Here is a 141,152-nt window from a genome sequence, read left to right as displayed (position 1 = left end):
AACTTAATTAAACGCCATTCGCGATCGGTTAATTGTGCCGATTTGAGCGGGGAGAGTGGCCTGCGACTGCTACAGGATCGAGCAAACGACGGATCGTGCCCCATACTAATCCGATCCCTCATAGAAATCCAACATTAAATCCCAAACTTTTTTCTCTCGCCTCTCGTCTCTCTCTTTTGCCTGGCTCTCCCTACACCACCCCCATCGTCGAGGCGACCGCCGCGCACGTACTCTGCTTTTTTAACTCGCTTTTCGGTGTCTAATTCTTTCGCCAATTACGGCTCGAAGCTCTTAAAACGCTAGTTTAAATGGCCATGTGTTGCACCGTGAGTGTTTAAGGTATGGATTTGAGCGCTAGGACGCGTCCAAAAAGGGGGTCTTGCTGGGCGGCGAGGGAGGAGGGGGTGCGAGTGCTTCTAACACATCTGTAAGCGGAGCCCACGTTCATTAATTAAATGGCTTTAGTCCGGCTAGGCCTCAATTTGCGCTGTTGAGCAGCAGGCGGCGGGCAGTGCAACACTAGATGCCCGACTGGCAGCCTATAATCAGAGGGGTAAGGAAATAACTCGAGGCCGAGGTTTTGTTTTTTATTTTAATATGAAGCCTATGAGTCTATCGTCTATCCTGGGTAAACTCGCTCGGTTATTGAAGCTGCAGTTTCCCCACCTGGCCGAGGCAGAGTTTTGTAGGGAGTGTAGAGCGGCCAGTTGGGAGACAGTTTGAGGAGCGGTTAATTATCTCTGCCTGCTAACAGGCTAGCTAGCAAAGTGACACGACTGTTAATAGCACAGCCCCCCACCCCCTCCTTTTTGTTTATTAATTTAATCATCGCTCAGCCTTAACCGAGAGAGCCAGGAGCGAGATTACGCGGACGCCTGCCTTGTCTTTTACAGTTTCGGAGAAGTGTGGCTGTGACTGCAGGTTTTTATTTTCAGTAAACTAACTGGCAGCCAGCGTTTCCAGAAACACCACTGTAATGCGACGTTACAGGGGGGGCTTCACAGCGCCTAGCTTGCTAGCTAATTGATTCGTCTCTGCTCGGCATAGCTAATTAGGCTGCTCGTTAATTAGCCAACTACGGCCAAGAAGATGCCAGTTTAGGTAGGTCTTCTGCTTTTGATGATTAAACTCGTGACTAGGAGCTATTAAACGCGATACACTCTGCAGATGTAGACTCGTCGAAATATTATCTGGTCATATAACCCTGCTAGCTTGCTAATTGGCATGACGAGGAAGTGAGGATGGGAGCTGTGTTGGTATTTCTCCTCATGGGCACGAATTCCCGTGTTTTTCCGCTGCACCTTTGATTGTGAATTTTAGCCGAAGTATACATGAAAGCTCTGTGGTAATATTCACACTACCAGCGGTTTGTTTGGTTTCCTTAAGACTGTATGTGAGCCCGAGTATTTCATTTATTTTTTTTAATCCTGCACGGTGAGCGAGTACAGTGTGGTATCAGAATATATGCAGTATGCTGGGCACATGCTCCTCGTATTAGTCAAAACCAGTGGGGATATTTGTGATCTGAGAGACAGTGTACTTGTAAATTCGGGCAGTGCATGTTATGATTTGCATCGAGTGTGCTCCTCTGGTTATTCTGCATTTATTTCGGTATTGTATGTACGGATTTATTGTCAGAATGGCAACAAAGATATGTTTATTAAGTCGATCTTGTATCCAGGAGCAACTTTGAGTTCGCATCAGTGCCTTGTAAATTCATCTACGAGTGTGAGGTGTACTCATTTACATTACAAAGCTGCCACTTAAACAGTTTGAGTTGATGTGTAATTGGTCGTTGTGGACAAATAATAGCAATCTCTTTAGAAAGTTAGAAGTGCAACTCTTGTGACACTGAGGTACTTATTTGTGATTAGATTTATTGACGTGGATATTCATCCAGTAACAGTTTGTCTTGGTCTGTGTCTAACTCCCTCCTTGAGCTTGGTCCGTCTCTTTCATAAACTGCAGTTATTGCATCACATCTTAATTTCTTTCTTTTTCTATGAAATACTTTATGCATCATTTCTTTTTGTTTTGTTTTGCTTTGTTTTTCTTTTTCGCAAAGAAACCACTCCTGAAGGGCAGGATTCTCAAACGTCTATTTGTGTTTGTTAGGAGGAGTCTGGAGAGGCGGTGTGCAGTGAAAGGAATGGGGTGGCAGAGTGGTTGTGCCCCCTGTGCCAAAAAGGGCAATCAGACAGATCTTCCCTATCTCTACATCTCACCCAACAACACAGCGTGCTTTCATCGTGTGTCGACAGGTTGCTGGATATTGTAAGTGTGGCATGGCATTATGGCCAAAGTATGTCAAATTATGGCTGAGTTCATGTTTTTCCCCCCTCCTTCCTCTTGTTATACAGCCTGATTATATTGGGTAATATATCAGTTACGTGCATAATGTTTAATGATCTCACTTCTTCCTGGCTGTTATACAGGGATTAGACATAATAACTTAAATCAAATTCACAACTTCTTAAAAATTTTTTTCCTGTGATGCTTATCCAACTTAATAGTTGCTTTTGAGGCAGGAAAGTTACACAAGCCTTAGTGTCGATGCTGTAAATGCTGGGGTAACAAATGCATGATTAATTAAGTGACGAGGCAAGCACAGAAGTATCAGAAGTCATGGTGATGAATGCAAAACAGGAAAAATACATTGTCAAAGAGGAACAGTGGTCAGAGATAGACTGTAATCTACTGTTAAAATAAAACCAGTGCGCCAGTGTTTAGTGCTGAGGTATTGTAGTTTCCTCTCTGTTGTAGCTGGCATAGTATGAAATGCATTAGAAAATTGGCATTGTTAAGCAATGGAAAACACAACTAAGCCAGTTAAATTCTTAATTTGTAATACCGTTTACTTAAAATCAAGAGGAAAAATGTATTTCTATACAACCATTGGTGATACATAGATCTCAGTAGTATATGCAGTACCGTGCAAAGTATTGAGTCACTCCTCTCTGTGTATGTGTCATTTTTCATTCATATATATATATATATATATATATATATATATATATATATATATATATATATATATATGACTTTCTGAAGGTCTTTGAAAGGTTTTCTTTGAGCATTGGCTAATTTTTTTTTTTACTCGCCTTTTCTTTAGTCCATGTACTGACCATTTTCAGAGGAAATGGTCAGTACATGGACAAACAAATGTTTTGTTTGTTTGTTATAGCACCTAACTGAAGGGATGAAACTGTGTTGAATGTTGTCTACACAACGGAGAACTTGACTAAGAACCATTTTTAAAATGTATTTTTAGACACTTTGTTACTAGCAGCTTGTCACAAAAACACACTTGTTCTCATTTCTTTAGGTGACTATTTAAAAATGTCCAAGATCAAAGATAACAGGAACCAGCTTTATTTATTTATTTATTTTTCACCGATAGGGTGAGCCCTTCATGGCATGGTGTGCAGTGTGCCCTTAAAAAATTGAGTAAACTGGACAAGTGGAGGACAAAAGAAGTGGTAGCCTTCTAAAACTATGATGAATAGCATCTGAAAGTCATGTCCTTAGGAAATTGGCGGGACAATCTAGTAAAGACCTGACACAGAACCTGAGAGGTGCATCTGGCCCTTCAGTTGATCCATCACTGAAGCCTCATCTGAAATGGTCTCAGTGGAAGGGTGTCTGTCAAAAAAAATCATTGAGTAAAGGAAACTGAGAGAAAAAGCTGAGGTATGACAAAGTACACAAATAGACTGTAAATCTGTGTCAACAGATCTTTTTTTTTTTTTTTTTTTTTTTTCACTGAAATTATTATCAGTATTTTATAGAGGAGGCTAGGACAGTACAACAGTGATCATCCTTAAAACACAGTGGAGGCCCTGTCATTGTTTGGAGCTGCATTTCAGTCATTGGTGTTGGGGATCTTGTGAAAATGATTGAATTATGAAAAGCAATGTCAGATTTTTGAGCTACCATGCAATATATTTTAAGAAGCGGTTAATTTTTGCTGCATGACAGTAATCCCAAACACACTGCCGGTGAAGTAATATTTGGATAGAAGAACACAAAGAAACATTCAGTCATGGACTGGCCTCCCCAGAGCCCGGACCTCAACATTATTGAAGCTGTGTGGGATCATCTTGGTAGATAACAGGAAAAAAAAGTCAGACAACATCCAAAGAAATGCTTTGAATGTCTTTCGAGATGCCTGGAGAACTATTTCTTAATACTACTTAAAGCAATGATAAGGGTTCAGGCTGTGTTACTGGTTAAAAGTGGTCATACCAAATATTGATTTTAAAACTTTTTAGAATTGTGTAAACTTGCTTTAAACTGATATTTTCATCTGTGTTAGCGCAAGACTTTTGCACACTACTGTAATTAATAGTAGTTTAAAATGTGATTAAAGTAATTTCTGTTTTCATGACTTGTTTGTGCATATCCCCTTTGTGTAGTCAGGACTGTGATCGTTGTTTAAATAGTTTGAACATCTCATTGTTTGGCTTAGCCTGTTACCGAGTATGTCACTTTGAAAGTATTTAAGTAGCCATCACATTTGAAAAAGTAAGCATCTCTGTGAACAGTCTGTAAAGAACCACGATGGTTTAGTTGTGTATAATGTTAAGAAATGAAGGGAATTTTACTGGTGGCTCAATTGATCAAAGACTACTTAATTTATGCCTGAAGGGTAATTTGCAAATTAAAGGCAGGCTCGCTATGTGTAATATAACCACACATCAATGAGTCACACCCAAATGTTGTGCTTCACAGAAGCTACATTATAGCATTCAGCTCATCTCGAAAGAGCCATTCCGCAGTCAAGTTTGCTATGGAAATTTTGCTGACTCTCTCCTTTTCTGTTATCAGGCTGTTCTAAAACGGGCTGCCCGTGTAGACGAGGACAAAGGCGCTCACAAGTCCTCAGGTGAGAGTGATGCTTGTTTTTGTAATTAACACATGAGAAGTAAACTATAAAATTGAAAGGATAATAACACATGCCCGTTGTTGTCGTAACCGCACTAATTGGATATCTCAACAACTTTAACTTGGTTGACCTTTACTGATTGATGGTGATAATCTATTTTAAAACTATGTAAAGACAAAAGGAGGCTCGAAGAGTAAGGTTAGAGCATGCTTTTGGAGTGGAAAATCCTCTCACTTTTACATACGGCATGTAATTTGTATATGTACATTTATTGTTTACTACACCACTGATTTGATTTTGATTGTTCATTGTGTATTTATCTTATCAGATGCTGAGTCTTCACAACTGAAGCCTGCTGAAGACATCACTTCAGACCCCTGCAAATCTATCAAGAGTTCAGACGCTACCCAGACGCTTGGAGACAAAGAGATGGAGGAAGAGAGAATAATGGAACAGGAGGGAGGTGAAGCTGAAGCCGAGCCAGAAGAGGAGGGAAATCCACTTACAGGAGCCAAACAGCAAAATGCAACTGAAAACACAGAAATCCCAGACGCTAGTGAAAAGTCAGTTGGTAAAAACTGTGTGCCAGCTGAAAATAACACCCGTTCATTCAAATGTAATGCCTGCTTGGAAAGTTTTCCCAGCAGAACTGCCTTGAGTGTTCATTACAACTCTGCATCCCACATTCAGAGAATGACAACAGGCTCTGGAAAACAAGGTGCAGAAAGTAGTCCCCAAACTCCTTCAGTTCCAATCCTGTCTCGGCCATATATATCAAACAAACCCTACCAGTGTTCTGTATGTCGAGTCTCCTACAATCATGCCATCACCCTTGAGAGCCATATGAAATCTGTCTTGCACCAGACCCGCAGCAGAAATGCTGGAATTGCTGCACATGCTGCAAACAGCGCAGTGGCTGCTGCTGGTTTGAGAGGCAGCGCTGCCAACCCAGTAGTTACCACGTCGGAAAGTGGAAGCAGTCAGTCAGCTACCTCCACCAACTGTGCTGCTCCTGGGACGTTGATGGTGACTGCTGCGAAAGAAGGCGAGCAGATTCCAACTTCACAAGTGGCTCCCTCCCTCCTCACTTCCCCTGTGGCCTCAGCTCAGGCGGTCTCGGCCTTTCTCACCCTCCTCACTTCCAGTCCCAACACGCTGTCACACTCCCTCCTCCCCTCCCTGTTTGCAGCTAGTGCTGCTCCTGGTGCCGCTGCACCTCAGCTTGTGCCTCAGCCTCAAATGGTCATGCCCTTGATCTTAAATGGGCTCCAAGCCCAAACCCAGCAGCACCAAGAGAACCAGCAGGGCCAGCTCCTTACCCAGTGCGTGCCACTCGTAGGTCTCAGCACAGCCCAGCAAGCCCTTCTAACCCAAAGACTTAACAGCTTACAGAACCAGTGGCCCTCTGCAGGAGTTCCAACAAACATACAGCTCTGTGGGGAAGAGCAAAAACAGACTTTAAAGAGTGAGAGAGAACAAAAAAGTGAGGCTAGAAATGAGACTGTTGAAGAAAAGATCTCTGATCAGGTCAAAGATGAGCATAACCGTACTGCCCAGAAACATAAGGAGGAGAACAGTACAGACGTTTCACAGTGTTCTGATATAGAAAGTAACATAAAGGTTGAGAATAATGAAAACAATGGGAAGGCACATGAAGACAGCACAACAGATGGAGACTGCTCAACAAATCAGTTGGACCTGGAAGGTGATAAAGCAGCTAGCCTGAATCTCTCCCCAGCGGGCACAGAGAAGAGCCTCCGCAATAACAACCTCTCCCCTTCTGCATCTGTGCCCAGCAACTCGAGCCTCAGTCCTGTAAATTTAAACCTTACCCTTAGTCCTGATTCTACTCCTCAAAAATCCCAATCAGGCACAAGCCCATGTGGCTCTCTTGGCACTCCAAAATCCAGCTCAAGTACCAATGCCTTAACTAACAGCCAAAATCGTCTTCATTGTAATACAGTGGATTCCATTTATCCAGACCTTCCAGTGCTTTCAGAGTTCCAGTCAGAGGTTCTCTGGGCCTTCTTTGAGTCACGTAGTGAGGCTGATGCTGCAAGTCCTCCCCATGAGGACTGTGAAGCGCTGGGCCGAGAGGTGGGTCTTTCTGAAGAAGAGGTTCGAAGGTGGCTGACCCAAGCTAGACACACAAAACAAAGACAGAGGGCGACAGAGTTGGAACAGCTGACCGGTGTTACAAGAAATTGTCAGAGTTCTGATAATGACTATGATGACGAGGAAAGCTCACTCATAATAGCAGAAGGTGAGGATGATGCTGAACCATTTAGTAATCAGGCCATGGATTTGTCTAGTACAAGAGGGAAACGCAAACACAGGGAGTTGGGAAGGGAGGGTCAGGGAGATTCCTGTCTCACATCGGATTCAGAGAATGAGGTCTACACTTCTGTCATTGTTTCAGATGAGGAAAGTCAGAATGGGTCTTTAAGAGATGATCCTGAAAGCCCTGCTAAAGACGAAGCACAGCGGGAGGTCCACGGCGATAAGGGTTCAGTTGGAGGAAAGGTATTGCGCTCCACGACTGTGTTTCTTTCCGATGCAGAGGATGAATACGAAGATGAGGATGGCGGAGGTAGTCAAGGGGCCAAGAGAAAAAAACAGAGAGAGAAGTTTGAACATGATCTGGAGCTAAAAAAGGAAAGGCAAGACCCAGATGTAGATCTAGAGTTGGAGGCCCAAGGTGATCCTCCAAGCTCACAGTCCAATGCAGCAGATCCCTCTGAAATCCCAACTGGTGCTCTCCACTCACTTCCCTTGTCATTCACTCCCTTTTCTACTCCATTTCTTAGCCCCTATGTTCTCTCCCTTACTCCTTCGGTGGTTGGGGATGGAAGCAAAGTCCCCATCTTTCCCAACCCACCAACCATCACACGCTTCTCCAACTCTCTTCTCTCGCAATCTCTCTTCTCACAAAACCAAACTTCCCACTACCTGTCCAATGGTGACGACTGTGAGTCAGCTCTTGATCTCAGCATGGGCAAAAACAGCTCAAAGTCTGCTCTGTCCTCATCTCTGGCTGATACAATTGCAGCACAGAAGGGACAGTTGCTGGACGGACTTGGCCTGAGGCCCACATCCAAAGGTCTGGTAGTCGTCCAGGTTAAGCCGGAATCTCTTACTGCCATGCCCTCTTCTAACAATGTTACAAACATGGTCAACTGCAGTAATGTGACCAAGTCTAGCATTTATATGAGGCCTGGAGAAAAAATGAACACCACACTATTGGAAAGGGACCGAGAAAAGGAGAGGGAGCAAGAACAGGAGCAGAGGAAGTCCAAAGGAAAAAGGTACCGGGATATGCGTCGTTCAAGGACCATCATACAAGCAGAACAACTTGATATTCTGTATGGCTGCTATTTCAAAGACCCAAATCCTGGGAAACATGAGTTTGAACAGATCTCAGAGTGGGTTCACCTTCCAAAGAAGGTGGTTCAGATTTGGTTCCAGAACATGAGGGCAAGGGAAAGAAAAGGCGAGGTCAGATTCATCGGCGACGGGACCTTGGCGGCAGTTGGCAAACCTCTCATCAAATTTACTTGGCCTCTTTCCAAACCCATATTCACTAACAAGCCTGCTACAAACAATACCGGGGGAATTACAACTACTCCGATTGTTCGCACCCTCATCAAGACAGAGAGGGAGCCTGTAAATGAACTGGCCAAACAAGCGCCAGTTGTGATGAAAAAAATATCCCCCGTTCCTATAAAGCCGAAGGAGATCGTTTCTTCCACCACAGCATCTCCTGTGAGCAGCAGTGCTTCTGCAGTGCCAAAGACCACGCTCGAAACCACCAGCAACATCACCATGGTTAAAGTTGCACCCAAAGCAAATACCCCTGTCCTCTTGGTGCCACCCAAGGATTTGATTCCAATTGCCCCACGACCAGCCCTGAAACGAAAGCTAGAAGATGAGAGTGAGGAAGAAAAGACCGATGAGGAGCGGGATAACGAAAATGAGATTGGTCTTGGACCAGGAACCACTAACCGCATGGTGCCGAAGCTCCCCACAACTCCCATCAACAACAGGCCTTCAGCCACAGCAGTGGTGCCACAAAAACAGAATGGGCTGAACTACTGGACTTCCAAAGTCCCCATTAAGATCAACACTCTATCAAGAGAACAACTGGCTCTTCCTACGCACACAGCTCCTCGTACCATCCCCCCTCCTCCCCCCCCCAGCATTGCACCAGTCAGCCCTAACACCCCTAGTTCTGCCAAAGTGGCCAGCCCTTCCACCCCATGTGTAGCTAAATCAAGCCCAACAGAAAGCAGCTTTCTGCCCCACTCATCCAGCCGTAGACCACGCACTCATTTGTCCTGCCTACAACTGTCCATTCTGCAGTCATGTTACGAGACCTGTGCCCATCCCAACGCCATGGAGTGCGAGGCAATTGGCACTGAGCTCAACCTGCCGCTCAAGGTGGTGCAGATTTGGTTCCAAAACACAAGAGCGAAGGAGAAGCGCTGGAGGCTGCAGCAGGAGAAAATGGTAAGCTGACAAGTTTTTCTATGAGAATGACATTAAAAAAACAAACAACTTTTTTCCCTCTTTTTTTTATTGATACATCGTTAAAAATACAAACTTACTGTTTATATTTGCAAATGTAATGCAGAGAGTAGGAACACATGCTTTTCTTTAAAAATATGTTGAATCAGAGTTTTATTTCGGTCTGCTGTGCGGTTTTAGAGGTGGTGTTGGAGTATTACATTCAACCATTTCTACCCTGGAAAATCAGTTGAGACATAAATAGATAAAGTAAAGCAATGGGCATGTATTTCAGTAATCCTACTTAAAAATATCTGACAAATAAAAGCTCCAAATTCCCTCACTAGCTTTCACTACTTTAATGACAAGCTTGCTTGACTCTTGTCTTTTGGGATTACCACTTTATACACATAAGGTTGCTGATATGGTTGAGTTCGGTAATATTGCTCAAATTTAAGGAAACTTGATAACTTGTCCTCAGCAAATATCCAGACAGCCTAAATTTTGCTTTGTTCATTTTAAAACTCTGAACATTAAACATACCTCCTTTCCTTCTCTGTTTGCATCTCCACACTCCAATGTGGGATTCTCAGTCTCCTCTTTCAGGCGGGAAGGTAGACATGAGCTCAGGAAGCTACCTGCAGTACAGCGCTCTCAAAGCCAATCGACCCATCCTGCCCAAGCCTGTTCAGCTAATGGTTACCGAACCTCCAGCTTCCCCAGTGCCCGGTCAGCCGGTGCCAAAGGAGACCCTGACGGGGCGCTGTGATGCTTGCAACGTCTCATTTGAATCCCGGGCTGCAGCAAGGGCCCACGTCTTCTCTCCGCGTCACCTGGCAACCCTGAGAACCACTAACTTTGGCCAGCCGACGGCGCTCGTCAACAAGAGCGGAACCAGCAGTGCTGCTCTTTCCACTACTGTAACCAGCTCTGGCGGTGGTTCTGAAGGGGAGATAATAATCGAGTTGCCTCCAGCGATGGCCACCAGCAACAGTTAAAGACTCAGATCAGGATTGGTCTGCACACTGACTATTGTTGGACCCATTTGGGCTCCTCAGATTTTAATAAACAGATTTGAGCACTAATCCTCAAAAACTAATATTCTTTAGTTTTTGATGTTTGCTCCCCCCTTGCACCCGCTATCCTTTGCTCAACCTACACTGACTTGATATCCGTTATCTGTAGAGCTCACCTGGTATCAAATACAACAGCAGACTCTTTTCTTGCTGCTTGTCACTTAATCAGTTGCTGTCTGATAAGTGATAACACCCCCACCCTCCTCAGAGTTCCCTTAATCCTCATTTTATCCAGACATTTTTGGTCCTAACCCTGTGGTTATGTATTACCTTACTTCTATGACCTTCCTATAATTTGTAAAGGCACTCAGCTTGCCACGCTTGAGCTGTTGTACCCTAAAAACTGATGCAAGTGTTTCCTTTTTCTTTTTTCTTTCTTTTTTTGGCAGAGGCCATGGGGGGATTTTTGGGAAACACTTTTTGGGATAACATGGAAATGCTGACATGTATAACTCCCACTTTGCTCCTGTGGAATTGTTTTTCTCACGCCTACTTTCACTTTTAGGGCAAAGATTGCTTGGATAAAATACGACTGGACTAAATCATTGGGAGAGAAAGAACTGGTCTTAACCGCCACCCTTTTTAATTGCCACAGAAGGGTGAAATGAAGAGTTTTGTCTACTCACTACTTTGGGATATAAAAGGAGGTACTTTGGAGAGAATAGGGCTGTTGAATTGTTCCCATATTCATGTTCATAGTTTCACGACAATCCAAATAGGCAGCGCAAAAAGAGGCTGAGGGAAGTAGAATCTTTGGCATACCGCACTTTGACACATTTTACATTGTTTTGAAATGTTTTTAAGCATTCGAATGCAGGTGTCTTTTATGGAAGGATACGCTGATGCATGTTGGATGCCTTAATATAAAGTGAAATAGTTTTTTTGTTGTTTTTTTTTTTTTTTTTTTTTTTTTTTTTTTTTTGATTTTTGTTTTTTTTTCCCTAATCAAATGAAACATGCTTTAGGTGTGAGTATAATACTTGGGCGTATTGAAGAAGAGCTTTATTCCAAAATGCTTTTACATTAACGTTTTTTTGTTTTTGGGAGAATATTTGTGAATGTCACATGTTTATAAAGTTGTCAGCAATCTCTTGGCCAAGGTGTAGAATTACAAACTATCATGCTTTCACACGTTTGCTGTAAATTTCACAATTTCACTTCCTACCCAAATGTGTGCGTCTCATTTTGGAATTTAGCTCTTCAGACTGGTGGGTGAAGATTACTTTTTTTTTTTTTTTTTTTTTAAAACGGCTACTGTCGGATACACGTCCAAGTCCGGGAGATTCCTGTTGGAGAATTCAGTCTGAATTTGACAAATTGGGCTGATTTCCTCACCGTGTGTGTGTGTGTGTGTGTTGGGTTTTTTTTTGTTTGTTTGTTTTTTGGTTTTTTTGCGAATACTATGTATAAAGCCCTTTTCAGACTTAAAATTCCTGGCTTCACTAGTCTCTTTAAAAAAGGATGGCTAACCCCCCATTTTGTAGGTCACTTTTGTGTGCTGCATGGTGCTGCTAAGACTGATGATTCCCCATCCCTCCTACACAGGCTCCGAAACACATCCCTTCTGACTTGGGATTAATGAAAATGCACCATAGAAGAATATTTTCAATGTATAGCAGATTACAAACTGTGTAGAAAACTTGCCAACAGCATGCTCTGTGTGTGTGTGTGTGCGCGTGTGTGCGTGTGTGTGTGTGTGCGCGCGTGTGTGTGTGCGTGTGTGTGTGTGTGTGTGTGTGTGTGTGTGTGCGCGTGTGTGTGTGTGTGCGTGTGTGTGTGTGCGCGCTCAAAGTGATACCTGAGTGTTAACCAGGCTGGCGCACTACCTTTTACACACAGGTGACCTGCATGTCGATTCGGACAAGGAGCCGACGGATGCCGTCACCACTGAAAGGGGCTTTAGACAGCAAAGTTACGAATTTCTGTAATCATTTCAATATTTATACAAATGATACAAAAAGCAATTCAAATCTGGCATAACAGATCTTTATTCTTTTTTTTTTTTTTTTTTTAAGATTTTTTTTTTAGGTCAAAAGCCAAAACTCTAGACTGAGACAGCAGGGTTTGAAATGGTTTGTCCCCCTCCTCCCCATACTTGTTTTCCTCTTGGGTTTTTGTTTTTTTTCTTCTCCTCCCCCTCCCCCCCTCAGTTTTGAAGCAGAGTGGGTGATTCTTGTAATGTTTGTGCTGTGAAACGAGAGCTAATATCTGAAACCACAACAAGGGAGACAGCTGGGTATTACAAGCATCCTTAAGGGACAAACAGATATTCAAATCTAGGAAGCAAATTAGGAAACCTAAAAGAAAAAAAGTGTGTGGAGTGAGAGCTAATAAGATGGTGCTGTGTTGAAGGACACTTAACATACTAAAGATGTTTTCCTTCAATTTAAGTTGTATATTAATGTTACTATTGATAGTTTTAACAAAATGCAAAACTAAACATGAACTTTTTTTTTGTAAAGAAATATATTAAAAAAAAAAAACCTGATATTCCAAAGTAATCCTCCCTTTGCTTTCTGTCATTCAAAAACCAAAAAGCAATCTTTAGGTTGACAGAGAGCAGGAGAGGTGTTCGCAAATGCAAACTGTAAAGGACGTCCCACGGCTTGACACTTGCACTAGTCCACAATTTTTGCACAAGCTACAGGCATTTCAAATGAACACAGCCATCACCACAACATTTAAGAGTCACTCGGTGTGGTTTTTTGAAACAAGGAGGGTAATGCTGTCCTTTGACAACTAATAATTTCTTACTCCTGTTGGAAACTGTATCTTGTGTGTAAAGCAGGGACTGGAGTGCTTGATCCTCAAGACTGGGATTACACACGCGCACACACATAGACATGGTGTTGCACTGTCCAAACTAGATACGTTTTTATGGAGATCTGCTTTTTATTCTCTTATGTTTCATTGTCACTTTGATTATCACTATTGTTATAACTGTACTACTACTTATACGATTTATTATTACTACTCATCACTGTTTTTGATTATTGATTCATAATGGTTTTAAATGCCACCACTCTGCTCAGAAAGAGTCTGGTATTCCTATGAATATTGAACAATAATAGTGGCAGTGTTGTTCTGAATTGTTAGATTTTTGATTAAGCTTATTTTTCCTCCTCACTTGTACCTGCCTTTTGTGTTTGGTCTCCATTATGCTTTCTTTGATATACAGAAAATAAAATCATTGAAGAACAAAGCATATCTCGAATGATTGAAGTGCAGCTGAAGCATTTATTTGTGTGTCACTAAGGTTTAATTCTCCTAACGGAAGAATTACTTCATCTAAGAAGCTTTGCTTGAGTGGCATATTTAAAACAAAGGTCACTCTGGGGGAGACAATCTATGTGACACACTCAGATGTGATTGGAATTAATTTGCTCAACTACCTTTGCCAGTTTACTTGTGATTGATTCGATATAATGGGCAGAAGCGTAATCCAATTAGAGGCACACATGCGATTTCGGAACCGGAACGTCCTGTTTCATTAACCAATAGGAATGCGGCTAAGACCGAAGAGGTTGGTCTAGAATCCTCGGTTAGCGAATGGGAGGGAGATTCTTACGCCTGCAGTGATCCATGGCTCCACCCCTAGCTTCCATTTCTGAACTGAAGGGACGCCGCCGCTCTCGCGTATAGCCCTCGCCTTTTTTTATACACACATTTAAGTAAATAAACTAGGTTATCTGTCGTAAGTTAGGACCATTTCCTAAAGGTAGCGTAAATCAGTAGTCCCCGTTCATCGTGGTATGCTGTTTGAGTAGTAGCTAGAAGTGAAGCTAGCATTTTATTCCCCATTTTAACTTTACTAAGCGGCGTTTTCCGCCGTTTTTTTTTCTTTTCGCCGCCCCGCTCACTCTACCCCCTTGTGTGTGAGTAGGGGCCTGCAACGTTGGTTTGGCCACGAGGCGCGTCGGTACAGTTGGAACAGGGCGATGGCGGAGTTCGGTAACGGACTGGCGGAGGAATCTCTGCTAGATTCAGACCCCGGACATCCCGAGCTGGAAGACCCGGGTGTCGGTGACGAAGAGCCGGGATTAGAAGAGGGAGAGGCCGCAATTGAAGATCCGGTAAGTGAAGGGCATTGTTTCTAAAGTGGAAACCCACATGAATACCGAGACACTTTGTGGTCGTGGCGGAGCAGCTAGTAAAAGCAGGTGAACAATTTGTTGATTTTTTTTTCATCCTCCACACGAATCTTGGGTCACATGCCGTGTGCGTTACTGCTATCGCCAGGTCTGTGTTAACCGCCATTGTGGTTCACGCAGTGCAGTAGAAATGGGTGGTGACATGCGTGGTGTCGGCAGCCATCTTGGCGCAACAGCGACGCCAGTTTCTCTGCGCCAGAGAGCAGCTCGAGCCGTTTGTGGGGGGTGGGGGTCCTTGTCGCGAAAAAATGCGAGACGGAGATGCAGGAGACAGTAAGGGGCGAGGGTAGGACAGGCCGCCGCCATTAGCCGCCGCCGCTGTGCGAGTCTACCTCCTTAAGAAGGCGACCTGCTAACGGTAATGACCTCTTTTTATTCCCTTTTACCTTTATCATTTAACCGGCTGTGGCTGCTGCATTTCAAGCGCCGGTTTGCGCACACGCGAGCGAGCGGCCGCAGGTTATCGTTAGCTTAGCAAGCCCGACCATTAAAGGCTGCGGATAAAATGACCAGCGGACCTGTCAGCCGTAATCAGCAGTCACGAGATGAAATGCGGCATTTGCACCTCAAGCTGCTGGGCCTAACAGCAGCTGGCTTAGTAGCCGTGAATATTAAGCATGTGATAACGGGCTAACATGCTAGCGGATTTTAACAAAGCTGGTGTGGCAGTGGCAGACGTGCACCTGACCATCTTTGTCGCCTATTTTTCAGCCGACAATGGGGGTAGAGTCGTGAATCGCTGCTTGTTGGTGCACACCCTGTGTAATTGTTGAAAATGTAAAATTTGCATTAATCAGCCCAGTTGTTTTTTTTTAAACATGCATATATATATATATATATTATATTATTATTATTATTATTTTTCCCTCGTGCAGCTAACACACGAGTGCACAATGGCTGGGATTGTCTTGAGTGACCAGGTGAGGGTTTTGAGGATGTCGGCCAGTGAAAGCGTGGCGTACAACGCAGAAGAAAGGGGCTGCGGTATTTGAGGGGCTGGGTTTGCATCCTTCAGTGTTTGGCTAGAGCAAGGAGAGCAAGAGAAGGGAGGGGAGTGAAAGAGCTTGCACTGAATATGCGACAAGACGAGACAAAAAAAGGGACAGAGAGAGAAAAATTGGAGTCGCAACGTGCCAGCGGTGGATGGCTCATCCCAGCGGTCCTGCTTTGAATGTTGATCACTTCCCATCCATCCATCATCTCAGTGTTGGTGATATGTGTCAGGGCATCAGTCGCGTGAATACACGCCGACCGAGAAATGATGATGTCTTTATTAGCGTGTGCAGCGAGTCGCTGTGCAGTTTTATAGCCCGCTGCGGTGAGAAGATCTGAATTTATTACAGTCCGTCTGTGTCGCTGCACCCAGTTTCACAAAGAGCTTTTTCATTACAATCCTGTCAGTAGTTCTGGATCGAGCTGGAGTGACTCCCACTGTGCTGCAGTGCACCACTGTCAGACAGGAGGGTCCACTTCCACATGAGGGCACAGCCAGCTCACTGTTTATCTAATAATAATAATATAAGTTTATTGGCATTATTTAGTTTAGCGGGATTGACCGCAGATCTCTTCATCATCTCGCTGCTTCATCTTTCCAAAATGGCTCTCCAGCAAAAATAAACACATTTTCTTGGAAATTAATATGCATATGACCATGTAGTGATGTATGCTGTTCCAACATAAACTGATAACAGAAGTTCATTTTTAGGCTAAGGTGGCATTTTTGTTATAAATATATTTTTGCGTTGTAAGCACTTAAACAGTGAATGTTACCATGTTTGGACATGATGTTTTTAATCATGTGGACATTTGAAGTGCTGTTTGCCAACACTGCTTTCGGGCTGGATACTTAACCTTGGTTGGTAACCTTTTCGTTTTGTGTATGTATGTATGTGTATATGTGTGTATATATGTATGTGTGTGTGTGTGTGTGTGTGTGTGTGTATATATATATATATATATATATATATGCGCGCTCACGCATATCTTGGCCTGGCGGTCCTCTTTGTAGTGGCTTTAAAGTCTGCTTTTGACTTGGGGGAGGTACCTACTATTAAATTTAGGCAGGATGGCAGGGTATACTGCAAAATGTGGGGCATGAGAATAACTATAGTGTGCATGCAGCAGTGCAGGACTAGATTGAGGGTGCACTTAAAGGTGGAAGAAGTCCCAGTACAGGGTTTTCCCTGAGATTATCTAAGGGGCTTAGATCCTGTCTGGGATCTGGGGTTGGAATGTTGGTCTTATTCAAAGTCTGGATCATGTTTTTTGACTGTTGTTGTTACCATATTTGGATTTTTATTTATTTTAAAGCTGGTAATTCTTGTCGGTCACACATGTTAATATTAGTTTGACCCAGAGCTGGTCCTGACCTCCATGGAGCCAGAAACTTGTGAGCCATTTTAAATGTGAATTATTACACAGTTCCAGCTACAGTGCTTTATAGAGGGGAATTATGATGTAGGTGTTTAAAAATGCAGCAATCCACACAGAGAGACCAATTAATTTGAAGCTATGTAAAGCAGTATTTTGCAATTGCATCACAACCAGAGTTTATTAACACAGAGATGGTTAACCTGGTCATATGGATTGGTGACTATTTTGAGGCTAATTTCCCACCATGTTTCAGCTTGTTTCATATGATGATTGTCTATAGAATGGGTGAATACCAACTTTGTGTGTATTTAGTTCCTGCAATAGGCAGGAACTAAATACACACCGAGATTTGATTCTGTTGCCTGATATGTATTGCTGTCCAAACAGTATTATGTTGCTATTCAGAAAGTGCAGGTTTGTTATCACAAACACACACACACAACCTCCCACACATCTTCTCCCAGTTGTAGTTTATAAACAAAGTTGCCCTTTTGGCGTTTTTAAATGTAGCCTCATGTATACCTGGGTTATCAAGACAAGCTGGACAGTGATGCACTGCAGTATCTACTTCATCCTCCCACTGAACCTGGAAACACTGACATTCCTTTTTGACATGTGGGGAAGCACTTCATGCTGCTAACGTTTTTACTTTTACTCCAAGTCCTCTCTTTACATTTGTTTGGCTTACAGCGTCCTCAGAGCTACTTGCATTCTTTCCCTAAGACTTTTTGTGGTTCTGCCTAAATCTTGCACATATGGATTTTACGACTTGTAGCTGATATAAAGTCTCTCTTTATACTGAGGTCATGTCACGGTCACGGCACCATTTCTTTTGCTATTTTGCCAAATGGGTGCCTAAAAATATTTCCAGGGTGTGCACACACTAGATCTCTTTCTGATTTATTCATTAAATCATTTTGGATTTGGAAGTTGGTGAAGATGGATCCAGCAGTAACTGGCATTGTGATATTGTGTTGAGCTGTGCACATGATGGACTGACGGCTCTGATGGAATCTGTGTCTGTGCTGCAGGAGCTGGAGGCAATCAAAGCCCGAGTGAGAGAGATGGAGGAAGAGGCAGAGAAGCTGAAGGAGCTACAGAACGAGGTGGAGAAACAGATGAATCTGAGCCCCCCACCAGGTGCGTCTTCTTTTTTTTCCCCTTCCAAGGCAGACGCCTTCATTTTCCCCCCATCTGTCCACATTTGCCTTCTCGTCTCGTTCTGCTGTCACATTATCCAGTGAGGGGAAAGCCCCATAATCATTTGTCTTATTGTCTGTTGTGTGCTCGCTTAGAAATAATCTCACTTAGTAAATGTAAATGCTACACTCATTTTCAAGCAGTAACCCCATACCAGTTTAGGATGTGCATTAAAATATGGGTTCACTTTAATGCTTGGTTAAAGTACATTATTTTAATATTCAATTCCATGTTTTTAACCCTCAGAGATGATTTTTTTTTTTTTAAATGCAAACAAAAAAACGTATGTTCAGTCCCAGTTTGCAATGCTCTTATGTCCAATTTTATAAGGTTAAATCTAAATAAATGATAAAATAGTTTACATCCATCAGAACTTTATATAATGCACGAATCTGAATGCGTGTCTGTGTCAGTATATTTATGTTGCTTAATTGCCCCATGTGAAGAAGAAACTATGATTTTGTCATTCTTGTGTAATGACAAAACTCGTGAATCAATTGTCAACTCCATTTTTGCCTTTATACTAGGGCTGGGCGATATATCGAGTTTTTAAAAAATATCGATATATTTTTATACGAGATATAAGATGTGACAATATCGTTTATATCGATATAGTCTATGTTACGTTATAATTATACTTGTGGAGCCACAAGTTTACCTCTCTTTCGTCCACTTTTGTCTCTACGCAACGTTACTCGGCCTCGCCTCTCCTTCACTGAATACAACTCCTCCTCCCCCATAGCTTCACCTGCAGGCAGCGAGCAGATGGACACGGCAAATCTCCGTTAGCGAGTTGTGGGGGTGGACGGCGTCAACGTGTTAGCGAGCTAACCGCGCTAACGAGCTAACCACGCTAACGACATGCAGCCCACAGGGGCTGCACGGACTAAAATCCTTTCATTTTCTCAAAAGTTGACAGCGCGCCTTATGTATGAATTCTGGTTGTGCTTACTGACCGCGAACCGATTTTAGGTGGTACACAGCGCTCAGCAATCTGTCAAAAAAAAGTTTTACGACTTTGGTAAGCTACGGAGCTGCAGCGCTTGATGAATTGGCGGAGCATTACGGCTACCGTAGTCTGGAGCCTCGCGGAGTGATACGTACTGTGTTTCGACGTAATATTATGTGTATAAGGACCATAAGAGACATGGTTACGAAGTGGATTTCAAACTCAAGGCTGTCAGTCACGCAGTAGAGGTTGGGAACAGAGCAGCTGTGAAATCTGTCTTTGTTATTATGCTCAGCGTCTGTTAGTTTACATTTTGACGGCACAATTATGAGCTTTTTGTTATGCACAAAAACAACATTGTTTTCTTTTATTTATGGAGCATTATTATTTAATAAATGCTGATAATTTATTTTTGAGTAATTTCTTCATGTAAATCTATGCTGTATGTAAATAAAAATGCCTGTGTGACATCTGGGACACAGCTTTGACTAAGAACTCTCTTTTTGTTCTTAACTTATGGCTTTAAAAAAATATCGAGATATATATCTTATATCGCCACCCAGCTAAAAAAAATATCGAGATATGAATTTTGGCTCATATCGCCGAGCCCTACTTTATACCATCCATTTGATCTCATCTTTTCATGGACTTTTCGATTGTAGGTGCGCTACATCTCACATTTGGAGTTAAAAGCAGTAATTTGTCCTAATATGTGTTTCATTTCAATGTTGTTTCCCATGTAGATTTATTCTGTACTCTCTCCTCTGTGCAGTTGGCCCTGTCATCATGTCCATCGAGGAAAAGATGGAGGCAGATGGCAGATCTATTTATGTCGGAAATGTGAGTAACTCTTTGTGTCATGCAGATTCTATTTTGGCCACATTGTGTCTTGATTCTTGTTGTCGTGTCTGACATAACATTATGGAAATAATATGACGGGGGGAAAACCAGTTGTGACACTGAATCATAAGTACTGGCCCTATTAAAATCACGCTCCCGTGGGTTTCCTATTTTTTTTTTTTTTTTTTTTTTTAGAGTCTGTGCATAGAAATCACTTTGTGCCTTTGATCAATCCTGCAACCAGTACAAACTTTATTCAAGGTGTTATCACTTTGGACTCTTACTAAGTATTTAAGCATTCGTGATACTCTGAAGAGTCTTTAAACTAGGGCTGCCACAAACTATTATTTTGATAGTCGACTAGTCACCGATTATTTTTGCGATTAGTCGACTAATCAGATCATGCATCCATTGGATGTACAGCTTATTGCACCAGCAGCATCTGCTCTTATATAACTATCATTAGCTTACAGCTAGTGTTTAAGATCTGTGCAAACTAATAATAAAGACAAGATGATAGTTTATTAAATTTTAATGAAATTTGCAGATTGTTTCGGTGAAGTTTAATAAACTCCTTGCTATCTAAAATATAACAGGACACCGGAGTTTATTCTCCAGCATCTCACACTTCTGATAATCAGCTGTCTGCTTGACGTTTATTCAGCTGTGTAAAAACTATAACTTTAATCTCAGCCAAACCGATTTACTCAGGAACAAATAAAATACAAAAAAAAGTCAAACAATAACATTTTTAAGTTATCTAAGCGACTTATATATCATGTTTAACCCGAGTAGCGAAAGACCGCGGTGGGTTTGAAAACTGTTTGCCGGGTGTCCGGTGTTCTTACGGGCTCTAGTGAGCCTTGCCCCCGGCTAGCTATCGAGCTAGTGGGTAACAGACGTCTCCGAAAACGTTGGAGCGCCTTTGAAAATATGTGGTGTCTTGATAAACTGAGCAGATATTTGAAGTTTACACAGCTACATTCTCGCCTGAACATATGTTAAATGTTTATTTTGTGACCCAGAAAGAATAATAAGAATAATATTAAAACTAACTGGCTGCTGCGATTGTTGGAAACTGAGCTGGGCTGCGCTATGAATTCTGGGACAGAGCTGCTACTACTTCTTCAGGGTTTAGGGAACACCTTCTGTTTCCAATCTCGGACAATAAGGCTACATTCACACTGCAGGCGAAAGCGCATCAAATCCGACTTTTTTGACCCATATCCGATCATGGTATGACCGTGTGAACAGCACAAATCCGATCTGGGTCACTTTCGTATGTGGTCCTGAATCCGATACATATCTGATGTTTTAGAAAGCGACTGCTTTTTGAATGGTCACGTCGCATTAAATCAGTCTTTTACATCACTGACATAAAACAGATGCCAATTATCAGTGCTGGAGAAGACATTGTGAATGCTTCCTGGCCATCCAGTGTAGATGTTAGTGAAACTGTTGGGAAGACAACGTTGGAGAAACATGAACATTTTATTTGTACTGTATAATCTGCAGATTCTGACAGAAATCTGCAACTTTGGTCTGGGTCTAAACAGAGCGCGTTGTGTGTGAAGTCTTCTTTTGCACATGCGGGCCGCTTTGAGCGTTCACACTAAAGCACCTTTGCTGTCACATTTTATTTGTAGTGTGAACAAGCAGACAAAAAAATCGGATTTGATCAAAAAATCGGAACTGAGCATTGAGACCTGCAGTGTGAACGTAGCCCAAGTCTGGTGGTTTGTGGGAATCCTTTGGGCGTATGCCTCACTGGTATCTCAGACAATTTTAAGGCAGCTTTTTACTTTTGACCTGGTTTTGTGTCACATTGTAACTACATTCAGAGTTAGTTTTTACTTTTGTGCTTTAATATTTTTGTTGTTGTTGTGTTTTTAATGTATAATACAGCGCTGGTGACGCAGCTGTCTTGATGCTAACACTTTTTTTAATATATTTTTCTGTCTGCAGGTGGACTACGGTGCTACAGCAGAAGAGCTCGAAGCTCACTTTCATGGCTGCGGTTCAGTAAACAGAGTCACCATCCTATGTGACAAATACACAGGGCATCCCAAGGGGTAATGATCAGAAATTCTACAGTGAAATGATATTATTACATATTGGTAGCTGGATCAGTCAATTATGAGCACAGTACAATTATGAGTATGAGCACATTTTAAAAGCTTCTCTAGAGCTGGAAAGTTGATTATGATTCCTTTTATTCATTTCATATAAATCACCTGCAAATCAGTTTTATCCTTGGAAAAATATGTTTTTCTTTAGTAATTACAAAAGGGTTTTTTTGTAGTGCTTTCTTTGTTTATAGATTAGTTTTACTGTAGCCAAGTGATTGATTTTATTTCCCCCCCTGCAGGTTTGCCTATATTGAGTTTGCAGACAAAGAGTCTGTTAGGACAGCCATGGCTTTGGATGAGTCACTTTTCAGAGGAAGGCAGATAAAGGTGAGACATTTTTGAGGTTAAATATCTCAGCTCCTTGAATGAGGTGGTAGTGGGTTTTTTTACAGTGTGTGGATCTGAGAAGTGTCAGTTTAAACCTGAGACTTTCTCACAGAAACATGATGATCGTCCATCTCAAAACACTTCGCAGTTGCAGCATGAACTTAATGGGAGCAACATTAGCAGCTACCTCACCAGTGCAGTAACAGGAGTACGGTTGACTACATTTAGCTGATGTGGTCATAATAGTCACTGGCCATTCTGCCTGTCATGGATAGGATTGTCCTGATTGGTTGCATGTCTACAAGAAGATTTTAATGTGTTTGTTGTTTTTTTTGTTTTGTAGAAATGTGGCTTTAGTGTCTGACCTTCAATTTATTGGCTCTTTTCTGGTCAGAGTTTCCCCAATATTGAGACTGGCCAGTCTAAACTAGAAGGTTCTCTGTTTTTCTTGCTGTGGCAGATGATTAAAAGCACTGATTTTAAAAATACAAAAACACAAAATTGAAGCTAAAAGGCAAGGTTGTTGAGTTTTTACTACGAATTAAGAGGAAACAAATTTCTTTCAGTGTGAAAGCACAGAAGACTGTTTGGATGTTGTGGTTTATGCAAGGTCCCCTTTTTCTTTAGGTGGGCGCTAAGAGAACAAACAGACCAGGCATCAGCACCACAGACCGTGGCTTTCCACGGGCTCGGTTCCGATCACGGGGAGGAAATTTCTCCTTGCGTGCACGCTACTACAGTGGCTACACACCACCTAGAGGCAGAGGACGGGCCTTCAGGTGAGCTGACACAGAGACATCGTCATGTCTGACACCAGGGGAGAGCACATCACCTGCATGCATCCCACTCACTGTTTGCACTGAAAGGGAGCACAGGAAAAGCAAGGCAGACAGTCATGATGAGCCAGAGTTGACACTACTGTTAAAGATGGATTACAGCTTCTTGTAATGTTTGGAATTTAGAGTTCCTGAGGAGGCCCCATTAGAGAAGGCACCGGTAGTCTGGCAGAGGACAGGGATTTTAATAAAGTAAATAGACAACTTGCCTAATTAATTTGGGGCAGATTTTCAGTTTGCAAATCAGAAAATAATGATTGACTGGACAGAGGGCTGGTGGGTGACACTTGTCACGTCCCTCTTAATCTGAGCATGTGCTTGTCCAGTGTTTAAGTCTTTAAGATTAAAATTGATTAGTATAGAGAAGGTAAGTACAGAAAGGGCAAAAAGCCCCTTGTACACAGAGGTGGCCAATTTGAAAAGATTATCATGTACAAATCTAATTTAGTGAAGATGACATCATTAACTATCGTTTCCCCTCACGATTACAGCTTTTCTCAGTACCAGAGCTGACAACTGCATTGTACATATACGCTGTGTATCCTGGCAACCATATGAACAGCTAGTCATGTGATCGATCATGTGGGATTAAGTCCGCGCAAAGCAGTAACAAAGTTTGATCAGATTGCCCACCCCTATCTGATACAGAAGTAAAAACTGTGCGAGCTGTGGCATAGAATTAGAAACACTCATCATGATATTATTACTTGTATATCAGTTGCTATACCCCCCCCCCCCCCCCTTTCCTCTTTATTTTATTTGGTTACATTCATAGAATAAATGAATGACGGTCACACATTGATGTATTCTGTAATAATAAAGGCAAAAACACAACATGTAGCAGGGCTAACTGGTTGTGGGATTCATTGCATGCTGCATCACATTACGACCATTTCAAGACAGGCTTACGGACTCGCTGCACACCACCTTCTTCCTCCCAGGCTGCACATGCACTCTGCATAAATTGGATCTGTTTGGGCCACTGCCAATGAAGTTTCTGCAAACTTGACTGTAGTGGAAAGTTACTGGTGCAAAGCTGCATTACTTGCACTGGTGAGGTTTTTAACTTCTTTGGGCCACTAATTGTGCAGCAGCATGCAAACCATTTTTAATAATTGATGTTTGGGCTTTGTGATGGTTGATTCGCTCACCTGTAGCACTGGTTTACTTAAACACAGCATTTATCAGCAGTGGTGTAGTGAACACACTGATGATTGTGTTGTCTGGAAAATCCAGCAAAGTCAGTTTACTGTTATGTGGCTCTGTAAAGAATGAGAGAAAAAGCCTGGTGTTGATCAGTGTGTTGTGCACTGGGATTCTGGTGGCTCTCTACATGCAGTATTTTCACAGTTGCACACAACATCATGATTTTGATGAGCTCCACTTCAGAGTTCTGCTTTGGGGTCCTGTCAGTGGGTTGTTGTGCATCTTGTGCTGCACATGGAGGTAGTCTCTGCAGACTTGGTCACAGTGCAAGTTTGCAGCATTTTGTAGTTACCATTTTCCACCTGGGGCGAAAGTCTTTAAGATCTAGTGTTGCAAAAGTAATGAGTTCATTCTGAGTGTTGTCTAAGGAGCTTGGAAAGAGAAGCGTCTGGACTTCTTTGAGTTGCTTGAAGACATTTCACCTCTCATCCAAGAAGCTTCTTCAGTTCTGAACTGAACTGAAGAAGCTTCTCGGAGTAGAGTAGAGCTCAGTCTGTGGAGCCATCTTGTATTTTTTTTTCTTTTCTGTTGAGACTGAGAAAGGAGGTGTGGTGCCAAACGCGCTGATCAGCATGCCAACTTCTTCACATCCACTCAGATTTAAGACTGAGAGATTCTGATTTGATTGCCTCTGCAAATCATCTGGAACCTTGAGGGCCTAGGCTCTTTCTTAATACTAGATGTTTAACAAACAACATGTTCCAGTAGAAAGCTGCTGTAACAATGAATCCATTTGCCAAGTTCTTCTGACAGGCCCTATTTAGCCTATTTTATCATGTGATTTTTCTATTGTTTCATTTTTGCCCTTGGACTTAACTGGGATATTTGTGAAATGATTCCCCATTTCAGCAAGGCTGCTTTTAAATAACCGCAGGAAAGGATTCCATCTCGATTTGTTCCTGTGTGTGAGAAAGTGTCTGAACCTCAAGGTCAGAATCTCTCTAATCAGTCTGTGTACTCACTTGAGCCACTCCCACACATACCAAGAAACCCTAACCCTGATAGTTTACTCACTGGGATTTGGCCTGCGTTGCACGACAAGGCACACAAAGACTTGGGCAGAAACTGAGAGGATTGTATGTTAGATGAAGTCTCCTGAAGTTGAAAGCACTCGTAATGAAGTGTTTGCAAGCTGAAAAAAGTGAAAGGAGCCTGTAAACGTTATTTGACTTTAAAAGCTTTAAGTGAGCTTGGGCCTCCAGTCGTTCCAGTCACGTTATCTGAGGTTTTAAATATGCTGCTCATTTTGACTCACATTAACTATGTATAAATATTTCTGTGGTTTCCATCTGTGATTTGATGTAATTAATAGACTCAGAGTGATAGAAACCCCCCTCTTGGGTATTACTGGTAATACTACAGTGTATCATCTTATTATCTTACAGCCTTGGTTCACGTGTAACAATCAGCCACAGAGCAGCTGAACTGGCCTCGATAGCAGAGGCGAGCTGAAGAGCTGTGCGCTTGCTACATTGTGAATTCATCACTAGCCTGCAGTTCATAGTCATCCTACCAAGTTTCACTGGTGCCTTGTATTGCTGTGGGAAAGGTCCATGGTGAACAAACGCGTAGCTAAAAGTCTTTGCATTGACCTGTTGTAAGCTTGGGAAGATTTCACAGCCCGTGTGACGTCTGTAAGTCACGCGTGTTTCGATTGGCTTTGTTTTAGAAGAAGCAGAGATTTTATCAAAGCCCCGCTTTGTGTTCTGTTCCTAATCTGCACCTGAAACCCCGACAGAAAGCCAGAGCACAAAGATGATCAATCATGCTAACGTGCACTTAATTGACCTCTGGCTGCACAAAGTCTTTTCTCTGATATTGCCTCCATTAACATCATCCTCATCTTCCCAAGCTGCTGTGGTGAAAAGCCAAGATCTTGATGTGAGCCAGAAGACGCACGTACTGAGTAGATGATGTGGAAGAACCTGTTGTTTGTGCCTTTTGTTGTGGATGTCCTTGCATGTACATGACCCCCCACCTCCCCCTCTCCTCCTCCTTAACCACCTCCTCCTCAGACATGGCACACACCTTCCAGCTCAGTTTCAGCCTTCCAGCGTTCACTCCCAGAAACGAAGGTTCATTACTGCAGCCTGACTTCAGCATTTAGCCCATCAACCGCTGGACTTTTGAGTCCCAGTGTGACCTCTTTGTGTTTGTGCTGCTGAGTGTGTGTGTGTGTGTGTGTGTGTGTGTGTGTGTGTGTGTGTGTGTGTGTGTGTGTGTCTCACTGCCGCCTGGCTGTGTATCGGGTGGTGATGCGTGCAGAATAATAGTGCAGTTTATGTCGCTTTTTAACTGTGAATGTTTGTGTGCACTGTGTTGCTGGGGGTATATGTGTGGTGCTGTTTGTCCTCAAGGTCTTTCCCCACAGTGACCCCAGAGGCGGCTCTCGTACAGAGAGACACACAGAGAGAGAGAAAGAGGGCGAGAGAGTGCCTTTGCTGTCCCCTCACACCCACACACTAATCATTTTATCTGGAAATTAAACACTTTTCCTCTCTTGACAAAGCTGCTTTCAGCTTCTTTCACCACTATTCTTCCACACTGATTTGTTTCTAAGATCAAAGGCACTTTTTTTTTTTTTTTTTTTTTTAAAAGATGTCTATTTAGTGATTTGTGAACACTGTCCTAAACACACTGTTTTTCTTTATTTTCTTTTATTTTTGACGTAGGTCAATATATTCATTCCCCGTTCACTTTACTTCCAGGACTGAAATTCAGACCCTTCCTCTGCCCACAGTCGCACACATGCACATATTTATTTACTACATCGCACCAGGAAATTGGTGTCCGTCTTCTTAAGCCAAACAGAAAAAACTCACCCTCTTTTTCTCTCTCTTTTCCAGGGGCCGAGGGCGAACAACATCGTGGTATTCCCCTTACTAAACACCCTCCCCCCCATCCCAAATACTTCCTTACTATCAAACCTCTCCCCCTATTTCTGTTCCCATATTAAAAAAATACAAACACACACAATGAAAAAGTCCTTTCCCTTTCCCCAACAATAAAAGAAGAGAACCCCAGAAGAGAGAAAAAAAGACAAAAAAGGAAAAAAAAAACAAAAAAAAACAAAAACACACTTCTCCTGGACAGAGAGACTGGCTGGCCGCAGTGTGAGATTGTGTGTGAGCGTGCTTGTGCAGAGGTTGATGCGGTCACCCCTGGTAAGGTATACATTGGCCTCTTGGGGGAGGGAGGGGAGGATTACTATGGCAGTGTTTGTTTGTTTTGTTTTTTGTTTTTGGAAGAGGGAGGAAAGGTGGGGATGAGGTATCTGGGGGGGGATGATGGTATCTCAATCTCAGGCTGCAGATGTGTCTCCTTTGGTCTGGCTGTGACCTCCTGCTTTCACACCATCATCAACACAGCCCACCCACTCACCACCGCCTCCACAGCAGGGGGGGGAAGAGAGAAAAAAAAACATACACAAGAATACACATTGTTCTCTTTTTTTTTTTCTTTTTTTTTAATGTAACATAGATATGTGAAACTTACATTAGCTATCAAATATTTGTGTTACGTTTGTGGTTTGGAGTTTGTCATTACCTGCTCGCACCCTCTCCGACCCCTTGTGTGTCTCCCATTCTCTGCCCCCTCTTAACCCTCCTCCCCCCACCCTTGATTTATTTTATTTTTTTCTAACGTTTCCTTCCCTCCAACCTCTCTTCCTTTCATCACAACATGGATTATGTTGTGTGCTGTCAGCTTGATCTGTGGACAGTGATGGACCTTCAGTGTTCAGTGGAGTTGTATTTCTTTTTGTTTTGGGGTGTTTTTTTTGTTGGGGGTTATTGGTTGTGCTGCCACATCCTTGCCGCTCGTCCATCCTTGTCACCTTCAACTCAGGCATGGCTACAGCTCTTTCTTTTTTTTTTCTTTCCTTTTTTTTGTTGTTTTTTGTAAATTCTTTTGACAGGCATCTACTGTTTTTACTCTTTATTTTCGTGCAATCCCTCCCCCTCCCGCCCCTTTGTTCTTCCCCTCCTTCCCTTTGTGCACCTTGTCCCCTCCCCCCTCCTCTCTCTGTATATTAGACCACTTCTTGTCGTTTCAGGTTTCAGGACCAGTGGAGGCTGACAACCCCTCCCCAGGTGGCGCCGGCCCCTCCCACTGTCTCTGCAGCATCTCTCTCTCTCTCTGCTCCCGCTATGCACACTCACCCCATCCTGTCAGTGTGGGGGGGCGGGGGAGGGGGACAGGGCGACCACAGGCCCGCCGCGGGGGGCATTTACTACAACAGCAAACGCTGATGACGCTTTTAGTCCTTTTCACACTTCAAATGTCTCTCACACACACACACACACACACACACACACTCACACACACACACACCTGTTCAACATGCACCGCAGCACACGGCAGTACAGATGGCACTTAACAGGCAGCCAACCCAACACATGATTTATATACAGAGAGCTGAAGCCAACATAGCTGAGTGGCAGGCAGGTTTGCTTGAGAGCGAGGAAGGCAGGACCAGAGACGAGGGTGTTTTTTGGGGCGCCCCCTTTCTCTGACTACGCGCAGTGCAGTCACGGCTTGTCTGAGGAAGGCCGACGAGCTAACAGCATCGATTATTAATTAAATGAAAGGAGTGGGCTGGAGTTGTTATTTTAGAATGGGGGAAGTCAGGGGTGGGGTTTGTGTGGAGACTTTTTTTTTTTTTTTTCCTTTTCTTTTTGAAAAGGGGAAGGGGGTTTGAACAAATGTTTTGCTTCTTTTTTATTTTTATTTTTAACCCATGAGTCTGTAATTAGAAAAAAAAAAATAAAAAAATTGTGTAAAAAGTAAGTGTGCATGTGTGCATTTATTTGAATTTTACACCAATTCAAGGTATTTAAATGTAATTAACAGTATTCAGCATGCATCATTTAGGTGGTACTTCCAGGAAGTAATGGGAGGTGTGGCTTTATTTTCAGAATGAATCATTTCATTCTAGTCAGTCATTAAAATACCAACAGCTCTTGAGGTTATGAGGTGTGACGTTACTTGGGTGTATAATATACTGTGTATATATAATGTCCAGCAGTTGTGCAGCTTTGTCCAGGCTGACTGGGCTTTCTGTTAGACCCAAGTTGACTGCATACTACTTCCCCCATGTCATCACAGGTCCCTCAGTAGGGGTTTACTACAAAAGTTCCACTGTTTTTGTATGGCGTTATTTTTGTGCCACTATTCTGAGCGCACGTTAAAAAAAATAATAAAAAAAATTTGCAGTTGCAAGTATTGCATTTTGAGGAGAAATTTATTTTGAAAACGTTTAGAGCACCTGTGCAAATATGTGATGTCTTGATGAATCGAGCAGATATTTAAAGTTTACACAGCACCATTCTCGCATGAAAATATCTTAAAAGTTTATTTTGTGACCCAGAAAGAGTAATATTTCAAACTCTGCCACTCTGTGCTCCTGCGCCACTGCCTCGTTTGAGTTTTGGACGAAATGGATTCTGGGATATTGCATTTCGTCACGTCGAGCTGATTGGAGACCAAAACAGCCAAACACGTTTTTTTTGCATCCAAGTCTGTGATTGACTGGTTTTGTGGCACAAATATAACTGTGTACAGAAAGGGTTGAGCGCGCACGGGCAGAAATGTTGAGAGCGCAAGCAACACATTGGAGCGAGCGCAAATGCAAAAACTGAGTGAGAGGGGCTGCGTGTGTGTGTGTGTGGATAATAGCAAACACTGAAATACATTTTTTGCACGCAGCAATGAAGTTTGTTCACTCAAATTTAGCTTTTCTTCGCTCAAAATAAATTTCTCCTCAAAATGCAACAGTCGCAACTGCAATTTTTTTTTTTTACGTGCGCTCAGAATAGTGGCACAAGAATAACGTCATATTTTTGTTCCAATTAACATTACAAGGGCCAGTTTATTTTGAGTGGGCAACATGACTGCCCTCTACTGCTGACATGAGGAAAAAAGGTCTTACAATGCATTCACTGTAGGATACAGGTCATGAGGAATGGTTTCTTTATTACAATGTTTACAGAGACTTTATAACAATTAGCTGCTGGTAACATCCTCTGACATGCTGTCCTCAGGTCTAGTTGCGTTTCTTGAAAGCTGAGGAGAAAAAAAAGGACTGCTGCATTTTATTTGAATAAAGAGAAATTTTTAATAATACTAGTTCACAGGTTAATTTGGTCTCGTGGTATTTCAAAGTCCTTACCTTTTCTTTTGGTTTTCTTCTTCATGATTTTCTTCTTTTTCTTGGGTCGTGGGTTATCCCCATCCTGCACGTACACAGAAAATGCATCAAAACCACATTAAGACTGTAATCTAAATAAAACTGAGCCACAAAGCTACCATTCATACTGTACAAAGATGGGCCTGTTAGCAACACTTTGTAGCTACTCATGGTGCCCAGGACAAAATCTAAACATAGCACATCGATTTTCCAAGACTTCCTAAATACACACAGGGGTTTTTCCACATCTGCAGGCAGGAGAGAAGACTATCGGCAAGAGGCTGAGCGGCCATTACTCTGACTTATTAGTGCTTTTTATGACAGCAGACAGTTAAGACAGGAAACAGAACAGAGCCACAGCATGCCAAACCTATGTAGGCACGAAGTGTAGCTGTTGCCAGCAGTACTGCACCAGACAACTGAGTCACCACAGCACTCAGCATTTTAAGGTAAACATTCCAAACCTCTTGAAAATATCCAACTGGAGCCTTCTGTCCGATTGTGTGCTGGTAGCAGCTCAGGTTTAATCCCAGTCAGTATAAATGATGAAGTCTCAGTTCGGTTTAGAGATTAACCAATAAACAAGGCAGAAGCTCAAAATCAAAATACAATAACGCAAACACACCTGCATCGCCTCACCACCGGTCAGAGCTGTGATGTCACCAAAGTGTGTTATACTGCTCAGCTGGTTGGACATGGCCATCATGCCCCTCTTCTTGGTGTTCCTCTGATGCTTCGGCACATTGAGACGCACCATCATCGACTCCTCGTAGTTCTTCCTGTGTTGAGGTAAACACATACCATTTACACAAACCACCAAGCAAAGAAAAAAGAAAGATGATGCTGCAAGGTCTTGCTGAAAGACCCCTCAGCACCGTATCACCCCAGTAGAGCTCTTTACTCTGAGACTGCTGGTTTACTTGCACTTCCCAGGACATTTAAAAGTATAATGGGAGGCAGAGCATTCAGCTTTCAGGCTCCTCTTCTGTGAAACCAGCTCCCAGTCTAGATTTTATGTGATTATCCACCTCTATGCATTTAATTATTAGTTGTTATTAATCTCTAATGTATTTTGACTTGTCTTTCTCCCTTCACTCTGAGCCTGGTTCTTCTGGAGAGTTCTTCCTTTTTAAGGGATTTTTTCCTTCCCACTGTTGCCAAATGCTTGTTCACAAGGCCTTCTCTGACTACCGGGTTTTTTTCTGGATTATTGTAGGGTCTTTAAATCACAATATGAAGTACCCTGAAGTGACTGGTGGGATATTCTGCTGTATAAATAAAACTGAATTCAATTAGAAGTTTATCTCACAACACTTCCCATCTAAATCAAGTAGCAGACATTATGACCACCTAACACCCATCTGTGTGTAAAGTAAATGAGCAGGAACCTGTGGAGCTCCTCGCGGCTCTCCCGCTCGCTCTGGAAGTCCCGTTTGTCTCTGATCTCCTCTGGGGCGTCGCTGTACTGCTGCCTCAGCTCCTGGATCACAGAACTCCGGAGTGCTGCTTGTCGATGACGCTCCAGCTTGGCCTTCTTCTTGTCTGCCTCTGTCATGTCACCATCTGGATGTAACGGGTTTATTTTTTGGTTAACAAACAAGCAGGAGAAAGAAAAAATTTTTTATAAGCTTGCTATAACAATCCCACCCCCCACCCAAAAAACCCCAACAACAACAAAAAAGAACCTAACAAAAAACCCCAAAGCAGTATTGAAGTACTTTATAAAGCAGACCGGTAACATTACCATAATGCACTGGGGCAATCTTTGGTGGTATATATTTCTTGCCACTAGAGTGGGCTGCTTTCTTTTCTGAAGCTGCCTCGTTCTCTGTTTCGTCTTCAGACTCAGATTCACTGAGCTGCAAAAAAACAAACAAGCATTTATCTTTCCTACTAATACAGGAAGCTGATGTTTGGATGCATGTGTTTACAGTTTGATAATGTGACAGTAAAAGAAGGAACCGGAGCCGTCGTGTTACTCTGGTCTTACTTTGCTGACGAGATTCTCTGGATTGGGACGCAGCTGCAGTGGGTCATTTTCAGCTGAAATCAACAAAAGCATCAGACACGGTTACGCCTACCATAAGTGGATAAATGCAAATCTTGCTGTGCATTGAATCTGATACGCATCCTTTCAGTCAAAGCTTTCTTAGACTGCACAGTTCTGAAAATCTGATCACTTCGGTCTTACCTAAACTGCCGGTAACAGCCGTGCGCACGAGTTTATCAATCTGATACTTCAGTTTGTGGTCTAGAGGTCGCATCTTCTCCAGGATCTTCAAATAAACAACAACAACAAATCAAGATTAAAATAACACGTTGACTGCAGAGAAATCGAACAGCGTCACTTTTACAGCCTCTTACCGTTCTGATTGTGACCACTCGGTCTAAGGCATCACTGTCTTTTATTTTGCCTCCTTCCGTCTTGATGCTGATCAGGTGAGTGAGGTCCTGGAGATAGAAGAGCAGCAGGTGGTACCGAAGGTCCAAAAAAGACAAACCCTGCAGGAGGAGAAGGCGGACAGATGGTCAGAAAGGCCTACAGACTGCACTTCTTTCCCTGATCTAGAGAAATGAGAAATCCTGCAGGAAGTGTGTCAATACTTTTATTTAACACAGCCTCATTAAAGAGGATGCATCAGTCTTGCCTGCTCCTTTCAAACCAAACTGCACTTTGGTCAGATTACCGTAAAGACTGGACCTGAGGAGAACTAGCATTTCAAATAGTCGTTACGCACCTTCGACGTTTCCAATGCCCCATCTTTGACTTTACTCAGCAGCTCACGTACAAGACCCGTCACCGAGGCCACCTAAAAACAAAACTTAGATTTATCTCTTTATTACGGCCACAAACACACATTATTTCTGAGTTAAACTAAACATTACGGGATTATTCTTTTTGTTTTTAAGTTCTTACCTGTTCAGTGAGATTATTCAGCAGCTCTACAGCTTTGGGCAAATCGCTTTCAATCAAATCCTAGAAAGCAGTTAAATTACATGTAAGAGATACAGTATCCGAATTTGTAAACAGTGTCCGTACTGAAATACCAGCTGTTCGACATAAAGGTTTGTTAGCTAGTGGCTAGCCTGACGGGCTAGCCACTAGCTAACAAACCGCTGTGGTCCTCTTTAAAGCACCGAGAAGCGTTTTCGTATATTTGTACATACTAAAGTATAATGTTCTGTATGTAAACACGATATAACGGCTTAATATATAACAAGGAGGTAACTCAATTTCACTCACGTTGTCAACAGGAGCAGCCATTTTAACGCCACTGTACCCTACGGAAGCCGCAGCGGGACAGCAGCGATAGCTCTAAAACGGTTACAGATGTTACTACTGAGTGAGGCAAAAGAATGGGACACCAGTAGCTTAAATCACTTCTATATTACATCTATCCATCGTGTCGTGTTTTACATACTGAACGGGCCTGGGTGTTCAACAGGGCCCGTCAGCAGTGGCAAATTGATGTAATCATTTTTAAAGCACACCTGATTGTATTTGTTTTGAGGAGATCGGGTAAAGGTGCAAAGTTTGGTGTCTGTACATAAACAGCTGCTGAAATTTGAACTTGTTAGATTTGCTGTGCCCTGTGAGTCTGCAGAGCATCCTTGGGGGAAGCATAACCAAGCAATAGTTCAGGGTTCTCTGATTCAGCCCAATCACAAGTTTGATCACAATCAGAAAATTGAATCAAATCTTAAAAGTGGAGAAAGTGTCTGTCTCCTCAACCCCACACGAGAGCTGATTCCAAAATGGCATCACAAGGAAGCCCGCTAAGTTCAAATAAAATGCTCTGACTGAAAATAGGATATGATTAGGTAATCGTGATATGATGGAGATTGGTTATTTACGAGCATATGTGAGGATTTTCACAGAACTGAATAAAGATAGGGGACCAGTATGATCTATCGCTCTAGTCCCAGTTAATACTCTCCCTGTGGCATTTCAGATCCGCTGAAGGCTTTTCAGAGAGCCATTAGAACAACATAATATGGAATAAAAGCAATCCAGCAGTCATCCAGGATTTCATGGTTTTAACTGGATGTTAGTGATTTGGGTTTCTCTCCGGCCGTGGAGATAAATATAACTGGGTGTCATCTGTATGCAGTAGGGATGGGTATCGTTTAGGTTTTATCCGATACCGGTGCCAAATCGGTACTTTTGAAACGGTGCCGGTGCTTAAACGGTGCTCGAACCGGTGCTTAAAGAATGGAGAACACAAACTTTGTCCAAAAACCTCTCATGTTCAGCTGTTTTTTGTTTGGTTTTTTTTGTAAAAAGATAACAATGTTAGCCTTTTCTGCAGCTATGGGGCATATATGGTATGACTCTTGGCTGGAAGCAGTGCTTAAACAATGGAAAAAAAAACACAAACTTTGTCCAAAAACCTCTCATGTTCAGCTGTTTCCCACTTTTTCTTTGGTCATTTTAGCCTTTTTGGCCAGGGTGAAGGGAGTATCTGCCATCAAACAAGAAGACAGCCGCATGTAGCTATGATGATGTTTGCTAGTTCACCTTACATGCATTAATGGAACAACATGAAGCTACTCATGCAGAGAAGAACGGCTGCTGCTGCATCATCATCCGTCATCATTTCTGCTACACTGGCAGGGCTAGGGGCCAGGACTCTATTCTTCGGGTTTTTGGGGGATGTTGCTCCGGGTCCGATAATTGGCAACCCACCCAACGTGCACGGTGTGAGGTCTCGCAGCAAGCTATCAAATACGGCACATTTCTCGGCTTTTAAAAAAAACGCTATGCGTCGCCAGGTGTTTCATCGGATTCGAGGTGTTACCTCCTTTGACAGTATCACAGTATCAGCTTAAAGCACTTGTTGCTGCTGAGTTTGCATATTTTGCTGTGAAGTACAGCCAGACTTTTGACCGCTTCGCCTTGGACATTTTTAATCTGTAGCTCTGCTCTAACTGAACGTACGTACCTGGCCCCGCCTACTATCCTGGGAAACGTAAAATGATTGGCTAGAAGTGTATCACAGCTCAGGAAAAAAAAGCACCGAAATAAAGCACCGAAATGTGCGCTGCTTTTCGGTCTGGTTACTACCGTTTATGTCAGAACCGGTGCCATCATGGCACCGGCCACCGGTACCCATCCCTAGTATGCAGTGTTGGAGTGGCTAAGGGTTGTATGTATACCATGAAAAGCACCGGGCCCAGCACAGGACCCTGAGAACCACCATGAGTAACTTTAAGGTGTAAAGAAGGCTCATCGTCTTTATAAACAATTTAGAATCTATTCAAACAAGTGCCACACATTTTCTTTAATCCCAGTGACGTTCCACTCTCTGTGCTCTCATTGTGTTGTGACCAGTGGTTTGACATTGTGCTGAGGTCCAGTGTGCTGTGTCAGTGTTATGGTGACCTAGAATTCCTGATGGAAACCCATCAGATATGATCTGCAACTGCATCAAGGCTTCATCATCATCATCATCATCATCGCCTTTATTTATAAAGCACTTTAAAACAAAAACAGGCTTATAAGAAGGAGTTAAACAACACCAGCCTCAAAGCCTTAAATGTTGATGGTTTTGATGAAGTTACTTCAGAGAAGCTTGTCTATTGCTGTGAAGAAGGCTTCAGAAAATTATTCCTGCTGTTCTCCATAAAACTCTGCAATAACTCTTGTTTCTGTGACGGATGAACTCACCTGTCCGGCACAAGAATCCACACACAAACTTCTGCATTACAGCTTCATTCAGCTGTTTCTTAGATTTAGAGTGTTTACATTATTTCTTAATCCAATTTGCACTACCCTCTTGCACAATCACAGTCATACTATGTACTATGTATGTGTATATATGTGTGAAATCTTTGCACTAGTATTTTATTCTTTATCCAGCTGCTGTAACACAATAATTTAACCTTATGGGATCACTTACGTATCTGTGCAGAGGAGATGGTGTAAATGTAAAAGAAATGGGAACACTTCTTTGTTTCTTTTTGTTAATTTAAGTGTGTGTGTGTGTGTGTGTGTGTGTGTGACAGAGGGGGAGAGAGAGAGAGAGAGGCAGGGAGAGAGAGAGAGAGAGAGAGGGGAAGTGATTGTGATAATTGAGGGCCACCTGTCTATCTCCTGTCTTTCAGAGCACTGTCAGCCACACAGCCTGAGGAGGACCTAAAGAGTATCCTGAGAGTTTGTGGAGCAATCGGTCATGGTAAGTGAAACTGTAACTTTGTGAATTTGTGGAGAAATTTGAGCAAATCGGTGAGAAATGCAACCTTACCGAAGCGTCAGGGAAGACGAAGCGCGCAAGAGATTCGACGTTTCTTTGAAATCATGAGGAAGAAGAGCTCGACAGTGGCATGAAATAATTTACTCTTTCAATATAGTTTGTAGTCTATGATGCAAAGACTGTACGTTTAAAAGAGAAGAGGGAGGGTAAAGAGAAGATGGCAATAGCAGCTTACAAACTAAGGCTCACAGCAGTGCTGTCAGAGTGTTTCCACGGTTTATTTGTAGTTTAATTTATTATGATGCTGTTTGATTTTGTGTTAGGGTGTATCTGAGTGTAGTAACCTTTAAAATAGAAGAACGTGTGTACTGTGGCAGAAACATCCCCATTTACCATCAGCGGTGGAAGAAACACTGAAATCTTCTTTCTGAAGATGCCACATCTAAATAACTTCTTTATCCGTCTTACATCACTCAAAAAAAAGCAAGCAGGCAGTGTAAGGTTGAACGAACGAGCATGTTCAACGTGTAGCATCAGGACAGAATGTGTGACCGCGTAATTAAGCAAGTCAGTGTTTTGTGTTGCTGAAAGTTTGTTTTATATATTGTAGTTAATTGACAGCAACATTCAAGCAGTATATGTATTTTTTAATGCTTAAAGTATTAAATGAGTGTTGGAAGTAAACCGAATCTTCCTCTGTCTTCTTCTACAGATGTCTGATTCCAGGGTGTCCTCGGTCATCCAGGAGTGGGTGAGCTCCTTCCCAGGTCAGGTGCACAGCCAGACCCTCAATTCTGTTGCTTCCAACTCGGCTGCTTCCAGCAATCAGATGACGCAGATGGACATGATCTCGTACGGCCAGTCTCAGGGGATGATAAGGGGGGGTGGCGATGACAGAGGGGCCGAGCAGATGATGGGACTATCGTACCTGCCGTACCCGCCGTCCTGCCTTGGCAGCGCCGCCAGCCCGGTGAGCACAAACCACCACCAGAGCCACGCCAGTACTCAGCAGGTGAGAGAAGCATTTAACAGCAGGTCACGAAGTGTTTCATACAAACCACACTCACCCACCCCACTCTCCCACGGCTTTAACGCATGTGTGCTGCTCACTCCAGGACTTCTCTCCCTTCCTCCTGCCCACTCTGCGGGCCCCGGTGACCAAGAGGAGCATCAGCAAGGATAGCGCAGAGTACCGCCTGAGGCGTGAGAGAAACAACATCGCGGTGAGGAAGAGCAGGGACAAAGCCCGCAGGAGGATCCTGATGACCCAGCAGAGGGCCAGCCAGCTGCAGGAGGAAAACCAGAAGCTGCAGATGAGGATAGCACAGCTGACACAGGAGCTGGACACTCTGAAACACATCCTGTCACAGCGGCACCTGCAGGCAGCCGAGGAGGGAGCAGCCGGGCAGTCCAGCATCTGAGCACAGCCCGAAGCCTCGTTTGTACCTGATGTTAACGTCTGATTACAGGCTTCACAGTGTGCCTCAGTAAGGCCTGCGAGAGTCACAGTGAAGCACCTGTTCGAGCATTTTCACCAACAAACATTTGTGATCATGACAAAGTCACTTAGAGGAGGTAATGCTGGGTATAAAAGTGGTTAACTGTAGTTTTATATTGTAAAGGAAACCATAGCTTACTGGCAGTGTTGTAGCTACTATTTAGTACACTGATGTCCACATTTTTAATTGTTCTCTTACCCCCAAACTTTACATTTCTGCACCTCACATGTTGAGCGTAAAAGATTCAAAATGGCAAAATGAACACTTCCAATCTGCTGAGAGCTTTGATACACTCTGACACATTCAGGGTCACACAAAAGGAGCACTAAATGTAGCTTCTCATGACAAGCACCCAAGATTATCTGCTGAAGTAGACTAACGCCTTCAGACAACTCGTTTTGTGATATATAAATAAAATGAACTGAAGTGAATTATAATGACTGCTGCAGGAGGTGGGCTTTATGATCTGTATGTAACTAATGCTAACCTGCTAACCTGATGCTACTGTTAAAGTGCATCCTGTTGTACTTTTGGTAGCTAAGCTAAGCGTTAGTTAGCTAAACCTTACCAAACCTTTGCTTTAAAATGAGAGTTTATGGGGTTGTAAAGGCTAATAATGATAATAATAACAACAATAATATTATAGTCAAAGGAGCTTGGAAAGAAAAGCGTCTGGACTTCTTTAAGTTGCTTGAAGACGTTTCACCTCTCATCCGAGAAGCTTCTTCAGTTTCACCTCTCGGATGAGAGGTGAAACGTCTTCAAGCAACTTAAAGAAGTCCAGACGCTTTTCTTTCCAAGCTCCTTTGACTACGATGACCTGGATGACTGAGAACCTTCACAGAAATAATATTATACCATCCTCCATTTTTATTGAATATAGAACATGTAGATACACTGGCTACTGATACACCTCCTGTGATTGGACAATCAAAGTCAGTGAGTGTAGTTTAGTGTAGGAAAACAGCATGTTTTGTTGGAAATTAGATCAGTAGAAAAATGAAATCAATTGGAATAATAAAAGTTTGGCTAGTAAATAGCCTCAGTAGCTATGATGCTGCACAGCAGCGTTTTTAGGTACTGTTACTCTTTGGTCTGAATGTAGAGGCTATTTATTTTCTAATGCAGGAACTTGAGGCACACAGCAAAAAAAGAAAAAAAAAGAGACAGAGTCAATAGCGAATTTTAGTCATGTGATGGAGGACTTGAGTTTAAACTAAAATGCAGGTGTAGATATAATAAAAGGTAAAACAGTGCGCTGAAGGACACAACCTGGTCATTTGTTTATCTCCAGATTGGAAATGGTGGTTCCTGTTCACATATGGGTATAACTCGTGGACCCCTTTAAACAACGGGGGGGGGGGAAAGAGTCCCGCTATGTGCGTTGGACCGGAAGGATATGATTTGATTTAATAAACATTGCCTAATCATCTACCTGACTTTTACCGTCTTCGTCAGAGCTGATTGTAAGTGTTGTTGCCCAACGGAGTTGCACAACAACCTGTGGTTTGAAGAGGATTCGATGAAACAGAGAAAAGAGCCTCTCTCTTCTAAAATACAGCATCAATCACCAGTAAATAGAATAGCTGTGACTAAATACATGTGTGACTACTTGAAATGTTTTCAAATGTGTAGCGAGTAATACACTGTTAAAGTGAAAAGTTGCAGTGCTGCCAAATGTTTTTTTTTAAATAAATAAATGATTGCTTGTGCCTATATGAAGTCATTGTCCTCTATGTGTCATGTTATCTGAATACACACACACACACACACACACACACACACACACGGGTTGTAGGTTGAGGGGTTCCTCAGATACTCTGTGCAATAGTTGCAGAGCCACTCCTCACCCTCTTCTGCCTTATCTAACACAGAGTTGTGTAAATGATGCGTCTCATTGGTCCTCCGGGGCATCCTTCACCCGGGGACACGGCGTACGCCTGTCACATTATTTACCATAAGTTGTCTACCCACAGAAACGGACGTCATTGCCATGGACCGTTGTGCACCAGCGGTTTCCCTTTGTGGGATGGGCAAAGATTTCGACACAGCGGAGGACGGAGATGAGGAGCGCAGAGATAGTATCAGTGTTTTGGGCTGCCAGGGCCTTCCTGTGGCTGTGATGGTAGTGAAGGGACACAGAGATAGGAGCCAGAGAGGAGGAGGAGGAGGGGGTGGGGTGACGAGCCAGACCCTTAAAAAAATGTATTAATTTTTTTCATGGTCCTGTATAACATTTCAATAGTAAAAACAAACCATTTGCTTTTTCCCCCTGAAGAAATTCAGATGTATTTTTATGTTTTACACATATTCAAAACTTGCAAAACACGACTGATAAGTGGGACCGAATGAAGTGGTATGGGAAAAGATTTTTACACAATAGGACATGTGTCAATAACCTCCTCGTAGAGGCTGACCTCAGTTCAGCACTTGAAGGCTTTATTAGACACATAAGGGCAGCAGAAAAATTATATCGGCATCATTTTAAGATCGTATCTCGTGGACACAGATTATACAAGTAACCCAACTTTGGTACCCTGATTTTGCTTGTTTCCCACTAAAACGATTTCAAAAGAGCAGTTGTGTAAATATATGCCCCCTGGGAGGGAGGGGGAGGGGGCGGGGGGGAGATGTGTAGAACTATCTTCATGTATTTGGATTTTAATCAGAAAGGACAGTGAAAGTGTGATGGGGGCTTCATGAAGCCTGCTGCGTCCTCAGAGGCATATGAAGATTTCTTGTGTGACCATGTCTGTTGAAATGTCCCACAGCGTTGTGTGGGGCAATCTGTGGTCCCAGGACTGCAACATCTCCACAGAGTGAAGAAAGACCGTATTTCACCTAATCCCTATCGCGTTACTCAACAGCTGCAGACCATACGAACCGCACAGCCCCACTGAAGTAGCTCCAATCTCAAAGCTGCTGCTGATCAAAGGTGTGTGTGTGCTTTCTGGATGGCTTGGCTGGACTTTTGTCTCCAGAGATCAACAACACGCGCGCACACACAAAGCAGTATGATCTGTAGTCCAAATATGGCCAGGATGAGTGTTTCACCACTTGTTGCAGTACTTCCGCTCGCTGCGAAGCACTGCAGTCAGAGATGCTGTTTCTTAGCTTTAGAAAGACTCTAAGGGCTGAGATCTATTGTTTTACTGGTCTCACTAAGACAATCAATAAGAGAAGGTGCTTTTATGACGCGAAGGCTAATTTTTCTACTTTATACCATTTGTTTTTATTTGATATCATTCACAGCTTCCAACAGAGGCCCTCTAACTGTTGAAAAGCTCACATGCAACACTTCAAGGGAAAGTGGAAGCTGTCGCCATTTTTGGTTAAAACAAACACAACCTAATGAGGACTCGCAGCTCAAATGCATGGCATGAATAAGTGACTTGGAATAAAGCGGAACCCCTGCTGTTTAAAGCATCGCCACAGACTTCTTTACATTTACAGTAGCATCAAGTGACATTTACTGAAGTCACACTTCTTGCACTAATGGCGGGCTGCTTCTGCTGCTGCATCACCAGAGGAACAAACCGTGATGGTGCCATCATGTGTAGCCTTTCAGTCATTACCGGCTGACACAGCACAAAGTGCTGTTATCTCTGTGTGCCAATGGATATTTTGTCCTCTATTGCAGATTAAAACTATCAGGAGTCATGATGAAACATGTGGATGCACTAATGAAATCTGTTGTGATAAGATAATAGGATAAGATAATATGGTGGATCACTGATTTCTTCTGGACTATCAACCATTAGAGTGAGTGCACATTTAAATTATATCATAAATAAGTTATGATGGACTGTCTCTCGTTTTTTTTTTCACCTGAAAGCAGCTCTGTAGCCGTGCCGCTGTCTCACACCTGCCTCTTCTCTATGATTTATGGCTCCACCATGCGGCAGGCAGCTCCATGCAGGCATTCTGCAGGAGACAGAGAGAGAGCACTCATAAACAGATATCTCACTCCGCTGCTGATTTTGTATGCTACTTTTACTGAGCAACAAGTTTCCTCCCGGTAAGACTTTTATCCGAGTGATTCATTAATTAACCCTGTAATAAATGAATTCCTAACAGAAGTGTTTAAAACAACTACTGATTCTAATAATTTCATGCTTTTGCTTAAAAAAAAATCATTTGTTAATAAAACTAATCCTTCTCCAATGTGGCTAAATCTGTTGCTGAGTCATCGCCTCATTCCTTGTACACGATCTTTGATTGAGTGGCGCGGGCGGAGGGAGGGGGGCTGTCGCTCTGGCGATGTTTGCCGATTCTTCTCGAAGTGAGACTCGCCGCTGGCGGAGCTACTGCCCTTTAAACAGACACGGCTCTCCGCAGTTTTCCACCCGGTCTTTGTCCTTCGCTCCACTTCCTGCCGACGCCTGCCCCTTTAAGGTGATGCCGGGCATAGTTGTGCGTTATTGTTGAATTATTCTGTGTCATGTCGGCAGGGATAAACTTGGACTAAACAACACCGTTACACAGCAACCGACGGTGGGAGTGAAGGAGCAAGCGGAGCATCAACCCCTCCTCCGGCGGCATCATCATATGCTCACGCGGCGGAGGGACGTTGGCTGTGTTTAGGGACTAACGGAGAGTCCGGTGTCCTTGCCTGTGTCAAAGGCAAACGATTGTGTTCATCCGAGCCTTGCGGTACTTCTCCGGGACAGACATGTCTGTTTGTGTGGCAGACAGAGCGGAGGAGACGGTGTGAACGCGGTGAAACTCATCCGCTGTCCTCCTCTCTTAAGCCCGCGATGTTTGGGATGTTTCAGAGAGACGACGGGTGGCAGGATTTTGGCTCACAGTTAGCGTCGATTTAAAAGGTGAGTAACAGTGTGCGCTTTGTTTTGAGGCCGCACAGGGGTGTGTAACACTGGCTGTGTGTGCTGGTCCAGAGTGCCGGGGCAGGTGTCTGCTCAGTCCGCCCGGCCCAGCTGCTCTAACGCCCCTACATCACGCTGCTGTTCTCTCCCTCGTTGCTTCGTTGCTCTTCTGTCCGGCGTACAGCCCAGCCAGCCCCCTCCCTCTTTGTTCACCCCCCCCCCCCCCGTGTCCTTTCCCCTCCTCGCGCGAAAGCTCTTATATAACCCTGTGGGATTCCTTTTTTTCTTAGCAACACTTCCTGGCCCTGTGCGAGGAAAACACGATGACGTTGACCCACGGAGGGGCACCATGTGCACCTGCAGAGGAGACTGCTGCTGAGGGGGAGCACTCAGGGCTGCTAGTGGGGTCCCTGAGAACACCCACCGCTTTTCCATTTAGCTCAGGGTAAACAACAACATGTCAGGCTGTGACTGGCATCACAAAGCCTGTGAAATGTGTTATAGCCAGTAGCTGACAGTTTCTACACACTAATTAGAGGCTTATGTTGACATTTCTTATGCTATGGATTATAATAGTAATGAGTATATATATTATACTTCCCCAAAGCTCAATGTGATGCTATTAAAATTGGTGGTTTTGTCTAAAAATCCCACACTGAGACATACTTGGCTTCGTGATAATCAGGCTTTGTTTTGAAAGAATCTCGTTCTTTTCCTGTACAGGTGTTTGCACACACACACACACACACCCACAGCTCTGATTGTATCAGGTTAAACGGAGCGTTTAGGTTTTGTTTGACGATGTCACATAAATACAAATGCAGTGGCTGGAGTAAGTGCACTGCCTCACTGACCTGTCATCGTAAAACTTTGCAAAGCTTATGCAGCGTGCAGTCCACCAGAGCTGCTGTTTCACTCAGACACATTGTGATCACTTCAAAACTAGCATGCAGTGATACCTTCAGGGGTTGTCATGAATTGGGCCTGTGTTCAAAGACAGAAACAGAAAGTTGGAGGTGCGATGAGAGCAGCTACGAGTTGCATCATGGGAAATGTAGGATCTCTTTCGTGTTGTTGGAAATTGAATTGATGAAGAATTCCTGGTAGAGCCTGAGTAGTGCTGGATTTCTTGAGCTGATGCTAATGTTTAGGGCAGGATATTGAAAAATTGGGTGAATATTACATATTAATGATATCAAAGTGGTGGCTACTCTGCTGCGTGATGCAGAGAGCTCTGAGAGGATCTGTAACACAGGAAAGGAAGTCTCTTCCGATATCACAGCAGCACTGGCAGATAACATTATCTCTATCTATTATCTATAAACAGTGGATGCGTTTGTTCTATTAAGATGGGCTTAGCTTTGAAACTGAAGCAGCTAAGTGGACTGTGTGGTGTTGACATGTCAGAGCGTCATATCTGTGTCCCATATTGGTGCTTGATCTGTAATAATGACGAGTAACCTTCTGCTCACACAGTTTTACCGAAGCTCTACTCTTCTGCCCGGGGACCAGCTTGCTCACCGTCCTCCATCCTGGTCCTCTGCCTTCAGTACTCCAGCGGCAATGACATCCCCGGACTCCCCGCCGATAGTTTCCCCATCTCCTTGCCCAGCTCCCCCTCCATCCCTCCCCTCCTCCCCTGTGCCCTCTTCCCCAGCGCCATCCTCCTCCTCGATCCCCGCGCCGCCCTCGCTGCCCCCCACCGGTGAAGTGATGGTGCTGGCTCTGGGCCGGAAGAAGCAGAGAGTGCTGATTGCGCTTTCCATCCTGCCCAACCTCTTCCTGGCCTTCCTGCTCTCTTCGGACCCTCTCATCACCCTCCCCCCTCACCACCACTGCCACCTGCCGGGCCCCGTGCCATCGCCTGAAGTGCTGAACGCCTCAGTACCTTGGGAGAAAGGGCGACGGCCCGGGGACAGCGGGGGCCCGTCCCAGTGTAAGCAGTATACCAATAGCAGTCAGTCTGCTGTGGTGGACTGCGAGAATGGATGGGACTACAATGTCACAGAGGGGCTGAAGAACAACATCGTCACTGAGGTAAAGTTTTACTGTGGGATCCTTTGAAGCTCTCTAATTATGGTCTTGGCCTGGATGATTGTTTTAGCTTGGTGAAGGGAAGATGAACTTCTTTTCAGGTGTAGCTTAAGAGCCTTAAAATAATAAAAAAACCTTTTTCATACTATATTGTTTCACCATAGCCTTACAGATCATGAATGCTCACTGTTTTGCAATGCCCTGCAGAACTATGATACAGCTGCACATATACTAACGACTTGGACAAAAAGTCTCCTGCCAGCTCCTCTGAAGGATCACTTTTTTTTAAAAATGTGTCGTCTTGTTAACTTTAAATGGCACCTCTGTTTTCTTACCTTCACCGTTTTTCAAAGCATGATGTTGACAGCATTGCACACTTAAATGGATCGGTTATGCTCGGAGGATTTTTTTTACCAGGCCTCCTCAAGTAGCTTTGCATGGTTTATGTTAAAAAAGAAGCCTTCCGTATCTTATACTTGGCCTCAGTGCAGTTTATCTTCTATCTAGAACAAACACTTTTAGCACCGCTCCCTTTGAACCAGCTTAGTTCTGAAAAAATGCCAAACAGAAGGTTGTAGAGCCCGGAGCAGAAACTTTGACCCTTCAGAGGTCTGCTTTATTCTCACCACAGGTTTTCTTCATGCATGTGTGTGAAGAAATCAGAGCTTGTTGATTGGTCATAACTGTAACCATAACCTGTGTACAGCATATCCCAGTCTGCTCTTGCTCCTTATGCAATACTGCTTAACCGATTCTTTCGTGTTCAAGTACAGCACCTTCACTCTCTGGGTCTTTATCCTTCTCTGGTTGAATCACTGGTAAAGCTGAGTAGTTTGGTATCATTTCGAAGCCCTCGCAGCTCTGCTAGGGATGAGTTTTGGCCACTGCTATGATGTCACAGCATCATCAGACTTTCATTCAGCTCTGGCCGTGTGGAGGATTGTTGAGCCAAGATGGGTAATAGACACAGAGTCTTTGACAAATGTGAGTTCAATCGATGCCATCAAGGTAGAGAGAGAGAGAGAGAGAGAGAGAGAGGGCTTTCAGGGATGTGTTGTCTGAATTGTCAGAGGTCAGACCTCAAAGGTGCTAATTTCACACATCAAAGCCCATTTTGTGGATCTTTAAGCACCCAGTGCTTATTCCTCTTTCATTTGACCAGTTTGGCCATGAGGAGAAGAGCACCTTGATGTTTTTGGTTTTTACAATTTGCTTGACATGATGGTTGCAAAGTGAGTTTCGACAATCCGGTGACTCATTCAGAAATGTGTGTTAACCCACGTCATATTGGCATGTTGTAAGACATGTTTCTTCAGAGAACCATGCCTAGAATGTCAGAGATCAACACCTCGCTAAAGGAGAACAGACCCTGCTTACAATCACATTAACTCTGCCACAGAAGGAGAAGAAAATGATTGGAAACTAAGGCTATTACAGCGTATTGTATGCTGTAACATTATAATCCAGTGTTAAGTTGACGGAACAAGCCGTGCACAAGCACAGGAGTGCATTTTCTAAGTGTTTATGATGTTAAAACTGAGTAGCCTTGATCATTTGTTTCACTGCTGTGAGAACAACTTCCAGTCTTTACACTGCAGTTTGTGTCTCATGTAATCTGTGTGTACACAGCCAGCAGGCAGGCTGAAAGATTATCTTCAGTGGAATATGATAATATTTGTCCTTTAAAAAGAACTGTGGCTCATTATGCTAGTGGAGGTTTGTTTCTCACTGATGTCGCTCGTTTTGTTCACAACAATGAAGCCAGTCATCGGCACCACTGCTGTTTTCTACCTGTCTCGGTTGTTTTTGTTGATATCAGGCACTCTGTGTGTGATGTTCTGACATACGCTGATGTGCGTTTTCACCCAGACCTCTGTTTCAAAGACTGTCAGCCCAGTCCTTGATGGCAGCTAACCTTTCTCACCAGGCTGATCACTATTTGGCCTGTTTCTTTTTTTGTGCCCACATGTGGGGAACCACACCCAGCTCAAATTTATGGTGTAAGGGCAGCTTGCTTGTAAACCACCCCATACCACTGCAGCAAGCTGAAGACACTGGAAGACTTTAGCAGAAGTGTTTGCCTGTAGTCTTCTCTGTCCCTGAGCTTTTAGAGTCAGGCTAACATATTTCATCAGCTAGCTGGAGGGTGATTGAGCGTTCCTCCAGAGCTGCTTTGCTTTGCTGGCAGTCTGGCAAGCAGGAAGCAGGACCGCCTCTGATCAGCCTCATCGCTTCCACGGGTCAATAAAGACCATCACTTTAATACAGGCAAACTTTACTTACCACCTCTATGCTGTAGATCTGTAAACGAATGCACACAAACTGCCATGCCTGTTGAAATATAAAACAGTGATATTTAACATCCTTTGTCTTTGGTTTAATGTAAAACTATGAATTTGTGACGTGTGAGCTGCGAGTTTGTTAGAGCGGTTGTTCATGTTGATATTATGAGGACATGCTTGCAGGTTTTGTTTATTACTGGAGGCACAAACCTGCTGCTTTCTGGTTCTCTCTCTCTCTCTCTAAACCAGCCTGGTAGCTTTCAGGACTTGTTTGTGCGCATTTTCGCCTCATCCTCGTCTTCCACAGCTTTCCACGCGTACGAGTTGCATGGTGTTCACTGTTGTGACTGCGTGTCTCAGCAACGGGACAGCTGATGTTATGTGACGGGCTTTAATGTTTCTGTGCACGGGTTCCAATTATGTACGGCCGCTTAAATAACAAAAAAAATCACGGCCCTCTGCTCAGTCTCCCTCTAGATCATTAAAACCATTTTGCTTTCAGCAGCCAACAGGAAGCGACGTTAGCAGGACTCAGCTGTAAATGCAAATCAGTGGGTCGGCTTAATGTGATTAAACTCGGATCTGAGAGCAGAGATCTTTATTTTTTTATTTCCTTTTTAACAGATGTGCTGACTTTCTGTGTGGCTAACTCATGCAGTCACACGGGCATTTGTTTTCTAATCCACTCAGTGAACCTCGTACCATTTTATTGTTGCGGTGCTAACGAGTGATTATAGCAATACACCCACTATATGTATCGTGACCACACACATGCATGTGTGTAATGTCGTTACATCTTCCTGTGTTTCTAGTATTTGTCTAATGGGCTTTTCATCCCTATTGTAAGACAGCTGTGTTTACACCAGGGAGTGTATATATCATTTTTGCATAAATGCATAAATGGACCAGAACTAATGTCAGAGAAAAAAACTTTGTTTTTTTTTGTAAACTAAAATCTCTGACTTTGTTAATTTAATTAGTTAAATAACACATTTATTAATTAGTAAGTCAAGCGTACTGGCTCCCTTTATTAGACTGTGCTACTGAGCTGTCTTTTGAGGGTGGTGTAGCCACTTTTAACTCCACTGCTGTGTGGTGGTTATTACCGAGGGATGTGAACAATTTAGATTTAATTACTTTGGCTGATGTTCTTTATTTTTATACTTACACTGCAGTAGATGGCAGACACTATGCAGCCTCTAAATGAACAAATGTGGGGATAACATGCTGTTAAATGATCAGGGGGTTAAAGAAAAACACAGATCACAAACAAGATGGTGGCAGTCACCTCGATGTCTTCCATTGGTTAGTGAGGTTAATTATTAATCCCTGAGCTGAGCATTTTTCCCTCTAATGACCTGAAACTAGTGAGTGAGCCCATCAAATAATTACGAAAGTGTTTAGTGATGTTAGAGTTGAAGGAGCCAAAGGCTGATTTCTCTAAACTACACTGAAAGAGACTTTTATACAAGCAAAAATCTTTTTTGCTTTTCAGCTTATAAATCTGAGACTTCCACACCGGTGCCATGTTGTACAGTACTAACCATTAATCAAACCTAATTCATCTTTAGCTCAACTGGACAGGAGGAAAAAAAGGAGGTACTGTCTTGTGCTGCCATTCAGCAGTTTTGCTGAATACGCCAATTATTTACCAAATGAAACTGTAAAAGCGACAAAGCACTAAGTGGGCAAAGTATAATTAACAAGGTGTCTTGTTGCTAAATGCCCCCAAAATATCAGCAGTGAAGCAATCTTTGACAACTGATGCATTCAACCAGTCCCCTGAACTTGTGAGGTGTATAAATATATTGCTTCGGAGTTGGGTTCAAAATGGACAATAATGGGATCATTGTTTCTAACAGTTTATTTCAGTAATTTTACATGGCGATTCTGCACCTCTGCCCAGGCTGACCAGATGTCACCATTTTTATTTCTTGTCTCCCTGTCCCACATTTTGAGTAGTTCTGCAGGATGTTGTTTAAAGTTGGCCTTTTACCCAATGCATGTGAAGAAAGCAGAGAAGGCTTATTGCAGTTCAGTGGAGGCTAGGCTGTCTACTGTCACGCCCATTAGGAAATGTTACAAGTTACCAAACAGTCACAAGCTTTGCAGATTTTGTTGGAAATGATGGAAGACCAACCATCTACAAAGAAAATGAAACTGCTTGTTGCTAACTTGATTGGATATTAACTGAAAGACCTCTCTCCCTTCACAGTGGGATCTGGTGTGTGGTCAGTACTGGCTGGTCCCAGTGGAGGAGGTGTGTTTCATCCTGGGCGTCCTGACTGGCTGTCTCTGCTTGGGCTACGCCGCTGACAGGTAATGTATGCTCACACACACCCCCATCAGGGTTTCCTGCAGGTCTGTTTTTCATGGCAAGCAAACATCAGGAATGAACACTCAGCAGCCGGAAGGACAACACATACAGCCAAAAAGTGAGTTAATAAGTTACTGAGGCAGTTTGGAGAGACTGTTTGTGCCTTTCTTGTTTGGTCACTGTGGACAGACCCACACGGCACACAATGGCAGCCCATTGTGGGCTGAGTACTGGGGTGATTAGTAGGGCACATCTGGACACCGTGAAGCAGCCCATAGTGCGGGCTGACTGTGGGCTGCCCACATTTAGCAGAGAGGAGCATCCAATGGGGCCCATTGTAGGCCCACTATGGGTTTCCCACAGAAAACCCTTTACAGGGACCCCAAACTGCTATGGGCTAACCTACAAGGGGCCCATTTCTGTGGGGTGTCCATAGTGGGGACCCAAAAGGACAAAACTGAACCGTGACCTCCATGAACTAGCCTGAAGGACAACACCGCTGTGGCATCTGTGCACAATAAATGTGAGCATGCTCTGTGCACAGCCCCACAGTTCACCCACAGTTACCCTCCGTGGGCCCACATGGGCATGCTTCCTGGGAACATGTTCCAATAAAAGCCAGCCCGTCTGTGTGCAGACATCTGTGCTGTCAGATCATTTTGTTCCTCATTATTCTCTGTCCTCTTCTTACTTTGCAGTTTCATTACCTCACAGTCGTCATGCAGCACACAGAGACACACTCAGAAAAAGTAGCACGGTTTGCAGAATGAAATTTTCTATAGATTTACTGTGGCCTGCCAGTGCTTCCTCTATCCAACAGCAAGTTGTGGCCTCAGGCCAAAAGAGAAATTTATTATCAAACAGCCCAAATGCCATTTCATAAACTCTTTTTATTTATCACAGTAAGATATAATTTGTGATGGAGGAAAAATACTGCTGTTTACTCAAGAAAATCTCATGGCTGTATTACAAACAATTTACCTCCCACAAGCAATTAATGGCAAATACATTTATGCTAAATTTGCATGCTTTATTTTGCTCAGTGGCCTCGGATGAGTCACACAAGTGAACCAGTGTGTGTCGTTTGAAGGGGAAGCTCTAGTTTTTGGGGGCAACTGCGAGGGAGATGATGCCACAGCTAACAGCTCTCATTAATTTGCTGACCAATTGAGCATAGCATTTGTTTGTTTAGACCGGTGACTTAATGGCGCCTTAATGGGGGCACATGAAGAAGAAAAGGGAGCATTGCTAAGCTGCATGTTAGAAACTAAACAAGCAAACAAAAACTGGCTAATCGTTCATTAGTGAACAGTCGTGCTTTCCACTTGAGCTGTTTTTGGAAACGCAGCTTCCCTAAGCCTCTGTGATTGCAGCATTTCTTAGGCTCTTTCTTTTATTTCTTTTTTTATTCTAAACTCTTCGCGAGCTCTAAATTGTTCTGATTAATTTGTTTGTCTGGTAAACTACATGAAACTGGAAGTATAATGGCAGCATTAATGCTTAATGATGCTGTAAAAGTGTAGACTTCAAAGGGTGGCTCCCTGTTGTGTCTAAACTCTGTCAGTAGACTCCTGTCCTATTTTCTGTTCTATTCCCTCTCCGTGTTAATATTTAAGCACACGAGCAGCTGCTGCATTATCAGCATGTACAGTGTGATTTGTTGTTGTGCATCTGCTCCTGTACATGTGTTTTAATTTATCCCTGTTAATTTGAATCTGTGTTTGCTTACTTTGCTGAGTTTTAATCGTGTGTCTGTATCTCTGTGCTTCCCTGCAGGCTGGGCAGGTCCAAGACCCTTCTGACCTCTCTGACCCTCTCGGTGGTGTTCGGGGTGCTCGTGTGTGTCTCCCCGTATCCTTCTGTCTTCATCGTCATGCGTTTCTGTCTGGCGGCGGCCAGCGCGGGAGTCTATCTTACTCTGTATATCACCCGTGAGTGTTTCAGCCTTGAAGGATGGGCGTCATTTGTTTCATCAGAACCCACGGATCATCACACAGGAACAAACACTGTAATATGCAAACAGTCATGCACAGATGGTTTCCTCCACAGTACAGTCACCTACCTGAACTTCACCTGAAATCTCAGAGAGTCTCAATTCAGTAATTCCTCTCTCCTTTTCCTTGTGCCGCTAATGAGGCCTAGTGATCAAATCTACTTCTTCTAGCTTGCATTATATTTCAATGGAACCAAGTTTTGGGGCACATGATATTTATATTCTCTTGTTTTTTTTTAATGTTTAACCTTTCAGAATCTGAAAAGTGTAAATAAAAGATTAGTTAGCTTTGACATTGTGTTGTTTGTTCAGGTCTGGAGCTGTGTGAGCCGTCTCTCAGGCTGATGGCCACCACGCTGGCTGGCCTGACGACTGTAGCCGGGGAGCTGCTGCTGCTGGCCGTGGCCCTCGGGTGCCAATCTTGGAGGGGCCTGCTGGGAGCTGGGTCCGCCCCACTAACACTCTTTCTCAGCTACGGGTAGGAATGTGTCTCTTGTTATTTTTACTCAGGCTTTTACTTTCTGAATCATGAAGGAACCTGGGAGTGGTTTTGCGTAGTGCCTTGATGCCAGCTGACTTATTAAAAGCTTTGTTAGATGGTATTGATTCCAATCCCCTTTTCACACTGAGCTGGTGTCAGAACATATTAGAGCTCCTTTGTTTAAGGTCCGCAGTCCCTCTCAGATCTGGGTAACATACCGCATTATCAGAGATTATAAAAAGATTACTGGCAGCGAATTGCAGGTTTTAATAAAAGAGGATTATAGAACTTTGCTTCTTTGTGACCCGTGCTGGTTAGTTTTTATACTGAAGCAGCAAATTCAGGTGAAAGCAACAAAACCTTAAAGCTTCTAAATAGTTTTAGTGCTGAGTAAAGGTCACCTGAGATCAAAGAGTTAAAGTATATTCCTCCTCCTCCTGCAGAGTTCCTGGGGTGTTTCCAGAATCTCCTCGCTGGCTCCTTCTGTCGGAGCGATCTTCAGACATGAATGCATTCAGCGAGAGAAGAAACTCCAACAGAGACGTGAGGGACGACGAGAGCTTCACAGGTGTGTTTGCAGCACTGACGTTAGATCCTCGTTCTGTAAACGGAGAACAAATTCCCACTTTACCTCACTGCAGGGTTCAGCGCCAGGCGCTCGGCTTACGAAGCCTGCATTATTCATGGAATAACTGTGGCCGTGTGTTTCAATGTATATGACCCTCTCACGCACCACTTCCAAGAGCGGTAATGATGCTCAATTACTATTCATGATTTATTAAGAGCGGATGGTTCCTGCATTAAAATGGAAACATAATGGGACGTAATGACTTGCTGTTAAAAGATGGCCTAAGGCCAGGCGACCACTGAGCTCTGCCACTGTTTACATGTCAAATGTTTCCAGCTACGTAGTGTCAACTTTGCACTGTTCAGTGACCTCTGTGTTCTGCTAGCATTAGCTGTACTGAGGTTGATAGTTGTTAATAGTTGCAAAATCTACATTTTATGTTTCCATTCTGAGTGTATTAAAACCCCCCACAAAGCTTTTAACCTAAATTTGTCCATATTCTTTTATGTCGAGCTCTCATTCACAGATAAAGTGATCAAAGAACATCCCCTTTTGTTGTGATTACAGTTCAGATCAAATTAAAATGGGGATTTATTTGGGTGGTTACTGTAATGCTGTCACGCTAGCAGGAAGGACACTCAGGAATACTGATGACGTGCGGAAATGTTTCATGTAGCAACAAGTCTTAAAGAGAAATGGTGTGAATGTATTTGCTGGCCGTGTTTCTCTCCTGGAGAAGTATCTCAGCACCTGAGGCTAGATGAGGCTTACATAACTCTGACCTATATTTATCACAACAAGATGATAAAGATGTGCTGTAAGGACATGCTATAAAATAATCCTTCACGGCACCACCTACACATGATTGGCATATCAAAGTTAACAATAAGACTGAACTACAGGGAGTGCAGAATTATTAGGCAAATTGTATTTTTGAGGAATAATTTTATTATTGAACAACAACCATGTTCTCAATGAACCCAAAAAACTCATTAATATCAAAGCTGAATGTTTTTGGAAGTAGTTTTTAGTTTGTTTTTAGTTTTAGCTATTTTAGGGGGATATCTGTGTGTGCAGGTGACTATTACTGTGCATAATTATTAGGCAACTTAACAAAAAACAAATGTATACCCATTTCAATTATTTATTTTTACCAGTGAAACCAATATAACATCTCCACATTCACAAATATACATTTCCGACATTCAAAAACAAAACAAAAACAAATCAGCGACCAATATAGCCACCTTTCATTGCAAGGACACTCAAAAGCCTGCCATCCATGGATTCTGTCAGTGTTTTGATCTGTTCACCATCAACATTGCATGCAGCAGCAACCACAGCCTCCCAGACACCGTTCAGAGAGGTGTACTGTTTTCCCTCCTTGTAAATCTCACATTTGATGATGGACCACAGGTTCTCAATGGGGTTCAGATCAGGTGAACAAGGAGGCCATGTCATTAGTTTTTCTTCTTTTATACCCTTTCTTGCCAGCCACGCTGTGGAGTACTTGGACGTGTGTGATGGAGCATTGTCCTGCATGAAAATCATGTTTTTCTTGAAGGATGCAGACTTCTTCCTGTACCACTGCTTGAAGAAGGTGTCTTCCAGAAACTGGCAGTAGGACTGGGAGTTGAGCTTGACTCCATCCTCAACCCGAAAAGGCCCCACAAACTCATCTTTGATGATACCAGCCCAAACCAGTACTCCACCTTGCTGGCATTTGAGTCGGACTGGAGCTCTCTGCCCTTTACCAATCCAGCCACGGGCCCATCAAGACTCACTCTCATTTCATCAGTCCATAAAACCTTAGAAAAACCAGTCTTGAGATATTTCTTGGCCCAGTCTTGACGTTTCAGCTTGTGTGTCTTGTTCAGTGGTGGTCGTCTTTCAGCCTTTCTTACCTTGGCCATGTCTCTGAGTATTGCACACCTTGTGCTTTTGGGCACTCCAGTGATGTTGCAGCTCTGAAATATGGCCAAACTGGTGGCAAGTGGCATCTTAGCAGCTGCATGCTTGACTTTTCTCAGTTCATGGGCAGTTATTTTGCGCCTTGGTTTTTCCACACGCTTCTTGCGACCCTGTTGACTATTTTGAATGAAACGCTTGATTGTTCGATGATCACGCTTCAGAAGCTTTGCAATTTTGAGACTGCTGCATCCCTCTGCAAGATATCTCACTATTTTTGACTTTTCTGAGCCTGTCAAGTCCTTCTTTTGACCCATTTTGCCAAAGGAAAGGACGTTGCCTAATAATTATGCACACCTGATATAGGGTGTTGATGTCATTAGACCACACCCCTTCTCATTACAGAGATGCACATCACCTAATATGCTTAATTGGTAGTAGGCTTTCGAGCCTATACAGCTTGGAGTAAGACAACATGCATGAAGAGGATGATGTGGACAAAATACTCATTTGCCTAATAATTCTGCACTCCCTGTATGTTTTTATAGCTGACGTCTGTGAGCGGCAGACACAGATCAAGGACACAGTTCTGTAGTGAGGTCTCGCTGCAGTCGGAAAAAGTGTAGCAGTATGAGGTGATGAAGAACATCATGTTTCATTTGTTTCATATGATCCATTAAAGGCCTTGAATTTCTCTCTCCACTTAGTCCTATGCTTTTACACACGCAGTGTTCCTGATTGGCTGATAACTGCATATTTGTCGGCTGCACAACCATGATGCGAATTTCCAGTTTTACCACAAGCCAAACGTGCATGTTTGTCTGTTAGACTGCAGTGACTGTGCAGGCCATTTAACGACAGTGAACTCATGTTTCATGTTCAGGAAGCCAGTCTGAGACGTTCTCAGATGTTCTCAGCTTTGTGACGTGGTCCTGCGATAAGCAGCCATCAGTAGCCGTCAGACACTCTGGAATAGACGGGGTCAGCAGCAATACTCAGGCATGCTCACTTGCTACTAAGGGGTCCAAAGTGTGCCAAGAAAATATCCTTTACACCATTACATCATCACCACAAGGCAGGACGGATCGATGTGTATATGTTTACATCAAATTCGGACACGTCCCTCTGTATGTGACGGCAGAAATCCCGTCCCATGAGAGCAGGCAGTTTTGCTGAGCTTTGTCAATTGTAATCTCAGTTTGCTGCTCTTAGCTGTATTCAGATGCTCTTCTGCGTACCTTGGTTGTAATGAGCGGTTATTTGAGCTTCAGTTTCCTTCATATCAACTCAGAGCAGTCTGGCTGAACTCCTCTGATCTCTGACATCAACGAGACATTTTCTCTTAGACTTTCCTCTTAAACCTCACAGCTGGCTGTTGACTTACAGTTAAATTGTCTCATGTTCTGGATCCTTTATTAAACATTTCTGCACAGCTTACAAATGCTAATGTAATGAACACATCACTGTGGTTCCTACTGTAATTGTACGGTTTATTAAATGGCCTCCTTATGGCCAGATTGAGACTCCACGCGTGTCCTCCTGCACGTCTCTTTTCCCCCTAGTAATAAGCTGACAGCGAGCGATTGATCAGCGAGCAACCAGGTCAGGCCGTCCTCGTCTGTGTTACCCGACTGTCATTTTTCTTTTCTCCTCTGCAGAGCTGGATTCAGAGCCAGCCCCCTCCTCAAAGCCCCACCTGTCCTTCCCTGAGCTCTTCCACAGCAGGAACATCTGGAAGAACATGTGCGTGCTCGGCTTCACCTCGTAAGTCATCTCACACTCCTGACATTATTTCAGCAACGCAGCAGTTTGGAGTCACTCCTTTGTGTTTGCGCAGTGTCTCATTTACAGCTCTGGCTGCCGCTGCCTCATATTTCATGCTTAAAGTGCTGCGAGACTCACCTTTGCTCGCTCATCTTTTCTATTTAAAACCTGTTTGGAAACACGAGTGCTTACTCTTTTGTTTCTCTGCCCTTCCTCCCTCAGATTCATCTCTCACGGCATTAGTCACTGTTACAGCTCTTTCCGAGGTGACGTCAGGGGCACCGCCCCCAGCTTCTATTGGACGTACCTGCTCTCTGTGTGTGCAGGCGGTGGAGCCTGGCTGTTGCTTTGGATGACCGTAGACAGGTGCGGTCGCCGCGGCATCCTGCTTCTCTCCATGACGATGACGGGGCTGGCCTCTTTGATCCTCCTGGGACTCATGGAGTGTAAGCCGGCTTTACTTGGTAGCAGAATAGTTTTCTCCAAGTAAATCTAGAGTCAAGTAAGGAAGGCTATTAATAAAAGTCAAGGTGGGCACAGTTTCACTTCAGTACCCTGCTGTTAGAGAGCCATTATGTTCGGATTAAAATCTTTGTTTGTTCAAATCCTGACTGGAATTTAAGTTGATGCTGATTCTGGGGCCATGTTGGATCCATCCCTCTCACACATCCTACTGCTCTCACTTCAGGCATTATGAAGTGTATTAGGAGCAAACCACTCAGCCCTGTTAATGGAAAAACCCGACCTGTGTTTTTTAATTTTTGCTCCCCTCGACAACATTGTCTATGGAAAATCTGCTGTTGCCCAAATCTTGGTCTCCCCCTTGTGGCTGAAACCGAGTATGGCTTTCAGTTTATGTAGGACACTGCAGTGACAGCAAAGTCAAAGCTGTGTCCGGCCCTGAGCTTTAATCATGCATCAAAGCCTGAGAGGACAGTGGTGAGTGTTGTGGATCCTCTCAGTGGATGTTTATTGGTCCCTATGATCTGCAAAGGCTCATGGAAGCAAGATGTTGCAGTTTGATTCATAAATTAGAAAAACTAATGTCATGATAGATGCATGGTAGAAATGCTACACCTCAAAGGTTATCCCTGCTCTCCTCCTCCCTGTTAGATCTCAGTGAGACGGCCATCACGATTTTCTCAGTGCTGGGTCTCTTCTCTTCCCAAGCCACCGCCTCCCTCTGCATCCTCTTCACTGCAGAGGTCATGCCTACCATCATCAGGTAACACAGCAGCACTCTACAGTCACTCTGCAGCTCTTTTACTACGATGTTGTCCTTCTTGTAGTGTAGGTGAAAAAGAAATGCCAGCGTAGAAGGCGTTGATGTTTTTCTGTCAGTAAGAGCGTGTGCGGGCTGCCAGAATGAATCACAACATGTGAAATGCAGCAAATGTTAAAGAGAGGAAATTAAACAATTTGATACCACAACAACAGCTGTCTTTCTAAGTAGGAGGAGTTTCAAAAACAGTGGAAGTATTTTTCCAGATTTAGTATAAAAAAATCGATCTGTTATCTAAGAAAATAATTGACTTTGTGGAGAAGAGAGATGAGAATACTTTGAAGTACAGTGAGATCTACAAACAAGCATCGTTTCTAACTCTGTGTGAGGGCAAAACAATCAGCGCCCAACAGACGACGGGAAGGACGACCTGCTCCGAAAACCTCCCCGAGGCCTGAAAAGGACGCATCGGTCCCCCCTAAAAAAAAATCATTATTTGTAACAGATGTAATAAGCTGAGACTTTTAATGAGTTTGGGTTCATCAAATCTTTATAGTTATTATAGCTGTGCGTTTTGCATTTTGTAAATATTTTTTCTTTCGTTTTTGACTTTTTGTTTTAATTCACTTAAATTTAATTGGTTTCCAGAGCAGCTTTAGTCATTTCAGTTTAGCCTTTAGTTTTATTTATTTTTTGCTTATTTATTTGTTTATTTATTTATCAAGTATTAATGTGTCATACCAGAGGCAAGATTTAGGAACATCAGTACAGGCATAACAAAAAACACACTGTTTGAAAATCTCAATAATCGCGAGCGTGGCAGCCTCATGAGGCAAGGTGGGATAATAAATTTGGCCAAACTAACAGATACTAAAACTAAGAAGTTTTTAAGTTCACAAAATTTTAATTTTAGATTCTTTTTCAAATTTTTTTATTTTATTTTTGACTTAAAATGTTTTTTTCACATTTAGTTTAGTTGTAATTAACTACAATAAGCTTGGGCTAACACAACAGCTGAACCTAGTCAACAAAAGGCTTAACTGAGTCACCATGTTTACCATTAAAGAAACTACCATTAAAGAAAACTGGAAAAATGGGACGACTGTGGTTCAGGGGTTTTGGGAAGCTCATCTGTAACCGGAAGGTTGCCGGTTTGATCCCCCAGCTCTCTCTGTCCTGGTCGTTGTGTCCTTGGGCAAGACACTTCACCTACCGCCTACTGGTGTTCCTCAGAGGGGCCGATAGCGCGATATGGCAGCCTCGCTTCTGTCAGTCTGCTCCAGGGCAGCTGTGGCTACAACTGTGGTTTGCCTGCACCAGTGTGTGAATGAATAGTGGAATTGTAAAGCGCTTTGGGTGCCTAGAAAAGCGCTATATAAATGCAATCCATTATTATTATTATTATTATTATTATTAAAAATGATAATTGATGAAAAGATAAGCAGAAATTGTATTAAGTGTAAGTAAATCTTGTCAGTTAACTGTGTGTGTGTGTGTGTGTGTGTGTGTGTGTGTGCAGAGGGAGCGGTGTAGGAGCCGTGCTCGCTCTGGGCTGCGTGGGCCGTCTCAGCTCCCCTCTCATGGACCTGCGAAACCACTACGGCTACTTCCTGCACCACGTCGTCTACTCCTCTCTGGCTCTGCTGGCCGTGCTGTCCATCCTGCTGCTGCCCGAGAGCAAGAGGAAGCCACTGCCCCAGACGCTGGCCGACGGTGAGCAGTACAGACGCCCCCCGCTGGGCAGGAGGAGACGGGACAATGTGCCGCTGCTGGCGACCCCCAACCCAGAGACCTAAAATACACTCTGTTAACACCACTCACTTTTACAGCCAGGACATTTTTCATCAATCATGTTCATGTAGAGGACAGACAAAGCAATATAAAAACCTAATAGGTAACCCAGAGCGACGGAGAGAAAAGGGCTGCAACAGATCATCACCGATCAGCATCCACGACACTGATGACAGCGATCAGACTTTCAGCTTTTTAACATATCATCGCTACAGACGTTAGCGATTGGGTGGAGCTGCCGTCATCTTCGTGTTTCTCTTTTTCCCGCCGTTCAGATGTGTGTTAATGTCCTTGTGAAGACACACAATCTTCACACGCATCTCCATCTCTTTCTGGCCGGACGGCGGCTCCCGCCCCCGCCGCGTGAAACACACCAGCACCCACTGCTGCACGCCATCCTCCATCCTGAGTGTGTCCATCACAGAGATGCTAGCTGCTTAGCATATTTGACTTGAAGAGTGGTCGTCGGTTATTCCTAGCATTTGTTTTAACCTGGAATCATGTGTTTGTTTTCTTTTTTTTGCGTGTGTTTGCTGCGTATGACGACACAACATGTCCTCAGAGCTGTACAAAAGTCAGTTTTGTACCATTTTCTGTGACCTTTGTCGTAAAACCGTCTAGCTCTCCGAGCGGAGGAGGAACCACAGTTCTCAGACGTGTGATGTAACACTTGACAGGATTGTTGGGGTTAAACGCCTTGTAAATACTCTAGAGTTAGTTTCTTTAACTTCCTGGGGCATCTGAGTTGTGTTAAAGCAGACCCTGTGGCTGGATCCTTACAGTACAGTATGCTATGCAGTGAGGAAAAGCACTTTGAATCTTTTTTCTCTCTTCCTTTTTTTTTTTTTTTTTTTTAAAATAATGTTGAATCATTTGATTGAAGTCTTCAAAATCAAGGGAATAACAAGTCAGCTATTATAAATATTTGGAACAAAGGCTAAAACTTCTCTGAGCAGAGAACAAATGGTGGAAATCCACTCACTGACTCTGGCCTGGAGCCAGCGGTGTTTATATGTCTGTTTATATTTATGTTGTTCTTAAGCTTAATTAGTAAATTATCCAGAAGCATTAAGCTAAACTGGGTTGACATGGAATGAACCTTCCATTCTCTGGTGTCATTATTCAATAACAGTCAAGCTGTTGACCGTCACAACATTCCTATCTGCATGTCTGAAATCACTGAAGGGCTTTTTTTATGTATGTCCTCAGAAGCTAATAGTCAATACGTCTCTAGATGACCAGTCTCAGCTGTAAGAGAACAGACGGGTACCACAAACTCTAGTAGAAGTTTTTAAACGTGCTTTAAACGGCACACTTACTTTATTTTTTCTGAAGCTGAACGTGGAGTTATGATGGAGGTCGTCTGTTATTTTTAAATGAATGTTTATTCATGCTGGAGAAAGGACCTGATGATTACACTCCATTGGATTTGAATGGGAGTTGCAGAGGGCCCCGGAGCTCCAAATTAACCCCTGACTCCTCCTCCTCAAGCACGCTCCTGCGAGGTTTTCAGTCTCTAGTATGCTGGCTGAAGCCGTATCACGTATGGCACAAATTCAACCGTGTGTGTATGAGTGTATTTTCCCCCCTCAAGTTCACACCTGTGTGAATCTGTGTGTGTGTGTGATTTTAAACAGGATGGAGGTTTTGGTTAATTTGGACTCTGAGCACTAATTATGAAGGACGCACACCTCAGCTGATGGTCTCTTTCCCCGTCAGCCTTTGGTACATCTTTTTTCTTTTCCTGTGTACGTTGCACTCAAATCCTAACACTTATACACTGATAATTATTATCACTATGATTAACTTGGGTCGAATAATGTTATGTCTGACAACATTGATGATGTGTTCAATGATGAGTGTGATGCAATTAACTATAGCCTGATTTCATGTCAAATAAAACTGATTAAAAAACGTATGATGTGAGCAGTTTTGACTCGGGCAACCTTGATGTATACACTTCATTTGAAGAATCACTTTGAAAGTTTCTTCCTGTCCGTTCTTCTTTGTTCTGCAGGAATTTCAGCATCTCCTTTTTCATGCATGTTGTCCTCGTCCTGTGCTCCATGATGTTTTAGAGGTCATGTAACTCTGGGTTTAGTTGGCCTAGAGGTTTCTTGGTGTCATATTATTCACATATTCCCCGTCACAGTTGCTAACAAGGCTTTTTGGGTTTATCTATATCCAAATCAATACCCCAATGATCCACGTTTCCTATTCTGTACACATTTTGGAGGCATATTTGTAAAATGGATGTGTGGAAAACTGATTTTCTTGAAATGCGGATAGAAAGGATTATCAGCTAACCTAAGCAAACAAAGTTTGATTAAAATATGAATGAATCGTTGTAATCCCCATTATACGCAGGGTTGTATAACAGATGTTGTCTCTTTGTGCTGCTTGACTAAGCAAATTAAATAAGTGGCTGAGTAATCAAGTCGTGAAAATAAAGCGATGGTCTTTAGTGAAAACTGAGTGATTATTTCAGCCTTACTGTTCTGACATTTGGTGCGATTTTCATTCTCGGTACATAGAAAAACAATGAAATACACACACAGTCTTAAATTTGATGTTTAACTGAATGATGTGATTATAGGTATAAAACATTTTTCCATTAATGTAAACTCATCAGTCTACATGACTATTTCTGCTGGGTCTATATTTTGCGAAGGGTGACGGCACATAAAGCGGTGGCCTGATCATATCTCAGTGTGAATTGCTGTTTAATCTCTCTGATCTGTTTTGGAAAGACCTCTCGCCGTCTCTGAAAATCTGATCTGCCAGCTGGCTTAGAAGCGACGCTCTCCAGGAGGCTGACCACCCATCTATGATGAGAAAGAACGAGTAGCAAGGGCACATAAGATGATAGCATGAGACACAATATACTTTATAGTGTAAGGGTTTGGTCTTTATGAGTCTATGCAGTATATAGTTGGTCTTCTTTAGTTAGAGGCAGGACATGCAAACTAAAAATGATAACAGAATATTAGAAGAAGCCAAAATTCCTACAAAAATCTGAAAAGGAAAGCAAATAAAATGGAATCAGAAGCTATTCAATGTCGATTTTATCATCTACATTTTCTGTATTTATTCATTCACTTCTATTATGAAAAAAACTTTAAAATGTACGCACTGGTATACATGGTACAATTTTTAGATAAAAGCTGTGAATAGACTTTAAGTTTTATTCATAACTGCTAGATGGGCATCTCTGACAGGCATCACTGAGACTCTGTGAGTTATCTGTCATCGAGGACAATAGCAAGGAGATCGTCAAAAAGCCAGCTCGAGTTACGCTTCAGTGAAAGGAAGAATGGCAACAGCTCATTCAGTGAATAAGAGCTGCTGAAAGTCAGACGTGTCAGAACTACGGTCCAAAAGCTCATAAAGCATCGGACACAACTAACATTCTAAGTTGATAATAAAAATTTTTAATGTTTAAGGTCTTAGCTTTGCTCTTCTTTACAGAAGTTGGGCTGGGTCACTTACTGTCATGTCTTTCTGTAAACCATCTGACACTGCAAAGAGTGCAAACTCAACTGGAAGTACTTGCATTTAAAATGTAATACAGAGAAATTAAATTATTAGTGTAAAATGTAATTTTCAGTGAAATGACACATTCTTTCTCTTCTGAATAGCAGTTTTTGCTCCTGCAGCCCTAAGACACATCTGGTAGCAGCAGCTCTCACTCACCCATCCAAACCTGTCCAGGTGCAACTTCCTCACTTCTAAATATGCCCACCCCCCCAAAAAATGTGCTGCTCCCCCCGGTGACCCCTCTTGGCAAGACTGTTCTATGTTTGTAATAATTTTAATAAATGTGCATGTAAGAGAGAGGAAGACACCCTAAAATTCGTTGAAACGGTAACTTGTTGTTTATTCCTGCATCAATAATAATAATATTTTTCAGGAGCTGGACTCATCCCTCAGCTCCAGTGAAAAGAACTCTTGCTACTTCATCATACCAAGACATTTTAGACAATTTATACTCCCAACTTCGTGGGAACAGTTTGAGGACGGCCCCTTCCTGTTCCAACACGACTGCACACCAGTGCACAAAGCAAGGTCCATTAAGGCAAGTTTGATGTGGAAGAACTTGACTGGCCTGCACAGAGTCCTGACCTCAACCTGACAGAACACCTTTAGGATGAATTAGAGCGGAGAGTGCGAGCCAGGCCTTCTCATCAAGTGTCAGAGTCTGAGCTCACACATGTGCTTCTGGAAGAATGGTCAGCTCAGCAGGAAAATGTTTACAGAGGTCAAGAGAGAAAAGCTATTCTCCCCTTTAGACGTCTACAGGACCAAGTCTTTTTGCAACCACGGCTATCGCCATCTGGTGGCTTAAAGCGAGAATGCAGGTTCAGGGCTTCGTTTTGCCTGGGGATATGATATTCTTCCTATTAGTGTGTTTAGCCTGATGAAAATTTAAACATATAAAATGAAAAAATATATATAAATAAAAAAAACCCTCAACATCTGTTAAAATCCCAAGTCAAACACAGCCCTCTCTTCAGTATACCACAATGCAGTGTTTTCATGTATAAGGCTACAAAGAAGCATGCAGACAGCTGAGACATTGTTGGGAGGCCAGGTCAAAGCTAAACCCGAGGTGTGAATTTGTGGCATTGAAAGACTTTCTCAAGTGATACAACATGATCCTGCTAAGAAATCCCTTTACATTATTCACAATTAGCACATTGTAAGTTGTTTCCTTGGACAGTGACAGCTATCGTCATCTAGCCTCTCAACAACTTGTTAATCCTCTGGGTCCTTTAAGGTGTCTGGACAGGGTGATGGATCAGTTTAAGTCTTTTTAAACTCTCATTTTTACTATAAAACACTGATTTTTAAAGCTGCAAACTGGCTATTTTAATTTGAACTGTTTGTTATTGTAGACCTATGATGTGCATGGGACCAAATATTCCACTTATTTCATCAACAAATCTGTCAGAAAGCTCCTCCTCAGATCAGCACAAATGCAATCTGTGACCACAAGATGGAGATGTTCCAAGAGTGAGCCACTCTTATCAGTTACAGCATTTTTTAAAATCATAATTTATTCTGAAAGCACAAACACATTTTACATTGAAGTATTTAATGTTAGTAACAGGAAAATCAAATCAAAAGATTTTTGTTATGACCCATTAGAAACGGTCTTGTGTACTAACAGAAAAACACATTTTAATTCTGAAACTGATCATAAATGTTTCAAATGACACGTGAATGATTTTTTTGTGGAATGTCGACCAAAGAGACAGAGACAGTGTTTGTGTTGCCTCTCAAAGTTCATCACGGCTAATTGATACCTGTGCTGATTAAAAAAGCAATGCATTTGGCTGGATGGAGCCTCAGCCCTTGTCGGCTTGACTGCGGTCTTAAATGCATTTGTCATCTGGCTGAGCTGTGCAGCAGAGCAGCTTGCTGAGTGGAACAGGCTTCATTTCTCAGAACAAAAACACTTGGGTTTTAAAAGAAACACTGCTTCCTAATCTGACTTGATCAGTAGAAAAATATCTTTCCAATCACTTTAGCACAGCTACAACAGCTGTCATGCTGAATTTAAAAAAAGAGCAATAAATGTAGTTTATTGAGTGTGTGGAGCATCAGCCTTTATGGGTTTCATTATAGTATCAAAATGGCAAAATACAACTTTAGAAACTGTGTGAATATGATGGGATGCAGTGCTGTTGATCAGGTTCTGGTTTGTGAACAGACCTGCTTTTAAAACCATAAAAGCTGGAAATGGATTATAATGGACAGATGAAAGGTTGTCGATGGTTACACCCAATAAAGAGGATCGATTTGTTTCACTAAATCACCTAAACAAGGCATTTGTAGAGTGTACAGCAAGTGTGCAATTTTTTCTTGAATCAACAAAGGTAATCTCCACATTTCAACTTTTTTCTCAAAATACATTTTCGACTTTAGTCTCGAAATGATCAGCAATATAGTTTTCTAACTAATGTGGCCCTAATACTCTGTCATACCCAACCTCAGTTCACATGCATCTCAGTGCAGCCGCAGAAAGGCAGTCGTCTCTGAGCACGTCACCTGGCTCAGTCTGTCTCTGCAGACAGACAGCTCCGGCACCAGAGGCCTATGATGACAGCTGAGGTTGAGGATCTTAACAAAGATTGGTATGTTCCACCCTTGTAGTGCAACAATGCCCTCAAGGTTAGAGTGCTGCTCTAAACATACACTGTTAACGCTGTCTTATGAAGAACTCAGGGCAAGATGGGGAACACGGGTTGTCATCCTCTCTCCACCTGCGCAGGACCATGTTATCACCTCATAAAGTGACTGCACATTCCCACTGCTCACTTCTTTTCACTACTTAGTTCTTCCAAATGGACAAACAATTGCAGTGCATTTCTGTAGGATGTACTATAGCAGATTTTTTATCTGGCAAAAGATGAAAAAGTTTATTTGTTGAATATTTGGCAAATATTGTGAAAAGTAAAAATGACAGTGGCATACAAATTGATAATTCTTCTCATAAGTCCTTCACATGGCTCTGCCCTACACAAGCTGCCTTTAGTAGTCAATAATAATGCTATCTGTATTGTTATTGGCAACACTCGCCCTGTATTTACTTGGGATCAGATTGATAACACCACTTGCAGTTGGACTACTTTGTGTTAGCGTTGTGGTGGACTGGTGATCCATCCAGATTTTGCCTTTCACCCAGTAAAGCTGGGATCTCATGCACCTGCTGTTCTTAATCAATAACAGTTAAAGAAAAATAACTGAATGGATACTCAGAGTTGGTATTGTGAGTTAGATATTGCCAGTATAAATGTCATGCAGGTGTTTGTGTTTGTGCAAAGTTTGTTGGGGTTTAAGCCTCCAAACTTCATCATAGATCATAACCCTGTAATCTGGAGGATGGCAAAATAAGGACTTTCAAAAAACAGCAAGTTTTTGATGTGCTCTTAGTTCCCTAATTGCTAAGACTTGGTAAGAATATTGATAAACAAAAATAATATATTCTGATCACCTAGTGTTCCAGTTGGGGTTTTCATTCTTGAAGACTTAGACAACAAAAGGTTACATAAAGTATCTAATGTCATTGGTGTTTAAGAAAATAATAGATATGTAAATGAAATACATCCCAAAAAGGAAATATTTAATATGCCTAAAGCAGCTAAATTCCACTGGAAAACTGGAGACCTGACAACCTTCACTCCTAGTCCCTGTTCTGACATCCTGTATTATCTCCAAACAACTGTATACAGTGGGGCAAAAAAGTATTTAGTCAGCCACCGATTGTACAAGTTCCCCCACCTAAAATGATGACAGAGGTCAGTAATTTGCACCAGAGGTACACTTCAACTGTGAGAGACAGAATGTGAAAAAAAAATCCATGAATCCACATGGTAGGATTTGTAAAGAATTTATTCGTAAATCAGGGTGGAAAATAAGTATTTGGTCAATAACAAAAATACAACTCAATACTTTGTAACATAACCTTTGTTGGCAATAACAGAGGTCAAACGTTTACTATAGGTCTTTACCAGGTTTGCACACACAGTAGCTGGTATTTTGGCCCATTCCTCCATGCAGATCTTCTCGAGAGCAGTGATGTTTTGGGGCTGTCGCCGAGCAACACGGACTTTCAACTCCCGCCACAGATTTTCTATGGGGTTGAGGTCTGGAGACTGGCTAGGCCACTCCAGGACTTTCAAATGCTTCTTACGGAGCCACTCCTTTGTTGCCCGGGCGGTGTGTTTTGGATCATTGTCATGTTGGAAGACCCGGCCTCATTTCATCTTCAAAGTTCTCACTGATGGAAGGAGGTTTTGGCTCAAAATCTCACGATACATGGCCCCATTCATTCTGTCCTTAACACGGATCAGTCGTCCTGTCCCCTTGGCAGAAAAACAGCCCCATAGCATGATGTTTCCACCCCCATGCTTCACAGTAGGTATGGTGTTCTTGGGGTGCAACTCAGTATTCTTCTTCCTCCAAACACGACGAGTTGAGTTTATACCAAAAAGTTCTACTTTGGTTTCATCTGACCATATGACATTCTCCCAATCCTCTGCTGTATCATCCATGTGCTCTCTGGCAAACTTCAGACGGGCCTGGACATGCACTGGCTTCAGCAGCGGAACACGTCTGGCACTGCGGGATTTGATTCCCTGCCGTTGTAGTGTGTTACTGATGGTGACCTTTGTTACTTTGGTCCCAGCTCTCTGCAGGTCATTCACCAGGTCCCCCCTTGTGGTTCTGGGATCTTTGCTCACCGTTCTCATGATCATTTTGACCCCACGGGATGAGATCTTGCGTGGAGCCCCAGATCGAGGGAGATTATCAGTGGTCTTGTATGTCTTCCATTTTCTGATGATTGCTCCCACAGTTGATTTTTTCACACCAAGCTGCTTGCCTATTGTAGATTCACTCTTCCCAGTCTGGTGCAGGTCTACAATACTTTTCCTGGTGTCCTTCGAAAGCTCTTTGGTCTTGGCCATGGCGGAGTTTGGAGTCTGACTGTTTGAGGCTGTGGACAGGTGTCTTTTATACAGAGGATGAGTTCAAACAGGTGCCATTCATACAGGTAACGAGTGGGGGACAGAAAAGCTTCTTACAGAAGACGTTACAGGTCTGTGAGAGCCAGAGGTTTTCCTTGTTTGAGGTGACCAAATACTTATTTTCCACCCTGATTTACGAATAAATTCTTTACAAATCCTACCATGTGAATTCATGGATTTTTTTTTCACATTCTGTCTCTCACAGTTGAAGTGTACCTCTGGTGCAAATTACTGACCTCTGACATCATTTTAAGTCGGGGAACTTGTACAATCGGTGGCTGACTAAATACTTTTTTGCCCCACTGTATCATCACTCAGGTGCATTACAAGGTGAAGTTGAAGCTGCTGTACATAAAGCAGACAGCCAAGGTAGCTGATGTAAGGAGAACATCAGAGCATGTTAGCTGACCCTTCAAACAGTACAGGACAGCTGAGAGCTGAGTGTGGAACTGACAGGGAACATTATGTAAGGGCTAATAAGACTACTTGAGGTGAGGCCCTTGAATGTGGAGCATTCAAGTGTTGAAAGAGTCTTGTTATACAGTGCAGGGGTCTTGGAAGAGAAGATTCCTTCTCTAAGTCTAAGAGAAATTATCACTGTGTAGACAGTCTCACACTTTGCACGGTGAAGAAATACTTCTTGTGATCCTGGTGACAGCAGCAGACACTTGTGAATTCAAACGATTTCTCCACCATGATCATATCAGGTATTTATCTTTACAATGACAGAAACTGATCTTTTACTCAAGAGGCTGTGATGATTACTGAAAAGGACTCACGCGCTCACACACACGATGGTTTGCGTCACTGTTGAGAGGGGCTGTGGCCGTATGGAGTGCCTGCTTTGACTTAAGCTCGGCAGAAGGAATCCCAAAACAATTTCACAGGTTTATCTTTGTCCTCAAGGGTAAATGGAAGGAAACAATGTCAGGCCAACAAGATGAAGCGTGGGGGTGACAGAACGAAGTAGCAGTTACGGTACCAGTATATAGGGTGGTGACCTGGCCTTGCCGAACAACAGCTGCAAACACGATAATGCTCACACTCAAATTTGGATTGGATTTAGAGTGTGAACATGCAGAAAAATGAACAAAAGCTCGACTTGAATATAAAACAGATTCTTTTTTGTATCTCATTGACTCCTCTTTTAGCTAGATTGTTATGCAAAGTGGAGAGAAATGGCACAAAGCCAGTGAGTGTGAGGATCTAAGTAAGTCTGACATCGTGTGCCACTATGCCTTGGCTGTCAGTTTCGGTGCCAGTGACATTTGTAGAGGCTTTATGAACGTCATGCTGCCATCTCAGAGCTCAAGGACAAAAGGAAGAAAACAACAGGCTATAAACACTTGCCCACTTTGTTTTCAAGATTATTGTGCTGGGGAAGCAGCAACTAATAGTAAACCTGATGTATATTTATTGTATTCCACTTGTAGTATGCTGGCACTGTATATTCCTTGACCGTAAAGCAAAATAAAAATAACAGAGTTTAAAGACTGGAGTCAGGTGGGAATCAACCAACTTTTCAGGTTATTAAAGATGGACTGGAGAAGTGTCGTGGGCAGGAATGTCATAGGGTGGAATGATTGCAGTTGACACATTTTCAAAGGGGTTGAGGTCGGGGCTTTGGGAAGGCCATTAGAGAAGCTTAATGTTAGCCTGTTTTATCCATCCTAAAACAGTTTTGGTTTGAGTTTGAGATCGTTGTCCTCTTGGAATACCCAACATTGGTTGTGGTTAAACTATTTAGCGTTTGATTTGAGGTGTTGAAGCTCAAGAATTTGGTGGTATTCCTGTTTTTATTATTCCATCCACTTGCAATGTGCAATGTACCAGTGGCAGCAAAACAGGACCACCACCATGCTTGACAGTTGGTACAGTGTATTTAGGACTGAAAACATCACCTTTACTTCTCCAAACATACCTCTTGCCATTATGGCCAAATAGCTTAACCTTTGTCTGGTCTGACCATAAATCTTTTCTCCACGAGCCATTTGCCTCGTCCATGTGGGCAGTCGCAAATTTCAGTCGAGCTTGAAGCAGGAGCTTCTTCTTCAGTGAAGAAGAAATGGCACATAGAGACCATCCAAACTTTTGTGCATCTACAATTCTCCCTCTTAGATCTTCACTGGTTTCATTGGACTTTTGCATGTTTCTGAGTGTTGGTCAATCCAATGAGTGCTGCCAACCAATCCTTTTTTTTAAAGAAACACTACGAGTTGTAGTCGATCATGATCACTAAGATAAAGTTAACAGGCAATGTGCAACGTTCAGCACCCTTAATTAAAAGATTTAAGTGAGTGTTTGTATAAAGTTACCAAAGTTATCATGACATTCATGATGAATTTATGTAAAATGCTTACCAGCACTTTCACTATCTTAAAAAATGCATGCTTCATAGACACCTGAAATTCTGATTAGAGGCCTTTAATCTGCAGAACAAGAGGAGTAAGAACATGTGTAATATTATTCTGACTGATGAACAATGTACCTGTCATGTGGTGTCTAGCACCAGTTTGTTGGCATCGAGCCTGCTGGGTGCTGTGGGCTGCAGAGTGCATCTCTATGCCTGATTGGACTGGGATCTGGGGAGTGTGGGCCTACAGCTCTTTGTTGTGTTCCTTGAATTTTCATGAAAATTTCTTCTGTTTTTCCTTTTTGGTACAATGTCCTTCAGGTTTGTGTGTGTATGTTTGGTTTGCAACAATGCTTAGTTGGGTAATCAAGTAACATCCACAACAATGCACTTTAACACTGACGCTATTCACGTCACCTGTCAGGCTTTGATGTTTCGGCTGCTCATTGTATGTTCAAGCAGCAGCTCGAACAACCCACCAGGGCGGCTGCTGCGTATAGGAAGGCCTGTCAAGCTTCCTCATAAGTGTTGACTGCAGAAGGACACAAGACAGCTGGGAATGAAACTCAGCACCGCCTGCGATGTGCCGAGGAGTGGTGCGCTGGGTGCAGACAGCCAACTGTCAAGACCCACAAGGTCACGGTGAACCTCAAAGTGTGAAGTTGTTAATGTCGAAAGGTTTTGTGCTTCTTGAGGAGGGCTTCAGGTGGTCCATTCAATAAACGTGTGATTTAAGGATCTTCTCTTGCTAATGTGACACTTATTTACAGCACTGGCTGCGGTGTCATTAGTAACGCCTATATGGGGGAGGTAGTAAGTGTCCTTTGTGTGCTAAATGTATTTCCTTACAGCATGGCCACTTAGACCGTTGAAAGCAAGCAGCTGTCACTCCCGACCTTTTACTATAGATGGAGGAGGGTCATCTGAGGCCCACTGGGAGGCAAAGGACTACCAGAAGGAATCCAAGTCAAAAATTCACAGGGTTTATCTTTGTCCTCCAGGACAATAGAAGACAATACCACAGTCACAAGACACGCAGACAGTGCTTACAGTAGCAGTGACGAGGCACGTAAGAAACTAATAACAGAATTTAGACTTTAATAACAAAAAAACATGAGTCAATGATTCTCATTTAAGACAATAAAATGTGTGGAAATGGGTTTAATATAATGAAAATAACATAAATGATTCATATAAGAGTCAGAGCTATTTTTAATTTTTTTTTAAGTGATTTTCTTGCTTTTCTCACAATTGAAGGACAGAACTAAAACAGATGCTGATAGAGGACAAGCTAATTAAGCTTCGGCTACAATAGCCGATGGCTATATTTGTCCACACCTTTATCTCCAAATACAGGTGTTTCTTTTTTGATCCCTTTGTGTTCTGGCATCATGCCTTTTAGGGCGGCTGTGTGCTGAGGCACTGCCTCCTGGATGTATAAAAAGAGGAGGTCAGAGAGACGGGAGAATGGACAGAATCACACCATCTACAGGTAAGCATACACACATTTTATAATAACATAACTATAAGGACATGTACTGAAAATGCATTTCCTTTTGTCGTCTTGTATTTCTAGAGACCCAGTAAACTTTCATCAAGGGAAAGGAAGAGAAAACAGGTAAACAGCTCCATGCTTTTCCTGTTTCAAAACAAAGTTATACTAGACTCAGAATGACATTTATGTCTGTACTACTGTAGCTTGTGGTCGTAGTTCTTAGTTAACAACATTTTTATGATATAATTACTAATTATTACCTTTAAACTATTTGCAGAAATACATTACAATTAAATCAGCTTACAAATTCTCCCAATACCATCCAAGAAAGATGTAACCAACACGCTTTTAAACCCACACTCTTGCCTCGCAGCTTTCAGGATGTCAAGTGACGCCATCATGGCGGAGTTTGGGTCGGCAGCTTCCTTCCTGAGAAAGTCGGAGAAGGAGCGTTTGGAAGCTCAGACCAGACCTTTCGACATGAAAAAGTTTTGTTTTGTACCCGACCCCGAGGTGGAGTACGTCAAAGCCTCAGTCATGAGCAGGGACGGTGACAAAGTTACCGTTGAAACTGAGTTTGGAAAGGTTAGTGTGTCATATTTACACCAGCTGAATAAAAACTGAAACATTAGTTGAGATTATGAACTTACACCCCTGACGGGTTTTACAGTTTGATTTAAGCTTTTTGTTAAACCCTTTTAGACCGTCACCCATAAGGAGGCAGATATCCATCCTCAGAACCCGCCAAAGTTCGATAAGATTGAGGACATGGCGATGTTCACCTTCCTCCATGAACCTGCTGTGCTGTTTAACCTCAAAGAGCGTTACGCAGCGTGGATGATCTACGTGAGTAGTAACCACAAGCCCGGAGATATCTGCATAGCATGGAATCTGTAGCTTAATCTAAAAGAAACCAAATAAAACTTGCGTAAATCTTCTTCCACAGACCTACTCAGGACTGTTCTGTGTAACTGTCAACCCCTACAAGTGGCTGCCAGTGTACGATAAGTCGGTGGTCGCTGCCTACAGAGGAAAGAAGAGGAGTGAAGCTCCTCCTCACATCTACTCCATCTCTGACAATGCCTACCAGTATATGCTTGCTGGTATGTTCACCTTGTATACAGGACTTTGTAACGGTCTCTCTGAGACATTTAAAAAGATAACTTCTAACATTTATTCTCATAAATCTTGCAGACAGAGAAAACCAGTCAATCCTTATCACGTAAGTCAGTCCCGATAACCAGATCTTTTTTTTTTTATTATCAAGACTGTGTTTAAGCTGTTACAGAGATGTCTCACAAGCTCACTGGTTTTTATCCCCAGTGGAGAATCTGGTGCAGGAAAGACTGTGAACACCAAGAGAGTCATCCAGTACTTTGCCAGCATTGCAGCGGTTTCTGGCAAGAAGGATGAAAAACAGGAGAAAAAGGTCGGTGTGATGTGATATTTTGAAAGCGTTATAAATACAGTTTAGATGACTAAAACTTTCTATGCTTTACATCTGCAGGGCACCCTGGAGGATCAGATCATCCAGGCCAATCCTGCTCTGGAGGCGTTTGGAAATGCCAAGACCATCAGGAATGACAACTCCTCCAGATTTGTGAGTTCACTTGTTTTGAGGGAACTGCTCTACAGTTCATGCCAGCTCCACTTTCATTCTTTATGCTAACAAATGTCAACACATTTAAGTACAGAGTACAAAACACCAACAGTGAGTTAAGTGAACATTTCAGGCAGGCTTTACAAAATCCTGGATAGCCTCTTCATTCTTCACTGTCCTCACTGGGTTCAATCCTACATATCCTCACAGGGTAAATTTATTCGAATCCACTTCGGAGTCAGTGGAAAATTGTCTTCTGCTGACATTGAGACATGTGAGTATGCTGTGACATCATCATAATCCAAATAATTTTTTCAAGATTTGCATGGTGCTGTGTTTAGAGCACACTATGTGTTCTACTTAATTACATTAACTTTGTTTTCTAGTTTCCTATTTTGATGAGATTTCCTGTAGGTTTCAACAAAGTGGCATTCAATTACTGTTCTACCTTTACATTTTTTTTCTTTTATAGATTTGCTGGAGAAGTCTCGTGTCACCTATCAGCTCAAGGCTGAGCGGGACTATCACATCTTCTACCAGATTCTGTCCCAGCAGAAACCAGAGCTGCTGGGTGAGTGCTGAATAATAGGCTGGGTAGAAGGGTGATCCAAAATCCAAGTGGTCAGGATCAGATCCAATAGCATGGCTGTATTTTCCCACTGCAAACTACCCGTGTATTCTATGTGTAATTCCTGTCTTTTTATCCACTGTCCATACCAGAATAAAGCAGAACGTAGTCACATAGATTGCAATCTTTCTTTTCTCTGGCAGAAATGCTGTTGATCACCAACAACCCCTATGACTACGCCTACATCTCCCAAGGAGAAACAACCGTAGCTTCTATCAATGATTCTGAAGAGCTGATGGCTACTGATGTGAGTGAAACAGAGCACAATGGAAAATACAAATCCTCAAATCTATATACATATTCAGCAATAACAAACGGAAATGCAATTTTCTTGTTTTAGGAAGCTTTTGATGTCCTGGGCTTCACCCAAGAGGAGAAGAATGGCATTTACAAGCTGACCGGTGCCATCATGCATTATGGAAACATGAAATTCAAACAGAAGCAGCGAGAAGAACAAGCGGAGCCTGATGGCACTGAGGGTCAGAACAGAAATAAAACCTCAGCAGTGTAACTATATAACAGTATAACTACAGAAAATAATGCTTTAATACAACATCCGTTTACAGATGTCGACAAAGCGGCATATCTTATGGGCCTAAACTCTGCTGACCTCATCAAGGGGCTGTGCCACCCAAGAGTTAAAGTAGGCAACGAGTGGGTCACCAAAGGTCAAAGTGTGCAGCAGGTGAGATGAAATAAAAGGAACCTCACAGTTCTGTGAGTACTTAAAGAATACAACAAATTTAAACTTTGATTTCATTGCTTTCATGTTTTCTTTTTTTAAGGTGTACTACTCTATCGGTGCTCTGGCCAAGTCAGTGTACGAGAAAATGTTCTTGTGGATGGTGGTGAGAATCAATCAATCTCTGGATACCAAACAACCTCGTCAGTACTTCATTGGTGTGCTTGATATTGCTGGATTTGAGATCTTTGATGTGAGTGTTAAAGGGTTTAAGGACATCTTACACAATATTTATGGAAAAATGTCCTTCCTGTATAATGTATATGAAATCTGACTCTCACTTTTTTAGTTCAACACCTTCGAGCAGCTTTGCATCAACTACACCAATGAGAAGCTGCAGCAGTTCTTCAACCATCACATGTTTGTACTGGAGCAAGAAGAGTACAAGAAAGAGGGCATCGTTTGGGAGTTCATTGACTTTGGCATGGACTTGGCAGCCTGCATTGAACTCATTGAAAAGGTTGGTGTGTTCAAACTTGGTCATTTTGACAGCTTTTGTGTATAATAGTCTAACATCTTATCCATCCTTTATTAAAGCCCATGGGCATCATGTCCATCCTTGAAGAGGAGTGCATGTTCCCCAAAGCTTCAGATTCGACATTCAAAGCCAAGTTGTATGACAACCATCTGGGTAAAAGTCCCAACTTCCAGAAGCCCAGAGTTATTAAAGGAAAAGCAGAGGCTCATTTCTCTCTCATCCACTATGCTGGTACTGTTGACTACAACATCACTAACTGGCTGGAGAAGAACAAGGACCCGCTCAATGAGACCGTGGTTGGACTCTATCAGAAGTCCACTCTGAAGTTACTCTCAATGCTGTTCATGGGGTATGCGGGTGCAGAGTCCAGTAAGCACTTTTGGGTTTTTTGCTCTGTAAATTTTCCATTATTTAAGAAAATCACAGTGATATTTATATAACTTGTAACTCCATGCAGCCCAAGATGGAGGAGGCAAGGGAAAGGGAGGAAAGAAGAAAGGTTCTTCCTTCCAGACTGTGTCTGCGCTGCACAGGGTAAAAAATGCCTAAAGTTGGGAAGGTTTTGTAGGTTTAGCCTACAGTGCGGACCTACTGATGATTTCCTTCTTACTTTTACAGGAGAATCTGAATAAACTCATGACCAACCTCAGGTCAACTCACCCTCATTTTGTGCGCTGCATCATCCCCAATGAGACCAAGACTCCTGGGGCGATGGAGAATCCTCTGGTCATGCACCAGCTACGCTGTAACGGTGTGCTGGAAGGGATCAGGATCTGCAGGAAGGGATTTCCCAACAGGATTCAGTATGGAGACTTCAAACAAAGGCAAGAAAAACATCATCTGTTGTTCTTTCGTACAATAGCAGCGATAGAAGGTTTTCATATATTTCTAGTCCTTAAACGTTTTTCCCCTGGCAGCTTAAGGTTGACACGTTTTCCCTATTGGTTGCTTTTAGCAATTGTTTGCAACATTGTAGTTTCCCTTCTCAAGGGGCTTTTAGACAAAAACACTAACTTTCAGAAATCCTGTTCTCTGGCGCTGCTGGCAAATGCTGGGAAACACATTGTAACCCCACACTTTGGGTTGTTTGCCTTCCTATTGTTATTCTTCTTTATTTTTTTTCCACTTCATTCAGTTATTGTAATAATGCTATGGCTGTATCGTTTCAGATATCGCATCTTGAACCCCAGTGCTATTCCTGAAGGGCAGTTCATTGACAACAAAAAAGCCTCAGAAAAACTTCTGGGGTCATTGGATATTGATCACGAGCAGTACAAGCTGGGGCACACGAAGGTTTGTTTCGCCAGCTATATTAACAAAGAAAAGGCTGAACTTTTTTTCTGTGCAGTAAAAAAACAATGAAAACCACTCTGTCACTATCAGGTGTTCTTCAAAGCTGGTCTGCTTGGTGTTCTTGAAGAGATGAGAGATGATCGCCTCGCTCTCATCATTACTGGAATTCAAGCAAGATCCAGAGGACTGCTCGCCAGGATTGAGTTCCAGAAAATTGTTGAGCGCAGGTTGGTGCCAAAGTCTTCATATTTAACATGAAGATAACATTACATTAAGATAAAAATGAACTTGAACTGTCTGATACATCCCACAGGGATGCCTTACTCGTGATCCAGTGGAACATTCGTGCCTTCATGGGCGTCAAAAATTGGCCCTGGATGAAGATGTTCTTTAAGATTAAACCTCTGCTGAAATCAGCTGAGACTGAGAAGGAGATGGCAAACATGAAAGAGGAGTTTACAAAGCTCAAAGAGGCATATGCCAAATCTGAAGCCCGCAAGAAGGAGCTGGAGGAAAAAATGGTCACCCTTCTCCAAGAGAAGAATGACTTACAGCTCCAAGTCCAATCTGTAAGATACATTAGTCATCTAAAACGTACGTGGACGTGATACATAACTGTAATAATTAACAATACTGTTTAATTTCTTGCATTTAGGAGCAAGACAATCTTTCAGATGCTGAGGAGCGCTGTGAGGGTCTGATTAAGAGCAAGATTCAGCTTGAGGCTAAAGTCAAAGAGCTGACAGAGAGACTCGAGGATGAAGAGGAGATGAATGCAGAGCTAACTGCTAAGAAAAGGAAGCTGGAGGATGAGTGTTCAGAGCTTAAGAAGGACATTGATGATTTAGAGCTGACTCTGGCTAAAGTGGAAAAGGAAAAGCATGCCACTGAGAACAAGGTATGAAACACATCCAATCATGTTCACAAAATATAAAACGACTTATAATGATGAGTATTTTACCACCCTTTAGCTCAGTGTTATAGAGTCTCAGACTAACTGTTCTTTATTCTAAAACTAAAATAGTTTGGATTTGATAGCGAGTATCACTGGACTGTGATCCGGTTGCCATAAACACATATTTGAATGAATGCTGATACTGATTGTCTTCAGCTATGAGGTGGAATTGTCACGTCAATGTCCACAGATTATTGTTATCATGGATGGACTACAAATCATTCATTGGCGTTTAAAAGAGTTTTTTGTGTGGTGAAAAACGTCTCCATGTACCAGAGTAAATACTCTTTCTGTGATCTTATTCTAAGGTGAAAAATCTGACTGAAGAAATGGCAGCTTTGGATGAAATCATTGCTAAGCTGACCAAAGAGAAGAAAGCTCTTCAGGAGGCCCACCAGCAAACGCTGGATGACTTGCAGAGTGAGGAAGACAAAGTCAACTCTCTGACCAAGGCCAAAGTCAAGCTGGAGCAGCAAGTCGATGACGTAAGCCTATTAAACGCAGATATTTCACTGAGATAAGCTGTCAAATTCTTGCAATGAGATTATGGAGTAACTCTTTTGCCCTTCAGCTTGAAGGATCATTGGAACAAGAGAAGAAGGTGAGGATGGATTTAGAAAGAGCCAAGAGAAAACTGGAAGGGGACCTGAAGCTAACCCAAGAAAACATAATGGATCTGGAGAATGACAAGCAGCAGCTAGAGGAAAAACTCAAAAAGTAACACTACACTTTAAAAATCACAGAAATAACCCACTGTTTGACAAAAAAAAAGCTGCTTACTAATTCTAAAACACTGTCATTGAATGTAGGAAGGATTTTGAAATTAGTCAGCATCTCAGTAAAATTGAGGATGAGCAGGCAATGAGTGCTCAGCTCCAGAAGAAACTGAAGGAGTTACAGGTAACAGCGGGTTTTTATTTATGTCTTATTTTGTCTTTATTTTGTGAGTCCTATATTAATTTTTTTAATGAATCTGGTAAATTCAATCAAGGCCCGCATTGAGGAGCTAGAGGAAGAACTGGAGGCAGAGCGAGCTGCCCGGGCCAAGGTGGAGAAACAGAGGGCTGACTTGGCCAGGGAGCTGGAGGAGATCAGCGAAAGGCTGGAGGAGGCTGGAGGAGCCACCGCTGCCCAGATCGAGGTGAACAAGAAGAGGGAGGCCGAGTTCCAGAAGATGCGCAGGGACCTTGAGGAGGCCACTCTGCACCATGAAGCCACTGCTGCCGCACTGAGAAAGAAGAATGCCGACAGCGTGGCTGATCTGGGTGAGCAGATCGACAACTTGCAAAGAGTCAAGCAGAAGCTGGAGAAAGAGAAGAGCGAGCTCAAACTGGAGCTGGATGACGTCGTCTCCAACATGGAGCAGCTTGCCAAAGCTAAAGTAAGATGTCCAAAGCAAACAAATGGTTTTTTGACAATGTTTTACATTTTTTGCTGTCTTTTTTTGTAAAAATTTAATTTGTCTTACTAAATGTAACCCCTAAAGATCAAAATCACTCTTATATCAGTGTGATGAGCATTTTCAATATTAATATTAGTGACTTAAGTTACATAAGAGTGTTTATACACTGATTGCATAAGCATAAGCAGGTCAACCCATATTGACATGTTCAGTACTTTGGTTTATGATGGCTGTTTAAGATGGTGTTTAAACAGTCTCCCTCCAAAACTGACACCAGTTCCCTTAGCCTCTGTATTTTTTCTTCAGTTGTGATTATTGCGGTGACAAACCAAACTTATATAGTAAAACTTTTTTCTTAACAAGTTAGCATGCTTACATTGTCATTACAGGCCCATTAGCCTTCTGTGATCAGTGTGTAATTCAGCACATTGTTATGCTAAGTTTACCAGCTTACAGTTTTAATGCTAAGCTAGGCTAACTGTCTTGGGTTTAGCTCTAACTTGCTGACAATCTTACTGGTGTAAATAAGGAAACAATAGCTTTCCTAATGTGATTCGTGGTATAATGGTACATGTTGATATAACAGCTTACATTCTAATATGGAAATCCTTTCACTCAGAGCAACCTGGAGAAAATGTGTCGCACTCTGGAGGATCAAGTGAGCGAATACAAGACAAAATCAGAGGAGGCCCAACGTTCCATCAATGACTTCACAATGCAAAAAGCAAAGTTTCAAACTGAAAATGGTAACTAAAGAGGTCCAAGTTGCTAGAGCACCATTACATTCGGAACAATGGGGATAGGAGTGAGAGAAAAAAACTAAAATAAACCCTCATTTTGCAGGTGAGCTCACCAGGCAGCTGGAGGAGAAGAACTCTTTGGTGTCCCAGCTGACCAGAGCGAAGCTCTCATATACCCAGCAGATTGAAGACCTCAAGAGGCAGCTGGAGGAGGAAGTCAAGGTATTCAAGAACTGTTTCTTTTTAAATACAAAACTAAATATCTACTGGCAAAATGACTTGACTTACTACTGCTTGATCCTAGGCCAAGAATGCACTTGCCCATGCAGTGCAGTCTGCTCGCCATGACTGTGATTTGCTGAGGGAGCAGTTTGAGGAAGAGCAGGAAGCCAAAGCTGAGCTCCAACGCAGCATGTCCAAGGCCAACTCTGAGGTGGCTCAGTGGAGAACCAAGTATGAAACTGATGCCATCCAAAGGACAGAGGAGCTGGAAGAAGCAAAGTAAGGACTCAGTATGAATTCCCTGTGATATCTTATTAGTATCTTATCCATCTTATCTGTGATGATCTGAAACTTCTGTTGTATGTTTGTTATTAGGAAAAAGCTAGCTCAACGGTTACAGGATGCTGAGGAAGCTGTGGAAGCTGCTAATGCAAAATGCTCCTCCCTGGAGAAAACCAAACACAGGCTTCAGGGTGAAATCGAGGATCTGATGGTGGATGTGGAGAGATCTAATGCTGCTGCTGCTGCTCTGGACAAGAAGCAAAGAAACTTTGACAAGGTAACATCACACGAGAAAGAAAAACTAGCATGCCACTAAAAATTGAACATATAAAATGAACTACTTTTTGTGGTATTCACTCAGGTCCTTGCTGAGTGGAAGCAGAAGTATGAGGAGTCTCAAGCTGAGCTGGAAGGTGCCCAGAAGGATGCTCGTTCTCTCAGCACTGAACTCTTCAAATTGAAGAACTCCTATGAAGAGGCTCTGGAACATCTGGAGACCATGAAACGAGAAAACAAGAATCTCCAAGGTTGGAAGATATCATTTGAACACGATTTATCCTTTCACGTGGCAGTGGACAGAGTAAATGGTACCACTAAATGAATCTTTGCTCTACAGAGGAAATTTCTGACCTGACTGAGCAACTTGGTGAGGGAGGAAAAAACATCCATGAGCTGGAGAAGATCCGCAAACAGCTGGAGCAAGAGAAGGCAGAGATACACACTGCTCTGGAGGAAGCTGAGGTGATTTTTTCTTTTTTAAATATGACTTTATGGATGAGCTTTATTGCCTTTCTTAAATTTTCTCACTCCGAATGCTATGAGAGAGAGACCATCATCTACTATTTCCGACAGGGTACCCTTGAGCATGAAGAGGGTAAGATCCTTCGAGCTCAGCTGGAGTTCAATCAAATGAAAGCTGACATGGAGCGCAAGCTGACGGAGAAGGACGAGGAGATGGAGCAGGCCAAGCGAAACCATCAGAGGGTGACGGACACTCTGCAGAGCTCGCTGGAGGCTGAGATTCGCAGCAGAAACGAGGCTCTTAGACTAAAGAAGAAGATGGAGGGGGATCTAAATGAGATGGAGATCCAACTGAGCCAGGCTAACAGGCAGGCAGCAGAGGCTCAGAAGCAGCTCAAGGGAGTCCACGCTCACCTGAAGGTGATGCTTCAGTTACTTACTTGCATTTTTAAACCGAGAAACAAGATAAAGCCTGAGATACATTTTTGGAAAATGTTATCATTTTAAATTCTATCACGACAGGACTCACAGCTGCAGCTGGATGAAGCTCTCCGTGCCAATGATGACCTGAAGGAGAACATTGCCATCGTGGAGAGACGTAACAACCTGATGCAGGCTGAGCTCGATGAGCTGAGGGCTTTGGTGGAGCAGACCGAACGGGGTCGGAAGCTGGCCGAGCAGGAGCTGCTGGATGTCAGCGAGCGAGTTCAGCTGCTGCACTCGCAGGTATGTCTGCAACACTGCAAACGCTATCCTGCAAGATAATATTGCGTGCTAAAGCTGCCTGATTCTCCCGGCAGAACACCAGCCTCTTGAACCAAAAGAAGAAGCTGGAGAGTGACACAGCTCAGCTTCAGAATGAGGTGGAGGAGGCTGTGCAGGAATGCAGAAATGCTGAGGAGAAGGCAAAGAAGGCCGTTACTGATGCTGCCATGATGGCGGAGGAGCTGAAGAAGGAGCAAGACACCAGTGCCCACCTGGAGCGTATGAAGAAAAACATGGAGCAAACCATCAAAGATCTGCAGCACCGCCTGGATGAGGCCGAGCAGATAGCTATGAAAGGTGGAAAGAAGCAGGTCCAGAAGCTGGAGTCCAGGGTAAATGTTTCAGAACTTGGAGTGCTGTAAAATAGAGGAGTTGGTGACTTTAACAGTCTTACAAAGGATAAATTGATGGCTTCTTTTCCAGGTGAGAGAGCTGGAAAATGAGTTGGAAATTGAGCAAAGGAAAAGCAGCGACTCTGTGAAGGGCATCCGGAAGTATGAGCGGCGCATCAAAGAGTTGACCTACCAGGTAAACTCCAGGCTCTGTTCCTCTGTGATGCAAAAAATAAATAAAGGTTCTGGTATAATGAGCAGCACGTCCTGTGTAATGATTTAACAGACTGAGGAGGACAAGAAGAATCTGAACCGCCTGCAGGACCTGGTGGATAAACTGCAGCTGAAAGTGAAATCCTACAAGAGGGCTGCAGAGGAGGCTGTAAGCAAAATTATAGAAGCTTTATTTATGGAATATTCATGGATGAGCCTCCACTGGAGTTACATACTCCTGTCTTCATTTTCAGGAGGAGCAGTCCAATGCAAACCTTAGCAAGCTGCGCAAGTTGCAGCACGAGCTGGAGGAAGCAGGGGAGCGGGCCGACATAGCAGAGTCTCAGGTCAACAAGCTGAGAGCGAAGAGCCGTGACTCCGGAGCTAAGGTCAGTCATGCAAAATAGGTCCAACATTTTATTTAAAAAGCTGTAATTCTTTTGAAAACAAACAGAAAACACTTTAAAATGTGATCATCGTTTCTGTCTTTACAGAAAGGAGAAGAGTAAACCCACCACTCACCGGGTTTTCATGGCTGCAGTTAAAATGTAGTGCTGTAGCTCTTATTGTCCATGTAGCCTGAGTGCAATAAAGAATAAACGAGTTCTGAATGCACCACTATTCTCTGCTGTGTATTTGTATAATACAGTTAAAAGCATGCAAAACCTCCACCACAGTAACACAACCGTGAAACGACAACTGAGTTAGTCTTCGAGCCTCCACAAACCTTTGGATGTTTCTGAAATATAAGAAAATAAGAGTGCAGACTTGTAAAAACAGCACAGCTAGTCAGACACGACCAATAAAAAGAAATCGAATAAACTTCTTTTTAGTTATGCATCGGCAGTGAAGATTTAAATATTAAGTCTCTGGATGAACTTGAACTTTGAACCTCAAGTTTATTCTGCTCATAAACTAAAGCGTGTCTTTGCTCACCTGTGATCCAACTATAGCACGATAACGGCCATGCTTATCTTACGACTTCATGGCATTTCTTTCTAACAGTAACAGATGACTCCCCCAGAGGGCGCTGCAGTCTCGCACATAAAGCAGTGCATGAAATGAAGAGCACATAATCACCACTGGATAGCCAAATAACATGGACTCATTTCTCCATGATACTGAAGGAGGAAATGAAGTAAAACATTTTTTTTCCTCTCTAAATTTTCTAAACTACAAAGTTTAGGGTGAATTTGTGAATAAATCTTAAATTCTACCTGAATCCAAGTAAAACAGAAAAAACAATGAGTGGAAATACTTCAAAAACAGACTGCTTGTCATGAGGGTTACAATATTGATGATATAATAGGGTCAAAGTAAATGTATTAATTACATGATATAAAGGTTACCTACCTTACAACATAATCTCATAAAGAAAACAATAGAAGAAAAAACATTATTGTAACTGAAACCGTTTCCAAAGCAGTCCTTCTCGTTTGTTAACCTCTGCTGAATAGCTGCACCTGCAGTAACAAAACATTCTCCTGTTTGATGCCAACATGGCTGCGTCCATGCTGGAGCTTCATATTAAAGAGACCAAAACATGTTTGTTTATTGTCAGGTGCAACCTAATACTGCTCTCACGTGTGATCTGCAGCTCTCATACCAAACAGCCGGCAGGCACTCTGAGTGTCGAGATGCCTACAGTGACTCAGATCTCCATTTTTCCATTGCAGATCCCAGACTTTCATGCGGGCCTACATTGGGGGCGTAAACTTCATAATGGTGGTGCAGTGGTGAGCTCTGTGTGGGCTTCCTTGGGGTGCTCTCTTTCCATAGTCAGTCTAAAAGTCTTTGTGTGGTCTGTGAGGCTAAGGAAGTCCAATATAAATACAGCCCCCTGTACTGAACATCTAAAAAAACGAAAACATTGATTGCTGTAGATACTGACCCTTTACACCTTTGGTGTACAATTACACTTCCTCCGGTACACTCCCATGTGCAACAGCCTGATTCAGCACTTTAATACTAATTTAAACTTTATCAGTTAGACTCCTATCTGTGTCTTTATCAGAGAGTTCTAGGCCTGACTTTGCTCTGGGCGAGGCTGTTGTTTCACCTCCTTTTTACACTTTCCCCTTTTAAGACATAAGATGGAAAACCACATTCAACTGCTCTGAAGAGTATGACACACGACGTGAAGCAGCCATGCCCTTCCCTGGTGATGTCATGGCTAATAACACAAAGCAGATTGTGGCATCTTAGTGAGAGTCTCTCCGGGAAAAATTCGACATGCATGGGAGAGGAAGTCTGGGATACAAGTACACTGCCAGCAAGAACTCTAATGGATGTTTTATCTAATGATCAACACACAGTGTGTTGACAACAAAAGGAAACACCCGCTTGAACAATGTGCGACCGTTGAACAGCCCCACCTAGAGCACACATTATTTTAAGAAATTAGCATCCACCAAAGCGCTGTGATTGATTTGATCACTGACGTTCCCTACAGACTGGAATTCACAACCAAATCTTTTGTCATACCAATTATCAACATACCTTTTCACTTAAAGCATGCGAGCACTGCAATGGACAAAACTAATGACTCAAGGACAAATCATGCCGATGATGGTTATATAATCTGACATAACAACAAAAGTGTAACCAAGGTGATGAGAAATCCCCAAAACATCAGGTCTTGTTAGAAATATTACATTTATTTATAAAATAGATATATTAAGAATTTATCACTGTGCAAATAAGAGCAGGCACCGTATAGAGCACTTTATAAGGGTGAAAACAAATGTTAATCATATCAAGATTATATTTCATCCCTAAGTACAAAAAAAATCAAAACTCTTCCTGTTTTGAAAAACAAAACAAAACAAGTGCTAAGAAAATATCAGCTTTACGATTAGAACATTTACCAAAAACTAATTTCATTTCTTAAACATAGCAGAACAGAGATGATGGAATATCATATGACAGCACATTTATCCACGTTGCCTCAGTACTTATTGCTACCTACTAGGATGAAATGCAAACCTAAAGACTTGTGCAAAAAGCCTAAGCTTACAGAGTAGTTTGTTCTTTGAAACAACTACAAAGATACAGCATATACCTCACTAATGCCATGCGACACTCAAACTATAAATGTCTATTTGTTATCCAGGAATTACAGGTCTGCATTCAAATACAACATATGGTACATACTTAAAACGTATTTAAACTTATGCTGATAATCCATGCTTACTTGTATTGTGTATATTTTTACCCTGACCACAACAACCACTTCCGAAAACCAAATCATGCAGGATACCTGGTGTCCCGACTGAGCTCAGGTCTCAACAGAGTGAAAAAACACAAAACAAAAAAACAAAAGCAGGAGAGATGCAGATGTCATTACACACCAAAAGATTACAGCACCTCCTTTATCCCCTCCCTCATGGATGTTTCAGAAACTTGCATTTTTAAAGCACTTGTTCTGCTTTTACAGTTCTGTCTCTTTTTCTCCCTCATCATCTGTTTCTAAGTAGTATTCGTCATCAGTTGTTGTGTCCGAGCTGCTGTCTGATGACTCATCAAAGGTGCTGAGGCTGGATACATAACCTCTGGAGGGCAAATGCCCCCTGGACTGGCTGTCCCCTGGATGTAGTACTCCTGGCGAGCTAGGAAAGGTCGGAGAGGAAAGGCTGGGTGCTTTGGACATGCGCCTGGACACTGGTGACAGAGGAGGTGTTGGAGGAGGAGTGGGTGGGGCCTCTGCATCCCACACAAACTGGCAAATGTTCATGTTTGGACTCCGGAGGTGAGCAGGCTTGGAAGCTGTAGCATTTACATGTTGAGGAGAGTCTCCAGAGCTCCAGTTTGCCAAGCACCTGGTCAGCGATCGAGGCAAAGATCTTGATCGCATTTTACCAGGATCACTTGGGAAATATGATTTTCGACCATCTTCAGAAGCCTGAAAGTCATACACTGTGCTCCAATCGGATTTGACAGACCACTGATCCAAATCTCCACTATTACCTCCACAAGAAAAGGCAGACTGAGAGAGGTCACCCACACTCATGAATCTGGATCCTGTGGAAATACGTCCCGGTCCAGAGGGTCGACTGGAGAGAACAGAACTCACAGAAAAGGACTTCCCAGGCTCAATGCCATACTTTAAGTCTGCATAAGAGGATGCCAAGTTTTCCTTGTCATGTCCTGGGCTCACACATGGAGGACCTACGGATGCCCGGCTTTTTCTCGGAACTCCCAAGCTGATCCCTTCTCCGTGCTCGCACGGAGAGGAGCATTCTCTGCGGCGGTGCAGCTTTGGGCTGTAGAAGACGCTGTCGTCTGTTACATCAGACGAGGAAAATGGGGACATTGGTGAAAGAGAGGAGAAGGGAGAGAATGGACTCCTGGGACTAGGTGTGGATCTCCTGAATGAAGCTGGAAAAGCTGGACTTCTACTGGGACTTGGATCTCTGGAAGAGAGGCTTGTTGCTTTATAATCTACTTGGTCTTGTTCAAGGTCTAACTGGTCAACTGTTGGACCGTGGACCGTCAGATAAACTGGGCCTTTCTTTTCAGAAATTTGTTCTGCACAAGCATTTTGCATGTCACGGTCTGTTTCTAGAGATGATTTTTCGGTCCAGCTGGAATGCTGATTTCCAACTTTTGTGTTTCCAGCAGCCGAGGACGGTATCAGAATGTATCTATCTTGCGTCCACCTGTTCGAAGCCTCTGTTTCCTGATTGTCGTTCAGCACCATTACTTTCTCTGGCACTGTTTCCTCTGGAATTTTGCTACTCTCAACACTCACATCGCTCGATCCGCTAACAGAAGGTGCTTGTGAGGTTGACCATCTTGTGCTTAATTTTTGCTTTAGTTTGCTAAAGACTTGGTCTACTTTGTTGTTACTCTTGGCCCTGTCTGACTCTGACCTTGTCAAACTGGAGTTTGGTGTACTGACGCTCTTCTTCAGTGCAAATCGGCTTCTCTTTGTGTTTTGTTCATTATTAACGTCCACTGAGAAAAACCTGCTTTTCCCCATTATAGTCTCCTTCATGCTTTTGCTGGAGTCTTCTGTCTCCCGGGACTGACTCTCTGTTGAGCTGCTGCTGTTGGAGCTCTGACCTGAATGACGACATGGTTCACCTGCTGCTCCTATACTCTGCCCTGTCAGGGACTGTTGACTAAATTTGGTCTCCATGGAAACCGGCGTGTTATTGGTATGCTGTAAAGCATTAGGTGTGGTGTTTTTTGCGGCTGTTGATGCATCTACTTTGGATTTAAGGCTGTAAACCAGTGTCTCAGTTACATATGTGGAGCCGTCTGCCTTATCACCTTGCAGGGAAGGAGGTCTGATGTGAATTCTGTTGTCTACAAGTAATAGCTTTCGCTCTTGGCCTTTATCTCCGCTGTTATTGTTGCTTGCTCGATCAGCTTCTGAAACCTCAACATTTGGACTTTCTTGTTTGGGAGGTTTCTTTTGGAAGGGTAAGGACAAGGAAAGGGAGGGTCTAGGAGGTGACATAGGAGGTTTGGATGTGGATAAGGTCATGACTGAAACTGGGTCAGTATTTACAGAGAGATGTGGGGTGTAATTTGACTGGGAGGGTTGTGAGAAGAGGGTTGGTCTGGTCGTTCTCGTCTTTGTCTCCCCTTGTGTCATCCTTGCGGACATGAGCGTGGAGTAAGGAGGAGAGCTATAACGAACCTTATAGCCACTTGAAAAGTCAGGAGGGAGGGAGAGAGGAGCTGAAGTACGGCACTGAACTGTGCCAGATTCCACTGATAGTGTCCTTTCATGCCTTGGTGTGGGCAAGTCCTGTCTTCCCTGGTAAAAAATCATAGTATCACCAGCTCTTTGCTTGCTTCGCTCAAACTCCCTGAATGCTAAATCAGCCGAGTCAGATGATAAGGATCTATACTTTCCTGGTTTTTCCACCTCAATGCTGGAGGTCTTGGGTTTAGGGGGACAAACAGAAGAACTTGTTGAACTGCTCAATCTCAGAAAGGAGAAGATGGATGGAGCATTTCGCATGTGCTTAGATGTAGCTTGAGGGGTCGCTTGGACTTCTGACGACTCTGGCTTCTCCACAGCGATGGACTCTGACTGTTGCAGATCCACTGAGTCATCCCATGTCACTCTTCTCACTTTCTTTTTCTCAAGTTTCTTTGGCTCTTTCTCTAAGCTGCTGGAATATTTCCCCTCTTTTTTAGGGCTTGAAGTTTCTGAAGTGGAGTTGGTAATAACTGGGGTTGCAGGAGGCGTTAGGAGAGTGGAGACAGTGGCAGAGGTAGGAGAGGTAACGGCAGAGGTGACCGCAGGACTGAGAAGGGAAGAACTTGAGGCAGTGGTGGCTACAGGGTGGCTGCCAGTGGCAGAGGAAGAAGAGTTGGAAGCAGTGGCGCTATAGTCTTTTTTGGAGACAGAACCGACTGTGGAAATCAGACTGGACATACTTTTAGGGTGGAAAGGTTTAGGAATGGAAGCATAGCTTCTTTCAAATCCAAGAGGTGTGGCAGAGGAAATGTTGGTAAATTTTGTTTTCTGGGACAAAGAGCCAGTGGAGGTTGCATATGCCGAGGTATGAATATTGGTCTGAGAAGGAACAGACTGAGAATGGTAGGAAGGACTACTTTTCATTTTTGAGGTTTGGGGACCAGAGGCATTTTGACATGTATGAACTTTACCATTGACAGTACTGGTGATATCAAGAGAGAGCGGTGTGCTGATAAACCTGTGTGAGTCTATGCTGAGAGGAGGCATGGGGGTGTTGTTGGGTTTTGGTGGGAAATAATTATTTTTGTACTTGCTGCTGCTCTCTGTGGGTGTATCTGAGCTCCTGGGATTTTGCAAAGCAGATGGTAACTCAGACATATTTGCTGTATATGAACTATCGGTTAAATCATATTTGCCTGGATCTTTAGGTTGACACAGTGTTGTTTGTGCTGTAGCTCTGCTAATTTTAGAACTAGACAAAACATCTGGCACACTGTGCGGCTTTGGGTATTCTCTGTTGTTTACATTTGAGCTATACTGGTCCTTGACAGACCTGTGCAAATCACAGTCAGGTGAATTCCCAGCATTTCTTTGTCCGAGATGGTGAGTTCCTCCCTGTGCCCTCATAAAAAGGTTCATATTACCTGTGCAAACTGACTCTGCTGTGTTATTGTTGTCTCTGTTGTTGTTGACCGGACTACCCCTGCTTTTGTTATCAGGCTGACTTGGAGATGTCATGTCACTATTATTATTGGAGGGTGGAATTAAGGTTGTGTTTGGCTTGTCTTTGTTGTTGGTTGTGTCTTTTGGGGTGAAAGGGAAACTGCTTTCCTGGGTAACTTGCTTCCACCAGGAAGTTTGTTTCAGCGTGGTCCTTTTAGGAAAGGACTGGGTTTTCACTTGGGCAGAAGAGTCAAATGGGGGCTGTCTGGACAAGGAGACTGGGGTCTCTGAAAATAGAGTTTTACTTCTGTCCCTGTAGTTCTGTTGACTTTCTGATGGTCCTTTACCTAAAAATGTCTGTGAGGATGTGAGACTGGACTGAATCCTATTTATTGTCTGAGACTGTTGGACAAAGGGTTTGCCGTCTGCATTTTTGTCCACTGGTAAAGGTGCAAAGATGAACCTGTCAGAGGTGCTCTGCTCTCTCAGGCTGGAGGGTGATGGGGAAAGGACAGGGCTAGTTTCAGTTGTCCTGTAAGAAATAGATGATGGAGAGAGGAGCGGCTTTGGCCTCTCTTGTTCATTATTATTGAGAAAGCTCTGTGAGAGATTCTTGCCACCGATGTTGCCTCTCCTTAAAGAAAGAAGTACGTTGCTGGTTGTTGGTTTGGAGCTTGAAGATGAGTGTCCGCCTTGATGGACAGTTTGTGGATTTTGCCTTTGTTCATTTTGGCTCTGCGATACAGAGGCACTGGTAGGTAAAGCGCTTAAAGAACCTCTGTCTATTTTTCTATTGTCCATCCTTCCAGAGTTCACGTCCAAAGAAACAGTTTTAATCATTTCCCTTTTAGATTCCAAGCTCAAAGGATCACTTTTAGTTGACCAGTCCACTGTGTTCCTCCTGAGATCTGAAAATGGGGGCCTCAGTTGGGTTCCCAGTCCACCTGTAAACCCCCTCTCCACACCATGTTGGCTTCGAGTCTGCTGAAAACCACGGTTTGCTGCAGCACCTGTCACATCTTGCGTATTTCCCTGGGCTTCAGAGCTGCCGGTTCCATCAAATCTTTTGGAACGTCGCAGTCGGCCACTCCAGTGAGGAGCGAGAACCGTGACCATGGAGGAAGACAACATAGTTCTGGGCGGGTCAGATAATTCCTGAAGACGGTCTGCAAGGCCTTTTGTACGGTCCTGTATATTTCCCTCTGACTCAGCTCGAGTTAGAGATCCAGTGTAAGTCCTTGGTTGTGATCCAAATGGAAGTCTATGCAAGGCATTAAGCTTATGTGTCCCAAAGTCACTATTTGAACAAGCCTGAGTTCTGCTCAAGTCCCTGGTAATCTCCAGTTCATTGCAATCAGCAGTGATGACCTTGTCTTTCTCCTTGGCTGGAAATGGTATTACCTCTGACAATCGATAGATGCTGGGTGCCTCTATAGAGGTTTGTGATGCAGACGTTCTTCCATTAATCTGTTAAAATAAAAACTTTTACTGACAGGACCCACTTTTTGCATACTAAATTACAATTTTCTGAACACCTGCCATCACCAACAATTAAAATCTTAATACTTTAAACTTTATAATATTTATAATATAAATAAAAAAAGTTCTACAAAACAATTCCTATGACCCATACTAGAATATTCAATAACATATATTTGCATTTGCCTAGCTGTATCATTAAAGTCCAATGATTTTCATATTCACATTAAATTTGGGCTTATCATATTATACCAATGCAAATTCTGTGCACAGGAATGTAAAAAGCTTTCTAACTTTGACAGCTAGTGATCAATGGTAGCGGCTTTTCAGAATTTTAAATTGCCTGCACTGAGGCCCAAGCTTTTCTTGAGTGTCTGTTCCCATGCAGTAGTTATTTAAGAGATCCTTGACAAACAGGTTATCTTGAAAGACATGAAAGATTAGCAGGGAAACACACTCACAAGGAACACAAACACACCCTGTCACTTATAACTGTTAAAATAACAATGAATCTAAAACCATATTTTTAACATGGTGTCACCATTGCTTTATGTGACTTTTCAAAGATTTTTAAACACTTTAAACTTCTGATCTGTACTTTTGATTAGATTCTGGATTCTGGATCAGTGGGAGCAAAGTTTGCAATTTCACATTTGGTCTATATCAGGTTTACACTGTGCGTGTGTGTAATGTGCTTGATTCTATTAGACTGTAGTCTTTACCTGAAAACTGCTGTCCTTGATCTCAAATCGCTGTGGTTCAATCAATCTGTTGATACAAAGAGAAGACACAGTGTATTAGATTTCTGGGTGCATGCTGCAGCTGCGACAGTTCTGTGAAAAAGGAAACTGAGACATTGTCACAACTTTCTAAAATAATGCACTTTTTTAGTGTTGCAGTGCAAATTTTGTTGCATACAAAGACACACACAACTGGGGCAATCTTTGATTTTGTTAGTGGTGAATGTGCAGTGTAAACTTAATTTTTCTTAATTTCTGCTACAAGTCTCATTTCTGAATGTCAGACGGTCCAACTGTTTTGAATGAAACATTAGAGGGATTAAATCTAGAATTTGCCACAGCAATGCCGATCGACGGGAACGTTCGCATTCCTCACATCAATCACCGTCTCTAAACACAACTTTCTCACCGGCAGATGTAAACTAAAGTCACACCTACTAAGCAATCATGCAAACACTTACTTACTTTTTTAAATTGATGTGGAACACGTTGTACAAGTACAGTTCACACACAAGTTGTCTATATAAGGCCATGTTGGACTGACATGAACGCAGGTAACTAGTACACAGTGAAAGGGGGTGTGGCTTTGACATAACCAATAAAGCGTGTTTGATCTGAGACCTCTGCTGACAGGCTTATCTTATTCTAATAAAAACCTCTGACACAATGTTATAAGCAGTTATTATATAATGTTAGATTAAACTATAGAAAAGGTAAATATTTTCCTGAGGCAAAACCAAGGCAACAAGTTTCACCTAAAATAACCTCAGATTCTCCTGCATAACTGATTTAAGGAAGTTTCTCTGTATAACAAATGAAACCACAGGTAGATGATTAATAAAACATGTCACATTGACTTTGAGAATGTAAATACAGACTTCCACACATAGGATTGCAAGAGCTACACATCTTCTCTTCTTCCGAATTCCAGAGGAAACACTGTTTAAAATATTTTAAAACAAGAAAAACAATGCATTCGTACTACTGAGACATAAGCTAACACACTTTATTAAGCGTACGTCCGCGTTTATGCAAACACTTGACTCTTCCAGGTCCTTTGTCTCAGACTAAAGAATGCAGACACAGCTCGTTTACTGATTGACAGGATGTTGTAAATCGAGTGATTAAAATGTGATCAGTGGCCGGCGTTCCTCTTTGCAGACCTCAGAAACAGTTTGTGAGATGTAGATTTACCGCTTATTAGGAGACACACTTGGAAAAAAATGTAGGGAAGATCAGTTCAGCAGCGATACACCTCAAAACACACAAGGAATCAAATCCCAGGGTTCTCTGACATGTCTCAGTCATTTCAAACTCTGAAGGCTCCGCCCATGGGTGTGTCTAAAATAGGGTGGCACTCGTCCCTCCCTTAAAAACTTTTGCTTCATTTAAGTATTTACAGGAAATCTATATTTGTGTAATTTGTGTAATATTGCATTATAGATCAAGTTATATAGCTTTTACTTAAGTAAAAAAAATGTTTCCACGTTGCAAAGCAACTATCCATCACAATACTGTTTAAATTCTTGTGCAGCTGCACTTTTCACATAATAAATCTACAATAGGATGCAGGGCTGTGTATGAGCTTGAAGATTGTGGTTTCTACACCAGTTTTCCACACTTGTTAATGTCATACAGTAGGGGCTGCAACTAAAGATTATTTTGGTAGTCAACTAATCTGCTAATTTTTCTTTGATTAGTCAATGATTATTTCAATAACTCTTTTCTCCCCTTCATGTTGACAAACCTCCTGTTCTAGGTTCTAGTACTTCACCTGCTCAAGTCTGTCCACCTGTGAGGTCACCCTGTTGTCTCGTCCCATGCTAATCATGCTAAAGATGCTCTCTGTCAAGACTTCAGCCAGAGGTGCAGTGAGCCTCTTTACAGGACAAACTCATCTATACACCTTTGCTTAATACTAGTAAAACAGAACAATACAGAATTAGAAATCACTAATTAATAATAACTAATAATTTGGTTAGATAGCATAGTGTCTCAGATTGTGTAGTATTCGAAGCCATTTATACTCTTTACTGATTATATGTATAATTAATTACTGATACGGTCCAACCCACAGATTAGCAACCTAACGTTAGATGGAAAAGGTTTACTATCCAGAATAAATGCTCATTTTAATTTGAGAAAACAAACAAACAAACTAGGAGGCAGAGTAGCTAATCCTGTTTAATGCTTTACTATCACATTTCACTCATTAGCTAACAAAACTGAAAAACTGTGTTCACGTGGCAAGCATCATCCATGGGAAGTTTCTGACAGGTAGGCTAACATAAACACTACTGTACAATCATTTACATAAACAAGGTATAAATGCGACACACTAAATTAGCTCTCTAAAGCTGAACCATTCATAGTTGATGTCATAGCTCCAGGGAGCTCGTTACAAAAACACATTTAGAAGGTATTTGTGTATGATGTGTCGACAATAAGATTTTGTCCAGATTAATTTTTATAACCGACGTCATCATTTATAGTGACAAGTTGTTGCAGCCCTATCATACAGACAGATGGGGAGTAACATGATTATGGGATGCTGTCCTGAATGCCAGAGCAGAACAGACTGTTCACTGACGTGTGCTCCAGAAACAAAGTGTCTAAATGAATCAGTAATCAAGGCCAGTCAGTAAATGTATCCCTTCCCTTGCTTACCTGTATAAACTCTTGCTGTGTTTTATGCCTGGATTAGTGGAGAGTCTGAGGACGTGGCAGGAGGTGAAGCTGGACTGCTGGAACTGGATATCTGCATCACCACAGGAAGAAGTTTGGTCCTTTCTTAGTGCTGCAACACATTCAGAATTCAGTGATTATGAGGTGTTTACAGCTGAAACCCAAAACAGAAGAGATTCTTGACTCAACTTTTTAAGAGCTATAGCTTAAATGTCAGATGCACGTTTCACCTTTGTGTGTTTCCTTCTGTGTGATTGCTGATTGGTGAGAGAACTGCTCAGCTGGGCGTTTGTCACCATGGCGTTCCTCCTGCTTGAATGTTTCACCAAATGTTTCATCTTGTTGTTCTCTAAAAATAAATAAATAAGTAAATGAACAAATAAAAACTTGATGCAAAATAACTAAACTTGAACTCGATTATTCAATTTTTGCGTTGAGCATTTTCTCTCTGCGCAAACTCAACACTTTGAAACATTTTTTAGTAATAATGTCTGTTCATCTCTGTCACACCGAGAACGGGCTCTGCAGAAACACAGCCTTCCTTGTTCTCCTTCAAAAAAAGATAAAGATAACTACGTACTTTTTTTCAACAGCTCCATCAGTGGTTTCATATCTACCCACCAGCAGTCACAGGAAGTTAAGAAGAATTTATCCTAAACTGGATTTCACACAAAACCCTAAAACTACGTACATACTCAAAAATAAAGAAGCGATGTGATTCCCCCCTTTAGTATGATGATGACTAAAAGCAGCATCACCAGACACAGTAATACTGCAATATTTTTACCAACTTTATGATATTATTGCAATTGTTTTAACAATTTACGATTTGCTTAGCATTCCAATGATGATTTATCACCTATTTCCAAATGCAAATTATGTCCTTTATTTTTTTTACGCAAAAAGAGATCGTCACTGTCGGTGTGTAGTTCCATCTACAACATCTTTTCCTGTCCACTCAAAAGTCTAAAACTGAAAAAGAGCCGTATTATTATTATTGTTTGGTCCGCTGTAATCTAGTTTCCGCAGCATGAAATCAAACTGAGAACTGAAGGAAATTCAAGCAGCCGTGCTTCTCTCATCTCATCATTCCGGCAGTGCTGGACCGATAAGCAGTGGTTATATAACTATTCGGCATCTCGTTCCACACTTTCTGTTACAACCAGGGTACAGAGCTAACACACCCACTCACTCAAACATGCATATGCACATTTACTGCCGCAACCCAACGCTGAACCCACGCTGGCGTGCCAACTACCGATCACGATGATGACACCAGAACAAAGATGAGGCGGTTACTGAAACAGAAATGTACGTGTCGCTGCAACCTTTGTTCGGTAAACAGAACAAACGAAATGGCAACAATTATCTCTTACAGGACATTCTGGGATCACTTTCTCTATTTTTATTGCATTCAGCAGTTTGGAAGTGGATGGAAATTGTTGCTTAGGAGTCTTTATCTAACCTGTGGTGCTTTTTGTGATCACAAAATGAAGCCCTTTGATTTTTTTTTTTGTAATAACATGGCACATCATAGAAAGCTGTAGCTCTCACTATCCACCTTGCCTTCAGGGGCCACTCATTGGCCTCATTAGAGTGCTGGGAGGAGATTATAAAAGCCTGCCACGACATGACATGAGAGAGGAGCGGAGAGAAAAGAGGAAGGCAGGGAAGGAGATCTTCGCGCTCTTCTACAGCATTTCAGAGCCAAAGATAACACACCTTCAGTGAACCCCAACCAGCTGCAGAACTCTTCCCACATCACGGCTCTGTCAGTGCTTATCAACCTGTAAGAGCCCTGGTTGATAAGTGACAGGTCTGTGATTAGTGATCACAAGCACAAGACCCAATTTAGAAAGTATATTTTTAATTTATGTGACTAGTGAAAGGTATATGGCTTTTCTTTTAATCATTATCTGCATCACTAGCTCCGTGGTTACATAAACATGTGCTGATTTGTCCACCTGAGGACGAAGGTACAGCCTGACGGCTGCAGTCACACAAACTGCTGAAGTAATCATGAAATCGATTGAGCACTGCGGTGCCTCCAGACCGCTACCACCACGTAGCTCCATTAACTGAAACAAACTGAAAAATGATGTACGTGGACTTTGGTGCCACTTTGAATGGATATTTTGTTTGTTCCCTGATGGCCAAGAGTTAGGACAAGGACATCAAACTCATCATCACATACACCCTACATTGATCTTAAATGGGTCGGACTTATTCACAAATTATTCACAGCAACAGTTACACCAAGGTCCTTTATATTAAAATAGAAAACACAAGATAATATAGGAAAAATAAATACAATTTTGAGAAATGGTGATGCAATAAATGAAAGAAATCTGTCAGCATCTTTGGTGCTTAAATCGTAAACAAATGTATAAAATTGCAATTATAATTATAATAAAATATATATAATTATTAAAGAAAATGTTTGTGAATCACTGAAAATGTTTTTTTTAACCCAATGTAAATAAATAAATAACAGAAATGTTTTTAAAGCTTTTCTGTGGGACAAATTGGAGTCACTGCTTGGTCCCTGGGCCTTGTGTTTGACACCCCTGACTTAGGAGAACAATTCAATAAATTCAACAAAAACATAAACTGCATAATTTGATTAGCCAGGGATACAGTAGGGTTAGACATGGCGTTGTCACGGGCTAAATTTTCACTGTTCCCTTTCAGTAGATGGAATTGCTGACATGTAATAGCTCAATACTAAGGTAGTTATTTCCTCTGTTAATTGAGCGCGTCCTGGATATCAGTTCTGGCTAAAATCGGTCCGGCTGCTGATTGATACAAGAATATGTGTTAAGACATGCTGAAATACCTCACCTACGAGGCATCCCTGAGGCGTCCTATTCAGAAATCCCAATCATCTCGACTTGTATTTCAGCTGTGAATTTTATTTTATTTTTTTACAATTTATTTCTTCGTTTTTCACAAAATTAAATGACTGGAAAAATTATTGCTATTGGCGTCAGATATTGGCTGTCCTACAAAAAACACGTACTGCCTCAGAATTTCACAATTTGTGCATTCCTACGTTATTGTCTTTGAATAATTAAAAAAAACTGTGGCAAGTCTTCACACATCCCCAGCTGTCACTGGGTAGTTTTGTTCAGCCACGAAACGCTCCAAATGTGAACAACTCAAGATGGAAGAAATGCCAAATGCTTAGTATTGGTACTTTTGAAAATATGACTTGAAAACATCTTTACTGAACTAAATCTTGGTAGCATGCTCTGGTTAAAAACCAGATGGATTTGAATCCATGTTGAATAACTGAAGTTATTTTCAATTGCAGTTATTCAAATTGCTTATTCAACTTACAGATGGTGTATTTTTTTTTGCTAACAAGAAGACAAATTAGCAATTTCTTTTTCAGTTTAGCTGAGTTGTTATAAACTGTCCAGGATGACCGTGTAAATGCATGAAATAATAAATCTATAACCTCATGTGTAGGCATCAGCGACCTCTGATCCCCTGTCTGCAGATGCACAATGCTTGTGCTACCCCGTGCTGTGAATTGGGACTCTGTTTGTTTTGATGGCTTTGCGAGCTGATGAGTAATGCAATTGTAATCCGTGAGAGACTCTTTGAGCCACAGTGTTGTGCACAGAGACGCTCGTAAAATTATGTTGGTGTGTTCCCTTCACTTTAGGTCAGCTTTGCTGTGGGTGTGTGTCCATATCTGCCAACTAACACTTACATAACCGCAAGGATCCAAGTGTGGGTGTGAACTCAGCACTGACAATCACATGTGATGCTCCAACTCCGGCAAATGATTTACACCTCAAACTTCTATTTCAGGTTCACCTAAAGACAACTTAATCACTTTGCCTGCATGCAAAGTTGGCCGAGACAAAGTGAGACTTGTTCTTTTGCTGCCACGCCTCGAGTCCCTGTCAGATTTCCAGTGGTGTTGTTTATTTTTCAGCCCATAGGTAGGAACAGAGTGGATAGACTTAGGAGGAATTAGCAGGAGGATGTGGAGATAAACAGAGGCAGAGCCGTGGACATGCACAGGCAGCAGGAGTGTGTGTGCCTCAGAGTGAACTCTGGGCCTGGGTGTGCATGTATGAGCTCGCCTGTTAAGACTGAGAAGCTGAGCTGCACAGAAGTACAACACTGATGATGCCACAGTGTGTGGTTTAGTTTAGTCAATGACAAAGGCATGCACCCACACACGATATAAAAGGCAGCTCAGCTTGATAGCGCAGTGAATTCATAAGTGCATTCAGTAAAAAAGGAAGAAGCATAAATCCTATGCTCAAAAGCTCCTTTCATTACATTCTGCACTCAGTCTTTAGAAATGTGCTTGAGCCCAGTCGTGTCACGTTTCATGAGTAAGAAAAAGAGCGTGTCACCAACCAAATCCTGTTCAAAACTCTAACGCCCTGCATCCAACCACCCCAACGGAGCTTTACACGGTCGTTACATCAATATGAAGTCGTCATTTATACAGAACAGCACATAACACACAATAATCACTGATATTACTTCTCTTCAAAAAGTTCCACCCGCCTCTTTAAAGCAGCAGGTGGGCGCGAAGCAGCTGTAAACCACGTATAAATGGCGAAACGAGTGAAATATCTCAGTGCCGAATACGATGCAATAATGTGATAAATGTTCACAACGTTTCTCTCGGCTGTGAGGTGTTTGTGCGTTTCAAGCACACCGCTGCTTCTGTAAAAATAGATGTTTTTTAAACGCGGTTTGGCACGGAGGCTTCTCTTTCCTCTCGCTTCGCAGTTAAAAAGGCAAAACGAGGCTAACACGGCATACAGGAGCGGCTAACATGTCGTTTTAAAAGCCTCATAAATACTAGATAAACACAGGGTGGTTGGTAAAGTTGACTTTCGGGAGCTTTCCACCTACCTTGCAGTTGTAGCCCGTGTCCTTGTTGCTGCTGCTGCTGGTGGTGTCCCGTACAGAGGCGTAGCTGTCTCTCCTCCTACAACTCTGAGCTCTCCTGCGTCACTTGTTGACATCCTATTTTAACCGGTTAAGTAAGCCTTCAGCATTCAGACTGGATTTAGAGAACATCTTAAAAATTTGGTGCGGAATTTAGTCCAAATTTCCCATGAGAACAGCCCAGGTACCCGTGACCGGGAGAACCACTCACTGCTGGTTAAAGGTCAACTCTTCCCGTGACGAACAGGTGAGCGGCGGGCAAATGAGCCCGGGCAAACAGACCTGCTGCTGAGGCTCTTATCTAGAAACGTCACCCACTTGGATCATTTCCTTCTCTGGTCACTTTGAGGAAAAAACTGCCATTAATGCTTCCTGGCAGCATGCCCTGGAGGCACACCTTTGAACAAAGAAGGAAAGTACTTTTACAAGGCCCTCTGTCAGGGGCGTTTGCAGGATTATTTTGTAATGGGGTGACAGTACAAAGAAGAAAGAGAAATCTGAATAGCTGATCAGAAAAAGAGTGTACAGTAGAAAAATTGGATTACAGTACAGTTGGCAAAATTTAATTTTTACTTGAAAGTCATAATCCTGCTTAATTGGCCTAACATTACAAATGTCCATAAAAATGTCTTCAAACTAATCTAAGGTGGAGCCCCCCATGCCCAAACTGCATTCTGCAGACCTTGTGCTATGTGGTAGAGGTGGAGCAGATTGATCCAGATATGACAGCATTGTTACTAACCTGGTATTGGTATCAGATAGGATTGATTCATTGTTTCTAAACCCAGTATGTAGCCCACTGAACTGTGTTACATTAAATAGGTTTTTTTTGGAAATGAAGAAAATATACTTCAAACAGACACTATTGTGTGATGTCACGTCTATTGTATTTATAGCCTATAGCACATTTAATTAACAAGTTTCAAAATGCATGAAAAGCTAAAAGGTGTGGTTAACTAATTGTTGTGAGAAGTAAAAGCAACAGTGATTTTGTGGTCGGTAAAATGTGTTCAGAAATTTGCAAACTGATGATGATTCATCTCACAAATCCTGACACATTGCTCTCCCCTATATGAGCAGGCTTTATAGGGTAAAGGATTTGGTATCTCTGAGAATTCTGGCCTTGTATTCACTTGATATCGGATCAGTGCCAAACAATGCCTAACTCTCCATTTGAGGTTATTTATGATACAAAAACACACACTTAGGTTTATTCTTTCAATTTCTTTGAAAAATAGTATTGCAGTCATTTTCCTGTTGCAGTCAGTCCTTGGGTTTTTCCAAAGAGGTGTTCTGGGTTATTTGTTCTCTCACTCAACAGTTTTCTCTTTCTATTTCTTTGCAAAATCATTTCACATGTGGCTTTTCTGGTTTTTTGTTGATTCATTGTTCGTCCTTTCAGGCTCACAGCTTTCACACCAACTGCCAGAAACAGTTTCTGCATGGATAACAGCACCATCTTCCTGCTCTGCCACACTATTGTTGCAACATTTTGTTGCCCATGTGAGAAGGAATGCAGGAGGTTGTTGTTTGTACAAGGATCAAAGTGAAAATGTAAATTTACTGGTGTCAATCAACATAAAACCAAAAGCAAAATATGAAAATAAGCTGCAAAAGGTCTGGTTAGTGGGCTAAAACCTCAACAGAGTAGAACCAGTTTCACTATAAATTAAAGGTGCAATGTGAAAAATCTCACCACTAGATGTAGTTCACTGTCAGCTAAGTTCTTTTTTCTTACCCCTGCCAAGTGCATAATCCTATCTACAGTAGTTGCTGTAGGACAAATAACTGGCTGCCATTCATCTGTAGTGAGTTCGGTTGTCAGTCTGCTGTTTACCTCAGCTCGCAGTATTTGCCCACGTCTATTTACTCTGGAGGAGGCTGTAAACCTTTGTGAAAGGAGTCCCAGTTGATGAGTCAGTGAAGCTCACTTCTATCCAATGACAGCAGCGGTGAGGTGAGCTGTTGAGGATATCCTACATTTTCCTGTAGGTCAAAACTGATATTTTTGCAGCTGTTAGCCTCTGCTAGATGCTTTTATCCAGCACAAATTTTATTTGAAATAGAGCTACCGTTGTTGGGCACGTAGCAAATAAACTCTCATTTGATGTGAGAATTAAATCAAACTGGGTAGGCGTTTATAATAATGTCACACTATTCAGCTTTACTAGGGTATTAATAAGGCATTAACAAGTACTTAATTCATCATTGTTATAGCATTAATCTTCCTTCATAAATACCAAAATTCTGACTATGATTGTTGCTCTCAGTGACGTAGCAGCAGTGATAGCTGCTCACGGTGTAACAGTAATAGATGGATAAACATATGTGTATTTATAAATGACACAATAACGAGGATATTGGTCGCCAGTCTCTAGCCGAATACATAAAACATAAGTAAGCAGATATCCATTTTGACCACTATATTTAACATGGCATCTACAAACCGTGCCTACTCCTATGTATTTTCAATGGATTAATAATAAGCTTATGACAATTCAATTCAATTCAATTCAATTTATATAGCGCCAAATCACAACAAAAGTCGCCTCAAGGCGCTTCATAGATACAGAGAAAAACCCAACAATCATATGACCCGCTATGAGCAAGCACTTTGGCGACAGTGGGAAGGAAAAACTCCCTTTTAACAGGAAGAAACCTCCGGCAGAACCAGGCTCAGGGAGGGGCGGGGCCATCTGCTGCGACCGGTTGGGGCGAGAGAAGAAAAACAGGACAAATACATGCTGTGGAAGAGAGACAGAGGTTAATAACAGATATGATTCAATGCAGAGAGGTCTATTAATACAGCGGTCCTCAACCCCCGGGCCTCGGACCGGTACCGGTCCGTGAGTCGTCACTCTGAGACAGGATATTTCTAATTTTAGAGATAGATTTAGAGACAATCCATCAGTTTTTTAGAAGACAGTAATCAGGTTATATTTATGAGTGCAATAACTATTTTTTATAGTCTAAAAAATAATTTACTGCACCTTAAGCTTGCAAAACAGAGCTACTGTTAGACCTTAACAGTTAACTACAGAGCAATGCCAATACTCTATTCTAATTAAACTGGCTGATCCACTTTGTTAAATAGACTAAATGGGGGGAGGCAAAAGGGCTTTCCGTCAAAATCCTTTAAATCCAAACACAACCAGGACATGTTTAATTTGAATTTGAGTGCGCTCGGCTGTTGCGTAATCTTAATGTTACACAAGGCTTTAATCATTTTCTGTTTTTAATCCAGGCAGACTGATTGATAGTGCAGTGTGAAAAGAAACCATACGAGGTCAGTATTGCTTCATCGAAAGAAAGTTTGGGTCGTTGTGACCTAAAGTGGAGCAACATTTAGACCATCGGAGCTACACGATAATTAAAACGTACAAATATGACTATTTCATTTCATTTGAAAAGACTATGAAAGCTCTTTTAAGCCGCATTATGTGAGCATGCGTTCAAATACAGAATAGGCCTATTATTGGAGAGATGGTGGTGGGGAGGTTACCTGCTTTTATTTGCTCCTGATGAATCCTTATGTCATTTACATATCAACTACAATTCCGCGTCTCACTTTTAAATGTCTCCAGTCGCCTGCTGAGAATTAATTGGTAACCACTGTGTGATCCGGTGTGACTGCGCCCCTCCCCTCCCTCCCGAGGATGCAGGACGGGTTTACGGTCCTGAGTTCTGACTCCTGACGGCACAGAGAAGCTCCGCGATCATCACGAGGACAGTCCATAATCGCGCTCTGGCATCTGATTTCTTTCTTTTAATTTCTTTCTTTTTCTTCTTTTTTTTTTCTTGCGCCTTTTCTTCCCCCCTTAACAAACACCCTTCTTCTCTGACAGCATGAAGGAACTCGCTCTTTTGGGATAATTTCAAGTATGGATCGCTTCAAATGTACATTTCCGCGGAGCTGCAGCTGAGCTTTCGTTCAAGGCTGACTGGATTCTCGCAGCGTGATGGATATAAATGAGTTCGCGGTGCTGAAACTTTTTGTTGTTGGGGTTTTAAGTGAGTATTTGATTGACTGTTTTTATTTAACTATCATTGAAATCTCCTCCTCATCCTGTCTGAGCTGTAACAGAAATTGCTTCACATAAAAACAGCTCTTTGCAGCCAGAGTTGTTTTCCATGTATCTTCATATATGCGCACTGGAGCAGGATGCTATTCTCTGATTCCGTGCTGCACATTTACACCTGCAAATGCAAATACCCCTGCGTTGGTCTGTTATATTAATGCGCTCCTCTGCACTGCCCAGCTGCAGAGCGTACACAGTCTCTTCTCTAGGAAGTGTCAGGAACATCTATCATATCTCATAACTCATGCACTGAAGGGAGGATAAGCAGTGTTGCATCACGGCATCATGCCCCAGTGGACAGACCTGACCTATATATCAGGGCCAGTGTTTTTTTTATTTCTTTTTCTGGTACAATAAAATCATGTATGAAATCAGGTTTCCGTGGGGTGCCAAATGTAGATGTTCTGATGGATGGGTTGCGTTTTGCTCTGTACTGACAGAGTGCTCAGTGGTGGCTGCCATCAGTTATAATGTGAACCTCAATAACCTGCTGTTGTGACGGAGCCCTTTTGACAGCCTATAACCTATAACAATCAAAATCAGGGAGGTATAATCCACATAATGACTCGGTGATGAAGAGGAGTTCAGTTGCAGAGACTCTTTCCACGATCTATTGAGCTGTTATATTGTTTTGGCACCATCTTGACACTCACTGAAAATACCCAGGTTTTGATTTTTAAGGACTTCTTTTCTAGTAGCTACCTCTGTACACCTGAGGTGGATAAAAGAAAAAAGCTGTGTCTAACACACTGCAGAAAGTTCTTTTTAATGACATTTTAATGCCAGTTAAGCTTGCTGTATGCTGAAGGATGTGGTCAGTGTCTTGCCAGGACCTTCAGCCCACAGTCCCCTGGACCTCTGCCATGTAACAGCTGTCAGGGCTGTAAGGCCAAGAAAAACTTAGATGGACATTTTCTGACAAGATCATCCTTCCAAAATTCCCAGTCTGCTGCAATAAAAAGCCAAAGAAAAATAAATATTATTATGCATGCACTCAGACTGGAGAGATGGCGGAATAGCCGCAGATGCTGCTACAACAAGTTATATTCCCATGATGTAAGGACGCACAGCAGCGGTTTCCTGTGACAGCTCTTGTCTGCACCAAAAGATTTTCCCATCAAGCTCCCTATTAGGGAGAGAAAGCAGATGCCGTGCGTTCAAAGAAAACCCGAACACACTGCACTGAGTTGCCACCAATTGTTTTCTTTTAGTGGAGGTCTGGCGTATTGGGTGCAGCCGAAAGTAGAGGAGAGGGTCCCCATCTGTGCTGCAGAAAGAGAGTGATTCCCCCTGACTGTGAGGCATCTGCTAAGCCCAGTAAACAGTTATTCATACTTTCTGACAGTGAGGGGAAAAAGCCCCGGGGCCCCTCTGTTTCAGCACCATGTGAAGAAGAAGAAACGAAGAAAAAAATGCTGTGAAGATGTGTTTTAAAGCTCTTTTAAAATGCTATTCATAGACCTGCTGGGAGATTATAGCATGGAGCTCTTTTTTTAATGCATGCGGCTGCTGTCTTATCATCTAGACGAGGCAGACATTCACTGCTGTTTAGGAATCAAGAGAAGTCATTTTTATTAATGCTGACTGCTGAAGCAAATAAGGAATAAAGGAAAATGCAACTTAAGGCAAAAAAAGAGGAAGCATATTTTCATTACAGTATTTTCTCACCATTCACTGACAGGGAACCAACAATAACCATGTTTTTACAGGCTCCCTCAGCTCTAGCTCACACTATCTTCGAACATTTTACTAGTGCAAAACTGACGTGACAGAACAAATAAATGCCACTGCCACTGGTCAGTGTCATCAAGGGTGGGAGCAGTCAGCAAAGCCAAACTCAGCTTAGACCAGGCTTAGGCTGAAATATTTGTTTCATCCCTGGGGTGAATAAAAAAAAATTAAGCTTGTTTTTGTTTTCTTGTCAACATATTCCACAAAAAGCCAAAGCCAGCTGTTGGATTTGAGTTGACTTGACTGATTTTGAAAATGATGTGCTCTGATTAAAGCCGCTTCACCATGGTGAAGCTGGTCCCAGAAGCTAAGCAGTGTTGCGCCTGGTTAGTACTAGGATGGGAGACAGCCTGGGGATACCAGGTGCTGCAAGACTGTGGGTGGTTCAGGAGAAGGAGAGCTCTGAGGTGTTTTCCTTCGCAGTGAGAAAGTATGAATGGGGTAAGCAAGTTGGAAGTTTGGTAGTTAGATCCCTGGCTCTGTAGTCTACATGGGGAAGATACTGAAACATTTGATGTGCATGGCTTTAAGGCAGAGAGCTCTTACACTTAGAAAAGTACTCTATGTGCTTTCATGAATGAGCCATGTTACATACAGAGTAGAAAAGCACTATATAAGAACCAGTCCGTTTACCAAAAAAACCCCAACCTCTTATTTCTGAAGCTAAGTGTGGCTATTAAAAGCTCACTGGCTTATTTGATATCATGGTATTGCCTTAAAACAAGGTTGTGAAAAAAAAAAAAACATGTTTTGAAATATATGCTTTTCACAAGATCCAGCCAATTTAAAAATAATCCCGTGTCCTTAGCAGAGATGAATGGCCTCAAGCTTGACAGTAACACGCTGCTAGTTTTCATCTTTTTATGAGATTTGTTAAGAAAAATATCGGTTACAATGGTGAGACACACCAGCTGTTCCCACAGGTGAAGTGTCATAAGACTGTCCGACGCTGCAGTCCTCTGCCGGGTTAATCTGACGTCATTATACTCAGGAAAGGGCACGTTTGAGTGAAAACCGATGGTGTGAGAAAGCTTTCAGTTTTGCTCGTGAACGAGTCGCTGTTACTGCTCAGCTGTAACAGCGGTGACAGCGTGTTCAGAGTGTTGTTAATCTTTCAGATGCCTGTTAAAGTTTCATGCACCATGAGGGGCTTGAACTTTGTCTCCCCGCTCATCCTGCTCATATCAAAGTCTAATGCCGAGGTCTTCCTGAGTCCGGGCTACTGTGCAGTGTTGGTGATGGACCCATTAGTCATGTCTGTCTCTTTAAGGTTTTTCACTCAAAAAACCTATTTACATGTGCATTAGTGATTCATAGATGAAACAAGTAAACATAAAGGTTATCATGTAGTAAAAATGCTGAAATGTTTTCCTTCTCACCGATCTAAATGATGCAGCCCCACAGGAAAAACTGCACGATTGAGGACTGAAGCTTAATGGAGATGAAGAAAAGCTCGATGTGCTCTTTGAGGCACAAAAGCTCCTGCAGGTCAAATAATATGAGGACTGCAAACCAGCAGCTCATTAGCTAATATTTACAGCAGCCGTCATTGCTGCTTGTTTCACAGCTACACAGCAAGAGGGCAGAGTTACCTGGAGACCGGACAGAGGGAAGGTTTCTCGCCTGCAGATCCGGCTCTAATGAGCTCGACTGGAAATGGGAAGTAAGCTGAATGTGTAATGATAGACCGACACCAGTTACTGAAGCCAGGCTTAATGACAATGTGCCATTTTATCCACAGAGGACAAAATATTTTCAGTCGCCCAGTCACTTAGTAAAAATACATACAGTTTATTTCTATAGCACATTGTTCTGTACAAGTTGTACAAAACTTTCACTACGCATTACAGTCACTAAACCGACAAGAAATATAGAGTAAAAATCAAATAAAACAAGACTGCTGAACTAGAACCGGTAAACTGGTTTTTAACAGTGTTTTAAAGTGATTGAGAGACTGAGCAGCTCTTATGTGACACAAGAAAAGCCTCTGTCGCTTCTGCTTTTAAACTTGGATCTAGGAATATTTTAGACCAGCTAGTTGTAGACCTTAGTGCTCTTTATATAATGCAGTTGACAAAGTCACAACTGAGCCAACATCTAAAGGATTACAATAGTCTAATCAAGAGGTAATAAAAGCATGAATTACTCTCTCAAAGTCATGTTGCTTGGAGGCGTACCTCACCTTACAGAAGAGCCTTTGAAATACACTTGTCTTAACAACAGATCTAATCTGTTCATCGGATTTTAAAGCACAGTGAAAAATCACACCAGTGACATGTGGCAGTAACACGTTGAGAGGCCTGTCTTAGCTGTCATACCCGTCTAACAGGCTGGATTGCTGGAAGTAAATAATTTCTCTGTTGGTTTTGTTCAGATTGAGGAAGCTTATCTCCAACCATAACTGTACATCTTTAGGACAGTTCACCAGAGCCTGAAAGGAAGCATGGCTGTTTGCTTGTGTCGAAGCTGTTTGTTTAGGTTTCTTCAGCACAGAAAGGGGTTTGCAGCAGCTGTGAGAAGGGATCATTCACAAGGCCTGCAAGATCTGCGATGCTGATGATATCACAAACTGTTGTATCGTGCAGATCTAAGACATTAGAAAGGGAAGAGACAGTTTAGAAATGTTATAGAGGAAGAGGGCCTTGAACAGGGATTGGGTAAAGTTTTATGGTCAATCAAACTTTGTCTTATAGTAGTTTTGTTGTATTTGTGATGATTTTGGCTACTGCCATTAAACTATGTACAGGGAAAGATTTCAGTCAAAGTAATCAAAGTCCGCTTCAGTTGTGCAGTGAGAACTGGACACGTGAAAGAAGTCTGATGAAACCCCTCGAGTGCTGCCACTTGAATCAGAATGAGTTTCAAAATGGCCAAAAAAAGGAGAAGAAATCTGTGGTCGTGGACGCAGAGCCAAGAAACCTCACAAGAACTCTTCATCTCCCTCCTCATTTCATTTCTACTTGAAGCAAAACCTGGAGAATAAATTATCCCCGGCTTGCGTAACACAAGTCTGCAACAGAGCCCCCCGTGGCTTATTTGCAGCGGTGTGTGTGTGTGTGTGTGTGTGTGTGGGGTTATCTGTCAGCTTCTGACAAGGAAGAAGATTGTGAAATGAAAATGATGATTTCTCTGATTCTGTTCGACATATTTTAAAACCCTATTCTGACCTTTCCATTTGGAGTCTTGTAGAGTTACTGGAGTCCACAGCTGAGTTTTTCTTGTAGTAAAGAGGAGTTTATTAATATTAATAATGCTGGGGAGGGCTTTGCTTTTAATGTTCAGACCTGCTTAATGTCTGTCCGGTCCCTTAAAGGGCTTTCAGACAGGATGTGACAACGACCTCTGAAGTTATTCCCGATGGTTTGTGCCGCTCGGGCGGTGATGAGGATGCGATTGGCCAATAGAAACCTGGCACACAAAATGAAGGAAAAGCTCATGCTTTATGTTTAATTTGCCTTAATTATTTGATACAAATTTGTGTCGTAGACTGTATATAAATGATAGAAGTAACCACTGTAATGATTTGTTGAATCCCATTCTGAACCCACAAGTTCAGCGAGGACGTTTAATGTCGGCATTTTCACGCGAGATTATGTGTAATTAATGTGTAGTCACATTTCTTGAGAGGTGCATGTCAAGGCCAGGCTGTAGGTTATGGTTAAGGGTTTCAGATGGGTTTGCGGATATGACAAAGTTACAGTGCAGATTTCCCACTGACCTGTACATCCCCAGTAAAACTTACGTGTGCTCCCAGTATATCTAAAGACTTTTTAAAGTTTCTTAACTGAGGTATTGAAGTACGCAGATTATTTCACTGATCTAATTGCAAAGTTCAAGTAGAAGTTCTGCACTGTCCTTGTTCAGCTCCTCATGTCAGTTTGCTTTAGTCATGCTCTACAATGATGGGATTCATCTTTTCAGGCATCAGTTGGCATTAGTAAATTTTAAATTCTAGAATTTCCTTCTATTTCCTACATATTAATAAATATTTGTTTTTTAGCTAACAAGAGGACTCCTGAATAGTCTGCTCACTAACCCACACACTGGTAGGCTTCACTGAAAAGATGGCATGGCTGGAGCCTAAATGTGTCTAAATGTTGTGTTTCTAAAGCTAACATATACAGGTGTAATGTGTGGGCACTGGGGCTTTAGCACATGCAACAGTCAGGCTTTCTTTTGTAAAGTAACATTAAATGGGAAATATAATGAATAATTTTTCACAGCAGTCAGCTTAACGTTCCTGTGTTTTCAGCACCCAGCAGTCCACTGCATTAATATTCATTCATAATACATAATTGGTTATTATAAGCTAAGTGGCCAGCCGTATTTGCATTCAGAATTTGATTCGGCTAACTTTTAATTGAACACTTTTGCAGAAGGACTCCTGCACTCGTGCCATCGCTCTCTGAGGCACTAAGAAAGATGATCATTAAAGGTCTTGGATTCATTAATACCCTCAGAGCACTCCGGTCTGTGCCGAGCCTCTGACTAAGCCTCTCAATTTAAAGTTGTGATAGAGTGACTCTGGGTTTCACATGACAAACTTTCTCTCTGCCTGTGTTTTCCCCTCTGTGCCTCTTCTGCTGTCCTTTCTCTTACACCCTCCTGTCTCTCAGGCAGACAGATGAGCATTTTTTTTGGCACTGTCCATGGCAGAGGTCTCTCACAGTCCTGGACAACCAGCTGACAGAAAGAGAGCTTTTTACAGCTGCAGCCCTTTAATATAATCTGTGGGGAACGAGGCTAAATGTTAATCTGGCTTTCTTCAGCACTGTGTAAATCACTGATTGGATGCTGACATAGCTCACCACCGTGTCACAGCATTTTCTAAATTACAAGGATTGATGGAGGAATTTAATAAAGGGATTTGTCTGGATGTACACATAATTTCTTCACGTCATATGTCTATTTATCTGTCCAGCTGTATATCCATCACATCCAGGATGAGATTTTGGCCACAGTCACCGTGGTAATGCAGTCCTCTGCTGTGTGCTGGCTTCTTACTGCAAAGACGGTGCCAAAGGGCTCTAATTAATGGCCAGGACAAGTTGACATGTTTACCACAGATCTCTGCTGTGTGTGTGTGTGTTTACTGCTGCAGTCCTTCAACAACTTTGGACATTTGAGAAAAAGTGCAACTTTTTTCCCCATTCTGACTGAAGGGGAGAGAAAATTGAATTTAAAACACTCAGTTAGCTCGAGCATGAGTACCTGTTTGAATCTCATCATGGGGCCAGAGATCTCAGATTTGTCACTGAGCCAATTTTGGACTTTTATTTGGGAAGTAGAGGTGGGTTTTTTTTCAGCAGACCTCTGGATTTACAGCTTTGTCTTGTTCTTTGTATCTATGCAACTGTTTTCCGTCTCCATGCCATTTGACGTTTGTTTCAAACCCGACAGAAAGTGGCTGATGTGTCCCGATGGTGTGACGCTGGTTTTGTCTTTCTTCAAATAAGAAGACACAAAGTGGCTTCAGGCTGTTTGAATCTTTGTAGTTTTGAAATTAAATGCTTGTCTGAGGTTGTAGAGTGAGGAAAAACAGATGGAAGTCTGAATTCTAGTGTGGGTTTTACAATTGAAGAAGAACACGCAGAAACGTGCTGTTGCTGCGTGTTCCCAGATTTTTTTAATCATCACATCCATCTTCCCGTCAGCATCCATCCATAACCAGCAGCTTGCACTGATGATCTGTGTAAGGGCACAACTCTTAATGCTCATGTAAGCTGAAAATAAAGCATTTGAAGTAGATCTGCACTCAAAAATATCCTTCACCCTCAACACACGTGGAGCAATACTTCTGAGTAAAATGCAGCTGAACTATATAAACTCAAAAATAAAATCATTAAGGAAAACGCACTTGATATAAACTCAGTTTATTACTAACCGATTACATTTCATTTGACTAGATTCCATAAAATGTAACATTTTACTTATGTATGAAAATTAAATGGACACATTTTATGTAATCAAACAGCTAAACTCAGCACTTTGGGCATAACTTTTATTTTAGTCTTGGACTCTGTTACAGTAACTTTGTATGATTTACAGTTCATTGAGTTCAGTTTTAATAATACAGAGAAATCCTCCGACATTCAAATGACACTCTCTGAGCAAGCACTTAGTGACAGAGTGAAGGAAAAACTCCAGATCTGTGTGACAACCATATTAATGGTAAATGGTAAATGGCCTGTATTTATATAGCGCTTTACTAGTCCCTAAGGACCCCAAAGCGCTTTACATATCCAGTCATCCACCCATTCACGCACACATTCACACACTGGTGATGGCAAGCTACATTGCAGCCACAGCCACCCTGGGGCGCACTGACAGAGGCGAGGCTGCCGGACACTGGCGCCACCGGCCCCTCTGACCACCACCAGTAGGCAACGGGTGAAGTGTCTTGCCCAAGGACACAACGACCGAGACTGTCCAAGCTATTAAGAATATCTTCATCATAAATGACATCACAGATATCAAAGAGGAGGATAACCTGTCGATCGGTGGCGTGTTTGGATCCATCTGAAGCTTCAGTGTTCGGCTCAGTGGATTTATCGTACATTCACTGACCTCACTATTTGAAACTTTGTTTAATGTAAGCATCCACAATTGTCACACTGTATATATGGCAGAAAATGAGGAAAAGCACAGTGGGTCCACTTTAAATGAAAGCGCTTCATTTAGATATTCCCCGACAGACAGAAATGTCGAATGCTCGGCGCTCCCACAAACAAGCCGTGATAGCTCATCGACAGATTGCCCCCATAGGGGCCCGTTTTCTGTTGAAGCCTGGCTGTAATTTTCCTCTCCACATGGTAAATGGACTGCATTTATATAGAGCCGTTACCCCAGAAGCCCATTGCAGTGTCTCACATTCACCCACAACATGCTGCTCCACCACCTCAACTGCTGGTGCCCTACATTTATACAAACAGTATAATGGGAAGGGTAAGAAGAGCATTTATCTGCGGAAAATCCCTTGTCATGGTTTCTCCCTTCTCCATCACTGGTATTTTATTTCTGTCTGTCTCCGTCCTGGCCATCCAGTAGTCCCCCTCTTCTCCTCCTCATCTTCCTGCTTTTGTTTGCCAAGTACCCAGAGTTCCTCTGTGTCTTGCACATCTGTCTCATTCTCCAGTCTCGTCTTCCTCTCCCTCCTGCTTGACCCTCAGATCCCCTCAGAGGGAAGACTCCACTCTTGATAGAAACAGCCTGGACACTCCTTCTCAAGCCTAGACGGGGTTATGGTGGGAGCAGAGAAACAGCTTGTGTTGTCAGACCAATTATTTATACCTTCTGTAAACAGTCTCACCAGGAGTGGAAGCATTTTAGCTTGTTTTCTCACCCATGTAGTGCTGTCCAGGCATGGCTTGAAGTGGGTGGGAATCACGGGTCAGTTTCGGAAAGTTAAAAAAATGATGGATGGATATTTGGATGGGAGTTTCCATAACTCCATCAGTTTCCATCAGTTAGGGGAAACAGTTCAGACCCGTTAGGAGAGTGGAAACCCCCCCTGGGTTTAATCTGTACTGAAGTGAAGAAGCAGTTATAGAGAGGTGATTTTTAAGACTGATATCCATATTTGTTGATTTAAAAATCTAATATTACAAGATATTGACCAATATTTTCGTTTTTGTCATATACAATAAACATAAACAGATTTTCTCAACATTTATAATGTTTTTATTCACTGGTTTGCGCTTCGCCAGAATCTGCTCGGATCAGCTGGTTATCCTGTTTGTGCCAAATATGTGTTTCCAACAGGTTGCTCAGTGCACTCTGGTGGTAAAAGGTGTTTTTACATATTTTTGTTTTTACAGTCATTCTCTTCTTTGATTTTTAAATTTTCATTTAACGTCTGTTATAAATGCCGAACCAGCAAAGCTGCTATTGGCCGATAAAATCAGCCAAATGGGTCGGGCTCTAACAGTATTACTTTCTAATCTTTGCTCTTGTTTAATTTTAGCCATGAAAAACCAGTTTGGGATCCAGAAAGAAATGGTGCCAACATTTGAACAATCACCTCCATTCAAATTTACCTCATTTGTTCCTTTTCAAACTCCCCAGTGGTTTTTTCTGCCAACATCTCTATTGTTTAGTCTCCTTGACAGAGTCACTGAATTAATTTCTGTTTGCCTCACCTGGCACTTCAGCTGGTAGGTGCATAATAATCACTCAGCAGTCTGTCACTCTGGCTGTGCCTCACTATAAATCCCTAAGGCTTGTTCCAATGGGGGCCGAGTGAGAATAGAAACTGATCACCATTTTTTGCAATTTCACTTCTCGGTGCAAAATGATTTCCTTTGACTGGGAAAGAAAAGGCTTTCCAAAGAAAGCTGAATCCATAAAAAAGTCACATGTGTGTCTGCCAGGGCATTTTCAGATCTGCAATAAACATCTGAAGCTTTTCATCAATTCTGAGCCTTCTGCAACAGCAGCAGCAGCAGCAGCTGGCTTCAATGGTTGACTGCTGAGAAATCCAGATTTATTTTACTTTAGCAGGAACCCTCCTGTCATTGACAGATGCCACGTTGTGCTTTGAGCGATGTCTCCAAATATGGCGACCAATATTTGATGTATATGAGTTCATAATTGCAAACAAGAATTTTCAAACTAGCTGCAACAAAGTTATTGCTCAAGTTATTAATTAACGAGGAAGAGCGGAAGCATAAAGCGGAAAAAGGTAAGAGACATATGGCAGGTAGTCTCATCTGCTGATTTTTTGAGTTAGGAGTTTATACTGGCAACCTCTGAGTTCCCTTTAAGAGAACATGTAATTACAACGTTTAGAGCTCAAACAGGTCATGTGGCTCAAACTGTGTATAATGTCATATTAACAGACCAACAGACAATTATCACTGTCAACTCTATGGATGTTTGGCCAGCAGCTTCAGCTTTTTCAGTTTTATCAATTTTATTATTTATATAACACCAAATCACTATGACCGTTGCCTTGAGGCAATTAATTAGAAATCCTTGAATAAACCTGTTTGAAAACAGTCCCCTGTTTTCATATGGGACAATTTTAAACAGAAAATGAATGTGGAAATACTTAAAATATCAGCCAGTCGAGGTCAACTTTTAGTGCGAAGGTCACCACCGGTGCAGAACGCCGTCTGTGAAATTTCCAGCGGCGAGAGTAAAATGCATTTTGGAGGCTAACAATGAAATATTGAAAAATCTGCAGTGTATAATGAGTGAGTGACAAATAAAAAAGGACCTTGGCACAGAATTGAATCCGCACTTTCACTTCAAGTAAATATGTACTCTGAACTTATTAATGAAATATGAAAAAAACAGTGTAGGGAGCATAAACTCTATAAAAGGCCAGTTTCTCAGACACAGCACGCACTGAGCAAAATCGATACAGGATTTACTGTCTCACAGTTTATCCCAGGGATCACACAATGGAGCGCCAAAAGAAACTCACCAGGACAGCTTTTCTTTTGGAGTTTTTTGTGGTGTGACTTCACATGACCCAAACAGGTCAGCCTTTCTATTACAACAACATCCTCCCATTGCCTTTTTGTTGGATCAGTACCCCACAATTGCCACTGCACTCCAGCTGCCTGTTAGAAGGTCACACAGCTCCAGCGATAATAAGAATGATTGACAGCGTGTCTGTCTGTGTGTCACAGTTATTACTGCTGGAAAGGGCTAGGGAAATCAGTGTTAATGGATTACAAATTCTGGTTTCTGCTCTGAGAACAGGTCAGCATTAATTTCAGGAAGAAGGAGAAGTACTTCTGGCACATTGGCTTTAGTATCTTAAAATTTTTTTATCACAGTCAAAAAGCGCTGCCAGTAGTTGGGGGAAGCTTTCTGGAAACCAAAGGGAAACAACCAATGTGTGGGTAACCTTCTGAGTCAAAGAGAAAATAAACTAAATCAGGAAAGAGGGTTGGAGATAAGTAGCAACATCCTCTTGGCACAAACACTTGTGCTAGCACTGCATTTGAGGCTACTAATCATCTCAATCTGTTTGTTCCCCAAGTTTTGTTTGACTATAGGAAGGATCCAAAGGTCTCAGAATTCATTCAACAATAATGGGAGCAAATGTTACTTAAAGCATTTGACAGAAATCCCCGTTCCATCCATTTCCTCAGTGTTTGCTCAAATCTCAGCTCCATTTCTGGCCTTCACTTTAAGATTGCTTCTGCTGTAGTTAAAAAGCTTTCTATTTAAGTGAAGGAAAAGCTATCACCTCCACAGCTGTCTTGGTGACCTTGGCACGATAACCTCACTGTTTGAGGAGCTGCTCTCCTGGATCTTAGCACAGAAGGAAGACCAAACAGGGAAGAAGTATTTCCCAAAAACAGGTGGCTTTAATTTTGGACCATCTGTTGGACTACTGCTTTACCCCCTCCCCCAACCCCAACTAACTTTTGATTTTGCCAAATTTGTTTACACTGATTATAATTTAAAGAAAAATCAGAAAATAACTGTTTTCACAGATCTCTGATCTTAAAATTAAAAAAAAAAAAAATCCACTAACCTCTTGCTTCTTCCTTAGAAGTCACAGCAAACTAAACAGACATTTTCCTTCTGAGTGTTATGTGCTCATTGATCTAGCTTGCATTAGTTGTTTTTCCTGCAGCTGGTGAACACAGGGGGGCGGCATGCCTTGAAAAGCCAAAAAGTGAGAGATCTTCAAAGTCTCTTCAAAGAGTAGAGAGGGTGCAAACATCATTCAGTCATGCATACTAAATGGTGTTTGCAGATAAGAATAAGACTCAAAATTATTCAGACACTCAAATTTTACTTGGTTCACCTCATCTGCCTTTAGTGTTTTTTTTCCACAGAAACACTGAACGGGTTTTCACTGTGTTTTTACAGCACTCAGCACCAGAAGCAGCTTTTAAATTGAACAACTTAATACTGTACGAGTTCGGGTGTGAATTTGTCTGAAATCTTTTGCTGGGTTGGTTTAAAGCAGGGAGGTTGGGAATTGATTAGCCAGCAAATCAATACATCTAGTTTATTGTTCAAGGGCGTACCTCAGGGTTCTATTGTAGGCCCATTATAATTAGCATATACATATATAATCTTTCAAGTATGCTTCCAGCTGTGTGCTTCTGTCCAATCTTATTTTAAAAAAAGATTTTGGGGCTTCTTCTCTTTTGGACAGGTACAGTGAAAACTGACAGAAAAGTGAAGGAAGACATGCAGCAAAGGACTGGGAGTCAAACTCCAACCCGGGCCGGTTGCTCTCAGTCATTCGGCATATAGTTGTCTGCTCATCCCACTGACCTAAACCGGCACACTCCTGTCCAATCTTGTTTACCCCAAGTTAATTGTGCACAAATCCCCATCGTTGGTTGGCCAGGGCGCATTTCACTTGTCTTTTCATCGCTCTTAGTCACCCTTTGTCCTGTCTTTTCCCTCTTCCTCTACATCTATCTTTACAAACCTCAGCATCTCGAACCATTTATCTGCTGCATGGAAAGAAAGGCGAGGCATCTTGCAGTAGATAGAGAGCATGACAAAGAGGACACTTGATTTGTTTCCCTTTTAAATTTCTCTGATGAGATAAAAAAAACAAAAAAAAACAAAACAAAAAACAGGACACAATATAGCTGCAGGCATAGATACAGAGTCAGACAAGGTTTCCCTAATTTCCTGTTTAGGATGCATTATATAATCTTTCCCTGTGTTCAAACTAACAGAAGGTTTTTTGTCATGTCGTGAAATTAACCTAATTATCTCTTAAAAAAAACTCATTACCTTTCTGTCCCAGTGATAATGATGAGGAGGAACTAAAATAAGACTGATTTTTATTTAATCCCTATCACTTCCGGCTATGGTTTAAATCTTTCTGGACAGTTTTGGCAGCTCATCTACTTTATTTCATCTTCTATTTCTTCTCACCTATATTTATATAATCTAACAGATAGTAGATGACAGCACAGACAGAGCCAACCAATGCTCAGCTGTCAACCACCACCTGCTAACACTTCCATTTATTACTCTCACACTTCAAAATAACTCAGCTTTGCCTGCATAATTTACTCTCTTAATGCTGTTTTTATGTAGTTGCCTTTTGGTTTGAGAGCAGGAGGTAAAAAAAAGGATAAAAAGCAGTTGAAACTGTGATGGCAAAACAAGTATTTAATGATCATTGCTTATAACATTAAGTTAAAGAAAGGAAAGCTAATAATTGCACCCTGTTAGCATTTTGCTAATTTAAACCCCCACATGCGGAGAATTTAATGAATATTCTGCCTTATGGCTAATTCCTTTGGCTGTACAACAAGGAACATGCTCAGACTTAATTATCCCAGTTTTATTACATTTATGTTTGGTGCCTGTGTCTTTTCAGCTAGTTGGTTATTATTAGCTATAAATAACAGCTTTGCTGCATTTCCAAATTAAAGGGGCAGTAAATGAAACTGTGTCCACTCCTTTATTTTCACATTAGTTTGTTAGTCCACTTGTGACTTAAAAGCATCTCTTGACTGTAGCCAGTAAGAATAAAGCATGCAGTGACCTGCTGGGGTGGATTGGCTGGAAGCTAACTGGGTCTGAGGCCTACCGTGGCCAAGACTTTGAAGAGACATGCCAGAGGTGAAGAAGTGACTCACTGTAATGAGTGAGGGGAGAGATTTATTTTCAAGTAGTGAACAACAGAAATGCATGACCGATATTAATTGCTGATATGAAGCTAATTGCTTAAAGCATATTCATGTCACGGTAATAGAAACATGAAGCAAATGAGGTGAGGAGCAAATGTAAAAAATATTCAGGTGAAGTGAATTGTGTGAGTTGCTGAATCTGTTGAAACACTCAAAGATGGTATACTACGAAGGTATACTACTTGAATGTTGAATGAATTTGTTGCTTTCCACATGGTTTACTGTTAGCTTGATAGCATTTAGCAGTTTAGCCGAGGTGCTCTGCAGACAATGCTGTCAGATGGCTCTGTAGCTGTATTGCACTTAGTAAACAGTTTATCCTGGAAGAATACCACTAATGTACGTCTGCTTTGCTTCCCCAAGTTAATAGGTGAAAAAAAATAATCTATCACTTCACGTGTTCATTGATTTTAAAGGCACAGTGTGTAAAATCTTAGCAGTAGATGACAATAGGTTGCAATCAAATGAATTCTGTTTTCTGAATAATCTTATCTATGGTGGCCGCTATAGGACAAACAACTGTGGCTGCCGTTCGGTGGTGAATGTAGACTTCTGGTCCACTGTTGTTTACATCTCTCTCAATGTGTGTGCACATCTATTTACTCTGGAGGAGGCTGTAAAACTTTGTGAAAGGGGTTCGATACGAGCTTGCGAGTCAGTGAAGCTGTGATTTCAGTTCAGGAGATGAAGCTTGAGATAGAAGAGGAGGAAGAGGATGAGGTGGAAATCAGGGAGGAACAACAGCAGTGTTGAAGGAGGGGCAGATGAAGAGGAGGAGGAGAAAGCCATAATAAGAAAGAGATGATGAAAATATACGTGAATAAATGTTAAATGGTCATACTTTGATCTTTAAATGAAAACATGATTTATAAAGACACTACACGTGTGGCCGTACACTAGATACATAGATAAAACACAATTAGACAGAACAGCGATGTCCACCTCGGGCTCTGTATTCAAGATGGCGGCTTTGGGAATACAGCGTCCACAAGCTGGCGCCTGCTCCTATGTATTTTTAATGCACGCATTCGAAGTTTATGAGAATGCATCAGTTTGTAGGAAGATGTAGAAGTGAAACTTTAAAATGACTTACTGTACCTTTAAGGATGTAACTGCCTATTTTAGTTGCAACTGTGACAAATGCTTTATACTCTGTGATTCTTTGACTTTGTTCATAACCGCATTGATTTGATTATATTGTGATGATCTGTGTCTGATGTTTGACCAGCTCCATCCACAGCAACCAGGAAAGGTCTCATTAGCATACAAGTGTGTGTGTGCCACTTGTCCTGACAAGCTGGCTCTCATCAGCAGCAGTCGTAGCCCCGGTGAACCTCTGTGAAGTGCAACCTGAAGGGTTGATGAATGGGGTGAAAACAGGCAAGCGGCTGGTTGAGTGAATGAATGCATTACTATCATTGCATGTGTGACTGATGAGACATTTAACGATTCGATTGTCTGTAATGAGAGGCTGTGAATAAAAGAATTAATGATAAATAGATTTCTGCTCAAATGTTCCATTTGCATGTATGATGAACACAGGCTGTCAGACATACGAGGTTCACAGCTCAGCTCCTTCAGTTTCACACAGTTACAGAGTCAGAGTAATCTTTAGTAAGTCTGCACATAAAAGAAATTCATCTCGGCATGTGTACACTTCACACGCTCTACATCTCACAGCCAGTACAGTATTTTGTATTTTGCATTGCTTCTATTCATCCCCTTTGCAGAAGTGGAGAAGAACCCGTTGGTATGCTTCACTTCCAATTTGTTTTTCAAAGTCTGCACTTTTCTACACATGTGCCCAACTGCTCCACAGAGTCATCTGGATTCAAACTTTAAAAATTCACTGTTGTTGGCTTAGATAATTAGCGGAAAAATGAGTCACTGCTTTACAGCTCAGTTTAGCATCTGTTAGCTAATTGTGTTCACTAAAAACGCTCTCATCAACCTGCCTGCCCCACATCAAGCAGGTGAATAAAATGGGGCATTAAGCTGCTAAAAGAAGAAATATTAGGTTTAGATGAGAAGAAGCTTATTAGTTTATGCTCTACTTAAACTAAAAAGCTGACAGCAGTCTTGATTCCTATTTCCCAAAATGTGATAGGAACTTTTTAAAACTCATGAGCTGGCTCCAAATGCAGCTAATGTTGCTCTGTGGTCTGTTTTGCTGCAAATAAGTTGTTCCCAAACAAGTAATAAAAATCTTGGGGGGGGTTGTTCAAAGCCACTCTGGCAGTATTTCATCTGCCTTTTAAATCTAATACTGAGTTTGTTTATCTGTCAAATGCCAGGACGAGAAATTCACTAAGCTGCTATAATTCATAATCACGAATCATTACATAACATCCAAATCTCTCATGCACACATGTAGTCATGATGCCAATTCTCTTGTGTTTCCAGTTCATAAAGCTGATACAGGGGATTTACTCTCAGACCTTCTCCTGCTGTTACCCTGAGCGCTTACTGGAGGGAGACCTGCTGTTAGCTTGTTGGCTGCAGGTTCGTCAGATCCTCCATCCAGCTTGAATTCCTTAATAACTCAGAAGTTATTCTGGACTTCTCTTTGGCTTATTTGACAGCGGCATGTACAAATGATATTATGGAAATGAGAAGAACACCTGCATGTGTGTAAACTGATACCAGCTACTGAAACAGTCTTAAATGAAGCAGATGCCTCCTGTAGTGTGTATTTGGTCCTGTCTCCTTTTTTTCCTTCTCTTTCACCTCATCCCCAGCAGCTCACATGGCTGCCCCTCCCTGAGCCAGGTTTCTGTCTCATTTTCACTTTTATATTGTGGGGTCTTTATCTTACAGCACAGTAAAGTTCCTTTAGGTGGCTTGAGGCATTATATTAAAAACCAGACTAGTCAAATGAGTAAAACTGCACAGATTTACAATATTACAGATTATTACTCAATTAATAAGCGAGTAAAATTAGCAGTGGGATACCAAAACATACTCATTGTTTCCATTTACATGGCTTCTGCCAGTAATTTCCATCCACTTCAGGTATGAGGATTTGAAGCAGATTGATTAATGCAGAAGTGCACTGGTTTCCAAAGTGTTCTCATCCCAGAGAATCAAATACTACCCTTCTGTCACACTGCAGGCACGGCAGGCTTCGAAGCAGCAGCCGTGACAATATGGGGTAATTGTCGATATTGGATATGGGGATCGGAGGGTTAGTGGAGGAGTAAGTCAGTTTGTTTGCAGTTCCGCTCCCCGTGTTGGAGCTCTGTGTCTTCGCTTATTTGTTCTGTTTTTGCTTGGTTTTCACTTTCATTGTCTCTCGCTGGTTGGATTTATTCACCAAGCAACTTGATTAAGTTTGAGTTCAGCGGGTTGAGGCTTCACAATAACGTGTATGTTATTGTGCATTTTGGAAAATGTAACTTTCCGAGTGGTTTTAAGTGTGAATCGAACACAGAGCTCATATGTGTTACGAGGGATTGAGTTTGCTGCACAGCAGATTATGTACTCTATGTATTTATGTTGAGTGTTATACAGAGAATGTTATTTTTAGGATATGCCGGCATGGTGGGAATAATGAAATGCAAGAGGAGACCTGTGGGAACATGAGGGCTGAAAGCCAAGCTTTGAAATCAGAGAGGGGAAGTTTCAAAGAGTTTTTTATTGTGCTCTGTACATATTATTTGATTTGATGTATTGATCTGTAGACATAAAGGAGTTGCTTGGTGAGCTGATGGCTTGGAGGATGATGAAAAATGATTTTCTGTCTCTATTTGCAACTTCACACTTCTCTGATTTTCTTATAACAGTGATGGACTTGACCGGCATTAGCTGGGGGATTGTTGGCCAGAGTCTGTGACTGTCTTTGGATCCAGTCTGAGAAATCTGGGAGTGACAGTCCAGTGAGCTGTTACGATATAGAGCTCCCCCCCAACACACACACACACACACACACACACACACACACACACACACACACACACACACACACACACACACACACACACACACACACACACACACACACACACACAAATCTTGACTTGAATGTCTTTATTGCATCTTTTACTCTTATTATGTTAATGAAACATCACCAAAGGAGGCAGAGTTTTGTTTTTTGAACATTTGTGTTGAAACCTTTTCAAGGTTTTTGGGGAAATCTCTGGAGTGGAGCAGAGAAGAATGTTAAGAAAAATATTACCCTGGCAGTGAAGGTCATACATGTTAAACAATTTTTGATGGATTATAAAAAAAGAAAAGAAAAAAGTATTACTCTAACGAATCTGCACTGATAAGTCAGTTTTAAAAAAATCCAGTCTTGCTGTTGGGTGCACCTCATACGGCCATAAAAGTGTCATCACAGTGCAGCTCAACTTTAACCTGTAGGTGTCGGTAACGTGAGAATTTGCCATAAAACACTGCTGTGTGCTCAGAACTACCTGCAGAAACATTTTCATTAAATATTCTGCTAACTGGACCCTGCAGCTGTATCCATTTACAGGTACTAACCACAGTATTTAAAAAGAACACACACACTAGGAAAAAAAACCCTGACAATCCCACAAATCTGAATATCCTTACATGCTCAAACATAGCAGTTTCTATATTTAGCATGCTAACTTGGTAACAATCTTTTCCCTCCGGGGTGTCTCTTAAACTGATCCACTGCTTTGTAAGCAGGAGACTTCAAAGGGAGCTGTGCCTTCCTGCGCAGCAGCATGTTTAGCTTTGGTCATTCCTCATGCTGCTGGAGTAAAAATGGGCAGCCCTGTGCAGGATTCTGAATCGGAAAGTCACAGGATGAAAAAAAGAAGGAAGGGAAATAGAAGTTTATCCCTTGTGCACTATTGTACTGCAGGGTGTCACTGAGATACCTGGCTTCAGATGTTAGTTTGCATTTGTCTCTGCTTATTTTTGTCTTTTGTCTTTTGTCTTTCAGACTTCTGGAAATTCACTGAAAGACTGAGAAACAATAAATATGAAGAACACCAAAAAGAAAACCAAAGTGAAACATGAAATAGATTTTAAAGGAAATGCCAAGATAGAGGGAACATTGCTAATAAAGCGAAATAATATCCACGTGTGTTGAGTATAAGATCATTAGGTAAATATTAGAAAATGATAATAGGTTTCTTTAATTAAGGAAAAGTCATTGAAGCACAAATATGAAAACAATAAATTGTGGAGGAGAATTAAGAAAATAAGAGCACGTGTGAAGATTTGTTTGCTTTCACTGCCGACACTGCTGGCTTACTGTTATGCTTGATGTGCAGTAAATGTGGAAAGATGTTCCAAGAACAGCGAGATATCTCTGTGTTTACAGGCCTGAACTTCTATGTAATACTAAAATGTGCTCAGTTTAATATGAGTCATTTGCACAAGTACAGCTACTCACAACGACCTGCACAGCTTTACAGCCACCATGTTTCAGAGCGGGCTTACACATCATATTAGATTTAATTCCCCTGTTTCTCTGCCTGTCATCCTAGCACCTCCGTAGCATAGTGATTAAAATATTTGTGCAACACACAAAAGACTCCCAAGACTGTGAGGAAACATGAACTGAGAGACTTACATCAGTCTTGTGTGAAATCCGGCGGATTTCTTGTGTGAAATCGATCGCCTAAGCAACTAAGAGAAGTTTTCTTACTTTTTACCATAAATGCAAGAAAACATTGTGTTATTGTAATGTTACTGTTACTGTTATTGTAACGGGCGACCGTGGTCCAAGGGTTGGGAAGCTCATCTCGTAACCGAAAGGTTGCCGGTTTGATCCCCAGCTCCTTGGGCAAGACACTTCACCTACCGCCTACTGGTGATGGCCAGAGGGGCCGATGGTGCGATATACCTCATATATGAATACAGAACTTTGGTTAAAAATAATTCTATTCATAGTAAAAGCTGCTGACCTCTGACCTCTGCCTTGGACATACACTTATAGGAGTGTGATGTTAAAGTCAAGCCCTTCGTACAACAACGTCTTCAAATAAGTTGGTCCTGACATTCAATATGTTTCCTTCAAAACTTTGAAAAGGTGAGACTGATAACTGTTAAGACACTGGTTCAAAAGTGCTCAAAAACGTTCAAGAAATAAAGTAAAAAAGAAAAAGAAAAAAGAGTGCTCAACGGTAAAAATGTAATTCACCTTTGTGTACTTAAAAAGCGCCACAGTTCACTTTCGCTGAATATTAACAAGCGCTATGATGACCTTATAGAGTCCAGACATGGGTCACATGCTCTGTAGCAAAAACAATGACATATGTGACCATAGACCATAGAAGATGGAACAACAAGCGGGGAAGGTCAAAGGTCATAGTTAAGAAACAACAGGGAGAGTGTAGAAATGAATTTATTCTAATCGTGTTCTTGTTTGGTTTTCTTTACAGTCAATGTCGGGATGATGAGAGGACTGTCAGGTGAGAATATCCATCCATTTATCCGAGCATCTATTCATGCATCAGTAAGAAGGACAGTAACAGTTGGGTCAGCAAAAACAGTTCAAATGAGACATATTGAATGTGATGGTTCAGCTGATGACAGAACATGAGACAGCTCATAAACGATACATGAACACAAACCAAACAAGCATGAGCGTCCATCTTTACCATGCTTCATCTCAGTTATTGTTCAGTTTTTCCAAAGTCACGCACACAAAACAGGACTTTTGTCTTCTGCTGTCTTTCCTCTCAGCTTCCGACAGTTTCAGCACAGAGCCCACTCCCCCGCGGGTGAGGAAAGTCTGCAACGAGTCCCGTCTGCAGTGGGAGGTGGAGGTCTGTGGAGAGGGATTCAAGGAGGACATGACTCACATAGATCCACAGAACTGGTGTAACCTCACACACTTCATCAGGTACCACCGCATTTGAAGACTGACGCTGATAGGCTGTTAGCAGGTTGCAGGTGAAGTCAGTTCACAGTGAGAGCAACAAACAAATGGAACAGAGATATCTGTAGCCCCAATTTTATTCTTTATAAAAGTAGATTAAGACTAAATAAATTAACTTTAACACATTTAAAGTCTTCAAATATAGAAACTTTATACTTACAGTTGGACCACACAGTAAGGGGTCAGAATTTATAAAAAAGATCATAATGTTTTATTTAATCACAAAACCCAAACTCATCAGGAAAATGTTTACTGAAGTCATAAATCAAGTGAGCAGAAGCATTATTTTCTCGTAGATTTCTTTACAGCTCGACTTCTTTTATTTTTCCAGTAGCACAAGTCGCCCCCTGCTGGCCACTAAAAACATGCCTATGCTGTGACACAATGAAGGACTCCTGTCGAAAAAGGGAAACTACTGATAAGCCTAGCGGGAATAAAATCTGAGGCTGGCAACGAAAACAAAGTTGTGTATATGCTGTGCGAGGAGCATTGGATGATGTTAAGCTGATTTAATACAAAACTGCCATTAAACTGTAGAAACAAGCAAAGAAAAAAGTAAAGGGTCACAAGTGTATAAAGTACATCAAAAACCATCTGCAAGGGATCTAAAAAGCTCTACTGTTGTTTTATTTATGTAACATAAATTAGACGGGCTGCAGCCGTCATCGCTGAGGTAAAGAAACGTCTGTGCCGCATCCGTCCAGCTAGTAATGACCTACAGTTTAGTGTGGTTACAGGAAAAAAACGATCAGAGCCTGCAAAGACTGGAGGATATAAAAGAAGGAATTATGGACCCTTTTGCTTGAAGACCTGCAAGCAAGTGAGAGGGAGCTGCAATATTTGTGTCAAACTATACCAATCAACCTGTAATCAGTGAGTTGATGGTGGTAATGCTGGGTATCTGTGCACATTTAATGTCTGCCAGTATTTCTTCAGCATTCTGCATAGTCGTGCACTTATGTGCATCAAGTATCTCAGGCATTAATTTTGACACACACAGTATTTGTGTGTGTTTGACACACACAAGTTCAGTTTTAATCGCAGGTTAAGGAATTTATCGCAGCTGGATCTGTTTTTGTAGAATCCCCAAATGGCTCATCCTAAGCACTTGTTCTCCTCCCATATGTTCCCAAGGAGATTCAGCCCTGCACCTGTTTGCCTGCCTCTTATATAATTGATTGCCTCTCTATAAATTTGTGCTTTTTATTATAGATTTGTTTGTTAATTATCATTTCTCTTAACAGAGGAAAGATTTCCTCTTTTTAAAGACTGAGGTCATAAATTCTTCCCGCTCGCCTAAAACGAAGTGGTGATCTTGAGAATAGTGGACACTCTCTGCTACGGACGCACATCTTTGGAGTAAATGAAAGTGTCGCCTTACATTAGCGCAACCTTAATTTGACAATGACAAAATAGCACATGTGCTCTCCGGAAAGCGCACTGGAAGCTGCTTTTACAAGGTATGCCAGAGGATATTTGTCATTTTGCACAAAGCAGCTGCTAATGATAAAATACATCTGGACACCAAAAAGCCACCCACATTTTAAAGCTTTTATCTTTATCATTCCTTTTTTTCTCCACTATTGTTCTCTTCCTGTCAGAGTGCTGTATACTTGTAATTTCAGTTGGTGAGCTGTTAGCTGTGCATTGATGCCAATTTCCAAAAAAACCCCCAAAACACTCAGACAGATAGACTGTAATCCATCTCGGCCTTCTGCAGCTGGTTGAATGTCTGTGGGTTGGAGAGCCGTTGGAGGCATGCCTCCAAAGCTGGAGCTGGGTTTTTTTTGGTGTTTTTTTAAAAAAAAAGAAAAAGTCCTGACCACCCGTCTGCATCTGTCTTTATCCAGCTTTTCCATCTCATTCCTTTCTCTGACCTTTGACCTCTTGCAGTCTTTGCCCCCCTCCCTTTACAACAACTGCAGAGGCTGAAGGCGCAGGAGTCAGCTATAAGACCGGTATCTTGCATAATAACACACACACACACACACACACACCGGAGTCTAAATAATGGTCTGAGTCACTGATATGAGGCAAGATTTCTGGGAATAAGGGCCACCACCTTCACCAACTGGTCATATCCTGTGTTTTCCATTTTAAATCGTTTTCTCTCTGTTTTTCTTGGAAGACTTGTCAGAGCTTCATGGTGATTTTCCTGAAGCAAAATATATTTGTGCTGTTGGCTGCAGAGTCCTGATTAACAAATCAGGATGGCTTTGTCAAATTGTGCTCTGTTGAAGACTTTTTCTTTTTTCATGTTGAAGATTGGACATAGAAATTAATTTAAAAAGCAACTTAACTTAAATTCAAATTGGCTGTACAAGTAGCTTGTAGACAGTTGTGAAAGAAGCCTCCCACAAAGACTTATAACTGGATTCTTCAGTCCCTCAGTCAGACAGTTTTGGCTTTTTCTTTTGGATTTCCTTCACATTATTGTTCAGCTTCACTACTGCGGCTCTCATGAACTGCTCAGCACCAGTTAACAGACTGACAAAACATGACTGCTGATGTTCTTAATACAAATGTGGCCATTAGTAGCTAAAGAACCAAAACCAACAAACCAACGCTGTATTTAATTTCATTTTATTTAGAACTTAGAAACTGTGGATTTACTGGTTTAACAAGAGAAACATTTTAAATTAATAATTTGCTCACAGTGAGGATAGAGTGCTGCTGACATAACCTGAGGACATAGCCAGGCGGTGACTTCAGTGATCTCCTCATTCCCACTGATACAGCCTCTGTAGAGAAAACAGAGTCTAGGCCCAGTTAAACAACTCCTGAACGAACCCCGGGGGTTTATGAGACTCTTCCTGAGTTTCTTAAGGCTCTGGATGTCGTGGGGCTGACTTGGTCGCACCATCTTACAGAAGTTGTGGGTGGTGCCTCTGGACTGGTAGACTTGGGTGGTGGTTCTAGAAGATAATATGTAGAGTGTGTTGTAACTTCAGGGAGACCCAAACACTGGACCAGTTCTGTTTTGTGTGTTGCAGATGATCTAGTTCTTTTTAAACTGTAGCAAGAACTTGGTTTGAAATCCCAGCTATAACTCTCAGTCACTATTTTTTGATGGGTGTTGGACTCTATCAGGCTGCCCTTTGTCATTTTGTTCAACTTTTATGGACAGAATTTCTAGGTGCAGCTGAGGCGTTGAGGATCTGTTCTCTTCTTTTTTACAATGAGGTGGTTTGTTGCTCACTTGGTGTTGGGAATGAGTTGCTGCACCAGGTAGAGGAGTTTAAGTATCTTGAGGTTTTGTTTACAAGTGAGTGAATAAGGGAGATAATAGGAATAGTAAAGCCTCTGCAGTAATGTGCATGTTGTGTCTGTTGTTGTGAAGAGAAGGTTGATCTACACCCTACCCTCACTCACAGTCACAAGCTGTGGGTGGTGACCAAAAGAAGGAGACTGTGGATACAAGCAGCTGAAATTAGATTCCTGTGATGGGCTCGTCCTTAGAGACATGGGGAGGAGCTTGATCATTCATGCTGCTACTACTCCACACAATGAAGAGCCAGCTGAGGTGCTTCGGGCATCTGTCCAGGATGGCTCCTAGATAAGATGTTTCTACCATGTCGTACTGGCAGGAGTCCTAGTGCATACCCAGGACAACAAAGCTGCTTGATTTGGTGTCTCCCTGGATGAGCTGGAGAAAGTGGCTGGGAATAGGGAGTCTAGGGGTCTCTGCTTAGGCTGCCGACCCCCGACCCCGAACCCACATAAATGGCAGGAAATGGATGAATCAAAATAATCATTTGCATCTAAATCCATTAAATTAAAGTTATAATGGTGAGTCAAGCTAACAGCTCCCCTGGCTCAGTGTCAAAACCCTCTGACCGGTTTCACAATGAAAACTCCTGACTGTAAACCAGACACAATACGACACGGGCTGGAAACGAGCCAAATTCATTATTTAAAGGCTATAATTAGCTTGTGTGTTTTGATCAGGGAAGTTGTCTCTGAATAAAAAAAGTTTAAATAGTGTTTTTTTAGCAGATCCTTTCAAGTGCTATTTTAAATCTGAAGTGCAGGATGGGTGGCGTAATGTCTGGTTTCTTCTTATTTTGCTCACCCGTTGCTGTTCCAGTCGTGCTCACTTAAACTGAAGGATGTAGAAATTGATTTTTTTAAGAGTCGAAGTCACTTTAATCCTAAATCTGATCTGCCAGTGATGTCTGACATATAAGAGTGATAGAGAGATGAAACCACTTTGCCTTATTTTGCCTTTCCATAATCTTTTCCTGTGTGAGTCCATATTTTACGAGACGATTCATTTGTGTACGGCAGTTCATTTACATGACAGTGAAGGATAAAATGACTTTCTCAGCAGCAGTGTACTTTGGAGCCTGGAAGTAGGCGATAAGAATGAGAGAGAAAGCGAGAGAGGGAGAGAGGGACGACACGAGCGGAGCCAGAAAGTGGTGAGAGGGATCGAGCTCGGAGAGCGAGCGGCCTCATGTTTAAACAAGCGGTGACCCCTGCAGAGCTTCCTCCATTTGACAAATGAGCCGTGCCTCTCTGCAGTGATTGCTGCTGGCCACTCACTCAGCCAGCACAACTGTTATTGTTTGAAATGAGACAGTACAAGCTTGTCAGGTCACAGAGAAGGGCATGGATAGACCACTGAGAGGCTGTGTGTACTGTGCGTGCATTTATGCACTTCAATCATTTACTTCTAATAACATATTAATTTTCTGCCCCGAGCAGTTTACGGCTCCGGGAGAATCCGTACTGTAAGACTTAATGTTGTGCACACAGGAACAGCGGTGATGGTCTGGACCTCTAATAATGAATTCACCGTTGTGTTTGGTCTTTGTGTGGAACAGATGCTGCTCTAAAGTCATCAGAGGTTTTCTTTTTTTCTGGGCTGCTACTAATGATAAGCGATAGACCGTTTAGATGAGGAAACCTTATTCTAAGTGGGTTATATTGTCATAACACACCACTGATACCAACAGCTGTGAGCCTTCTGGAGAGTGAAGAGAGAGGACTGGGAACGGTTAAACTCATTTGAAGTCCATGAAAAGGTGAAGCTGTTTAAATATTGTTACATCGTTTCTCCCCTTTGACCAAAGGAGCTCTCAAGTTGCAAAATGTAAGTCTAAGTCAAATGTCAAGTTGTGTTAAGACAGAAACAAAACACATTTTCTAACATCTGCCATGAATTTGACAGGTGGAAAAGTGTCAGCTGTGCACTTCAAAGGCAGCTCTTTGTTGACTCTTTATTAAGGTTTTGGTGGGGGTGGAGGTAGTAGTAGCTCATCTCCACCTCTCTGTGGTAAGGCAGCGTGGACAAAGAGCAACAGCCTTTCCTGCACCTTGTTAAGCTGAAAAGGGTGTTTTTATGTGTAGGTGGTGGAGTACACTTCTTTTCGTTCAAACATGAATAATGTAACTGTCATATTTCTATGATTTGCCTTTCCCCCCTCTTTTCTCCTGATTTAAAAACATCTGAATGAAGAAAATGAACAAGCCTGTCGTTTCACTGAGACTTTAAGTTCTTGCTTAATTTAATAGCTACCTTGTCACTCTTGTGAAATCACCAAAGAACTACAACTATTCACCACTCAGCAGTAAAAATGTAATTTTTTTTTTTTACAAATGTTGAAACAGCATTGCATTAGATGTTTGCACAACACAATGTCCAAGTATGGATCAGTCACCTGTCTTTAATAACAGTCTTTGGATCCTTCGCAGTGCATAAATAACAAAATAGGTTCTTGATTAAGTTTTAATTGCGGTCGTTGTAGCTGTGTATTATTAACTCTATTGAAAGTAAATGCTTCAACTACCTCTTGGTTTGATAGAAAAGTATTCTTCAAGACATTGGCCAGAAGGTTATAATAAGACCTTTCATATTATCAAAATGGCTCTGGAAAAAAAAAAATCAAACATTAATTTCCTAAAGATGTCCTTTCCATATATTACATGTATTTGACCATATAAATGGTGAAGGTCAACTTTCTTTGTCTGGTGAGCTATTGTTAATCAGAGGAGTCATCCTTCATGGAGCCAGAGGAGTAAAGAATTCATATTAGGGGTTTTCTTTGGAAAAAGGAAATGCCTCATTATAAAATCCCAGTCTTTGGAAGAAAAAAAAGTTATTACACAAATAGTTAACGGCAATATTTTAAGAGTTTTCTTATGCTCCAAATATGTGTGTGAAGTGCAGCGAGGTAAAAAAGTACAAAAAAACAATTTCTTACTTTTGTTCATGTTTGTCACATTTAAATGTTTCAGATAATCAAATAACTTTTACTGTCCGTCATAGATAACCTGAGTAAATGCAAGGCGCTGTTTTTAAATGATGATTTCATTTAAGGAAAAAACACAACAAAAAACTACCCAAACCTACATGATGCTGTGTCAAAACACCTGAATCTTTCACATCACTGTGGAGGAATTTTGGCCAAATCTTCACTGGAGATTTATTTTAATTTAGCCACACTGAACAGCCTCTTTAAGGTGATGTCAAAGTATCTCAGTTTGATTTAAGTACAGACTTTCACTGGACCACTCTAAAGCCTGGTTGATTTGTTTTTTTTTAATCACTCTGAGGTGGACTTTATTATTTTATAGTTGATTGAAATCTGTTAATTAGAGTCCTTTGATAACTTGCTGGTGTGTTTTTTATCATTATCCTGCTGCATAAGCCAAGTGTGCTTGAGCTTCATGGCACAAACTAATAGTCGGACATTCTCCTTCAGGCAGAGAGCAGAATTCACGGTTCCATCAATTACAGTAAGTCAACCAGGTCCTGAAGCAGCACAGAAGCCTCAGACCATCACGCTACTGCCACCGTGTTCGACTGTTATTATGATGTTCCTTTTCTGAAATGCTTTTAGTTTTACTCCAGATTTAACTGGAGTCAAAACTTCCAAAAAGTTGAACTTAAGTCTCATCAGTCCACACAATATTTCCCCCAACATCTTGAGGAATCATCAAGATGTTTTTTTCAAATGTGAGACGAGCGTTTGGGTTCTTTTTGGTGAGCAGTGTTTTTTCTCCTTGATGCCATTTGTGCCCAGTCTCTTCCTTACTGTTGTATAATTCTGACTCTGAGGAAAGTGAGGCTTGCAGTTCTTTCGATGTTGTTCTGGGTTTTTTGTGCCCTCCTGGATGAGTTGAAGTAATTTTATTAGGTTAGTAGGTTCACCATCGTTCCGGGTATTCTCCATTGGTGGATAATTTCTCTCACTGTGGCTCACTAAAGTCCCAAAACCTTAAAATTGGCTTTGTAACCTTTTCCAGACTGATAGACTTTGTTTCCCAGCTGTTTCTTTGGATGTCTTGTGAGATTTTTTTTTAGTTTTGAAGAGCTTTTAGCCTGCTTCAGTTTGTCACACAGGTTATTTTCAAGTGATTTCTTGATTCAGCAGGTCTGACAGTAATCAGGCCTGCGTGACAGTTGAACTCACCTTTCCCAAAAAAATCACACACCGTTGATCACACAGGGACAGGTGCTTTTGGATTGCTTTTTTCTATTTACTCAGGTTTTCTTTGACTAATATTAAAATGTATTTGATGATCTGAAACATGTAAGTGTGACAGAAATCTAAGCAACTGTATAAGCCCAGTAACTGGAAAGCTGTGTGACTCAAACTATGTTTATTGAAGAGTTTGCAGGTACTCTGCCGCACTTCTTGCTCACTTTGGACATTTAGAAGCTACAATAATTATTGCATTATTATGGAAGAGATATCTTTTATTTTATCAAACAACTGGCAGCCTGTGTAGCTTTGGGGAGACTACCTGATGTTTTAAAAAGTAAGAGGAAGTAGTTAGCAGGAAATCTTAAAACTTACAATGGTTTAAAACTTACTGGAAGCTATTTTCCCCCACTTTCCTTGTCTTGAGTGTAATAATACACACTATTAAATATATTAAAAAACCCTGTAACAACATTTAGAAATGTGAATATGTGGAGTCTCCTTACTATTTAACAAATTACAAGCTATTGCCTTTCAGAGCTAAACGTTCAAATTGATTTATGGGCCTGGATTTTTCTCGGGGCTTAACAATATCTCAGGGAAAGAATTAGAATAACACAGTTAGTGAAGCTTTATGTCTCGGCATTAAAATACTCCAACTGGTACCAACTACCAGCAATTTTCAGTATCTGTCTGCAGTCTCAAAACTGTCATGTGGGTATACAACTATCTGTATCGTCACACGTGAGTGTGTTTGGTTATATTGTGTATTCACATTTGTGTGTAGTCATCTCCATGGTTATGCAATCATTGGGACATCAGCTGTGAATCAGCTCAAACTATTTTTTTCTACCCTCCTAACCGATGATCCCATGTGGATGAGAGTTTAAAAACATGTTGCTGTGCGTTACATCTGGGAACAGTTTCAAAAGTCTGCTGTTCCCTACGGTTTCAGTCTGCATTTTGATCACTTCTGTCTAATAGCTCTTGTACTCTCTGCCTTTGTGTTTTCTCCAATCATCAAAGCCTTTTCTCTGCCATCACGTTCTCAGGTTCTTCTGCCAGTGGCGTAAAACACATTTTATTTTAAAAGCATCAGTTTCGTAAGCCTTAATGACTCCCAGTATCTTACCACAATCAATCTAATCACAATAACTGCATCTGCAGATATTTCTAAAGAGTTAGTAACTTTCAAACATAACATATGAGCTTATGGCCCTCCAATAATATACTGCTGCTGAGTTCAGATTTGACAGGGCACTCGTCTTATCTGACATGTGGTGCCTTCTTGCCCTGCTTGCAGCGCACTATATGCATCTATACACAGTGTAAACACACAGGCAGCAGGGCTTATTTGATTTGTGGCACTTAAGCAAAGGGCATTCAGAAAACAATGGCTGCAGCTTGACGTCAGAACCGAACTTATATGTGCTATAAACAGGGCAGCAGGGTGAAGCGGTCTAAATGTTAGATAGCACATTAATGAGCCCTTGTTCCTGCTCTTGGCTGTTGTCCTGTGGCAGGCTGGTAAATCTGTGTAGCAGTTTGACATAATGTTGCTGATGTTACCTTGTATTTCAGAGATTTACTGTCAGCACTAATGTTCATGTGTTTCGGTTTTTGTCAGTGGACTTTCAATGTTCTCAAATCACATGCACTCGCACTCACACACGCACATGCACTACTAAGCATTCATTGGACACTACGTGACTACATGATTCCACAGGAACTATGAGGGTAAGCAGCAGCCAGTCGGTGCTAATCAAATACACTTGATTCGGTGATCATTAGCAAGTGTGAGCACCTCTATGAGAGCAGATGTTTTGGCAATGGTGCAATCTTCCCAGGACTGAGTGTTTCAACAAATTCACCCAAAGGTCAGACTGTGCAATGTTCAGAGATATTGCAAAAAACCCAAGAGCTACAATTCAGACTGCAGTCCTCTGCATATTAAATGTTAAAGTTCATGACAGCACAACCAGAAAAAGACTGAACAAAGTATGGCTTATTTGTAAAGGGTGCCAGGAGTCCCTCTAAAGAGACCATGGCAGCACAGCTTAGGTTTGCAAAGCTGTATTTGAACAAACTACAAGACTTCTGGAAGAATGTTCTTTGGACAGACAAAACCAAAGTGGAGATGTTTGACTATAATGCCCAACATCACAGTCGGTGAACACCAAGCTGAAGACACATTAGCACAAACACCTCATACCGACTGTCAGCACGGTGGAGAACTCTTACTTCATTTTCTTTCTGCTAAAGGTGGCTCTACAAACTACTTTGTCATGGCTGCGATGAGTTTTTCACAAGACTGCACATCAAGAAAAAGAAAGCTCAGCTGCCTCGCAACTTTAAACATACATGCAGTGTAGAGTATATATTCACTTTGGTGGCCTCAGAAAATCAGATGAAAAACAAAAACTTGTCCTCAAATCATCAAGATTCTGATTCTATATTAAAACCACAATTAAGCACGAGCTTAATATAGTGGGTAACTGGCAGTGCAGTTTCGTCATTAGGATCGCTGATGACCTGTGCAGTTATTTCAAATGATTCCCCAGGCTATATAAGTCCCACGCTAATATTGCATAAGATGCCATAATTAGTGCATTATACAGTTTAAAAATAAATCTGAACAAAGCAGAAGTGGTGCCAAAACGACAGAACAAAGTTTTTTGGAAAATAATTATAAAAGTGACATCAATTAGGAAGCAAAAATATGAAACTGTTCGCAGTACTGCTGTAGCTAATGACATGACAGCTCACAGTTGCTAGTATAGTATTTTGAGAAGCGACTGCAACAATAGTGCTTGGTTCATGAACCATTGCACAGTCTTTTTTACCAGCCAGTCTGTAAGTTTTAATAACATAGAGTGTCAGATCCACATCATCGAAACATGACAAATCAGTTTCGGATCAGCAGGGAGCGTGGGAATACTGTCGCTCGGTTTAATGTTCACCTGCTGAGGATAGGAGCAGCTCTCAGTGTGTCATGAGAAAAGAAGCTGGACCTCTTTGATAGAGAATGCAGGACGGAGAACGAGGGATTAGAAATGGCTCAATGTATTCGTCAAAGCAGAGCTCTGAGTTTTTAAAAAGCTCCTGGTGAAATAGAGAAGGTAGTGGGCCAGAAAAAGCAGCGTGTACCCAATCACTATGATGGATTACATACCAAATTGCTGATGCTAAGGTTATTACTAGCTAAACCACAGAAGGGTTTAAATGCTGGTGCGCTCCTAAGAGTAACAGCAGTAGAATAAGTAATGTACTTCTGAGCTATGATAGGAAGGAGGGAGGCCATCTGTGTTATGTATTTTAATATTTTCATGCTTATAACTAAGAGTCATGACTTTCTCCTCCTCTTTTACATTTCCTTCTCCTGTCTTTCTCCTCAGTGAGTACCACCTCTTCACCCTCTGCACAGAGACAAAGTCCCAGATCGTCGACTGCTACTGGCCCAATCCGCTGGTGGAGCGCTACATCATCCACATACACAAGCACTTTTTTTCCAACTGCACCATAGACCAGCCGGTGTGGTTGGATCCCCCGGACGACACCCTCACCATCCTCATCCTCATCCCCGTTTTCCTCACCTTGGCCATGATTGGCCTGGTGGTCTGGTGCAGCAAGCGGAGTGACATCCTGGCTTAGGTCACGACTATGGAAGAGATGGGAGTAATGGACTGAATTTAACGTCCCAGTCTCTTCACTAAGTAAATACTGTACACAACGCAGGAGCGCACAGAGGACTGTTTCTGTTGGCCAAATTATCCTGTAAGTGGCACTGCAAACCACCTCAACTTGTTGTAGAAATGAAGGAACCAATGGTAGAGCAAAGTAGTGTTTTCTTTAATATTTTTGTATATTATATGTACTTTTCCCACATTTTGGATCGTCTATTATTCAACTGTTCAATGTTGAATGTGTCCATATCGAGTAGAAGCTGAAGGGGATGCGTTTTATTGCTTTCTTCCAGAGAACGATAATACCGCTCTCATGTCTGCGTGGTGAGTACAGGTGGATGCTGGTTACCTTAGTGTAGCTCAAACATGGATGAAAACAAAATCCAGTGATTAATACATAACACCATATCATTCAGTTAAACCTAATAAAACCACAACTTTGACACTGGAGTTTGCCTGGATTAAGGAAGTGTGTGAGGTAGTGAGTGATGCATGGCCTTGTACGTAGAGTTCTTGTGCGGATCCGTGTGGAGTGTTTCCTGTATTTATGCTAAGCTAACCAGTAGATGGCTGTAACTTTTTTATTCTAAGACAACACATCTGATTCTTGACAAGAACGTAAATAAGCATTTCCCAAAAAGGTTGAACTGTTCCTCTGAGATGCAGAGGATTTTGTTTGTTTATTTGTCATGGGGTAATTTGACCAGCGGAAAAATGACCAAATCTTGGATGCATTCTTAAACCTCATGGATACAGACTTTTGATCTTGTTACAGCACTGTATCACTTTTGAAGGCCAAAGCACTCAACAAGCATCAAAGTCAGTGATTGACCTCTGAACTGGTGGGATGTACGACTCCCCAAGGACATTGCTGTTAAATATATTAACATGATACTGTGTGATTTGTTGGAAGAGGTAAAAAGGAAAAAGGCCAGACTGTCATTTCAAGAGATACAAAGTTTATGCTTGTTGATGACTATCTGAATGGACTTTAACCACTGGAAAGGATACACTGCCCAAAGAGAAGGCGACACTGTGGGACTTGAATTTCTTGTGTGTGTAGCTGAGCCCCAAAAGACTGTTTTAAAACAATGTAACTTATCAGATACTGTTGACTAAAATACAGCTGTTATTCACAAACAGGGGTTCTCAAGCTATGGACTGACGCTGAGACCTCTTATTGTATAGTCATGCTCTCTGCCTGTGCTCTCTACTGTATGTGCATCTCCTCTCCATCGTTGCTCAACTCTGGTGAACATACACCCCGATGCGTCGAACTGAATTCTTTTCGATAGGGGTTTAATTTAATGTACCTGCTTCATCTGCCTATTTTTGGACAGTCCTCACCAGCCTCGAGTCAAACCGAGCAAAACGCTGCTTGTTTTATTTGTCTTTAAAGCGGCATCTCTTTGCCAGCACCTACACACTGTGTCTCACTGAAGCTGTTGTCTGTGGAAACAAGAACTTCCCTTCATTAAATTTCAAATTTCTCTTGAAAAAACTGGTTCATCATTTATTGTGTGATCTTTTTAAAAAACATTTGTGATGGAACAGGTGAACTTATGTTGCTTTCGGTTTATTGACTGCTAAAAAAGCCCGTCTTTGAAGTCTTTATTTCCTAAATATATGATGTGCAAAGTGTAGGCATAATTAATGATTTTAACACAACAAAACCCAGTGCAAACATTTAAGTCGATTTCTAAGAAGCCTCAGCCTCACGACTAAATCTTCCCTCTTTAGTTTGCCTCTAAATGTTTCTTTTAATTGACTGTTTTAACAATCTTTATCCCTTTACCTTCACACGCTCTCACTGTCAATGATCCCATGGTCCACATACATTTTCTCCTGTGAAATAAATCCATCTTTAGTTGCATCAGTCTGAGCAGAGGCTGCTCCGCTCGTCTGTGTGGCGCCAGATTCCAAATAAAACCTGCCTTCGTTATTTAATGCGTCTTTTTTAAATATATATTTGTGTCATCTATGATCTGAAAGGTGTCTGAATGTGTGTACGCAGTTTCAAATAATGAGCTCAGCATATGTACAAGTAATGGCTGTGAGTCCAAAGCTCAGGTTTCAGACTTTCTGACACAGCTTCTGGCAATTCTTTCTACTCTCTGCTCTGTAGGGTGACAGAGACAAATAATCTAAGTGAAAAAATAGTGTAGCTATAAGAAGACAACTGCCTGCTGATTATATCTACGCTCTCTGAGAAGCAGCCAATCAGAAGAAAATTGACTTTAAATGACTGGAGGATGAACTGAGAGGCTGCACCAAGGCACGCCATAAGAAAAATAAGGAGAATTTTGAACTGCGAATCATGCAATTTCATTAGAGTCCAAGAATCAAATTATTGAGCTGGAAATTAGGATAAAAGGAACACTTCAAGGTCAAAAATACAAACTCCAGTAAAAGTAGGAACTTTGGATGCTGTCCCAGTTTGATGTTCCTAATTTTGAACACACTGGTGTTTTAGTATGCAGCGAGCTGGAGTACAGACCACAGAAAAACTGACATGAATTCCCTAAGCTGCTGACACATCCAATCTCTGATCTATCCAAAGTGCACTAAACCATAGAGGCATGAAATTAAGTTTTTTGCCAAGTTTATTAAGCCGCACACTTAACTTCAGTGTGCAGCGGCTTTACCACTGTAAACATTTTAGATTTACAACTGGCAAAACAAATACACTTTTAAAATAAAAGTGATATAATTTTGTCTGATTGAAATGACAACATATGGACGAAACACATGAACCACACGATCCATCCATCTGTCTTTTAGGGTGGGTATGGGTGTAGCTGCTGTGAGGCCACCCACTGGTTAATGAAGATCTGTTTTGAAGCCTTGAGATGAGCGTTTCCTATGTCACCATTTTGGTTGCAAAAAACAAAACAAAAAACGTGATAAGCTCTGCTTCATGCTCATTGGCTCTTCAACACACTTCTATAGAAATGTAAATATTTCAGTAGCCACAATTATTGCTATCTGATGGCCTTCAGATAGAATGTAAGTTTTCTGCATTGACTTAATTTTTCCACTACTGTTGGTTTGTATGATACATCAATGATGCGTCTCGTCTTTCCATTAGTGCACCGTATTATGTATATTGTTTCATACTGCGCACAGCAAGTAATGCACATACCAGAAGAGCCAGATGACACTAAAATTTTCTTACAATTAAGGTGATAATTTAACATGCATTTCTGAATTCATGCAGCCCTGTTAAAAACTAAGTTTGCCCGGTGATTCAGTGTTTTGTAGAACCATCTTTAACAGCAATAACATGACGTAATCACTTTCTCTCTGACTTTATCAGTCTCACACATTGTTGCAGAGGGATTTTGGCCCACTCTTCTTTGCAACTGTGCTTCACTTCATTGAGGTTTCTGTGCATTCTTTTATGCATAGCTCTCTCAAGGTCTCGCCACAGCATTTCAGTCAGCTTGACTTAACTTTGACTCGGTCACACCTTCTTATCCTTTTGCAGCCGTTGTGCTTGGGATCCAGTAGCGGTTTTTGATACGGGCGACACGGGCATTTGCCCGGGGCGGCATCGTGGTGGGGGCCGGATTCATGGGCATCTGCAAAAAAAAAAAAAATTCTCATACTCATGCTGCCCCGACATCAGCCAGCGCATATTGGGAATGTCATAGGCACCGATCGGTTTGCTATCGCTCATTTGCTGGGAGTAAGGACGCCCTCCGTTTGCGAGGTGCGCCTGCTGCTTGCGGCACAGGGAGGAGAGGGCGGGGCGGCGGGGGATTCTCTGGCTGGCTGGAGCAGCATCTAATAACCAACTCGCAAAATAAAACAATAAAAACAAAACAAAACAACAAACACGAAAACACGAGACATTATGATACAGACTTATAATTTGCACCGATGTTTTTTTGAAATTCTATATGCGAAAAGTGAGCGCGAGAGCCCTCGGTGCGCCTGCTCGCTGCTGAAGTCAAAGTAAACTTTATTGTCATCTCTGCTATATACAGTCCAGTATGTAGAGAGACGAGACGACGAGGCTCCAGTTACAGCAGTGCAAGTAAACAAACAATATATATAAGAAGAGTAAGAAAATAAACATACACTTTAGGACCAGGAGTAAAGGGATCAATAACAATTTAAAATTTATAATTTACAGTTTGATGATCTCACACACAACCCGTCGAAAGGGGAGGAGAGACCTGCTGCTTCCAGATAGAATAGAATATAATAGAATAGAATTCAACTTTATTGTCATTGCACATGCACAGGTACAGGGCAACGAAATGCAGTTTGCATCCATCCAGAAGTGCTTCAGTGATATAGATATATTACAATATATATTAGCAATAATATAGATATGTAAGTATATTACAGAAATGGGTCTATTATGTTATAATGTACACGGTATGAAGTATGTTGTGAATATTCTATAACTATAAGTATGTACAGGCTGTAGTGAGTACAAGCTATGTACAGGATATGAACAGGATATAAATATGAAAAACTATACAGAATATGAAATAAATAACTTTACAGAAATCTGAGATATACAGCTATACAGAAATGGGAACTATGCAAGTTGTAAACAGTTGTAGGGTTAAAAATTATCGTATGTACAGAATGATTATTTACACAGAGCTATACAGCAGTGCAGTTAAGATAAGTGAGGGTGTAGATAGTTTCTACAGAGGCTATATAAAGTGCTAGTGGTTGTGAGTGGTGGTTCAGTCCATGTTATTATTGTGTTTGAGGGTACAGTTGTCCATTGTGTGTGTGTGTGTATGTTCAGTCCATGAGTTTAACGTGGGTCAGATGTCAGGAGGCAGAGTTCAGGAGTCTGACAGCTGTGGGGAAGAAGCTGTTCCGGTACCTGGTGGTCTTAGTCCGGAGGCTCCTGTAGCGCCTCCCAGAGGGCAGGAGGGTGAAGAGTCCATGTGATGGGTGACTGGGGTCTCTGATGATAGAGCACATTTCATTCATAATATTGTAAATCCAAGCCCATTATGTATTCATGATCTGAATCCTGGGTTGTGTGAAATCCCAGAAATAAACCTTAGACAAAGTGAATCTGTGAACTAAGGTGTAGGTCTATTAGGTTATGTTGTGACGATCCTCGAGTTGGGGGATTTGTGTTCATACTGCAGTGCAAAATTAAAACCAATGGAAGATGGACAAGAAAAGTTCAAAGCCATCAGGTCCTCAGTTTAGAAAAAAGAGAAAAGAAGAGGAGGAGAAACGAGCAAAAGATACAGGTAAGCAGATGTGTCATTGGATAATGGCAGGTCATCCTGAAACAATCAGAATCAGAATCAGAATACTTCATTAATCCCTAAGGAAATAATGTGGGTTACAGTTGCTCCAAAGAGAAATGGTAAAAACAGTAACAGTAACAGACTAAACTCCACCAGAGGGAGTGTTCGCCCGGGGCGCCAAACAGGCTAGGACCGCCACTGTTGGGATCATTATCCTGTTGCATGAGCCAAGCTTTAGTTGCCAGACAGACAGCCTTATATTTGACTC

At 42.0% G+C, this 141,152-nt stretch overlaps 8 protein-coding genes and 1 long non-coding RNA gene across 14 annotated transcripts in view; 6 read left to right on the top strand and 3 right to left on the bottom strand.

Annotated features, from left to right (window-relative positions):
* Positions 1–11,324, top strand: part of zfhx2 (zinc finger homeobox 2) — an 11,451-nt gene extending 127 nt beyond the window's left edge. Inside the window, exons 1-5 of one of the 2 annotated variants that reach the window (XM_026179353.1) lie at positions 349–553; positions 2,116–2,274; positions 4,828–4,885; positions 5,214–9,391; positions 9,982–11,324. In XM_026179353.1, coding sequence (XP_026035138.1) covers positions 524–553; positions 2,116–2,274; positions 4,828–4,885; positions 5,214–9,391; positions 9,982–10,386 — 4,830 coding nt within the window. In that variant the 5' untranslated portion in view covers positions 349–523 and the 3' untranslated portion in view covers positions 10,387–11,324. Of the gene's footprint in view, positions 1–348; positions 554–2,115; positions 2,275–4,827; positions 4,886–5,213; positions 9,392–9,981 lie in introns of those variants that run through there. The other variant, XM_026179354.1, reaches the window with a different exon arrangement.
* A 2,700-nt stretch (positions 11,325–14,024) lies between these two features.
* Positions 14,025–29,147, top strand: pabpn1 (poly(A) binding protein, nuclear 1). 3 transcript variants are annotated; one of them, XM_026179399.1, is made up of 7 exons: positions 14,025–14,537; positions 18,020–18,128; positions 19,910–19,977; positions 21,943–22,049; positions 22,346–22,433; positions 23,061–23,212; positions 28,530–29,147. In XM_026179399.1, the coding sequence occupies exons 1-7, from the start codon at positions 14,403–14,405 to the stop codon at positions 28,723–28,725; spliced, it is 855 nt and encodes a 284-aa protein (XP_026035184.1). In that variant the 5' UTR covers positions 14,025–14,402; the 3' UTR covers positions 28,726–29,147. The 3 variants fall into 3 exon arrangements, with proteins under 3 accessions (XP_026035184.1, XP_026035185.1, XP_026035186.1); XM_026179400.1 differs by lacking the exon at positions 28,530–29,147 and adding an exon at positions 27,322–27,896 and having other exon boundaries at positions 14,029–14,537; XM_026179401.1 differs by lacking the exon at positions 14,025–14,537 and adding an exon at positions 14,817–14,973.
* A 1,263-nt stretch (positions 29,148–30,410) lies between these two features.
* On the bottom strand, positions 30,411–34,051 carry ngdn (neuroguidin, EIF4E binding protein). Its single transcript, XM_026180812.1, has 11 exons — positions 33,907–34,051; positions 33,580–33,639; positions 33,401–33,472; positions 33,027–33,164; positions 32,854–32,938; positions 32,653–32,705; positions 32,407–32,521; positions 32,051–32,225; positions 31,288–31,441; positions 30,645–30,708; positions 30,411–30,538 (listed from the first exon to the last, which is right to left on the bottom strand). The coding sequence occupies exons 1-11, from the start codon at positions 33,925–33,927 to the stop codon at positions 30,519–30,521; spliced, it is 957 nt and encodes a 318-aa protein (XP_026036597.1). The 5' UTR covers positions 33,928–34,051; the 3' UTR covers positions 30,411–30,518.
* Positions 34,052–36,741: 2,690 nt separating this feature from the next.
* cebp1 (CCAAT/enhancer binding protein (C/EBP) 1) lies at positions 36,742–38,792 on the top strand. Its single transcript, XM_026180051.1, has 3 exons — positions 36,742–36,838; positions 37,569–37,868; positions 37,972–38,792. Exons 1-3 carry the CDS (start codon positions 36,836–36,838, stop codon positions 38,275–38,277), a joined length of 609 nt encoding a protein of 202 aa, XP_026035836.1. The 5' UTR covers positions 36,742–36,835; the 3' UTR covers positions 38,278–38,792.
* A 3,662-nt stretch (positions 38,793–42,454) lies between these two features.
* Positions 42,455–60,370, top strand: slc22a17 (solute carrier family 22 member 17). Its single transcript, XM_026179243.1, has 10 exons — positions 42,455–43,181; positions 44,658–45,218; positions 49,713–49,816; positions 51,591–51,745; positions 52,120–52,285; positions 52,732–52,856; positions 56,423–56,528; positions 56,751–56,974; positions 57,642–57,753; positions 59,270–60,370. The coding sequence occupies exons 2-10, from the start codon at positions 44,745–44,747 to the stop codon at positions 59,544–59,546; spliced, it is 1,743 nt and encodes a 580-aa protein (XP_026035028.1). The 5' UTR covers positions 42,455–43,181; positions 44,658–44,744; the 3' UTR covers positions 59,547–60,370.
* An 11,529-nt stretch (positions 60,371–71,899) lies between these two features.
* Positions 71,900–82,928, top strand: LOC113028790 (myosin-6-like). Its single transcript, XM_026179242.1, has 39 exons — positions 71,900–71,917; positions 72,002–72,043; positions 72,294–72,505; positions 72,623–72,766; positions 72,867–73,023; positions 73,115–73,142; positions 73,244–73,349; positions 73,428–73,520; positions 73,731–73,794; positions 73,993–74,091; positions 74,292–74,395; positions 74,489–74,627; positions 74,715–74,833; positions 74,934–75,083; positions 75,180–75,350; positions 75,428–75,737; positions 75,826–75,902; positions 75,987–76,192; positions 76,538–76,661; positions 76,752–76,888; positions 76,975–77,230; positions 77,317–77,559; positions 77,925–78,101; positions 78,188–78,333; positions 78,426–78,516; positions 78,608–78,997; positions 79,638–79,764; positions 79,862–79,980; positions 80,063–80,259; positions 80,356–80,539; positions 80,624–80,789; positions 80,879–81,003; positions 81,115–81,423; positions 81,526–81,729; positions 81,804–82,100; positions 82,192–82,296; positions 82,387–82,482; positions 82,568–82,702; positions 82,808–82,928. The coding sequence occupies exons 3-39, from the start codon at positions 72,302–72,304 to the stop codon at positions 82,820–82,822; spliced, it is 5,814 nt and encodes a 1,937-aa protein (XP_026035027.1). The 5' UTR covers positions 71,900–71,917; positions 72,002–72,043; positions 72,294–72,301; the 3' UTR covers positions 82,823–82,928.
* LOC113028792 (uncharacterized) lies at positions 82,842–83,422 on the bottom strand. Its single transcript, XR_003273280.1, has 3 exons — positions 83,250–83,422; positions 83,041–83,052; positions 82,842–82,892 (listed from the first exon to the last, which is right to left on the bottom strand). It is a non-coding gene; the product is annotated as an uncharacterized LOC113028792 (long non-coding RNA).
* Positions 83,423–84,951: 1,529 nt separating this feature from the next.
* Positions 84,952–99,388, bottom strand: LOC113028787 (platelet binding protein GspB). Its single transcript, XM_026179238.1, has 5 exons — positions 99,204–99,388; positions 94,547–94,665; positions 94,299–94,428; positions 91,614–91,659; positions 84,952–90,879 (listed from the first exon to the last, which is right to left on the bottom strand). The coding sequence occupies exons 1-5, from the start codon at positions 99,314–99,316 to the stop codon at positions 85,744–85,746; spliced, it is 5,544 nt and encodes a 1,847-aa protein (XP_026035023.1). The 5' UTR covers positions 99,317–99,388; the 3' UTR covers positions 84,952–85,743.
* A 39-nt stretch (positions 99,389–99,427) lies between these two features.
* Positions 99,428–137,151, top strand: LOC113028788 (receptor activity-modifying protein 3). Of its 3 annotated transcripts, none has more exons than XM_026179240.1 (4): positions 99,428–99,486; positions 124,038–124,067; positions 124,342–124,501; positions 135,363–137,151. In XM_026179240.1, the coding sequence occupies exons 2-4, from the start codon at positions 124,049–124,051 to the stop codon at positions 135,616–135,618; spliced, it is 435 nt and encodes a 144-aa protein (XP_026035025.1). In that variant the 5' UTR covers positions 99,428–99,486; positions 124,038–124,048; the 3' UTR covers positions 135,619–137,151. The 3 variants fall into 3 exon arrangements, with proteins under 3 accessions (XP_026035025.1, XP_026035024.1, XP_026035026.1); XM_026179239.1 differs by lacking the exon at positions 99,428–99,486 and adding an exon at positions 102,500–103,250; XM_026179241.1 differs by lacking the exon at positions 99,428–99,486 and adding an exon at positions 121,682–122,755.
* The last annotated feature ends 4,001 nt before the right edge of the window (positions 137,152–141,152 follow it).

The sequence above is a fragment of the Astatotilapia calliptera genome, chromosome 9 (assembly GCF_900246225.1).
Source record: "Astatotilapia calliptera chromosome 9, fAstCal1.2, whole genome shotgun sequence".
In the NCBI taxonomy this organism is placed as follows: domain Eukaryota; kingdom Metazoa; phylum Chordata; class Actinopteri; order Cichliformes; family Cichlidae; genus Astatotilapia; species Astatotilapia calliptera.
This window is presented reverse-complemented; position numbering and strand designations above follow the sequence as displayed.

Excerpts from the sequence above, each read along its gene's own strand:
- LOC113028790 (XM_026179242.1), top strand. The coding sequence starts at position 72,302 with ATGTCAAGTGACGCCATCATGGCGGAGTTTGGGTCGGCAGCTTCCTTC. Across the intron at positions 73,795-73,992 it reads TTCTGCTGACATTGAGACAT|ATTTGCTGGAGAAGTCTCGT; the intron begins GTGAGTATGCTG and ends TTTCTTTTATAG. Across the intron at positions 79,981-80,062 it reads AGCTGGAGGAGGAAGTCAAG|GCCAAGAATGCACTTGCCCA; the intron begins GTATTCAAGAAC and ends GCTTGATCCTAG.
- cebp1 (XM_026180051.1), top strand. Across the intron at positions 37,869-37,971 it reads GCCACGCCAGTACTCAGCAG|GACTTCTCTCCCTTCCTCCT; the intron begins GTGAGAGAAGCA and ends TGCTCACTCCAG.
- ngdn (XM_026180812.1), bottom strand. The coding sequence starts at position 33,927 with ATGGCTGCTCCTGTTGACAAC. Across the intron at positions 32,939-33,026 it reads GAGTGGTCACAATCAGAACG|ATCCTGGAGAAGATGCGACC; the intron begins GTAAGAGGCTGT and ends GTTTATTTGAAG. Across the intron at positions 30,539-30,644 it reads GAAGAAAACCAAAAGAAAAG|CTTTCAAGAAACGCAACTAG; the intron begins GTAAGGACTTTG and ends TTTTCTCCTCAG.
- LOC113028788 (XM_026179239.1), top strand. The coding sequence starts at position 103,199 with ATGGATATAAATGAGTTCGCGGTGCTGAAACTTTTTGTTGTTGGGGTT. Across the intron at positions 103,251-124,037 it reads TTTTGTTGTTGGGGTTTTAA|TCAATGTCGGGATGATGAGA; the intron begins GTGAGTATTTGA and ends TTTTCTTTACAG. Across the intron at positions 124,068-124,341 it reads GATGATGAGAGGACTGTCAG|CTTCCGACAGTTTCAGCACA; the intron begins GTGAGAATATCC and ends CTTTCCTCTCAG.
- slc22a17 (XM_026179243.1), top strand. The coding sequence starts at position 44,745 with ATGACATCCCCGGACTCCCCGCCGATAGTTTCCCCATCTCCTTGCCCA. Across the intron at positions 49,817-51,590 it reads TTGGGCTACGCCGCTGACAG|GCTGGGCAGGTCCAAGACCC; the intron begins GTAATGTATGCT and ends GCTTCCCTGCAG. Across the intron at positions 51,746-52,119 it reads TCTTACTCTGTATATCACCC|GTCTGGAGCTGTGTGAGCCG; the intron begins GTGAGTGTTTCA and ends TTGTTTGTTCAG.
- pabpn1 (XM_026179399.1), top strand. The coding sequence starts at position 14,403 with ATGGCGGAGTTCGGTAACGGACTGGCGGAGGAATCTCTGCTAGATTCA. Across the intron at positions 18,129-19,909 it reads GAATCTGAGCCCCCCACCAG|TTGGCCCTGTCATCATGTCC; the intron begins GTGCGTCTTCTT and ends TCCTCTGTGCAG. Across the intron at positions 22,050-22,345 it reads TACACAGGGCATCCCAAGGG|GTTTGCCTATATTGAGTTTG; the intron begins GTAATGATCAGA and ends CCCCCCCTGCAG.
- LOC113028787 (XM_026179238.1), bottom strand. The coding sequence starts at position 99,316 with ATGTCAACAAGTGACGCAGGAGAGCTCAGAGTTGTAGGAGGAGAGACA. Across the intron at positions 94,666-99,203 it reads ACACGGGCTACAACTGCAAG|AGAACAACAAGATGAAACAT; the intron begins GTAGGTGGAAAG and ends ATTTATTTTTAG. Across the intron at positions 90,880-91,613 it reads TCAAGGACAGCAGTTTTCAG|ATTAATGGAAGAACGTCTGC; the intron begins GTAAAGACTACA and ends TTATTTTAACAG.